Source organism: Trifolium pratense, linkage group LG7, assembly GCF_020283565.1.
Source record: "Trifolium pratense cultivar HEN17-A07 linkage group LG7, ARS_RC_1.1, whole genome shotgun sequence".
Classification (NCBI taxonomy): Eukaryota; Viridiplantae; Streptophyta; class Magnoliopsida; order Fabales; family Fabaceae; genus Trifolium; species Trifolium pratense.
Window position 1 is genome coordinate 1,760,762 of NC_060065.1, and position 121,896 is coordinate 1,882,657.

General features: G+C 32.7%; 16 protein-coding genes, 1 long non-coding RNA gene and 1 other non-coding gene across 35 annotated transcripts in view; 6 read left to right on the top strand and 12 right to left on the bottom strand.

Annotated features, from left to right (window-relative positions):
• LOC123898338 (DNA topoisomerase 1 alpha-like) overlaps positions 1 to 918 on the bottom strand; it is an 8,753-nt gene extending 7,835 nt beyond the window's left edge. The window contains exons 1-2 of the mRNA XM_045949269.1: positions 799 to 918; positions 1 to 179 (exon numbers count right to left, since the gene is read on the bottom strand). The exon at positions 1 to 179 is cut by the window's left edge and continues 833 nt beyond it. Of these exons, the coding sequence (XP_045805225.1) occupies positions 1 to 172 (172 nt within the window). The 5' untranslated portion in view covers positions 173 to 179; positions 799 to 918. The remainder of the gene's footprint in view (positions 180 to 798) is intronic.
• Positions 919 to 2,374: 1,456 nt separating this feature from the next.
• LOC123897492 (CO(2)-response secreted protease-like) lies at positions 2,375 to 9,341 on the top strand. Its single transcript, XM_045948155.1, has 9 exons — positions 2,375 to 2,805; positions 2,903 to 3,153; positions 3,337 to 3,448; positions 3,967 to 4,471; positions 4,562 to 4,662; positions 4,761 to 5,003; positions 8,219 to 8,333; positions 8,417 to 8,627; positions 8,729 to 9,341. The coding sequence occupies exons 1-9, from the start codon at positions 2,603 to 2,605 to the stop codon at positions 9,286 to 9,288; spliced, it is 2,301 nt and encodes a 766-aa protein (XP_045804111.1). The 5' UTR covers positions 2,375 to 2,602; the 3' UTR covers positions 9,289 to 9,341.
• Positions 9,342 to 9,752: 411 nt separating this feature from the next.
• On the bottom strand, positions 9,753 to 10,845 carry LOC123900088. Its single transcript, XM_045951404.1, has 2 exons — positions 10,786 to 10,845; positions 9,753 to 10,455 (listed from the first exon to the last, which is right to left on the bottom strand). Exons 1-2 carry the CDS (start codon positions 10,843 to 10,845, stop codon positions 9,784 to 9,786), a joined length of 732 nt encoding a protein of 243 aa, XP_045807360.1. The 3' UTR covers positions 9,753 to 9,783.
• Positions 10,846 to 12,256: 1,411 nt separating this feature from the next.
• LOC123897348 (dnaJ homolog subfamily C member 2-like) lies at positions 12,257 to 15,061 on the top strand. The gene is made up of 2 exons (XM_045947948.1): positions 12,257 to 12,452; positions 12,721 to 15,061. Exon 2 carries the CDS (start codon positions 12,790 to 12,792, stop codon positions 14,812 to 14,814), a length of 2,025 nt encoding a protein of 674 aa, XP_045803904.1. The 5' UTR covers positions 12,257 to 12,452; positions 12,721 to 12,789; the 3' UTR covers positions 14,815 to 15,061.
• Positions 15,062 to 17,651: 2,590 nt separating this feature from the next.
• On the bottom strand, positions 17,652 to 23,060 carry LOC123898881. Of its 2 annotated transcripts, XR_006805458.1 has the most exons (4): positions 22,688 to 23,060; positions 21,500 to 21,967; positions 19,957 to 20,772; positions 19,452 to 19,470 (listed from the first exon to the last, which is right to left on the bottom strand). XR_006805458.1 is itself a non-coding variant. In XM_045949910.1 (3 exons), the coding sequence occupies exons 1-3, from the start codon at positions 22,772 to 22,774 to the stop codon at positions 20,101 to 20,103; spliced, it is 1,227 nt and encodes a 408-aa protein (XP_045805866.1). In that variant the 5' UTR covers positions 22,775 to 23,060; the 3' UTR covers positions 17,652 to 20,100. The 2 variants fall into 2 exon arrangements, 1 of the variants encoding a protein (XP_045805866.1); XM_045949910.1 differs by having other exon boundaries at positions 17,652 to 20,772.
• Positions 18,431 to 19,522, top strand: LOC123898882 (CO(2)-response secreted protease-like). The gene is made up of 3 exons (XM_045949911.1): positions 18,431 to 18,569; positions 18,651 to 18,861; positions 18,963 to 19,522. The coding sequence occupies exons 1-3, from the start codon at positions 18,492 to 18,494 to the stop codon at positions 19,520 to 19,522; spliced, it is 849 nt and encodes a 282-aa protein (XP_045805867.1). The 5' UTR covers positions 18,431 to 18,491.
• A 2,916-nt stretch (positions 23,061 to 25,976) lies between the features above and the next one.
• On the bottom strand, positions 25,977 to 29,574 carry LOC123900002 (GDSL esterase/lipase EXL3-like). The gene is made up of 5 exons (XM_045951284.1): positions 29,209 to 29,574; positions 27,361 to 27,491; positions 26,850 to 27,083; positions 26,490 to 26,745; positions 25,977 to 26,365 (listed from the first exon to the last, which is right to left on the bottom strand). The coding sequence occupies exons 1-5, from the start codon at positions 29,483 to 29,485 to the stop codon at positions 26,175 to 26,177; spliced, it is 1,089 nt and encodes a 362-aa protein (XP_045807240.1). The 5' UTR covers positions 29,486 to 29,574; the 3' UTR covers positions 25,977 to 26,174.
• A 4,625-nt stretch (positions 29,575 to 34,199) lies between these two features.
• On the bottom strand, positions 34,200 to 37,279 carry LOC123898432 (GDSL esterase/lipase EXL3-like). The gene is made up of 5 exons (XM_045949376.1): positions 36,670 to 37,279; positions 35,629 to 35,759; positions 35,265 to 35,498; positions 34,634 to 34,889; positions 34,200 to 34,492 (listed from the first exon to the last, which is right to left on the bottom strand). Exons 1-5 carry the CDS (start codon positions 36,920 to 36,922, stop codon positions 34,302 to 34,304), a joined length of 1,065 nt encoding a protein of 354 aa, XP_045805332.1. The 5' UTR covers positions 36,923 to 37,279; the 3' UTR covers positions 34,200 to 34,301.
• A 9,835-nt stretch (positions 37,280 to 47,114) lies between these two features.
• On the bottom strand, positions 47,115 to 53,277 carry LOC123894872 (protein FREE1). Of its 3 annotated transcripts, XM_045944957.1 has the most exons (10): positions 52,189 to 53,277; positions 51,122 to 51,208; positions 50,890 to 51,021; positions 49,348 to 49,479; positions 49,022 to 49,087; positions 48,827 to 48,937; positions 48,066 to 48,155; positions 47,885 to 47,915; positions 47,622 to 47,692; positions 47,115 to 47,519 (listed from the first exon to the last, which is right to left on the bottom strand). In XM_045944957.1, exons 1-10 carry the CDS (start codon positions 53,074 to 53,076, stop codon positions 47,442 to 47,444), a joined length of 1,686 nt encoding a protein of 561 aa, XP_045800913.1. In that variant the 5' UTR covers positions 53,077 to 53,277; the 3' UTR covers positions 47,115 to 47,441. The 3 variants fall into 3 exon arrangements, with proteins under 3 accessions (XP_045800913.1, XP_045800912.1, XP_045800914.1); XM_045944956.1 differs by having other exon boundaries at positions 48,827 to 49,087; positions 52,189 to 53,217; XM_045944958.1 differs by lacking the exons at positions 47,115 to 47,519; positions 47,622 to 47,692 and adding an exon at positions 47,761 to 47,802 and having other exon boundaries at positions 47,835 to 47,915; positions 52,189 to 53,217.
• Positions 53,278 to 54,113: 836 nt separating this feature from the next.
• Positions 54,114 to 57,021, bottom strand: LOC123898302 (prostaglandin E synthase 2-like). The gene is made up of 6 exons (XM_045949223.1): positions 56,567 to 57,021; positions 56,342 to 56,476; positions 56,134 to 56,209; positions 55,669 to 55,763; positions 54,771 to 54,938; positions 54,114 to 54,586 (listed from the first exon to the last, which is right to left on the bottom strand). The coding sequence occupies exons 1-6, from the start codon at positions 56,907 to 56,909 to the stop codon at positions 54,420 to 54,422; spliced, it is 984 nt and encodes a 327-aa protein (XP_045805179.1). The 5' UTR covers positions 56,910 to 57,021; the 3' UTR covers positions 54,114 to 54,419.
• A 2,457-nt stretch (positions 57,022 to 59,478) lies between these two features.
• On the top strand, positions 59,479 to 62,537 carry LOC123896839 (dnaJ homolog subfamily C member 2-like). Its single transcript, XM_045947242.1, has 2 exons — positions 59,479 to 59,722; positions 60,141 to 62,537. The coding sequence occupies exon 2, from the start codon at positions 60,241 to 60,243 to the stop codon at positions 62,230 to 62,232; it is 1,992 nt and encodes a 663-aa protein (XP_045803198.1). The 5' UTR covers positions 59,479 to 59,722; positions 60,141 to 60,240; the 3' UTR covers positions 62,233 to 62,537.
• Positions 62,538 to 64,998: 2,461 nt separating this feature from the next.
• LOC123896840 lies at positions 64,999 to 66,325 on the bottom strand. The gene has a single exon (XM_045947243.1). It carries the CDS (start codon positions 66,036 to 66,038, stop codon positions 65,445 to 65,447), a length of 594 nt encoding a protein of 197 aa, XP_045803199.1. The 5' UTR covers positions 66,039 to 66,325; the 3' UTR covers positions 64,999 to 65,444.
• A 9,861-nt stretch (positions 66,326 to 76,186) lies between these two features.
• Positions 76,187 to 81,754, bottom strand: LOC123898996. 12 transcript variants are annotated; one of them, XR_006805479.1, is made up of 12 exons: positions 81,450 to 81,754; positions 81,223 to 81,236; positions 80,826 to 80,883; positions 80,637 to 80,737; positions 80,096 to 80,149; positions 79,951 to 80,008; positions 79,426 to 79,492; positions 79,276 to 79,335; positions 79,046 to 79,151; positions 78,180 to 78,280; positions 77,652 to 77,774; positions 76,187 to 76,532 (listed from the first exon to the last, which is right to left on the bottom strand). It is a non-coding gene; the product is annotated as an uncharacterized LOC123898996 (long non-coding RNA). The 12 variants fall into 12 exon arrangements; XR_006805488.1 differs by having other exon boundaries at positions 79,046 to 79,335; positions 80,637 to 80,729; positions 80,826 to 80,874; XR_006805482.1 differs by having other exon boundaries at positions 79,046 to 79,335; positions 80,826 to 80,874.
• A 2,997-nt stretch (positions 81,755 to 84,751) lies between these two features.
• Positions 84,752 to 98,253, top strand: LOC123897471 (kinesin-like protein KIN-6). Of its 3 annotated transcripts, none has more exons than XM_045948125.1 (32): positions 84,752 to 85,324; positions 85,423 to 85,607; positions 86,201 to 86,324; positions 86,420 to 86,514; positions 87,037 to 87,172; positions 88,093 to 88,158; positions 88,349 to 88,411; positions 88,556 to 88,606; positions 88,753 to 88,835; positions 88,922 to 89,060; positions 89,827 to 89,869; positions 90,274 to 90,416; positions 90,566 to 90,751; positions 91,522 to 91,628; positions 91,725 to 91,791; positions 92,318 to 92,415; positions 92,520 to 92,595; positions 92,801 to 92,907; positions 93,011 to 93,089; positions 93,778 to 93,884; positions 93,983 to 94,058; positions 94,650 to 94,756; positions 94,876 to 94,951; positions 95,230 to 95,336; positions 95,458 to 95,524; positions 95,948 to 96,054; positions 96,163 to 96,238; positions 96,749 to 96,864; positions 96,964 to 97,039; positions 97,409 to 97,539; positions 97,648 to 97,726; positions 97,913 to 98,253. In XM_045948125.1, the coding sequence occupies exons 1-32, from the start codon at positions 84,869 to 84,871 to the stop codon at positions 98,021 to 98,023; spliced, it is 3,540 nt and encodes a 1,179-aa protein (XP_045804081.1). In that variant the 5' UTR covers positions 84,752 to 84,868; the 3' UTR covers positions 98,024 to 98,253. The 3 variants fall into 3 exon arrangements, with proteins under 3 accessions (XP_045804081.1, XP_045804082.1, XP_045804083.1); XM_045948126.1 differs by having other exon boundaries at positions 90,286 to 90,416; XM_045948127.1 differs by lacking the exons at positions 91,725 to 91,791; positions 92,318 to 92,415; positions 92,520 to 92,595; positions 92,801 to 92,907.
• A 925-nt stretch (positions 98,254 to 99,178) lies between these two features.
• LOC123897472 (thaumatin-like protein 1b) lies at positions 99,179 to 102,159 on the bottom strand. The gene is made up of 2 exons (XM_045948128.1): positions 100,963 to 102,159; positions 99,179 to 99,744 (listed from the first exon to the last, which is right to left on the bottom strand). The coding sequence occupies exons 1-2, from the start codon at positions 101,727 to 101,729 to the stop codon at positions 99,534 to 99,536; spliced, it is 978 nt and encodes a 325-aa protein (XP_045804084.1). The 5' UTR covers positions 101,730 to 102,159; the 3' UTR covers positions 99,179 to 99,533.
• A 2,660-nt stretch (positions 102,160 to 104,819) lies between these two features.
• Positions 104,820 to 104,922, top strand: LOC123900202. The gene has a single exon (XR_006805854.1). It is a non-coding gene; the product is annotated as a small nucleolar RNA Z279/snoR105/snoR108 (small nucleolar RNA).
• A 1,208-nt stretch (positions 104,923 to 106,130) lies between these two features.
• LOC123899372 (protein PSK SIMULATOR 2-like) lies at positions 106,131 to 112,136 on the bottom strand. The gene is made up of 13 exons (XM_045950481.1): positions 111,997 to 112,136; positions 111,536 to 111,865; positions 110,549 to 110,862; positions 110,362 to 110,454; positions 110,142 to 110,232; positions 109,739 to 109,832; positions 109,204 to 109,301; positions 108,909 to 108,978; positions 107,578 to 107,675; positions 107,377 to 107,493; positions 107,135 to 107,211; positions 106,938 to 106,982; positions 106,131 to 106,823 (listed from the first exon to the last, which is right to left on the bottom strand). The coding sequence occupies exons 2-13, from the start codon at positions 111,773 to 111,775 to the stop codon at positions 106,331 to 106,333; spliced, it is 1,830 nt and encodes a 609-aa protein (XP_045806437.1). The 5' UTR covers positions 111,776 to 111,865; positions 111,997 to 112,136; the 3' UTR covers positions 106,131 to 106,330.
• Positions 112,137 to 112,671: 535 nt separating this feature from the next.
• On the bottom strand, positions 112,672 to 114,014 carry LOC123894322. Of its 2 annotated transcripts, none has more exons than XM_045944290.1 (4): positions 113,400 to 114,014; positions 113,234 to 113,318; positions 113,008 to 113,140; positions 112,672 to 112,920 (listed from the first exon to the last, which is right to left on the bottom strand). In XM_045944290.1, the coding sequence occupies exons 1-4, from the start codon at positions 113,413 to 113,415 to the stop codon at positions 112,762 to 112,764; spliced, it is 393 nt and encodes a 130-aa protein (XP_045800246.1). In that variant the 5' UTR covers positions 113,416 to 114,014; the 3' UTR covers positions 112,672 to 112,761. The 2 variants fall into 2 exon arrangements, 1 of the variants encoding a protein (XP_045800246.1); XR_006803717.1 differs by having other exon boundaries at positions 112,769 to 112,920; positions 113,234 to 113,301; positions 113,400 to 113,624.
• Between the last annotated feature and the right edge of the window lie 7,882 nt (positions 114,015 to 121,896).

Genomic DNA, 121,896 nt, shown 5'->3' on the forward strand with positions numbered 1-121,896 from the left:
CATTTAATGAGCTAGAACTTTGGCCATTTGAAGCAGGCACGTCAGAGGTCTTTCTATTTGATTGTCCATCATCATAACTATCAGAATTTTTCATTTCTGAATGCAATTGATTACTCTTCGACGCTGAGCTCTTTTTAAAAGTTACTGGCCCATCTGAAGCCTCCACAGCCATTTGTAAACTATGGAGGGAAAAACAAGAAGTTATAAATAAGTTCAAGACAATGAGTATGCTAAAATCACAATGAGAAATTGTCAAAATTCTACATTACAGTTTATATTCCCCTATAGTATACACAAGTGCTGTAAATTGCAAGTTATAGAAAATAGTGGCGTGTTCAAATTCAATTATCGCTATCCTATAGTATCGTTGTAGCCGTTATGTGACAACAACACTATTTTTGGCTAGCTCCGCCACTGCTAAAAAAAACCCATCTTTGCCATCAAAACCAACCACCCCTCTCAATAGAAATCAACAAATTCCTCGACTGCCAAAACTCGCACCATGATTGTTAGGTATTATCTATTCCAATGAATAAAAAATCATCTTTTCCAAAACATGATCAGTAAAGTATATTTTTTTTTCCTACCGACACAACACTGACACACTAATACAGTTTATAAGTTCATTATAAAAAATAAAAACACAAACTTTATAAGCAACATTACAGCTGAACAACAAAAAAAATATTTAGGTATATAGAATGAAAATTGAAAGTGATTATGATTTTAATCAATTAATGTTGAGAAGATGCATCCCCAATTTATTGAGAATATAGAAAGGAATGAATGGTAACATACCAAATTATGACGGCTAACGTCGACGCCGGTAATGTAGCGAGCGATTTGACGATGAGGGTGAGGGACGAAAGACGAAAATAACCCTTTTTCTTCAATCACACGCCAAAACCCCTTCGGCATTGTTATATTGGCGCGACATTTTTGGTTTTGTTTTTTTTTTAATTAAAACCTAAGTTTTTACTTTCATTCTTACTTTAACGGGGTTGGTTTCTTTTCTTTCTGTTTTTCTTCTCTTAATTACGTTTTTGTTTTGGACGAATTCTTTTAATCAAGTATTTTTTATTTTTGGTTCAAAAAAAAAAGTATTTTTATTTTAATTAAATTGATCCTTCCTCTTTCTGTTTCTCGTAAATGTAGTTATAGCTGTAAGGTACTCCCTCCGGTCCTTTTTATAAGGAACAATTTGAAAAAAAAATTGGTCCTTTTTATAAGAAACAATCATTAAATTTATTCTTACAATTTCATTTCTACCCTTATTAAATTGTATCCATTCCAAAGTTATGCATTAATTAGAGTGACATATTCCCTAACAATAAATTAATACACCAAGGTTAGTTTTGGAATAGATTGTAAAATTTTAGAATTTTTATTAAGAAAGATAAGGTTTCTTGATATGTGTGTTTTTACCAAATTGTTCCTTATAATAAGGACCGGAGGGAGTATATTATTAGAAGGTTCAAATATTTTTCACATTTTTACATCGAGTTTAGTCATTACATTAGCGTAAAAAAAAAAAAAAGAAATTGTGGTGATCGGTGATCTTTCATTTTGGATTATTATTCCTTCTAATTCATAGAATAGGGTGTGGTGCCCCATTTCTTATCTCCTCTTCACTTTTATTTTATCAACTCTGTCATGTCCAAATCCTTTTAATTAAATTTCGTCATTGCAAAAGCAACTCCGGTCCTTTAAAAGTGAAAGCATTTCCACTTGAGAGTGTCGGTTATTTATACATGAACTTATATCCTATAGTATATATTTGTGGTTATGTGCTATGATCTTCATATTTTGATATATCTTCAAATGGCGCACTTTGCGTGGATGGAGCTTAACGCTTATGTACTAGCTACTACTAATAAGTAATAAGGAATGCGCATGCATTAATTCCACCATAGCATATTAGTGAAAAGAATATAAAATTGCAAAATCAAACAAGACAATCTACTATGCCTTTACATTATTAACTCATAAAATGCTCAAAAGAACCAATTTGTTCTCGACTAGAAGAAGAATTTAAACTCTCACATCGTATCCGTATCAATGTTTAAATTTTGACGAGAGATATAGTAGTATACCCGTATTCTAATGTTCGATACACTTCAAATAAAATTATTTCTGTAAGGAAAACATATTAAAGAACGTATAAGATAAAATGTGATTATCTCTGTTCCTGTGAGCTTATCTCGGTTGGCAGGGACATCACACTTTATGTGCAGGAGCCGGGATTCGAACCCCGGACACTACACTTATTCACCAAGATAAATTTTCTAGTTATTGGACTACTTGACGAAGAAAAAAAAATGTGACAATAGTACATGGTTTTTAACCACTAGACCTAACCTTAAAGTTTTTTGGTAGAGTACCTAACCTTAGAGTTTATGATGATATGATGATATAACTATCTCATATATATCATTATTCCATATAAATCATATAATTAAATGTTGACACATATAGAGCACTAACTTATTTACTTTAAGTAGACATAATATTGCTTCTTATATGTGTGCGGGCAGAGGCTACACCAAGCATGCTAATTGAACACCATCAAAGCTAAGTTGTTCAATTCAAGAGAATACTAAACATGAAAGCAAATCCAATTTTATTGATACTAATATTTTACTATCTCTTCATTTTTCTTGGAGAGTTAAGATTATCTTCAGCTGATCACATCACTCAATCAGATAATGAGAATCAAGTTTATATTGTTTATATGGGAGCTGCAGATTCAACTGATGGTTCCCTTCGCAAAGATCATGCCCATGTTTTAAACACTGTGTTAAGAAGGTAATTAATAATTGGTTTGCATATATATGATCATATGTTCAACTAGCTAGTATTGTGAAATGTGACTAAATAGTGATTAATGATGTAAATTATATAGGAGTGAGAAGGCTCTAATACACAATTACAAGCACGGATTTTCGGGCTTTGCGGCTCGTTTATCGAAAAGTGAAGCAAATTCAATTGCTCGGCAACCTGGAGTTGTGTCTGTGTTCCCTGATCCCATTCTAAAGCTCCATACAACACATTCTTGGGATTTTCTCAAGTTGCAAACTCAAGTCAAAATCGACAAGACCCTCTCCAATTCATCTTCCTCTTCATCGGACATTGTAATTGGCATGTTAGACACAGGTTGGTTATTAATTACTTCCTCCAATAACTGGTGTATCTAGTCTATAATATTGATAAAATACATCAGTTATTTAATGTAAATGTACGTAACATACATTCACTAGCTAGTTACTCTATCCTTTTCATGAATTAATTATATTGATACTTGATTGATTTGTTTCATCATTTTATTAATTAATTCAGGTATATGGCCAGAAGCGGCAAGTTTTTCAGACAATGGAATGAATCCTATTCCATCCGGTTGGAAAGGCACTTGCATGACATCGAATGACTTCAACTCATCTAATTGTAACAGGTAAATAAAATAAAATAAAAACTCAATTCCTCATCCATATGAGAAAAGCAAAGAAAGAAAAGAAAACTACAACCTACTTAACACTACCAAATCAATAAACCAATATATCCAAAAATACAACCTATATTAATTAATAGTATTATCTTGAAAAATATATTTTATTTATGCATTTTTTTAAAACATTAATAGCATAAAAAATTGAGTATATGGTTCTAAATGAGTAAAGCAGTGTCACTATATTATATAGTTCTTAAGTATGCTAAAATTCTTATATAGGAAAAAATTACGTAATTTCTTTTAGATTTTCACAAATAAGTATTAATTTTCTTAAAATGTCAATTCAATTAAATTGAATCGAATAAAACTAACATATTCTTCAACAATTTGGTTCAGATTTAGTAACAAAATATTGTAAAATACAATATGAAACTTGTTTGATCCTAACCTTCTTTCTATGTTTACTTTATTTGTGGTGTCCAGTAGAGTAACACATGCTATGATTTTATTTTCATTTTTAGGAAGATAATAGGAGCAAGGTATTACCCTAACCATGATACGGATGAAGCCACGGTGAGGGATACATATGGACATGGATCCCACACAGCGTCTACGGCGGCAGGTAAAGCCGCGAGTGGTGCATCATACTACGGTCTTGCGGAAGGGACAGCAAAAGGCGGGTTTCCTGAATCGAGGTTGGCAATTTACAAAGTGTGTTTTCCAGCCTGTTATGGTTCTGGCATCCTTGCAGCATTCGACGATGCCATTTCTGACGGAGTTGATGTGCTGTCTCTCTCTCTGGGTGCATCTCCATTTTTCCGACCAAACTTGACATCTGACCCGATTGCAATTGGAGCTTTCCACGCTGTAGAGCACGGCATTGTGGTAGTTTGCTCAGCTGGGAATTATGGACCAAAGCAAATGACGGTTGTTAACGACGCACCTTGGATATTAACTGTTGCAGCCACCACCATTGATCGTGATCTTCAGTCCAATGTTGTCTTGGGTAATAACAAAGTTGTCAAGGTAAAATTTCTAGTACTCACTCCAAGATATAGTAAACAAAAAGGTACAAGATTATCCATTGATGTTTGGTAATTGATTGTTATTCTTCAGGGCAAAGCCATAAATTTCTCACCTCTTTCAAAATCTGCTGATTATCCATTGATAACTGGAGAATCTGCAAAGACAACTACCGCTGACTTAGCTGAAGCAAGGTATGTGTGCAAAAATTACATGAGAATGAATTAACTTAAACTTGTTGGACATAATCAAAAGCAATGTATTGAAGTTATACAAAATTTTCAAATTGCAGACAATGTCACACAAGTTCATTAGATAAGAATAAAGTCGAAGGAAAGATTGTTGTATGCGATGGTATAGATGATCGTCAAACAACTAAGGCAAAAATTAATACAGTGAAAGAGGTGGGTGGATTAGGTCTTGTTCATATTACTGACAAAGAAGGAGCAGTGGCAAATAGTTATGGAGACTTCCCAGCAACTGTGATTCGATCGAAAGATGCTTCCACAATCCTCCAATATGTCAATTCAACAAGGTAAGAATTTTAAAGTTTTCATTTTATTAAATTTGATAAAGATTATTATAATATATATCGAGATTAATAGATTTGCACTATCGATGAAAAGTTATTTGACGCTTATGTTCAATGACATATGTTTAATTTTCCATAGCAACAATTTTTAAATAAAAATAGTTACGTGATTATTTATTGTGTTGACAAGTTTTTATTGATAATTTTACATTGTTAGTGCTATATTTAGTTTTTTTTTATATCTTATTATAAATCCTGTCTAATCTTTTATATTATAAGCTTGTATACACAAGCAAATCCTAAACCCTAATTTGTTTTCTCTGTTTTCCCTCCATTTTATCTTGTAATTTTTATTAAAAAATAATACAATTTTGTCTTGATTAGGATTTGAACCGGCAACTCTTTAGTGCAAAGCAATATTTCCAACCACTATGGCAAGTATACCAATTGTGATTAAAATTATGTGCAATAATTGATAAGCACCATCAATTTTAAAAGTATATCATATCAAAATTATTGTTGAAACGAAATATTTTTATGTCTTTCCTGATCAATGATTTTTTTCTACCGGGTCATAAATTTAGAGAATAATTATCATGTGAGATTTGGAAAGTTATTATCATGTGTGATTTGGAAAGTTATTATCAAACTCAATTCTGCTAAATCAATTTTTTTTGCAATACAACCAAACACAACCATAGTCATGTCACTAATCACATTCATTATTTTGATTTTAACATTGCAGATTTAATATTAACCGATGATCAATTAATATAATATGCACTAGCAGATATTGAGATGATGTTACGTAGTTATGGGAAGAGTTTAAAAGATTATCCTCCAATGCCTAGAGCAGACACATTATTAGTTCATGATATACAAAACAGTTTAATACACGACGAATTGAATTATAACAGACAATCATTAGCTGAGGAACATGTTAGATTGATGTTAACTATGACTTCAGAGCAACGTAAAGTATATGGCACAATCATGACAAGAGTTAACGAAAACAAACCTGGTGTGTTTTTTCTTTATGGTTATGGCGGTACATGGAAGACATTTATCTAGAGGGTCATGTCAGCCGCATTACGCTCAAAAGGTGAGATAGTTTTAACAGTTGCCTCAAGTGGGATCGCTACATTGCTTATACCTGGCGGTACGTAGAACAACACATTCAAGGTTTTGTATTCCTCTGAATGTTGACGAGTTTTCAACATGTACCATAGTTCCTAAAAGCCCTTTGGCGCTATTAATACAAAAAGCAAAGGCCATTATATGTGATGAAGCACCAATGATGCACAAACACTGTTTCGAAGCTGTTGATCGAACTTTAAAATATATTCTCAAGTTTGTCGATGAAAAAAATAAACACATTCCTTTCGGTGGGAAAGTTGTTGTTTTTGGCGGAGATTTTAGACAAATTCTACCAGTAATACCCAAAGGTACAAGGCCAGAAGTTGTTCATGCTACTATTAATTCTTTAGTTCTTTGGAATTTTTGTGAAGTTTTAACATTGAGTAAAAACATGAGGCTTCTCGGTGGTGCTTCGAGTGCAGACGTTGAACAAAGAAGATTGTTTTCTGAATGGGTTTTGGGTATTGGCGATGGATAAATTGGAGATGACAACGACGATGATTTAGAACTTGACATTCCATCAGATTTGTTGATTCCAAGTTTAGGTGATCATCTTGCTTCTATCGTTGAAAACACCTATCACCAACTTTTACAAAACATGAACGATATAACGTATTTCCAAAATAGAGTTATACTAGCTCCTAAAAATTCAATAGTCGACACAATAAATGATTATATGTTGGATTTAATTCCTGGTGAAGAAAAAACATAATTGAGTTATGATACTCCACTCACACAAAATGTAGACGGTCAAACAGTGGATGATGTTCATACTCCCGAATTTTTGAACATGATTTCTACGTCGGGACTTCCAAATCACAAGTTGAGACTTAAAGTTGTAGTTCCAGTTATGCTATTAAGGAATTTGAATCAAAAATTAGGATTATGCAATGGTACAAGACTTATTATCAAGGTTGTCAGAACCGGACCGGTCATCGAACCGGCGAGCTCACCGGTTCAAGGTTCAATTGGTCGGACCGGGTTCAATCGGGGTCGAACCGTTTTTAATTAAATATATATTTTAATTAATATATAAATAAATATATATGAATAATTGCTCAATATTTCATAATTTCACACATTAAAAAGATAAAATATCACAAGTCAACATAAAATAAAATTTATAATTCAAACCAAATGAAAAATAGATGAAAAACAAAAACCTTTCTTATTCCTACGACGTCGTTGTTTTGTTTCATTTAAAAAAAAAATTTAAAACGACGTCGTTTTGCCCTATTTTTTTTAAAAAAAAAAAAAAACTGCAAAACCGCTTGAACCGCCCGGCCGGTTCGCCGGTTCGACCCGGTCCGACCCCGGTTCACGCGTTTTTTACCGGTCGTTTTCCTATCCGTTTTTTTGCTCAAAACCGAACCGTTTTCATGACCGGTTCACGGTCCGTCCGGTCCGGTTTTGATAACCTTGCTTATTATTACGAGATTGGGAAAACGTGCTCTTGAAAGAAAAATTATTTCATGAAGTAATATTGGTGATCGGGTTTTCATACCTAGATTTTCTCTGACACCATCTGACGTGAGAATTCCTTTTAAATTTCAACGGAGACAATTTCCTATAATGATTTCTTTTGCGATGACTATTAATAAGAGTCAGGGACAATCTTTAAAGCATGTTGGGATATATCTTCTGTCGCCAGTGTTTTCACATGGTCAGTTGTATGTTGCAATTTCAAGAGTTACTTCTAGAAAAGGATTAAAAATATTGATCATCGATGATGATGGTGAAGATACGACTAAGACTTCGAATGTGGTCTATAAGGAAGTCTTCCGTAATATAACATAATTTTCTTTGTATGAATATTTTTCCAAAATAATTGTTGAACTATCGTTTAATGTTATTCAACTTTTTTCATATACCTTACATTATTGAAATTATCATATCTTATTTAATCATTATATAACTTACAGCTAATCAGACCCGTGCACCGCACGGGTCGATGTTCTAGTGGGGAAGAAAAAAGAACTTGGTTAGAATTTAATTTTGAGTCTTGTTTGAGATTAAAATCAACGATGGTAAACTGATCACTAGTTAATTTTACTATAATTTTGCATATAATAAATCTGAAGCAATCCAATAGCAACAATTCTACCAACAATTACAGTCATGGATTATAAACCTGCACCTATGGTGGCAATCTTTTCAAGTAGAGGGCCTTCAGGACTTTCAAAGAATATTCTAAAAGTAAGTGCGCGTGCGTGTGTGTCTATATATATAACGATCTTGCTTACCAACACTAAACATGACCAACAATTCTTTCTTTGTAGCCTGATATTGCAGCACCAGGTGTTGCCATTCTTGCAGCATGGATTGAAAATAAGGTAGAAGATATTCCAAAAGGGAAAAAGCTCTCGCCGTATAACATTATATCAGGAACTTCCATGTCATGCCCCCATGTTTCAGGCCTTGCAGGCAGCATTAAATCTAGAAATCCAACTTGGAGTCCTTCTGCAATCAAATCAGCTATCATGACCTCTGGTTAGACTTTTCATTTTTACACATATCAATCATCGATTTTGTCTCGAGGATCTATTAATGGTATCTAGTAACTCATCAATTTAATATTTTTCTAAATGCAGCAACTCAAATTAACAATATGAAGGCTCCCATTACAACAGATTTAGGATCAGTTGCCACACCTTATGACTATGGAGCAGGGGAAATAACAACAACTGAATCATTCCAGCCAGGGCTAGTTTATGAAACCACCACCATTGACTACTTGAACTACTTGTGTTACATAGGACTCAACACAACCACAATTAAGGTTATATCTAAAACCGTCTCCGATAGTTTCAGTTGCCCCGAAGAATCGACTCCCGATTATGTTTCCAACATCAATTACCCTTCCATAGCAATCTCCAACTTCACTAGTAAAGGAACCGTGAATGTGAGTAGAACTGTTACAAATGTTGGTGAAGAGGATGAAACAGTTTACTCTGTCATTGTTGATGCTCCCAATGGGGTGAAACTCCAAGTGATTCCAGAGAAATTGGAGTTTACAAAAAGTAGTAAAAAACAAAGCTACCAAGTTATTTTTTCCTCTACTTCATCCTCTGTGAAGGAAGATCTGTTTGGAACTATAACCTGGAGTAATGGTAAATATAATGTTCGAAGTCCTTTTATATTAACTGTGTAGCTAAATAAAATAAAAAGATAAATAAATACAAGCTTAGTCTTGTAAATTCTTAATCCTGTGTTGTTTGTTATTTACCCTTTTTAAATTTTATGCACCCTCTTTAAATTTTGTTATAGTTTCAATTTCTCTAAAAAAAAATTGTTTAATAGCCTAATAGCTAGACTCATCCATTTAAGTGTGAAGATGATGTAAATTGTGGATTCAAACTCCGATCCTTTTAATGAATAATGATGTCATTTAAATTGAACTACTTTCTACTTATACTAACAATGACAACTAACTTATAATACTTGGCCTATAAAAAAAATCTTCAGTTGAACAGAAAACAACATAAAATCATCAAAATAAAAAACAGAACAAAACACGAAAACCAAAATATGTATTGAATCAAGTAATTCAAATGACAAAAAATGATTAGTTGCTGTGTATACCTTGAGGAAAATAATGAGAATCTGAACAAACAGGCTAAAAATAGTAATTGTCAGAAGAAAATCATCACAAGGACCAAGTAGACCGAAGCATTAAAGCACCTATTCCAGAATTTCCATCCGTTGCGTATGCAAATCCTGGCTTCAAGCAGAATTTATCACCCATGTTAAATTTTAGATAGGCTTCAGCCTGAAAATGATCCGCACCTATTCCGCCAAGACCCATTCCCCAGCCAAATGAATCTTCAGAAACATCGGACAATGTTACGGCCCATTGTAGAGATTTGGGATTTAGTGTGTTCATCTCAACCCAACCTCCAAGTTTTGTAAAGCCATCAAGTTCAGACTCCAGCATTATAGCAGTAGAACCACCTGAGACTTGTCTCCTTGTTAAGGGTGATGCTTCAGGTTCTGTCTCAGATGCTTCATGTTGGTCGGACAAGACTAGTGGAATTGTAAGAGATCCCAATTTTCTAAACTGCTTTGATAAAAAAGGCAGGTGGTGATTACCAAGAACAGACAACTTTGTTCCTCTGGGTAATTGACACACGAGTTGTAGGAATGTGCTATATCTATCCTCCATTGTATTAGAACCAGAAGGCATTCCCAGTCCAGCTACAAATTGAGCCAATGAAGCAATAAAACGTGACTTCCTCATAGCTATGCCAAAGGCACTACCATTGTGTAATTTCAGAAGGGGTGGTCCAAAAGAGGAGAAATCCGTGAGGCCTTTTCCTGGCTAAAATGGAAACAACACAAAATCAATATTTCAAAGGCCTACTTAGCAAAATTTTGAGGGAACAAAAAATATAAACACAGTAGCATGATAAATGACATCTTGGTCTAAATTTGTGTTTACTCTAAGCTAAACTGATGTCACAACATGACAACAGATATGGCGCATGCAACTTTTTAAAATCCATATGGCCATAAAAGAATATATCTAGGCTGATTGTAATAGGCCAATATTTTAAGTGATCAACTTAATGTTCCATTTAGTTAAAAAATTCATAAATACAACAGGAAAATTGAGGCAAACTAAACCATTGCAACTAGATACTCGATTTACATGTGCCTCGGCTATGGTAATAAGCTCCATACTCTTGGGAACAACATCCCGAATCCCCATCCAAGAACAAATTTGTAGCAAAATTTTGATGGCTGGGTTCTTGTAATACTAACAACTGGCATGCTGTTTCAATGTTTCCAATACCATTTACCTAATTAGGGCATATAATAACAGACACGTGATTTTGTACTCTTGACTCTAATAAAGTTAGAAAAAATTTGCCATGATGAAGGAAAATTTCAGGAACAAGAAAACTGCTGTTTGATTTATAGTTCATAGCCCATAGCTGTTGATTTTTTCCCTCATGCTTTTTAGATTTTACAACTTCAACAGAATATAGGCTGCTGCTTAATCATAGCTAGGCATCTTAATCATAGCTAGGCTGCTCCTCATTGTGTTGTCCTTTCTTAGTTTTAGCAAGGGCAAAAAAAAAATTGTGGGGGGGGGGGGGTGGGGGCATAGTTCCGTTCAATAATTAAAGGAGAGGGGGAGAACATCTTTTCCAGTTGCCATTTTTATTTCATTTTCTTTTTTAAAAAAGATTAAACGACCTTAAGTTCAATTATAACAAAAAAATTCACATATAATAAAGTAACCGTAAAAAAAATAAATATTATAAAGTCGCTACCATATTATCTAACATTTATATCAAGATTCAAGAACATAGTCTGTTTTTCTTCAAAAAGGCTGTGCATTTGTGTATAAAAAAAAAGACTCAAATTTACTTTTACTTCCTCTATTTTGTAAATGAAACAGGAGAAGATGTCTAACTTACTGCTATAAATATTGTCGGTTGAATTAAATTTTATGATGAGATATATTTTTAATATTTGTTTTATTTTTACGGTAGTTAGTTTCCGTTTGTAAGTTAGTTTTGTTTATACCTTTTATATTGTTATGGTCTAACTTTAAATAAAAAGGTTAAATTGGACAATTAATCTCTTAACTTATTTATTGGTTTCTCGACTAAACAATATTATAAATTAGTTCCTTAACTTTAATTATGTTTATCGTATTGATCATTTTCTAAAAAACATTTACTTTATCTTCAGTCTAAAAAATGTGTATGAACTCAAAATCATATTTCCTAGCATGATTAACAATATTACCCATATGAGGAAGAATTGGGGTCGTGTAGTCGAACGATGCATTTCTTTCCTCAAAGCAAACCCTAGCTCTTCAATTTCTTGGGTCAATAGAGGAGGAAACCGAGTCGTCCATGAATTGACTAAATTCTTTTCCTACTTGTATTTCTCCCCATATCCAAAAAGATATGGGTCTTTTGTACCCTCCCTAGTTTGTTATTAATAAATATCTTTTCTTCAAAAAAAAAATAATATTACCCATAAATAAATCATCGGTACATATAACAATATTTATTTACTGTAAAAAAAACAATATTTATTTGCTTAAAAAAAATATTTATTTTTTTTTAGAAAAACCTAAATTATTGGAGCAAAATGACCTAATTGCCTCAACTTTTTTCCAACCGTATAAGAGTTAAGACACGTGTTTGAGCAGCTTAGTTATGATATGACCGATGCTTCCCAACTCTCACTCTGAACCCTAAAAATAAAAACACTTAATTCCTTCGCCATCTCTAAACCTACTTCCATTTTCCACTCCGATCGCCGCACATCAACACTTTTCCATCTCTTCCACCTGAGGTACGTCGATCTATTAATTCTTTTTCATCTTTTCTGTTAATTTATTTATAATCTGATTTTTTTTTGTCTGTGGCCACAGTTATTTCTCTTTGCTATTCTGTTTATATGTTAATTAATTGCTACTTCAAGTTAATTACAATCTAAAATATTATATATTGATATTTGCAACCATCTTTGTTTGCATTATGAGCTCAATTTATTGTTTATTTATCTTATTGTTAATTGTTTATAATCTGAATTATTTGTTGGTACAAATTTTCCGATGCAGGTTGGAGTATTTACCAAGTTGAATTTGAGGGATTAACAGATTTTTATATTTTGTTGGCCAGCCTCCACGATGGCTGTTCATACAAAATATCGTCTCATTACTTACTCACCTGAGATTGTAGATGGGAAGCCTATTTTTGTTTCGTCGAATTGTCTACCGGCTAAGGCGTTGAAATATGAGCCGGCAGGTCATTCTTTTCATTCTGCTGCACTTAAACTTATGGGTGTTAATGAAGAAAAAGATAACAAAGATGATAATAAGAAAGTGGTTGGCGATAAGGAACAGGCTTATTTGCCAACTGATTCTTATAGCAGCAAGAGCAAAAAGAAATCTGGGGATAAAGACAAACAACAACAGGACCACTATGCATTATTGGGGTTGAGCCATCTTAGGTATCTTGCTACGGAAGATCAAATTCGTAAAAGCTATCGTGACACTGCCTTGAGGTTTCATCCGGACAAACAAGCTGCTCTTCTTCTTGCCGAGGAAACTGAGGCTGCGAAGGAGGCTAAGAAGGTTGAAATAGAAACTCATTTCCTGGCAATCCAGGAGGCATATGAAGTGTTGGTTGATCCGACCAAGAGAAGAATTTATGATTCTACCGATGAGTTTGATGACGAGATTCCCACCGACTGTGCTCCACAAGACTTCTTCAAGGTGTTTGGTCCAGCTTTTATGAGGAATGGGCGGTGGTCGGTTACTCAACCAATTCCATCATTAGGTGATGATAAGACTTCAATAAAGGAAGTTGACAGTTTCTACGATTTTTGGTATTCCTTTAAAAGCTGGAGAGAGTTTCCCCAGGAGGATGAGTGTGATCTTGATCAAGCTGAAAATCGAGAGCATAAAAGGTGGATGGAAAGGCAGAATGCAAAACTTTCGGAAAAAGCTAGGAAGGAAGAATATGTACGGATCCGCACTCTTGTTGAAAATGCTTATAAGAGGGACCCTAGAATATTGAGAAGAAAGGAAGAGATAAAGGCTGAGAAGAAAAGGAAAAAAGAGTCCAAGTTCATGGCAAAGAAGTTGGAGGAGGAAGAAGCAGCCAGAATTGCTGAAGAGGAGAAAAAACGAAAAGCAGAGGAAGATAAAAAAGCTGCTGAAGCTGCTTTGCAACAGAAAAAGGTGAGGGAGAAAGAGAAAAAGCTCTTGCGGAAGGAGCGGACACGCCTTCGAACTCTCTCAGGACCTATCTCGTCACAACACATATTTGATATTTCTGAAGACGATGTAGAAGAGCTTTGTATGTCATTTGATATTGATCAGTTGAGGGGTTTGTGCGAGAAAATGGAAGGCAAAGAGCTGTTAGAGCAGGCAGAAGCTCTAAGAGATGCAGTGAGTGGCAAGAAACATGTTGATGAGAAAAGTAATCAACAAAATGGCACTGTCAAGGCTAATGGAAGCAGTAGTTCTCTAGCAGGCTATGCAGAGAAGAAGGAGAAACCTTGGACTAAAGAAGAGATCGAGCTATTGAGGAAAGGAGTGCAAAAGTTTCCCAAAGGAACTTCAAGGAGATGGGAGGTTGTTTCAGAATACATTGGCACTGGAAGATCTGTTGAAGAAATATTGAAAGCTACTAAAACCGTTCTCCTCCAGAAGCCCGATACAGCCAAAGCTTTTGACACATTTCTTGAGAAAAGGAAGCCTGCTGCACAATCAATTGCATCTCCACTGTCAACCAGAGAAGAACTGGAAGGGGTATCAATACCAGCAACAACACCCGAAAATAGTCCTGCCTTCTCAACAACAACAACACCAACAACAGCATCAATACCAACACCAGTGGCAACGACAAAAACAACACCAACACCAGTGGCAACGACAAAAACAACACCAACAGCACCGACGATGACGACAACTACAGCAACAAAAAACATCATCAACTCGGAAGAATCTCAAGGAGTTTCAGAACTGGAAGTGTGGTCTGCAGTACAGGAAAGAGCACTAGTTCAAGCTTTAAAAACCTTTCCAAAGGAAGCTAACCAGAGATGGGAACGAGTAGCCGCAGCTGTACCTGGGAAGACTGTGAACCAGTGCAAGAAGAAATTTGCCATGATGAAGGAAAATTTCAGGAACAAGAAAACTGCAGTTTGATTTATCATTCATAGACCAAATCTGTTGAATTTTTCCCTCTCTTGCTTTTTAGATTTTATAACTTAACAGAGTATGGGCTGCTGCTCAATCGTAGCTAGGCATCTTTATCATTATTTAAACCAATATTCTATCATAGCACCGGATATATGTACCATTTTTGTCTTGAAAGAGAGCTTTGTTTTTTAAATTTGTTTTATCTCATAGTTGTCTCGAGCAGAAAGGATACATTTGTCGTTTTTATAGTTGATTCTATATCTTTATCTTCATATTTATAAAAGTAATCGAGTCTGATGTTTCCAATGCAATATTTTCCCTGCCTAGATCTTGGGTATTTCTATCATTTAATAATTACTATGTTTTCTTATTTGAATGGAAAATCACCAATATTTGTCTTTTGTCATTTATTACTGATGTACATCAGCAATGGGTTGGAATAAACGAGATAGACAATTCCAAGATCGCTCACTTTTCACGTAGGGACACTCTTTTCTGAGCATTGGCTGCAAATTAAAATGAAGCGTTTGCTGTATTTAAATTGCAAGACTACTATGATGGGTGGTAGTTACAAAATTTTGGACCAGGTAACTTTTATCTTCCCTAAATTTTCATTACCTGAAATGTCTTAAATGTGATGTGTATTCTATTAGTAGGAATTTCCCTTTCTCTTTTGTTTTCTAAACTTTCCTCCCATGTTTTATAATGAGCTTCATCACTAGGTAAGGTTGAGTCTCCCTCCGTCCCATGTTTTCTTAGCTTATATTATACACTGAATTTAATCAGAAGCTAAAAGTTATCCTTATCTCCTTTTTAAGTCCTTTTCGTATTTAACTCTTTTGCATTGAAAGGTTTATGAGTTGAGTTGTGACTAATATGATAAATACAAGAATTGTGGTATACTCCCTCCGTCCCAAAATATAAGCAAAAACTAGTCAACAAAAGTTGATGTATTTGGTGTAAATTTTAGTCCAGATACATTTACTTTTGTTGACTCACTTTTGCTTATATTTTGGGACGGAGGGAGTACATAACTTGAATGTTTGTTGTGCTGGGTATGCATCTGTTAATTTTTTCAATTTGAAAACTAAGCTACACTAAGTGCTATCAAAGGTTCTCACTCTGCTTCCATAACCACCGAAAGGGGAAATGCTATCATAGTATCATTAGCTTATCAAGTCATTAGGGAGGTTGGTTATGAGTCAGGATCCTCTTCAAATGGAGAGGAAATGGCAATCTCCAGTCCCCTCCACAGCCGCATGACATGTTGCATTAAATGAATCTAATGGCTCTGATTTTAACATTTAATAAAACTTCCCCCACCGCCGTCTGCCTCCTAGAAGACTCGTTGTTCGTCCCTACGTCTCCCTCCACCTGACCTTGTTCCTTTCAGACACCCTGTCATCCGTCCTTGCTTCGCTATGCCCCTGCGCTCTTTTGCCGTGTTGAGCGGAGAAACTCCGATGTTTAAGAATTGTTTAACAAACTCGATACATTTGACATTAAGTTGACATAATTTAAAACAACTTTGGGTGGATACATTTATTGCCATGTCATGTGGTGAGTCCAGGTTCCCTCCATTTAATGTATCCTTCATTTAGCCAATTAATCGCATGGATGTGAAGGAGACCGGAGATTGCCAGTTCCCCTCCAAATGGAGAAGATCTGAACCCTGTGTATATATACAACTTTAGTTTGCTTATTGCATGTCATGTGTTTCTTTTGCTTATTATTTTGCCTTTACAAAATTAGCTTCTAAGTTTTTTTTTTGTTTAGCTACTCATAGTTGTGACTTGTGATGTTTCTAACATTAGATTGAAGAAGTGTTCTCAGTTATGATTTATGTATTTTGATGTTAGTATGTTACCTGTTTTAATTCAAATCTATTATATCATCTATTTATACAGCTTAGCTACATTGATGACACATGACAGTGGCTGCACTACATCATTTTCCTGCTCTCATTTTAGTTTGATCATGCAAGTGTTCTTGCTGTATTTATTTTGATTATGCTCCTTAATACAAATTTTTATTTTGATTGCATTGAGAACCCTCTTTTTTTTTGTTGAAGTGTTATTGTTGCACTTAACAAGTAGGATTACAAAATAACGAAATATGTAAACAGGTTATTTTACGAGCAAATCTGTATTATAGAAAAACTAAGAATGTCTGAAGTTGCATTTCTCCTTCGCCAGTGCCTTCTATGAAAACACAAATCATGTCCGATCTCGGATGTCATGGAAACTGAGATAGCAATTTAAGTTTATAGTGCATATGGTTTGAGCAATATCTGATTGCATTGTTCATATACTGCTGAGTTGCATTTGAATGGGAAATACATGCTTCCACAACCAAATCATTGGACTCTAATATATTTGCATTGTTGTCTTATATTGCGGATTACACACAACTCTCTTGAAAGCTTATTTTTTCTGACACATTGTGCGAAGGGATTCCAGATTTCCAGTGCATATTGGGTACCTAAACTTGGTGCTCTATGTTTAACTCTTGGTTGATGTTATGAGTTTTTTTTTTCCTTCTATTTTGTCTTGTAAAAATTGTTTCTCCTAAAACAAATTTATTTCAATCCCAAAAAAAAAAAAATTATTTCAGATAATTGTTCTTGTATAACTTTGTGTTTTGCCTTTTATGCATGCAAAGTACACGTTATGAACAATTGAAATTATGTCTCCATAGTTTCCCGACAAATAATTTGTTTCAATGTTATGAATCACACCATTAATCATTCTTCATTTTTTAGCCGCTGGTGATAACGCATCTTAATAAACATTGCTTGTGTTAGTTCTATTACCGGAGCACTTCAAGAAACACAGATGAAAAAGTTTCCAACACAAATTTGCAATCATTCTCACAAAATAAGAGATTACAATTACACATAGTACTACTTACGGAATTAAAAATTATTCTTATAAAATACTAAGAAGAAACATAGTACCTACTTATGGAATTTGGCGATGGTGCATAATCAATAATCATATATGCACACATCGTTTCTGTGCACCCCTAATTCAAAAACAACATAGGCAGTCACACACAAATTCAACTACAACAAAAACAAAATCGGCAAAATTACCCTCACCGATTATTTTATTCGCATATAGTCTAATTAATTACTATCTCTAGTTCTAAATATAAAAAAGATAACTTAATAGAAGTTGGATCAGTTACATCAATTAGTCGATCCAACTTTTTTTTTATATTTAGAACCAGAGAGAGTAATTAATAAGTCCCCCCTAGAAATATGAGGTGGTTGACAAATAACAACTTCACCGGAGGTGTAGAAGTCGCCGGAGATTATTGGTTGCTCCGTGATCAACAAAACTATCGATGAAAAGTTATTTGACGCTTATGTTCAATGACATATGTTTAATTTTCCATAGCAACAATTTTTAAATAAAAATAGTTACGTGATTATTTATTGTGTTGACAAGTTTTTATTGATAATTTTACATTGTTAGTGCTATATTTAGTTTTTTTTTATATCTTATTATAAATCCTGTCTAATGGGGAAGAAAAAAGAACTTGGTTAGCATTTAATTTTGAGTCTTGTTTGAGATTAAAATCAACGATGGTAAACTGATCACTAGTTAATTTTACTATAATTTTGCATATAATAAATCTGAAGCAATCCAATAGCAACAATTCTACCAACAATTACAGTCATGGATTATAAACCTGCACCTATGGTGGCAATCTTTTCAAGTAGAGGGCCTTCAGGACTTTCAAAGAATATTCTAAAAGTAAGTGCGCGTGCGTGTGTGTATATATATAACGATCTTGCTTACCAACACTGAACATGACCTACAATTCTTTCTTTGTAGCCTGATATTGCAGCACCAGGTGTTGCCATTCTTGCAGCATGGATTGAAAATAAGGTAGAAGATATTCCAAAAGGGAAAAAGCTCTCGCCGTATAATATTATATCAGGAACTTCCATGTCATGCCCCCATGTTTCAGGCCTTGCAGGCAGCATTAAATCTAGAAATCCAACTTGGAGTCCTTCTGCAATCAAATCAGCTATCATGACCTCTGGTTAGACTTTTCATTTTTACACATATCAACCATTGATTTTGTCTCGAGGATCAATTAATGGTATCTAGTAACTCATCAATTTAATATTTTTCTAAATGCAGCAACTCAAATTAACAATATGAAGGCTCCCATTACAACGGATTTAGGATCAGTTGCCACACCTTATGACTATGGAGCAGGGGAAATAACAACAACTGAATCATTCCAGCCAGGGCTAGTTTATGAAACCACCATCATTGACTACTTGAACTACTTGTGTTACATAGGACTCAACACATCCACAATTAAGGTTATATCTAAAACCGTCTCTGATAGTTTCAGTTGCCCCGAAGAATCGACTCCCGATTATGTTTCCAACATCAATTACCCTTCCATAGCAATCTCCAACTTCACTAGTAAAGGAACCGTGAATGTGAGTAGAACTGTTACAAATGTTGGTGAAGAGGATGAAACAGTTTACTCTGTCATTGTTGATGCTCCCAATGGGGTGAAACTCCAAGTGATTCCAGAGAAATTGGAGTTTACAAAAAGTAGTAAAAAACAAAGCTACCGAGTTATTTTTTCCTCTACTTCATCCTCTGTGAAGGAAGATCTGTTTGGAACTATAACCTGGAGTAATGGTAAATATAATGTTCGAAGTCCTTTTATATTAACTGTGTAGCTAAATAAAGTAAAAAGATAAATAAATACAAGCTTAGTCTTGTAAATTCTTAATCCTGTGTTGTTTGTTATTTACCCTTTTTAAATTTTATGCACCCTCTTTAAATTTTGTTATAGTTTCAATTTCTCTAAAAGAAAAAATTGTTTAATAGCCTAATAGCTAGACTCATCTATTTAAGTGTGAAGAAGATGGAAATTGTGGATTCAAACTCCGATCCTTTTAATGAATAATGATGTCATTTAAATTGAACTGCTTTCTACTTATACTAACAATGACAACTAACTTATAAACATTGGCCTATAAAAAAAAATATTCAGTTGAACAGAAAACAACATAAAATCATCAAAATAAAAAACAGAACAAAACACGAAAACCAAAATATGTATTGAATCAAGCAATTCAAATGACAAAAAATGATTAGTTGTTGTGTATACCTTGAGGAAAATAATGAGAATCTGAACAAACTGAAAATGACAAAATATGTTTGGATTCCTCTTCAGAATCCCAAAATCATGGTTTGAGGCTTTCCAAAAGAAAAATGAAACAGACTAAAAATAGTAATTGTCAGAAGAAAATCATCACAAGGACCAAGTAGACCGAAGCATTAAAGCACCTATTCCAGAATTTCCATCTGTTGCGTATGCAAATCCTGGCTTCAAGCAGAATTTATCACCCATGTTAAATTTTAGATAGGCTTCAGCCTGAAAATGATCCGCACCTATTCCGCCAAGACCCATTCCCCAGCCAAATGAATCTTCAGAAACATCGGACAATGTTACGGCCCATTGTAGAGATTTGGGATTTAGTGTGTTCATCTCAACCCAACCTCCAAGTTTTGTAAAGCCATCAAGTTCAGACTCCAGCATTATAGCAGTAGAACCACCTGAGACCTGTCTCCTTGTTAAGGGTGATGCTTCAGGTTCTGTCTCAGATGCTTCATGTTGGTCGGACAAGACTAATGGAATTGTAAAAGATCCCAATTTTCTAAACTGCTTTGATAAAAAAGGCAGGTGGTGATTACCAAGAACAGACAACTTTGTTCCTCTAGGTAATTGACACACGAGTTGTAGGAATGTGCTGTATCTATCCTCCATTGTATTAGAACCAGAAGGCATTCCCAGTCCAGCTACAAATTGAGCCAATGAAGCAATAAAACGTGACTTCCTCATAGCTATGCCAAAGGCACTACCATTGTGTAATTTCAGAAGGGGTGGTCCAAAAGAGGAGAAATCCGTGAGGCCTTTTCCTGGCTAAAATGGAAACAACACAAAATCAATATTTCAAAGGCCTACTTAGCAAAATTTTGAGGGAACAAAAAATATAAACACAGTAGCATTATAAATGACATCTTGGTCTAAATTTGTTTTTACTCTAAGCTAAACTGGTGTCACAACATGACAACAGATATGGCGCATGCAACTCTTTAAAATCCATATGGCCATAAACGAATATATCTATAGGCTGATTGTAATAGGCCAATATTTTAAGTGATCAACTTAATGTTCCATTTAGTTAAGAAATTCATAAATACAACAGGAAAATTGAGGCAAACTAAACCATTGCCACTAGATACTCGATTTACATGTGCCTCGGCTATGGTAATAAGCTCCATACTCTTGGGAACAACATCCCGAATCCCCATCTAAGAACAAATTTGTAGCAAAATTTTGATGGCTAGGTTGTTGTAATACGAACAACTGGCATGCTGTTTCAATGTTTCCAATACCATTTACCTAATTAGGGTATATAATAACAGACACGTGATTTTGTACTCTAGACTCTAATAAAGTTTTTCATTCCGAGGTCAGTTTGATGGCCTATGATTTTGCACCGTCGAATCTTCTAAAGTTCTAATGCCTGGATTTTACATCTCCACTTTTAAGGGAATACTGAATACCAAACTAAATTCTAGTTGCAACAATTGTAACAAAAGACATTGTTAAATTCATCAGAGAAGCATACACAAATAAATAGTACCTGATCAAAAGAATTTGACCCAACTGCAACATCTTTGCATTGGGCTCCCACTGGGACAGCCATAAGAGATAACCAATCATTGACATGTGTTGTGTAGCTTAGTTTCGTTAGAGAAAGTGGCATTTCAAGAACATCACCATGATTTTCCCTTCCTTTCTGAGTGGCAACAAACTCTGCAGCAAGAGCATTCTCATTACCAATTGTTGTTTCAAAAACAAACCTCGAATCAATGCCTGTTTTTATTCCAGCCCTGCTAATGATATCTGAGTTCTGCTGATTAATGTCGCCCATGATCAATAATGACCCCATAAAATCCATCTGTCCTCTTACACGGGTGCTGGTTTCCTGAAAAGGACCTCCTTTGGATGATTTATAGAATGAAAGCATCCTCTCAACCTTTTCTTGTCTGTCTCTGAGTTTCATAAGATCCGAGAAAGTTTCTCTTTGTAAACGTTTAAGGATTTCAATCTGAAATTATGATAGCAGACAACAACTGTCAAAAAAACCACACCGCAGAGGAACGCTAAAGAACCATGCATCCTTTGACGCACACAAGTACATGGATAATGTTAGTTGGCATGAAGGAAAAAAGTTTTTTTTGTTTGCACAAACATTTAATTGTGAAGGAATTTTTACTTTCCCCCTCTAATTCACTCTCCAATATTTCTCTATTTTTCTCTCTTCTCACAAATTCATTCATTGCATATTAAATAGCAGAACTTTTTTTTGGGTTTTTAACCCCCTAGTTCTCCGGGAAGGGTGTCTGGTAATCCAGAGTTCGGCCACAAGGTAAGTAAAGTCCGGCTAGAAATTGTTCCCACCAAAAATCGAACCCGGGTTCTCCCGAACTATTCGCCTAAGGGGGAGCTCAATAACTACTTGACTCCGATGTCTTGGTTAATTAATAGCAGAACTCTTTTAAAATAAACTCTTTTTTTTTTTCTTTATAAAAGGAGTACATTAATAAGTTGCAATTTTTCATTTCTTTAAGAAGTATTTACTGTAATCATGATATATTTAGTATCTACCACTAATAATAATATTATAATTCTATTTCCTCGTCTCCTTCAACATTCCAACAACTCACTCAACGCCACTTTATATACAATTATTTTTTATTTCAAAATTGATTCTGTTAAAACCTAGAAGAAACATAAAAATGCAAGAGAGAGGGATAAGAAATAATACCGGATTGCGGCGGGGATGGAAAATGCCGTCGAAAAAGTCATGGCTGGATTTAGCAAAAGCTTTGAATTGGTCGAATAGAGGCTCCATTACTCACTCACTCACTCCAAGCTCACTAGTGATGATTGTTTTGCGTTGGGGCTATCATGCGCCCTTACCATGACAGAATTTCATCGCCAAAAAAGAAAAGGAGAAATGTTTAGTGTGTGATGATGATGATGATGATGATGATGATGATGATGAGTAAAGGCTGTGTTTGGCTTTGTGTTGTTCGGTTCTGGGAGGAATCAAAATCAATTAATCTCTGAATGAAGAACGAAGAAAGAAAGGATTATGAGATTTTTAGTTTTTTACAATCGTGCTTCTTTTTTCGGATGTTTTCTCTCCCCACCCCGTGATTCTTTTATACCCCTGAGTTTCCAATTTTACCCTTGCAAAAAACTTCGGTTTATAGAAACCGAAGTTTTTTTTGCCTTGAAAACCGAAATTTACTTTGAATTTGCACTAGAAAAAATTCGGTTTCTGCGAACCGAAGTTTTTTCAAGGGCAAAATCGGAATATTGGGGGGTATAAAAGAATCATGGGGGGTGGGGAGAGAAAACATCCTTTTTTCGGTTGTTGGGTTTGTTTCATTCAGTTTTGGGCTATCATTAATGTTAATTAAGCCCATTTTAGTATGACCTGTTGATGGGCTGAAATCCAAAACTAGAAAATACAGACCAACTTTACAGTTTACACCCCACGTTTTCTAAAAACAGCACATGACTTCTGAAATTATACATTCAGACAGATGAAAAAAATTGTGTATACTCACCCCAACAAGGAAAAAAATGTATGTGTATGGCTTTAAGGGAGTGAGAAAAGTCTGTCCCACAATATATCATAGATTCACGATAAGATGACATAAGTATCTTTCTAATTTAGTTGAGAGACGGTAGAAGTCTTTTATAATGTAATTAAGGTTTTGAGTTTGAACTCAAACTTGAGTATGTAACCGTGTTAAAAGTCTTGAGTAGATTAAATAATAATTTTATATAAACTAAACTCTCCTAAAATCAAGTTACCACTTTATTACCCTTTCTCAATATCTATCTATTCTCTAAATAATAGTAGTTAGAAAAATAAATAAGAAGAAGCTTAGGCCCCATATTATGTTAGGTCGGCCCTGATGAAGAATACCTCATAGAAAGAGTAATATTTGTTTCATTAAGTGAAAGAGTACATAAGAAGCTTAGATGATAATGACAAGATAGGACATAGATGAGATTGACAAGACAAATCATAGATGAGATTGACAAGACAAAGCTTAGATGAACTGATAACATTTCACAACAACAACAACTCGGTAAACGATTATGATAACTGACCATTTTACCTTTGTTTGCAAGTTAATATCTTATTTGTTGCATTCCTCGTTTTTATTGTGTGTGTAGGGTTTTTTCTTTGTTATTTCAGGTGAGACATTCTGATAACTGAGAAGGGAAGGAGAATGAAATAGAGAATGCATAAAAAACTTGCAGAAACTTCAACTTTATAACCAAAGGGATTACATTACCACCAAATATTGAAACTTAAAATTACACCCTAAAACTGATTAAAATAAAACAATCCTAAAATGCAATGCAAAAAAACAAAAACAATCCTAAAATTGAAACATAACTGCTCATGACGCTTTTTTTTTAACAAGCCAAAATGAGATATATTAACATAATCGGCCTCCCCAGCACAAGACGTACCGAGGTAGACTACAAAAGTTTACAAAGAGTCAGAGAAACCAAAAACATAATCAAATCATACAAGGCCCAAACAAAGCAAATGACTAGACCACCAGCTATGGTAGTTTAAAGCTAACGTAATACTCGTCGACTTCAACCACCTAAAGGAGAACAGCTTGATCTTGTCCAACAAAATGAGGGGTGTCTCTGCAGAGCCTGTGAACAATCGATGATTTCTCTCCGTCCAAACTACCCACACTCAAACAAGCCAGATGAGCTGTAAAAATGATCGACGCGCTCGTGAAACTGAAAATGTAAACTGGATAAAGTGATCCCGCAGTGTAGAAAAGTCCACCCAAGGAATGCCAATCCATGCTCGCACTAAATCCCAAAGAGAGCCAACGATCCCGCAGGAGATGAATAAGTGTTGTGCCGACTCGTCCTCATCACATCCAAAAACATAAGTGGATGCTGTAGAAGATAAAACCCGTCGAGTAACCAGATTCACCCTCGTGGGCAACTTGTCACGCAATAAACGTCACGCGAAGATGGAGACCTTCAAAGGAACCTGAGGATGTCAGACCAGATTTTCCGCAACGTCCATAGTAACCAAAGCATGAGATATCAGAACCTGGTATGCTCCCCTAACCGTATAACCGTATAACTGCTCATGACGCTACCGTTTGTCTTGAAACTGTTTTTGGGCTTTCACTGTGCAATTAAGCCCATTTTAGTATGACCTTTTTTTTCCTCCTTAAAACTGCGTTTTTATTTTAATTTCTCTGCTAATGGGCTGAAATGCAAACCTAGAAAATATTAGACCAACTTTACAGTTTACACCCCACATTTTCTGAAAACAGCACACGACTTTGGAAATTATACATTCAGACGAAGGAAAAATTATGTATACTCACCCCAACAAGGAAAAAAATGTGTCTTTAAGGGAGTGAGAAAAGTCTGTCCCAAAATATAGCATAGATTCGATGACACAATTATCTTCTAGTTTAGTTGAGATGATACAAATCTTTTATAACGTAATAAAGGTTTTGAGTTCGAACATAAACTTGAATATGCAGTATTGTTAAAAGTCTTCAGAAAAATTTGCAGGTCATTTGAGTCTTACAATGTTTGAGTCTTCAGAAAAACTTGAATATGCAGTAGTGTTAAAAGTCTTCAAAAAAGTTTTCATAATTGCACGTAGATGATACTTAGCTTATACAAACAACAACAACAAAAAATGTATCGCCTTTTTATTTTTTAAAAGTAAAATAAAATTGTGTTGTACGAAAGAGTTAACTCTCATTTTGGTCCCTAAAAGTGTCGGGCGCTGTCAGACAAGTTCTTGAATTAATGAAAATGATAAAAAGAAGTCCTTGATTATTAACTTTGTTAATCGGTTTAATCCAAAACATTAAGTATTAGTTCACTTTGATGATGTCTTAAAATTCTTGGCAAAGACATTGCATGTTATTGTAGAGATCGGGGTTCCCCATTACTCCTACTTATTCACCTTGAAAGGTGAAATTCTAGCCACTATACTCTACTTGACAAAAAAAAAATAAAAAATTAATTAATAGTTCAACCCTCAAATTTCAACATATATATTTATTTTGATGTCCTCTACAAATAGGGCCATGTACAGTTTCACATTTCAAACATGCTCAAAGCCACAGCTGTGAAATAAATAGACAATTACAATTACAAATGGATGAACTTAATAAAACATATTTTTATTAGCAAAAAAAAAAGTGCCATGGCAAATTAAAATTGAGATATTATGTCAAGCGACCAATATATTTTGGAAGAACTTCAGCCACAAGAACTCTGTATACACTTTCAGTAGGATGATAACTATCCCAAAAAATGTATTTTGTATTATCTTCACAAGGTGGAGTCAAAGGGTTGCATAATATTGAAACCTCTAATTTTCCTGTGCCACAACAACCTTTATCCGCAACTTTATATCCTGCATTTCATTCATCATGAATTATTAGGAACTAAAAAATAAATATATTTGAAAAATAATAATTTAACTAGTTAATTAATTAATTAATAATAATCATGAATAATTAGATTTTCTAGTTATGTACCGTATTTTTGGGGCTTTAGAATGATATCAAGTAGGGGACTGTAAATATCAATATAAATAACCCTACTATTGGGCAAGGTAGAGTAAAGATAGTCCATTTGATTTGAGAGTTTGGAGTTGAATAACTTAGCTGCTTCATTATATTCATCATTGATCTTTCTAAATAGACCTCCACTTAGAGTCCTTTGTGATGGTAAGTACCCAATTGGTGCTGCACTGAATATTCCAATTCTTCGTGCTCCTAGATTATATATTTCCTTCAATTATATGAAAAAATATATTAATATATATTCATAGTTTAGATCAGATTAAATATATTTACAATTATACCCTCAATATAATTTTTCAAAAAGATAAGCACCTTAACGAATTCAGAGGCTTTGCTGACCATAAGGTCAGTATAAGCAGGTACATCATAGTGTAGTTGTGGGGTGCGAATAGTAAAATATGTGTTGGCAAGGTCATCACTTCCAGCTACCACAATGAAGAGTGTGTTGGCTATGATGTAGTTTTTCTTCTTCTCTCCAACCACAGCTTTAAGCCTCCCTAAGTATTCTTTGAACATCTCTAGTTGAGCTGACATTGAAATCACCGACTGATCCATTTGTAAATAGTAAATATTATTACAATTAGTTAGAATAATAATAATAATAATAATAATAATAATAATAATAATAATAATATAATAATAGTTTATGATTTGTTACTAACATTTACTCCTTCCGCCCGTTAAAAAATATAAGTAAAATTTACTTTTTAAAATTAATGTATTTGACTTATATTATAAACTAAAATACATTAGTTATTTAAAGAATAAAAAAAATTGTTTATATTTTATTGCAGAAGGAGTATATTTATTCATTTACACGTACCACTACTTTAGGTGTTAAAGGATCATATCCGGAAGCACCGGAAGCAAAGCATACTCCAGTAGGAAGGTCACTTGGTTTGAGATTTGGATCTAAATAAGCTGGTAAAAGTTCCTTGAGACCAAGCTCTTCAACTGAGAACAAAAAATAATAATTTATTATGACGTATTTAAATTTCATACAATGTTCCTAGTAACTAAATCATGCTTACATGGACATGCATACACATTTTTAGTGAATATTTTATTGACTAATCTGTGAGAAAATTATTGTTACCAATAAATTGTATAGAAATCAAAATCGAATTATAGTTAGGGACCACCAAATAAAAAAAAGAAACTCAACTTTTGCTTAAAAGCATTATGTGAACGTGACCTTCAACTTCTAATGAGGCTCAATTAATTATTGTAATCAAGCCATCGTTTTCATTTGGTAAATTAAATACTAGTATGTACTTAACATAGCTACCTATCAGCCTTACCTAAGTGGAACACTTGTTTGATCCTTGAACACCCATGCATATATTACCACCCCAATTTAGAAATATCCATGTCCTTAAATTTAGGTATTGTGTCTCGCGTCCTTTGTAAAAAAAAGTATTGCCTCACAGATAAAGGCTCGAGAAAAAAAAATCAAGGTTCTATATAGTTCACGAGTATCTCTAATCAAGTTTTCAATTATATGATTCAGAAATATCCAATGATTTGATAAAATTTCAATACAATATACACTCATGTTGATAATAAAAAAAAAACCACAATTTGACCCTCTGCAACTGCGATCGGAAGAGGAAAAACCAAAATAAATAAAAAAAGTAATAAAAAAAATAATAAAATACAGTAAATGATTCTTACATAGAAACATTTACTATTTTCATTTATATAATTAGGAGAATAATGTTTGATTATTTTATTCGGAAATTTTAAATAAAGAGATATTAACCATGTGTTCAAGGTTTTAGGGGCCATGTTTGTCATCTCATAGGCCCCGTTGCTAGTAGCCTCCATGAATATCTCACCCATATTTTCATATATGACAATTATTTGATAAACCTTATAGCTGTGTTATTTAGACATAAATTTGGTTAATACGTATTTGACAATGTATAAATATAAGAGAAAGTGAATGTGCATGCAAATCTATAAAGAACATTATATTATTTAAAAAATAAAAAGGTGTATATTTATTTGGTTTGTGTCTGGAATTTATGTTAATATATCATTTCTCAAAACCTTATAATGTGATGAAAGAAATTCACAACCACTTTATCAAAGCTTAGAACTCCAAGCTTGATTTTTATTTTTGGAATAGACGTACAAAAAACATGATTTAAAATGTTAAGGTTATGATTTATGAAATATAATAAGGAAGGTAAAACTATAAGCACAATGTATATACAACAACTTGCGTTATCTATATCTTGTTACGTGTTTTTTTTTTTTTTAACAAGCAAAAATCGGTTATATTAACACCAACTTTTAGAAATACACATGTCCTTAAATTTAGGTATTGTCTCACACCTTTGTAAGGAAAAAAAAAATTGCCTCACATATAAAGGCTTGAAAAAAAAAAAGTATGGATTATATCTTGTTGCTATATAGATTAATTCAATTATTTTTACATCACTTTTTCCCCATGTTTTATGAAGTAAATATAAAATGAGTAGATGTAGAAAAATTGGACTACAATTATATAACACAAGCTTATTAGACAAAGTCATGTAGTATAGCTCATATGATATACCTCCTCTCTTTCGCCGCTAAAATATTTATTTTTTTTACAGTATGCTGAAATATTTTTTTTAAAAAAATATTAACAAATGAAAGAAAATTAAAGAATATATATATATACCTATCAAGTCTGATGGATTTTTTCCGTTGCAAAATCGACCGGTTGGAATCCCTCCCTCAAAATCTTGACCATAAGGAGGGAAGTTACACTTGACAATTGTTTTGATGTTGTTGTTATTTCCTGTATCCATGATTGAATCTCCAAAAGCTATGAGTGCTGGAATTGTAACATTTGGTGGTAGTTTCAGCAATGCATCGGTTCTATACGATAAAATTAACAAGAACATGAAACATAACATTAGGCTAGTTGATGAACTAGTACTTGAAAACTTCATCATTTTGTGTTAGTTGTTATTTTTTAAGAAGTTGAGCATGCAAGGGAATAGCTTCTTCATCTCTTTGGCATGTGGTTTGCGTAAATTTATACATCCAAAAAACTATACACGTCCTTACAAGTCATTTATTGCACGAGAATAATAATTGCATCCAACGGTTTACTATTTATTTTTAAATGACTATACCAATAATAATACTATTATCATCCGATAGAACGGTTGTATTATTGGATTTTAATTTATTTATATAGAATGAGGATCGCATTTTTCTTATCATGTACGTACGTGCATGATTATGTTTGTGTTTTTTTTAATCAATGATTAAGGTTGGGTTTAGTTGGTATTTTATCGGTTGACCCATACATTTTTGTAATAGAATTTGTAAAGAGAATTCTTTAGTATCCGTATGGATACCGTTCCTCATAAAAAAATATGTATACAAGATATCTATCTAGCTATAAGATAAAATTAACATTTTCAAAAACTATTTTTTTGGTAGATGGCAAACCATTAGAAATTCACACACGCACACACAAAATGGAGGGACTGAAATTCAAACCCCGATTATGCGTCTGACTCTAGCAATTTTGATATTTTTGTCAGTTGAATTATGATTTATGGGCAAAAAAACTATTTATATTAGTTAGAAGTATCGTTATCAAATATTGATATATTCATCATTACCATAAATTTAAAGTAAAAGATGTTGAATTAAATGTGTTGTACATTAGCTTTTTTTTTACAACACAATTAATATTAGTTAGAAGGTACAATTAGAAGAAAGATAATTAATGTAATGCTACATTGAAAATTGAATAAAAGGTAGATGGACAACAAGCTATGCCGCTAAACTTTTTTGGATGACAAAATTAATTCTCCTAAAAATCATATTCATTGACCTATGAAATACAATATTACTACACATAATCCTTTGAATTCTTCTAAGGAGATCCACAACCTATGGTGCTAGGAACCCAAAAATATCGAACGCAAATGAGATAAAAACATGTTAATTGTTAGAGCACGTTTTCTCGTGTTCTGTCCAAAATTTTAGTTTTTTATGATTATTGAATGATTAATATATTTGACCTATTTTATATATTTATATAGACCAAATACATCTATTTTTTCAATGAAACTAAAAAATAAATTTCTGCTTTTAATTGACAACTTAGTATCAGTTATCGGTTATTAATTTTGAGAAAGATATTAAACATATTGTAAGTTATAGTGCCATGTTACTAATTTGATTGGTTATTTATAGAAAGATGAAGTATATTGTAAGTTATAGTGGCATTGCACATCATACATTAATTTGCTGCGTGGCATTTGAATCCTTCCCTTACAACTGTAGTGCTTAATTAACTTCTTAACCATTGGATATGTCTCTCCTTCCTTTTTATGGTAAGATCAACAGTTTATGTGTTTCGTATTGGTTGAGTTAGGTTTACTCCTATCCTAGTCATGAGCAAATTTGAATATGAATTATGTTTCGGATTGGATGTTAGGTTACTCCGGAGAAATAAATGTTAATAACACTCTAACATTGGCCACAGCACAGCATATACTGTCTCCCAAGTTGTCGCTGTATCAATTTTTCACATATTTGAGTGTAAAATTTATTCAAAATATAATGTTATAATTAGTCAAATTATCCAAAATATAATGTTAAAGATTAAAATAAGTTTAATCTCATTATATATTAATTTGTCATTAATCTATTTAAACATGTGTCAGGTTATTTATTTGAATATATTTTTTTACGATATTCCAGGCGCTTCCGTTTCAATATAAATGACCTATTTACAAAAAAATATTGTCCCAAAGTGACTAGCATCCAACATTAATTGTTAAGAAGTCTCACATTAGATATGTGAAATGGCCCGGACAAGGGTTTATAAGTAAGAGACAATCTTCACCTTACAAGCCGGTTTCGTAGGGTTGAGTTAGACTCAACTTTCAATTCTAAGATGGTATCAGAGTCATATTGAAGATATGTTGGGTCACCCGCTATCGAGTCACCCACCATTTATATTCATGCATCAAGCTCAATAGTATTAGGCATGAGGGCTGTGTTAAGAAGTCTCACAGCGGATGTCATGATATGGTCTGGACAAAGGTTTTTATGTAAGAGCTAATTATCACATTACAAACCGATTTTGTAGGATTGTATTGGACTCAATTCCCAACTCTGAGATTAATAATTCTTTTCAATCATTCTCAATTTAACAGCTTCAGTTCTGTATTTAAGATAAAAGTAATATTATTTTTTTTGACTAAAAGTAATATTTAAGATAAAAGTAATTTTTGGTAAGCGTACTTTGGTAAAAGTATTATTCTAGTTATTTTTACCAGGTCAAATTAGTTTCAGCTTTGCAAGCCCTAATTTAGTCAAGTATATTATTTTTTGGTATTAACCCTCTGATTGTTAAAAAAAAAAAAATCTAATAATTTAGAGTTCGGCTGCGAAATAAGTTAAACTTGGTCAAAGAATTGTGTTTACCCTCAAGTATATTATATCCTTAACAACAACCATTGTTTTATTAAATATTCTTTGTATTTCTTTCGGCTTCATATATAAGCAAATTTTTTTTACATTTTTAGACTTATCCATTAATTGATGTATTTGATCGTTTTATAGACCATATATAAACCTAAAAATAAAAAAAATGCTTATATATAAAATTGGAAAGAATACAATTATAAAATAACAATGCGGAAGTAGTGATTGTTTCCTTCAGGATGACACCTTGTCACAATAGAATTAAGCTTGGATATAATTTTTGTTATATTTGACATAGTTAAAGTATAAAATAAAACTCACATATCTTTCTTTTTTTACCATATAGATCAACTATATGAATCCAATTTATTTTTGGATGAAACAATTGATTTAATTAAATTGTATTTATTTAATTTAATATAAAAAGCAGCTGTGAGTGAGTGTTAATTAGGTAGCAGCTAGAAAATGTGGTGGACCTCCACTCCTGATCTCCACATTTCAACTAACAATCACAAATGAGATTTCATTGCCACAAACCAATTATCCAAATTAATTCGCTGCCTTCTACAATTCGCTGGATTCTACTTACCAAATTAATGGAGTCTTAACTCATATTGCACTTCTTTCTTATTGACTTTTTACGTATTAAAATATTGAATGGACAATTTACGATATGAAATTTCTATATTTATATCCTTAATTAGTGTTTCGGAAGCACTGTTTAGCATTTTTCTATTAATTAATAAATTAATTTTATTTTATCAAACATGCATTTTTATTAGTGTTATTAAGAGTCATAATAATATTGATTTGTGAAATGAGTCGAAAATTGGTGGATTTTTTTTAGAAAATTCATTCATAAATAAGATAGATCGAAATAATTCAGGTGTGCATTCTCTTCACAAAAATAAATTTATTCAGATACTTTACACAGTTTGATCTAAGATTTTTGGCTCGATAATTTAAGTTAGTCTGCTCCACTTAAAAAATGGGACGGGACGAGTTGGCCCGCGAGCATTTTTTATTTTTCAGTAATAAAATTGAAAATATAATAGTCTATTGAGTCAAATACAATAAATTTTGAACACATGAGCAAACAAAAATGATGTGGAAAAAAAAAAAACTTTCAGCAAAACAAATACTATTGTTTACCACATTTATGCATTCAACAGCTCGAGAACCTAAACAATATGAGACTCCAAACAACTTCAACACTCACCCTCACGTTTGGGTCTAAGTTCAATTCTCACATTGTAATATCTAACTCGATTCTGATACCATGTTAAATGAGCTTGAATCTCATTCTAAAAGCTAACTCGACGGGTAAGGATGCCCAAGCACGTGTATACACTCAACAGCTTGAAAACCTGAACAATATGAACTCCAAACAACTTCAACAATTCTCATGTTCAGATTTTAAATTACAAGCAAATAAAGAAACTTTAAGAAACACAAGGTTGGAAGAAAAAAATATCATATACTAAGTCGGGATTTACATGGAAATTAGTTTGGCTTTTTAGTTCTCAATGTCATTTCATTGCAACTATTTCATTCATTATCAATGATGTTTTATAAGAGATGCAAAAGAGTTATAAGAACTTAGCTTCAAAAACTCAACGAGAGTAAGTCCTAGTTTCTACCATTTTCTTTTCTCTCTATCCACAACGAGATCACTCAACAAAACTAGAGGGAGTATGATAAAACATAAACAAATTCAAATTTGTATAAACAACATCCACTATCAATAAATTTAATACTAATTTCAACTTTCTTAATTCCCGCAATTTAATCAACAGAATTATATATTTAGAGACAGAGATAGTATCAAATATGGTTCCCTCCACTAAGACCAGAATCATCACATCTATATTGCCAAAAACTTACATGTCCCGCCCTTTGTAAGATGCTCCTCAATTTTGGCAGCCAATCAGCCAAATTCAAATAGTTTTTCTTCTTACCGGAACTTGAACTATGGACCTCAAACTTCTTAACTCTACTCTTAGCTCAACTAGTTTAACCAGTTGAGTTACTCATCTCACCTCTCAAATGACACCCCTCAAATGACTTGATATGATAGTTTAACTAGTTTTTCATTGATATTATGTTTAACAATTTAGATTAATTGACAATTATGCATATATATGTAAGTTTGGTAAAAAAAAATTTATTAATTTATTATAGGAAAATGAAAAACTGTTTTTTTACTAATTTTCAAAATCTTTTTTTTTTTTGAAGACCAAAAACTAATAAATTTGTTTTGCAAGAAATTGGTAAGCCCTACATACATGTCATGAAGTTGTTTATATAAATATAAAACTAGAAGAATTGGTGCATATATTTTTGAAGAAGAGGATCGACGAGCTTGTTGTAAACACTCTGTGATGGATGAAAACTGTCCCAAAAAACATAGTCCCTAACATCTTCACACGGAGGAGCAAATTGGTTGCATAATATTGCTGCCTCTACTTCACCCGTTCCACAACATCCTTTGTCTCCGACTTTATAACCTACAACCAAAACATGTATATTATATTTTTCACAATTTTAACATGCAATGCAACAACTTATATGAGTAGTGATTTTTTTTACATGCTATAATTACTTAATGATAACTAATTTCTTAACTAATTTTTTGATTATACACTTACCATAATTTTGATAATTTACAATGATGTCAAGAAGAGGATTATAAACATCAAGGTAAACCATCCTTGAATTGGGCAAGTTGTGGTTAAGGGAATCCAGCTCCATTGACAATTTAGTGTTAAATAACTTGGATACATCGTTGTATTTTTCTGCACATTTTCTTTCCACTCCTCCAAGAATTGTTTTCTGAAATGGCACACAACCAATCGGTGGAGCACTAAATACTCCTATCCTTCGTGCACCCAATTCATATATTTCCTTTCAATTATATATTCATCATGAGAAAATATTAGTATATATATTTACTATTATCATATATATAAAGTGGAATATATTAAATTAAAAGTCATGTACAAAGTATTACATTGAAAATTCAAAGGACCACGTTATATATTTTTGGGACATTTTCTTCTTCAAATGTGTTGATCGTGTAAAAGAGGGATTTTTTTTTTTTTTGCTATGGTCTCAACTTTCACGCAGTCAGCACATCGATGACTATAAGATCAAAATTTGTTTGTTTCATGTACTGCTTGATCTCAATCCAATAGTCACTGATATGCTAATTGCGTAAATGTGTGAATTTTGTCACGCGAGCATGTTCAAATTGGCAAAGGGAGGGAGTGTTATATATACCTTTAAGAAATTGGAAGCAGAGTTGAGCATGAGGTCAGTGTAAGCAGGAACATCATATTGTAGTTGTCTAGCATGAGTCAAAAAATAAGTGTTGGAAATGTCGTTGCTTCCTTGAACCACAAGAAAAACACTATTGGCTAAGATGAATTTTGTTCTATCCTCTCCAACAAGTCCTTTTAGCTTTCCTATGTATTCTTTGAACATATCTATTTGATCTGACAATGATATAGCTGCCTGGTTATATAATGTGATACAATATGACCAAAGTTAGAAAGTGTTAGACAAAAATAAAAATAAAAATAATAAATATTTAGGAGATAAATTAAGAAAATTAATTCATGGAAATCAAAATATGCGTGCTTACCGCAATTTTGGATGTGAGAGGATCATATCCGGAACCACCGGATGCAAAGCAAACGCCGGTGATGAGATCGCTTGGCTGGATATTTGGATCCAAATACGCAGGCAGAAGTTCCTTAATGCCCAATATTTCAACTATATGTATCGTAACAAAAAAGAAAACGAAGTTAATTTTTTTTCTTTTGAAGAAGTTAAATTAGTCCATCAAAATTGACACAAGAGATAATTGAACTTGAAATCTTAGGGAGGAGCACACTCCCAAGTCTCAAGCCAATGAAGTTAATTGATATGAATTCTTTTGATAAAAAAAATGCAATGAATTACTAGTGTTAAAATTTTTCAACTATCATCTGGTTTATTTTACAACTTATTGTAATTAGAATCTTTGATATCTCGGTGAATCTACCAAAATATCTTTGTACTTTCAGCGATTTGGATTGACTATGGAACTAATATTGAATTAGATTGATTATGATGGTTATCATTTTTCTAGAAATATTTATGTTGACATTTTATAACCAAATTAACTAATCATAGAGTTTGACCAGTCCAACCCTAAGCCACTTAAGTCCTTGATTTAAGATGGTGACTATTATTCTTTTCACTATTTAAAATACCTTTTACTATTAGAAAAAAAGACAAAAACTTAAAATAATTGCACTTAAATTTGTCTTAGATTTCACTCAAGTACTCTTAGGTTGTCCATGTGTAGAATATGTAACACAAATCATAATTTTAAATTATAGTCGGTATTACAACTACAATCGCAATGTAACAGTTTTAAAAATCTACATTACAACTGCAGTTGTCGCCGCATCAGCCACATTTGTACATATTTTACTATGATGTAAATATTTACAATGCAAGAATATCAACCACAATTTAAGACCATGACACACTCACACACAAACAATGTAGTCCAATGTTTTGAAGAATTATAAGTGTTTCTACACAAAGGATTAATTATATTCCTCCTATGGTATGATGAAACTTGTGTATGTTAGACTTGACCTTAATTAAGACATATATTTTATGACATACATACCTATAAGGTCTGATGGAACTTTTCCATTGCCAAAGCGACCAGTTGGAACACCTCCATTGAAATCTTTTCCATATGGAGGAAAATTGCACCTAGCAAATGTTTTCATGTTATTGTTGTTGTTACCTGTATCCATGATAGAATCTCCAAACACAAACACAGCTGGAAATGTAACATTTGGTGGTAGTTCTAATGTTGCCACGATACAAGAAACTCCCAATAATAATATTAAGCATAACAACATTAAGGTACACATTGAAGAAGCTAGGAACACCAATAGCTACTTCTTGCAAATGTTCCTTCTTCCTTCCCTTTTCAGCTGAATTTAAGTTACAAATTAATATCATATTCATTTATTGCTTGCTAGAAATGTCTTCATCTAACTTCTGACTGCACGAACTATGTTGTCAGTTTTTTCATAATCGAATTTTCCCCCATAGTTGTTGATTAAGTTTTATGTATTCTGCATATGCCACGTTAATATAATACAAATATTAGTTCTCGTGAGCTTAGCTCGATGGATAGAGACATTGCACTTTATATGAAAGGCTGGGATTCGAACCTCGAAGATCTCGCTTATCCACTTTAAAGTTTCTAACACATTAGACTACCTGACAAAAAAAATCAATTTGTAGGTAATATAAGTTTGGTCATCTAAATAAGAGTTTATTCTTGCATCAATTATATACGTACATACATACATTTGGGAAAGGTATATTAATTGCTTGTCAAACAAACATTTCCTTCAAAAGAACAAACATTTCCTTTATGTGCATCACACGCAGAGAATAAAACATGATGAGGAAGAGTGTAATACCATATGTGGTAAATTGGCAAGACACAAAACATACTTACCAAGTTTCTGTTTGGCAAAACATAATAAATGACTCAGAAAATAACTTATAGCGGATGAACTAATAACTTATAAATTATAAACTAACTTATAATTTATACCGGATAATTTAGTCGATTGAATTTATAGTGTGCGGTAAAAAAATCGAAAATTCCATTGTTGTGGGACTGGATTGAGCTAATCCTTTTTGTCAAGTCTCTGTCTCTCTGCCTGGAAATAAATTGCAAATTCTACTTTATGACAATTTGAAAAATAGTATTGATAGTAAACAATAGCTGACATGTATATTTAAGAGATACAGCATTTCACCAAACAATCAGAACATTTAATATGATTTTTGATGTTTTTTTCTACCAATTCAATTTTTTTATTTTTCTTATATAGACCAATATTAGTAGTTAGTGGTTATGTTAGATTTTTTTTTTTTACAGTGTCCCGGGACCTATAACGTACTACCCAAATCTCTCATTACTAGACCAAAGCTAGTGGCTCGGTTATGTTAGAACTTTTGTTTAAAACTTTTTTTTGATGTATTTTAACTTATCAACCGTAATGAGTTGATAACCGAACTATCTACGTCACATGTGCATATTTGGATTGGAAGTGACTTGATGGAATCGCTGTGAGTGTGCAATTATAGTTTTGTCAAATTCTCCAATTCAATAATGCACTGTGATTATTGTAGTTGGAATAGCTATAGAAAATGGAGTGAAAATAAGAAATTTATAGCATTTGTTGTTTTCACTTCAAAAATTGATTGTTTAGTGAATTGATACTAGGAAGCAATATTGACTTAAATTTTTGAAACAATGTCTCTTGTTTAAATCTTATGGATGGAAACTATATATGTAATTGATGAGGAAATCTCATTAAAGGTGGTTAATTAAATTTTCGAAAGAGATTAGTCATGCACAATATTGTGTCAAGTGTGAGGTGATTTAAGTCACACATTACTTAGAATAGTTGAGGTTTTAACCCATAAACCTAATGCTTTAAGGTTTTTGGTAAAAGTGTAGTATCTAACTCACTTGTATAGTTGTTCTGAGCCCAATGTGGATGATCATTTGGCTTCTCTCTTTGTGACCCAACAGTGGTATCAGGGTCGATGATTCGACAAAGAATTTGATCGGCTCTTTGTATCGAAAGTCTTCCTGATCGAGGTGGTCAGACGGCGTGTCCCGTTGAGTGCAGCGGCAACGGCGGTGCAAGTGTATGGATGAAGAAGTTTCCGCTTGAGGGTGGGGGGAGATTGTTGTGGCAAGTGCGACGTGAGTTAAGTCTCACGTTTCTTGGAAAATTGGAGGTTGATCATTTTATAAGTGAGATGATACATAAAACTAATGTCTTAAGTTTTTTGGATAAAAGTATGGTGTCCAACTCACATATATAATTGTTCTGAGTCTAATGTGGATGATTCACCGACGGCCCCTCCTGACCTAACAAAAGTCAATGAATACTTGGCAATTACATGATTAGCATCATTCCCCATACTTTCCCCCTTTCATCATATTTAAAAATGTTGTAATGAAGTTAAAATTCAAATCATGCATCTAGTCTCAAACTTCTATCCTCTTTTGACAAAGAATAACTTGATGATCAATTATGTAATACAATGTTAGGCTGTGAAAGTTGTGAAAGTTGTGAAAGCAACGAGTACATTTTCATCCAAAAGAAACGCGCATAATAAAAAAATTTGATAAGACGAAGCGCATCTAGACTTTAAGCGACAAAGTCGTCTTCATCTTTTGCTTATATCTCCTTATCATATTAAAAAAAGAAAAATATACAAAACCTCAGGGGACATAAACCTTAACCTAGTAGTGAGTCCAAGGACAATGAAATAAAACAAACAAACTTCTAAATAATTTTTTTTTTAAAAAAAAATAAATTTAATTAAAGATGTAAATTTTACAAAAATGCAAACTATTAAAACTATACATAAAAAAGACATAGTTTTAGTTGTGGGGAAGAAAAAATCAACTTAATTCTTCATATTTCTTTCTATATATATATATATATATATAGGAGGGTTATATTGACTAAAAGCTACTCCAAATCATGGCCTTTAATTTTAATTTCAATTAATGGCTAAGATTGATTGATCATAAAACACAAAGTGAGACTTATTTTTTTATTGTATTGGAAAATTATCAAAACATACCTTAAATAGAAGAGAATGAATCAATTATAATAATCAATTGAGACTTATTTTTTGATCACATGGGAAAACAAGGATTCCACACACTCTGATATGGTGTAACACTAATCGTTTGACAATCCTGTTTCTTTTCATACAATTTTTTACGATATGCTTCTTTTCTTTTCAATTTTACAAGTGTACCATTTTTTTTGTGTTGTATGCTTTTTTTGTTACAATATTCTCTTTGCTCGTACTTTTCTTTTCTTATTATTAGTTCAATATTTTTTGTTTTCTTTTTTTTACAAATTTGAACAATAGGTTAATTTAATAATTTAATTTGTAATGATTTTGTTGAAGAAACAAACAGGTTTTTAGTAATGGATGTCAATGTTTTTGAAGAGATTTCATGTAATATGCAAGTAGAAGTGGAAAAAAAAAGGGAGGATCTTGTTTTGACAATTAATGATTATAATTAATTGATTCTCTTCAATTTGAAGAATGTTTTGATAATGTTTATTTTCCAGTGTGATAAAAATATAAGTCTCATCCAACTAATTATTATGAATCAATCTTAGCCATTAATTGAAATTAAAAACAAAGGTCATGATTTGGAGTAGCTTTTATAACTTACTCTTGGAGTCAATATAACTTTCTAATTTTTTATATTCCACCACTTAATGGAGTAACCACTTTTACACAATAGGAAAGAGTACCCCTTCTAATAATTGTCTGTCCCAAAATGAGCTAATGAAAAATGATGAACAAAAGCATTTCATCTTGAAATTCCTACGAACCACAACTTCTTTCACCGACACCTCTCCCTCTATCAATGCTGAAATTTGGTCCTATCTCCTTTTAGCTTTAATATATACTACTAGTAGAATGATTTGTATTCAAGTCACTTTCCCACAACCACCTTGGTCTATATATTTTTAGAAAGGGTCATAATAACATTTGTTCTAAGGTATGTTAAAAAAAATGCATGATGAAATGATCATTTCAGATTTTCCTCACATTCATTTAAATGTGTAATTTTTTTTCTTCCAACAACATAATAATATTAATATCAAGGTATATATTTCATGCCTTTAAAACACATTTCAAGTTTTCAACAGACCTCTAAGTGCAATTTAGTTGATAACTGTTAAAGGCGGAGGCTTACATTAATTTTATAAGGATGAGTTCGAATCAATTTTTTTTTCAATTATATACACTTAAAGTTTATGAGTACTAACCATTAATTTATTTACTTTTTTTTTAAGACAAATAGTTCATAGCATTTTATTAATCAATAAGTGTTCAATACAATTTGGTATTTAAACCAATATTTGGGGACTAGCTACACATGTGGCCGCCTTAGATAAACTATGAGCAACCTCATTTGTTTGTCTCCTAATAAACTCAACACTAGAGTTAACATAAAAAGAATTGTAAAGTCTTCTACAATGTGAGATGATTTCTCCAAACTCGGTAACATCATGATTATTTGAATAGAAACCATCTATCACCAACTTCGAGTCAAGTTCAAAATCCACCGGTTCTAGATTTAATTCATGAACCCAATATAGCGCTGACAAGAAGCCAAGAGCTTCACCAACACGAACATCACAAATTTGTGAGAATTGATCAAGCTTCGCGACCACATAAGTGTCTTTCTCATCACGAATACAAGCATCAATATTACATTTCACTCGCTCATTGGTCGGCTTATTCCATTTCATCTTAGTAGTCGTACGTTGTCCCATCACATCAGGTCTAGCCCGTTGCACAGCGCACCAATCATTAATCAAGGCAGCAGCTCGTGAAAAGACAAAATTTTGCGCATCAATCACATTGTTCCAAATACGGTTATTTCTTTGCTTCCAAATACTCCAAATAACACATGCCATGAGTGAAGCATCCTCATTAGAGAGTTGTTGCAGCAAATCAAAGATCAAATCTGACGCTGCATAATTACTATGCAATGCTGCTATAATTGTACTTTCGAAACTGCACATGCTCCAAACATTTCTGCTACTCGGACAGTCAAAGAAAATATGGCGGTTGTCTTCATCATGATCATTGCAAAGAGAACATACAGTTGTGCAATTCACCCCTCGACTCTGAAGGTTTACACGAGTTGGGACACACTGACGACAAATACGCCATAACAAATTTCTAACTTGCGACAAAGCTTTTAACTTCCAGATCAAATTCCAAGTGTCATCCATCCTATGATGAGATGTATCTAATATTTCTTGCACACACAAGCGATATGCACTTCTAACTGAGTATGCACCATTTTTCTCCATGCGCCAAATTCGTTTGTCCTGCACCACATAATCAATCAAAGGATAGTTTAGAACTTTATTTATTTAACGTTTTCTTTCACTACAACCTTTCTAAATTAAAACATAAGCATAAACCAACAACTGCCATTAAAAAAAAAGAAGCATAAACCAACAACTTTTCAACAAACTTCATGAAGTCTTTTATGTTGCAACTGATATGATCATTGAACCTATATGACTTTGGGCAGTTAAGATTGGCATAGCAGTTATTGCTTCCTTTGGTCCCAATTAGTATTGAAAAATATAGAGGAAAAAAAGGGTCGGGTGTCATGCTTAAAACTTAAAAATATAACACTTTCGATAATTCTTTACCGGATAATCGTTTTACAAAATTTACTATTGGATTGAAAAATACTATAACATAGATCATATATATGAAATATAACATTAATCGGAGATGTTAATTTTGATGTATCTCATTGACGTTTTAAATGATTTTCGATTAATGAATGTTATATTTCATATATATGATCTATGTTATAATATCTTTCGATCCAACGGTCGATTTTGTAATACAATTATCCGATAAAGAATTATAAGAGATGTCATATAAAAAGTTTGATCTGGCCTAAAAAAGAAAAAGAAAATACAAATACTAATATTAAAAAAATAGATTAAATGCGAAATTGGTAATAAAAAATATAACTAGGAAATTGGTAATAAAAAAGGTTATTTAGACGTCCCGTGAGCTTGACTCAATTGGTTGGACATTGCATTGTATATGCAGGGGATCGAGGTTCGAACCCCGGTCATCCCACTTATCCACTTTAAGGGTGGAATTTCTAGCCACTAGGCTACTTGACAAAAAAAAAGGTTATTTAGACAATAATTACACTTACAAGTTATAACTTTTTCTTATAAATGTGACAAAAAAATCTCGATAAATTATTTTATACCAAAGAAACCATTCTGAAGACCGATTACCTCTTTAATATGAAATTTCAATCGGAGATGTTTTTTATTTATTATAAACTTTTTTAAAATCTTATCTAATTTAATGTGAGCCTCAAATTTTTCCAATATTAACATGTCATTATATGTTTTTGCAAAGCCAAATCCAAAATATTTAAAAACTTATTGTAGTATAGTACTCCTCTCTAGCCATGTAAACTAATAATAAAAAAAAAATCCTAGTGAAGCTGGGTGATCAATTTTCTTCCGAGCCACAAATGCAGTGGACCAATGGATGGGAATAGGAGAAACAACTCACGTGTATGTGTATGTGTTTACACAGTTCTGCAAATTTAACAGTTGGATCAAGTAGATAGGTTTATGATGTTAGTAAGCATCATATCAATGGATATAGTTAGTAACTTCTTGCATTGAATTGAAGTAGGTAATGACTATTTATGGCGCCGAATATTTTACTATACTACTTGTCAAATTTTTAAATATGTAACGATAGCAATGTTAATGTTACTGCCAACACATTGTTTTTCATAGCTGATAGTGACAACGTATATACAATTTAATTCGATTTGTAAAAAAACAAAATTGATGATTATGACAAACCACTACAACAATACAAGTGTTTTGAGAGGAAAAATATCCGAGGAAAGTGGGTCATCGAATAAACCTTAGTTGCAAACCATGTTTTCGAGGAAACTTCCGAGGAAATACTATTTCTGAGGAAAGGTTTCCTCGAAAAACCACAAACTGATATGTAGCATACTGGCACACTGATGTTGCAGACTGGCAGAACAGGTGAGTGATTTGATCAGTGTTTTCATGGAAAGTTTCCTCGAAATGCCACGGGAAGATATGTCACATCCTGACATCGAGACAAGTGATATGATCAATATTATAGTTTACATTAATTTTTAAATATTTTAAAATGTAATAATTGTCCGAGGAAAGTTTCCTCGCAAATATTTTAAAACATCGTTGGTGTGTCAAGTTTGCATTAAAAATACTACGTTCTAAAATATAAGAAAAATTATATAAATTTGATATTTTAAAAATATTTATCGAAATAAATGAAACAAAATTTTATATGAAAATATTTACATTTATATACTTTTAAAAAAATATAATTAAAACAAGACATATAAATAATGCATTTAGTCAAAGTAGATCTTTTAAAATGGGATGGAGGGTTAAAATTAAAACAATATCAAACGAAGAAATCACAATGAAGAAAACTCAAATGAAACCTAAAAATATATAAAAATCACTTATTTAAATAAAAATATATATAAAATGATTAAGAGGGAGTGGTTTCGAATCAAAATTAATCCTAGATCACCCCTTTCTAGTAGATGAATATAAGAAGAAAATCAAAGAGAAAATAGGGTTTTGACCCATAGATGTGTTTAAAAAAAAATTGGTGTTTTAATTTTTTTTCCCACTAATGTTACTTCTTTTTACTACCGCCAATACAAGTACACTTGTGCATATGGTGCAGTTGTGCATGTTAGCCAAAGCCCCAATACAAAGGTTATTTGTAAATTTAAAAGGAGGAAATGGGACATGCTGTAAAATATCATTCACTGCCAACTACTCTCTCTGTTAAGCTAAAAAAAACTACTCTTTCCGTTATTTTTTTAGTGTCGTTTGAGAATCGTGCGCGCTATTTATATAATCTACTTTGACCATAATTTTTATTAATATATAAAATCAAATGTTAGCAAATAAGATATCGTTCAATTTGTCTCGATGAATACTTTCAAAATATAAATTTTCATATACCCTTTTTTATAATATACAATTAAAGATATTAGTAATCAAAGTTGTACATTGAGATGTGTTCGGTTGTCAAAAACGACACTGAAATGTTTTTCGCCAAATCATCTCGTATACTCCACTTATATGGTATTATGTGGAAGAATAATTAATTCATATTGGAAGTTGGTCTAAAACTATTTTTATTGGAAAAAGAATAATTTCTAGGGTTTAGTCAAAAAAGAATAATTTCATCGACAAACAAGCTCTCCGTCAGAATCACCGTTAATTTTTATAACTCCATCGTATGCGCTCTGCTGTGCCTTGATGATGCTGTGGATTGTTAGTTTGTAGAGGTTGAAAGCCATGATAGATAGAAGGTCCTTTGAAGGCGTGTAGCAGAGGAAGGATACCAGTTGGCTCAAGTAGATCTTCTATTATTCATCAAGTTATACCAGTGTTGCCTTGTTGGCTATTGCCTTTTCTGTTCCTTGTAGGCTTCTGTAGTAGCCTCGTTTTTATATTCACAAAAAAACCCCGAAGGTGTTACATGCATAGAAAATCACAAGTGTGTTTTTATTTTTTGGGATTAACTAACCATCTTTATTTACTTATAAAATGCGTAGCTGTATTTTATTTCAATTGTGGGGCACACAAATACACCAACTATTTTATGATCGGGAATATCGCATTATATATTCAGGAGCCAGAAATCGATCTCAGACACTTTACTTATTCGCCTTAAGAGTGGAATTCTAACCACTGGGCTATTTGACTAAAAAAAGAAAAACGGATGTCAAGCAACACATAAATGAGATAACTCATATGATCAATGATTTAAGGTTTTGAGTGAAGTTGTGGTGTCTAATGTGATGATTGCGTGTTTTAGACTCCCTTCATACCCAACAATAGTATTATAGTTGATGGTTTGATAAAAGATTTTGCATATGTGAATCAATAACGGTGCAAGTCTATGTGAAAAGTATATATTGAACAACGTATAAATGAGATGACTCGTATATCAATAATTTAAAATTTTAAATAAAGATAGGAAGTTCAATTCAATTATGTGATTATTCAAAATTCAAAATAATGATCTCCGGTGTTTTAGACTTACATTTTTTAAAGTTTAAGGGTGTGTTTGGTAACACAAATAAGCTAACTTATAGTTTTTTTTTGTACATAGCTTATAGCTTATTATATGAGCTTATAAGCTTGTTTCAAAAAATTAAAGGTGTTTGGTAACAAACTTTTTTTACTAGCTTATAGTTTTTGTTCAAATGCTATTTCAAGTAGCGTTTGAGCTTATAGCTTATAGCTTTTTACACTTTATTCCATTTTTACCCTTTAATTTAATAACTACCGACACTAAAAAAGAAACTACCCACTATCAATTATGTCATTTTATATTTATTAACCACTTTAAAAGCTAATTTTACCAAACACTTTAATTTCAATTAGCTAGCTTTTCAACTATCAGCTAACTTATTAGCTATCAGTTAACTTATAGCTTATTTTTACCAAACAAACTCTAAGCTAAAAGAAACGCACCCATAAATGTGCAATATTTAGAGATTTTTAATCATCTAAAATTTATTTTGATCTGAGGACTTCGTAAGCGCTTCACATATCATGTTATCAATATCACAATCTATTCGATTCAACGTAATATAATGTGGCATGTTACGGTGTTAAAAGTGTCACAATCCATTATTGGGTGCAGGTTTAATTTCCGTCATTATTCAAGCTTTGGATTGGTTTCTTCACATCTCCATTTCATTAGCCTAGCTTCCTCAGAAAATCACACTATCATTGTTTTTTACTCCTCACAGCCCTGTTTCCCACTTCCACTCTGTTGCAACTCCATCCCTCATTATTCCTTTCACTATTGCTTTTTGCATGAAAGATTTCAAGAATAAAAACAAATTTCTCCAATTTCTATAAACAAAAAAAAAACATGAAAGTTAACAATGCTCACAAATCACAAATACATGAAAGTTCAGTATGAGGACAAAGATGCAGAGTTGGGATTTGAGACGCCAAATGAAAGTGGAAAGTTGTAGGGTAGGGCTGGTCACCAGGAGATGGCTGCAGAGATGGAAAAGGCGGAGAGAATCAGTTTGGTTTTTTTTTTTTTTTAAGTGTAGGGATATTTTGATTTTCTAGGTGAAAAGTGTAGAAATTAAAATGGGAGGTACTTAGGTTTTAACATTGACCACAATTATCGAACTTGTTGGTTGAAAAAATCAAAATTCGGTCAAAAAGCAAATGATAGTCTCCAAACTACAATTAAAAAAATCTACACAAATTTAATACGTACTACTTCTAAAAGCAAATTGTACTCTGTCAAAAAGCCAAATTCGGTAATTACAGCATCATACAAAACGCTTCAAGTGATAGTGAACTAGTAGTTGCAAACTAGTTGACCTTACATAACAAGTTAACTGATTTTCAGCCCAAACAGTAATACCCAGCACTAACAATCTGTCATATATTGACTCAAACCGTAATGTATTCCACATAGCTATACATGAAAGTTCAGCGTCTAATTTATACAAGAGGACAAACGAAAATGAAAAGTTAAAAAACATATAAACACCAAACTCAACGAGAAAAATTAAACAGTGCAGGTAAAGAATGGTCATGAAACAAGCCCAGATATAAAAGTAAACATAAGGCAAACCCAATAGTTAATCATTAATGTGCAAGCTGGTAATAGAAAAGTAAAACAATTGAATTTTGAACTTGACACAAAAAGACACCTTCATCCGTATCCATGTTATCGGAACTCTCAATAAGAACTCACAAGAAATGGATGCTGGCAAACTCCACACTCAATGGTCTCAGAACCTGAGCTAGGTACCTGAACCTGCAAATATTCCAAAACAAAGCCAGAAAGGAAGATTAAGATGACTTATTGATGCATACTAATATAGGATAGCAGCAGGAAAATTTAGCAAAATATTCAAACCTGCAGATGGACAGTGCATATAGGACATGCAACCTCCTTCATCCGTCTCCCAGAACCATCAGACTTGGAACCTACAAATCAGATCACTTAACTGAGCCACAAGAATTAATTTGCAAATCTTGATAAATAAATAAATCCACCCATTTGAACTAAATTACCCACACAACAGATTACTTAAAATCTGCATCATTTTAAAAGAGATGAATAAAAAATCTTCAGCAATATTACACCAGACTCCAAAAATTGAACCAAGATTACATTACCTGATGACTTCCGATTTCTCTCCAGCTCCTCCTGACAAGACATTCACCAACAAAACAAATCAGCATTTGAAGCACGTCACATAATAGAAGATTAACCAAGAAATTATATAAACAAATTTAAACCCTTCCATGAGTAAGAAAAACCAAGACACAAATAGTACAGCATGCCCCAAATGTTCACCTGAAGTTTCCGAGCAAGATCCTCATGACTCTGCAGAATTGGTTTACTTGATGACTCTTTAGCACTAGTCAGCCTCTGAGTCACTTCTGCCTGCACAGCATGATAATAAGAAACTTAAGAACATGGCTTCTACAATTTTAACAATCGACCCACTAAATCAATTGAAAATTAAGTAACAGAAATGGGGGGGGGGGGGGTGGCTTTTGACAGGAAAAAAAAAGCTCCTAACTGATAGAGTTAATATCATCATTACTATCTAAGCAATTACAAAAGCAGTCACATTTCAAAAAAAAATCTCTTTTCCATTATTTCCGAAGAAATCAAGAAAAAAACAGATGGGCCTCTCATGAGAGTATAATACTGGAATGAGATTTTATGCTTGGTGCACCAACATAATTGACAGGTGGCATGGGATGAAAGGCAGCGAATATTCTAGAAGGGGAGAGAAAGAACTATATGAAGGAAACGGTGGGCACCAAAGAGGATATCTGAAAATTAGGAATCGGTTTTGGGTGGTTCGGTCTGAAAGAAGCTAGTTCTCTCTCAGAATTGGCTTTTATATTTTAATGTTTTGCTACTGATCATCTTGCAAGGAGTATAGCCCATTCCATTGCCATTTCAATCCTTTCTCAATTGCAATGTTATCTTGTAAAGAGGATTCATCTTCTATTGATAGAGTTACCCATACATTTTTCTTGGTTTTTTTCAATTCTGATTTCTGGTTCATATAGAAAACAAACTAACAAAATTGTCAGACATACCATGCATCGGTCGCAAACTCGTACTGGCTGAGCATTCTCTTCAGCAGTTAGAGCAATTCTACCATGTGTACATTTGTCACAGAAAATATCACCACAGTTCCTACAGTGATGCTGGAAGAAGCAAAACGCTGTCATTAGAAAAACATCACAAAAAACAGAAAACATAGCCATGAGGAAAGAAACAGGGAGATCAACCTTGCGGTTAAAAGCCCCAAAATCAGTGCCACAAGCGGTACATTTTGAGACTGCTTCATCTGGGACCTGTGCACAAAAAGAACTAGGTAAAGATTCCAATAGTGATATCTTATGAACAAGGACCCTGGTACTAAATTATGATAATAAAGTTGATTAAAATTGATTACATTTAGAAATTTTCCAAGAGTTAATAGAGAGGAAGGCTAACATTTGGTAAATTAATAGAATAATATGGTGGCCCCTAATAAAAATTGACAAAAATTATGCTATAACCTTAGGATCCTTTAGTTAGGGGAGGGGGGAACTAAAATTGGATATATTGTTACCCAATGATCTTTCTCTTCATTGGCAGGTTTGATGATATTCATCCAATCACCGAGGCCTTTCTTTCTTTCGGCAGTCTGTTCATTTATTTTCAATGATTCAGCAGGCCTCCTACTGCCACCCATTTCCTTGAACTGCATTAAAAAATGAGTAATTAAGACATAAAACAAACAATTGTCAACATTGAAAACAATATTGGAAAACTTAATATGTAGTCAAACCTCAAGAACAAAACGACTACAAGCTATTTAACTGGATTAGGGACTGGCAAGGAGTAAGGACGAAAGAAGTGATTAGTATTTTAATCATTGCAAGAGACACTGGTACAAACTGACAGCTTTTAAGGAATATGAACCAATGTAATTATAAATAAAAAATTGGTGATTAATGTAATTAAATTCGGGTCTTGCTAACAAGTGCCCTAAGGTCATAAGGGGACAAGTTAAGGAATCAAAAATAGAAATTTCATCTTGGAATTTGTGCTGAAATGAATATTTTAAACTTCTAAAGAATAAATAAACAACTTCCAAGATACATTTCTATTTTAGTTCCTTAACATGTGCCCTTACCATGAATTCATTATTGGAGACATGGACAACACTATTTCACAGCTCTTATGTTTTAAGGAATATGAACTATTTTGTCTAGGCATAAGCATGGATTTGGTGTAAAATACTTCATGTGAAACTTTCGTATGTATTGTACTTGCTGCCTTGCTAGTACTTGAGGATTTTGGGAATATCTCTCTGTTTGCCAGTGTCAAAAGTCAAAATCGTGAAGTCTAATTAAGATGGCTATTTATCAAGAACAACGGTTAAATTCAACATCATTTGAAGAAGGTGCATACAAAGTGACATTAAATCCCCAAATTTCTTTTCTTCTCTAAGCAACACTTGTTGATAATTCACAGGCCCAGACATGCATTACAATTACATATTCATGAGATCAATTAGATAGAAAATTTGAGGTAGATATTTAACAGCAAATATAACAAATTATATCCAATTAATAATCAGTCTTCATTTGAGCATCAAAGGCAAAAAGGTTCAAGATACACTTTCCATTAGTGATAGACTCTACCACCATCTGAGATGTATTTTTGGAAGAGGTTCAAATGGGAAAAGGACAAGAAAGGTTTAGAAAGGGGGAGAATCACGCTACAGAAAAGAAAAGATGATGTGATGAGCATGGATGTATGAATAAGATTTAAGAAGGAAGAGTATCAAGCATTCTCAAAGCTATCTGTCCTTCTCTTATTTTTGTTCATCTATCTTACTATAGCCCTGCTGTGACTGGCACTTTCTCATACTACTAGAGGAAATGTAATTCAGATTGTTCTTTATTTCAATTTTGTTCCAGTCCAATCATCAATCTTATTGCAACTCAAACATGGCAAGCAACTAAAACTAAATCATTTTTCAAACCTTACAGAAAATACAAAAATTCAATGTCTTTTCCATAAATTTTTCATGTTGTACCCAATTTATCAAAAAAAAACATGAACTATGTATTGTCATGACAGAAGGTTGAAATTCTTCAAAAACCTGTATGGTCGCAGCAGTCACTGTATCCAAAAGTGTGTTGGTAGTGTAACTATTAGATTGCAATCTAATTCGTCTTGGCTCAATGTCTACAGGGCTCTTCGACCAAAATGCAAAGGTAGATGAATCGAATCTCTGCATTATTCAATTAACAAAACATTATATTTAGATTGAACAGGAAAATGAATCTTACATTCACAGATACAATGAATATGAAAGAAATCAAGATGCTCACATCACATCTTGTTATGTTCTCAAGAGGATATATTCTCAACGTCCGACTGGTATTTGGATCTAGCATGCGAAGTCCATCCAAACCAACCTGAAAAAAGATACATTAACAAAGTTATATACTCAAATCAGCAACAATGCCAAACTATATGCAAAAATTCTTTTGAAAGAAAAAAATAAATCATAAATTGTCTGCATCATGGATTGAGTGAATGCCTAATAGTCTCTAAAAAAATTCAATCTTTTGTTCACAAAATGAATAATAAATGAATAAATGCATGACAAAACCTTTTCTATTTATTATTACTTTGTTTACACAAATAGAGTAATCCACTAGGCCAAGCATAATTATTATGGTTTTGTATTATCAAATCCATCTAGACTGAAATTACTTCTATGAGTTCTATATTTTGGCTCAATGTCATAAACCAGAGGCCTGTTTGGATAAACAACTTATTTGCAACTTATAGCACAAGCTATTTTTATAGCAAAGGATAAAGTAAAGATAAATTGTTTTCATATATGCTATGAGCTATTTTCACAAGTTATATTGGAGAACTTATGAATATTAGCTGAAAAAAACCTATGAAAATTGTCATGAGTTGTTTTCATTAGTTCTCCCAAACAGTTTCAATAAAATTCTGTCGGTAGATAAGAATTAAGCTACTTATACAAAAACAGCATTAAGCTAACCAGATCCAGCTTTAAGCTACTTTTACAAAAACAGCACAGCACGCCCAGGTACCCAATAACCCACCCAACCAATAGCCTGACTGCATTATTGTATCTAGACCTGTTTGGATAAACCACTTAATTAAGTGCTGATGGCATAAGGACTTATCATGCAAGTGTTTATGTATAACCTATTTCTATAACAAAGATGAACTATATGTTGTTTTCATAAGATAAACTTTTTCAAACAAACACTTGTCGCCGGATAAGCTCAAATAAGCAATACCAAACAGGCCCATAATCTAATAAATAATTGGAATTGATTTTATTCGAAAGCTAAAGAAGCACAATAAAATACACAATCAAAACAAATGCCTCTAGTTGCTATCCTCTTCATACCTGGCAGAGAACATCCATTGTACTCTGACCACCACTCTCTGCCAGCAGCTTGACACGAAACTTTTGCACTCCACTTTTGGCATCTTCTTGTGTATCAACCTTCGGCACAGCTTTCACAATCTTACTTGGCACAGAAGATTCTTTCGGAAAACTAATCGGCCTCCCAAAATCATCAAACGAAGGCGTTGAATTTGACGAATTTGAATTCCAAGTTGAAGATTTAGGAGCCGTACCACGTGCACCATACGGTTCAACTTTTCCCCCTTGATAAGCATAAACTCCATCTCCATAACCTTCATCAGCACCACCACCGGATTCATACCTAGACAAACCACCATCATGACGCGTACCATACAATTCGGATCCCAAATCAGAACTTCTCCGATTAAAACTTCCATACCGGTCATCAAAATAACCACCACCAGCGCCAGCAGCACCGGCACCGTAATCAGATTTCACCGGATTCTCGTATTGGCTTTGGTATGACGAAATCGGAGGAAGGGAAGATGCGGTTTGAGGATACGGTGCCGAATTATACAACGATGAATTGGGAATGGGATTGGGATTAGGGTTAGGGTTAGGAGGTGCATAATTTGGAGCGGTGTGATGTTGATCGTAGGGTGGATAAAATGGCTGTGACGGTGGTTGTTGATAAGGAGGATTGGATTCAATGGTAGGATTGAAATTAGGGTTGGAAGAAGGAAGAGGTTCGGGATTATGAGGAGGGTAAGGAGAATAATTGGAATAATCATAATTGGGAGTGAAAGGAGGTGCAGAAGCGTAGTGGTTCGGAATTGGATCGGATTGAGGAGGGGGTGTAGGGTTGGGGTTTTGCTGCATATGAGGGAATTGATAGTATGGAGCGGAGGTGTAATCTCCTTGATGCATGATTGAATTGAATTGAATGGAAGAGGATATTGAGTTTGTGTGTGTTAACGGAGAAGAAGAAAAGAAGTGATCAGAAGGATGATGAAGTGATATGATACGATATGATATAGAAACAGCGTAGAAGTCGCGCTAAATAGGTTGCAGCTACTTTATTCTTTTTCTCAGCATCTTCCCCTTTTAAAATATTCATATTATCAATTTAGTATGAATTTTTATTAAAAAATAAATGAAATATAGTAATTTAAAAATCACCTAAAAAAATAATATATCTATGTGTATATTAGAATTGGGATGAGTGCTGTTGTAAAAAAAAAAAGAATGTGTGGTCAGTACATATTGAAATTAAATATTTTAGATTTTTTGTCTAATTATCTCATTTAAATTTGTTCGTTTCATACAAAAAAAATTATCATGACATCAAAATACTTCTTTGTATACAATAAATATTTGAAGTTGCATCCGGATCTTGTTCTTCTGTATTTTTTAATACTAAGTAGAAATGCAGCACCGATATCATGATCTTTTGTATATTTGAATACCAAGTGAAAATGAAAGTGCGCTATTTATAGAGAAAAATCTATATGATTTCGTTAATTTTATGTTGTACTGCAAGCACTTGAATTGTTGGATGTGTAGTACACGGGGAATGGATTCTCTCAAGTGTGATTTACACTTGAGAGAATAAAGTGTAATCTAACACCATCTAAATTCATTTTCTCTAAATTTTTATATATTTCTCTCTCTTGATCAATGGTAACAAACCACACTTTATTCTCTCAAGTGTAAATTACACTTGAGAGAATCCATTCCCGTAGTACAGGTGACCAAAAAATTATATTATGTTAATCACATAATATGACTATGTTAATCACAGTTGTTTCCACACGACTTCCTCAACTCTAAAATTAAACTTCTAAAGTCTTTTTTTTTTAGTATCAACATTGCAGCTACTAAAATTAAACTTCTAAAGTCTTCTCTTTTAGTATCGAGATTACGGCTAGCAATAGAAAGAGGAGTTCAATCAGAAGACAGTAAAGTCTGATCAATATGAGCCTCTCTGACTCATTGGATTCATATTTCATACAATGTCTTAGGGTTATAGGTTTGTTTAGATAAACAATTTTTGAGCTCATTCTATATGGAGAGATTTTTTATTGAATATATACCTACACTTCTCATTACATTACAGTGTGTGACAACAAATAACCAATACGACCAGACCATAAATAATAGAACAGAACATGTTTTGCTTACAAAGACTCGCCAAACTTGGTAAAAGCAAACTTATTTAATTTGTGGTTACGACGTATAGCATTTCACTATCCATAGATTGAAGAAATAGTCTACTTATGCTCATTCATTCTGGAAGACTGTCCTACTGCATGTTCCATCTCAGAAAACCAATTCCCAATCCTTGTGTGCTCTACCATATCACGACCTGACTTGAGGTGACGGATGGGTCTTAGAACACCAAAAACAGCAAGATCTGCTAAATTAGGTTGCAAATCACCTGCCAAAATTCACAAATATAATAAGCACTTAGAAGTTACGAGTTTTCGTGGTAACATATATGGCTGACATTTGCCGTCAAAAAACATATATGGCTGACATTTGCCGTCAAAAAAAATATATATGGATGACATTTTTTTGTAGCATATATCAATCTCAATTATGCTTGTTGAATTTGAAAATACCAAGAAATTTTCGACCCTTCAAAGCATCAACCCATTGTTCAGCAGCTCCATACAACGATGCACGCTCATCAGTGATATTGTGTCTCTTCTTCAATTTCTTTGACACGAAATACATGGCAGCAGCCCCACCATACTTTGCCACTAACCTCTCATATAAACTGAAATTGCCTGTGTATTCAAACGGAGAATTAAAAAATTCCATAACATACTAGACTTCAGTATAAAAAGCAGAAAATGAGAAGGAAAAAAGGAAGAAAAAAACAACAAATATTGAAGGTGAATGGAAAAAAAAAAAGTAACCATCCTTTTTTCTGGTTGATAAAAATTGCTTCACAATAGGCATAAAACTAATGTAGTTTTACTTTTCAAACTGAGTACAAAGAGCAAGAACATAAAGTGGGGTACGCATTATTTTGTGATACGTAGAAAGAAAATACCCCTCTCCCTCTATCTGTAGTATCCTTTCAAAGTAAATACCTCTCTCTATCTATTGGTATAAACACACCACTTTTAAAAACATGGACTAGTTGAACATGACTTGCTTAAATTTGAACAAAGCAAAACAGATTGATGAATCAGGAGGTTAGTATTTAGTAACGTCATAAATCTACACAGACAGAACAACATTCACCCAATAGTTCATAATATCAACAAGTTTGCATGAAATAACTGAATGTAACAAGTTTGCCTGAAATAACTGAATGTAATGAGCTATCGGATCTTAAAAATGAATTCTCTTCACATTTGGAAAATGACGAAGGAAAGGATTAATTTAAACTTCCAAGCAAATATTAAAAGTGAACTATACTTTTATTAGCTGAAATATATTAAATTTATCATGTTCTAAAAATAAATAAAGGAAAGTTCACAACAGATAGATTTGTAGTAAAAACCTTACCTTTGGTGGTAATATAATCAAATGATTCAAGAGCTTCCGAAACAGTTCGATATATGTTTGGCGACAAAACATGCACCAAGTGATTGTCTACCCACCTATATAACAAGTCACAGCATAACATTCATTTGATAAGTCAAGGCCAAAGCCATATCACCGTATGCACTTAGCATCCAGTATTACAAAAAGGAAGACAACCAATAATTGCAGGGGAAAAAACTCCTAACAATGGCAGCAATGCCAAGAGTTTTAAATTGAAGTTTGCAACTACATCAGCTGTATTTATTTGCAACTCTCTACAATATAAAAAATCGCGATGTAACCACAACCGTAGTTTAGAACCTTGGCAGTGGTGCGAGCACAACAAGATTTAACCTAATAATATAGCTAGATGCCTAGATCCTACTAGTAGGCAACCAAGTAGTTCAAAATTCAAATAAGCAAACAGAAATTATTAGAAAAACCTACTCGCGCCACTTCTTCTCTTCGTCTGCATTTAGATCATAATCTGGATGTATCCTTTTGATCAACTTATCAATTATATCTGACCAAAAAAAAAAGGGCAAAGTTCACATTTCAGAACAATATTCTATAGACATAATCCACAAATGGAAAAGTATTAATAAGAGAATTATAAACCTGAAGAATCAAGCTTTTTCAAAAAAAAAAAAAAAACCTGAAGAATCAACTAATTGTTCACCATCAACAGTGACAATTGGCACCTTCTTGTAATCAGACCATTTAATCTCTTTCTTGTTCATTGGATTTACTTCAACCACTTTGTACTCAATACCATGATAATCTAAAAAAGCTGGAGACAAAAAAATCAATGCAAAACAAAAAAAATTAGGAAATTCAAAGCAATATTCATCTTAATTAACACAAAATGTTGAAATTATACCTTTAACCTTGTTGCAGAAGGGGCAAGCTTCATACTGAAAGAGAACAACTTCTTTGGGATTGAAGCTATTTTGTTCGGCGCCTCTCGTCTTGAGGTCTTGCTGCGGCGTAGACGTTGCGGCGGCGGTGGCAGCAGAACTATAATACCTAAATCCGATGACGTCGCTGCGAACAATAGGGGGAGTTGATAGGTCCGAGCGATCAACGAGATTCTGAGGGATGGAATAAGAACAATATGTTGCGGCGTAGGGAGCTGGTCGCGGATGTCGGAGAAAGGTGGAAGCGGCGGTGGAGTTGACTCTTAAGGCTCTGGCGATTGATATTGCTCCATTGAGACCCCTCATACTTGCTAGTTCAGCTAACTAACGAGTCACCGATACAAACCAACCAGGGTAGAAATATGCTTCTGGCAGGGTTTAGGGTTTTGTCTAATTTAGTGATAAATAATTTTTACCAGGAGAATTGTGGAACACTTTTTCCCAATTAAGGGGTGTATTGGATTGGGATTTCATGGGATTTTAAAAGACTTTTTTATGACAAAAAAATCTTGAGGTATTCAATCAAGACTTTTAAAAAAGTTAAATAAATCTTGTGGTATTCAATCAAGATAAATAAGATTTTTTTTTCAGGGCAATAAAATCCGTTGGTATTCAATTGAGATTTGTTCCTACTTTTAAAATGTCTGTTGGTATTCAAAAGTCTACCGATTTTTATGGATTCTTGTTTAGAATGGATTTTGAGAGACTTTTTAGTTGAAAATACACTTGACAGACTTTTTCAACAATCTCACCAAAAGCCTTGAGACTTTTTTGAACTCTCCAAGACTTTTTTACTTTCATCTGTATCAAATTTCTTCTTCTTCTTCACAGTTCATCATCACTGCACCCGATTTTTTCTTCTTTTCTTTGTTCATTTTTTCAACAATCTTCCCAAAAGCCTTGAGAATTTTTCAAACTCTTCAAGATTTTTTACTTTCATCATCATTATACCGGTTTTCTTCTTCTTTACCTATCAAATATGTTTTTTTGCAAAAAAATATTTTAACAAATTCTACATCTTTTTTACAAAGTTTTGATTAATTACAACGGCAAACAAATTTTTTCGTCACACATTCATCTGCTTCTATTTTCCATCAATGGTTGTGGTGGTGATAACCTTTTTATTGGTTATTAGAAACATATACGTAAAAATGTACCAAAAAAAAAAAAACATATACGTAAAAAAAATGTAAGGTTTTTTTTAAAATCTTTGGATTCCCAAAAAAATATAATTTCTTTTATTAAAATTTATTGATTCTTTTAAAATTTTCCTAATATACAAAAGTTTCCTAATATATAAAGTGTTATGAAATCTTGATTGTAAAAAAATCTTTTGAAAAAATCTCTCAAAATCCATTCAAATCATGTGTTAAAAATCTTGATTGTAAAAAAGTCTCTGTAAAAAAGTCTTTAAAATCTCACAAAATTAATATAGTCCAACAAAATCTCATAAAATCATCAAGATTTTTTTTGCCAAAATTGTCTCATAAAATCTCAATCCAATACACTCTCCTAAAGATTGAACATAGCTAAAGATTGAACCTACCCTTTGATTACATCTTGATTAATTATTTTTTACCGAATTAATTCATTTGTTCGTTTAAAAAAATATAAAAAACAATATTATATTAAAAACAATATTTTTATGTATTCCGTAAATACTCATTTTAATTCCTCACAAATTTTTAGCGGGACATTCAGTTCTGACAAAAATAAAACTCATATTAGTCCATTTTGATATTGAAGACAGACTAGTTCTCAATTCGTTCTAACATAGGGACTAATTTTTCCCCGATATAAAAATGTCATGAACTAATTTGGATTTTCTTTTGGTCAAAGAACTATATTATCCCGTCTAAAATTTATGAAGGACCAAAATGGGTCCTCCTCTCTTATATTTGGTTCATTAACCACTATCTCGATTTATGAAACACAGACACCTCTATGATTAGGTGTGTCGCGGTGTCCGACACTCGTATGACACTCGTACGACACGTGTCGGATAGGGTCAGACCGGTGCCCAAAAAAAATCAAATTTTCCTTAACTTTGACACTCCTTTGATCGGTGTCCGACACTTGTAAGAGACTCACACGACACGTGTCCCAAAAAAAATTGTTTTTTCTTTACGTATACTCTCCTTACGCATGTATCAGACATATCTACAAGAGTTACAAATGCGTAGAAACAACAATATTGATCAATGAGAGATTGAAAACATTGCATTTTGATTACAATAATTTTAATTTTTTCAATAATAGATGGATAAATAAAGGTAAAATGTTATTATATCTTGTTTTAAAACTTTTTTAAAAAGATAACTTCCTCAACTTAGATTTGCATGTATATATTTTATGAATATGTAGCGGTGTCGATGTCCTATATTTTTTTACATTAATAGTGTCGTCGTGTTCGTGTCAGTATCGTGTTGCGGTGTCCGTGCTTCATAGATCTCAGTTGTGTTTTGGTTATAGGAATATAGGGTATAAGAGAAGTGCGATAAATTATTTTAAATTTCAATGTTTTTGAGAGAAGGAAGGGGGGTGGAAGTAAAAAATCATCTTTAACCCATTTTTGTCTTCATTACACAATATTGTAAATTACACAATATTTTATACTAAAAAAAAAAAAGTCTACATGAGCTTAGCTCAGTTGATAAAGACATCATAATTTTATACGTTGGAGTCAGGGTTAGAATCCCGGACACTCCACATATTCTCCGTGATTTTTTTTAGTCAATAGGCTACTTAACAAAAAAAAAAAAAAAAAGAATAATTGAGAATTCATAAAAAAATAAAGGAAATTTGTCAAACAAAAAATAAAAAGGAATTTGTCAAACAAAAAATAAAAAGAAGAAAAAAAAGCTTGGGCCAAAATGGGCCAATTGACCCAACATTTATCCAACCCTAAGTCACACATGTTCTCGCAGCAGCTTGTTAACGAGTAATAATGACCGAAGCTCCCATCTCCTCTCACTTTGAACTCTGAACCCTAAATTAAAACACTTGCTTCACCATCCATCTAAACCTACTCCCAATTTTCACTCCGATCGCGGCACATAAAGATTCCAATTTCATCACTTTCGCATCCGACAATTACTTTTCCATCTCTTCCAGGAGAGGTACGTCGATCTACTTTTAATTAAATCTCCGATAATTTGTTATTATTGTTATTATTATTTCTCTAATTTGAGGTTTGTGTTTGCGCCCCTCTTCAATAATTTGAGTTTTGTTGTTTTGTTAATCTTGTAATTGCCACTTCAAGTAAATTACTATTACTATTACTATATTATAATTATAATATGCAATGATATTTGGAACCATTCTGAATGATTTTACTTTGTTGCGTATGAGCTTCTTCATTGTATATAGATTTTATTTTGTTGTTTGGAAAATATCTCCTTAGCTGTTCATGTTATTTGCAAAAGTTAGTGGTTTATCTGAATGATTTGTTGGTACTAAAATTAATGGTTTATTATATGAATGAGATGAGATTTGTTGGTACACATTTTTCTTATTTGAAATTTTCGTTGGGTGCAGATTGGAGTCATTATAAAGTTAAATTTGAGGCAGTGATTCTATTTAAGTTGAAGGGTATCAAGTATTTGCAGATTTTATATTTTGTTGGTCAGCCTCCACGATGGCTGTTCATACAAAATATCGTCTCATTACTTACTCACCGGAGATTGTAGATGGGAAGCCTATTTTTGTTTCGTCGAATTGTCTACCGGCTAAGGCGTTGAAATATGAGCCGGCAGGTCATTCTTTTCATTCTGCTGCACTTAAACTTATGGGTGTTAATGAAGAAAAAGATAACAAAGATGATAATAAGAAAGTGGTTGGCGATAAGGAACAAGCTTATTTGCCAACTGATTCTTATAGCAGCAAGAGCAAAAAGAAATCTGGGGATAAAGACAAACAACAACAGGATCACTATGCATTATTGGGGTTGAGCCATCTTAGGTATCTTGCTACGGAAGATCAAATTCGTAAAAGCTATCGTGACGCTGCCTTGAGGTTTCATCCGGACAAACAAGCTGCTCTTCTACTTGCCGAGGAAACTGAGGCTGCGAAGGAGGCTAAGAAGGTTGAAATAGAAACTCATTTCCTGGCAATCCAGGAGGCATATGAAGTGTTGGTTGATCCCACCAAGAGAAGAATTTATGATTCTACCGATGAGTTTGATGACGAGATTCCAACCGACTGTGCTCCACAAGACTTCTTCAAGGTGTTTGGTCCAGCTTTTATGAGGAATGGGCGGTGGTCGGTTACTCAACCAATTCCATCATTAGGTGATGATAAGACTTCAATAAAGGAAGTTGACAGTTTCTACGATTTTTGGTATTCCTTTAAAAGCTGGAGAGAGTTTCCCCAGGAGGATGAGTGTGATCTTGATCAAGCTGAAAATCGAGAGCATAAAAGGTGGATGGAAAGGCAGAATGCAAAACTTTCGGAAAAAGCTAGGAAGGAAGAGTATGTACGGATCCGCACACTTGTTGAAAATGCTTATAAGAGGGACCCTAGAATATTGAGAAGAAAGGAAGAGATAAAGGCTGAGAAGAAAAGGAAAAAAGAGTCCAAGTTCATGGCAAAGAAGTTGGAGGAGGAAGAAGCAGCCAGAATTGCTGAAGAGGAGAAAAAACGAAAAGCAGAGGAAGATAAAAAAGCTGCTGAAGCTGCTTTGCAACAGAAAAAGGTGAGGGAGAAAGAGAAAAAGCTCTTGCGGAAGGAGCGGACACGCCTTCGAACTCTCTCAGGACCTATCTCGTCACAACACATATTTGATATTTCTGAAGACAATGTAGAAGAGCTTTGTATGTCATTTGATATTGATCAGTTGAGGGGTTTGTGCGAGAAAATGGAAGGCAAAGAGCTGTTAGAGCAGGCAGAAGCTCTAAGAGATGCAGTGAGTGGCAAGAAACATGTTGTTGATGAAAAAAGTAATCAACAAAATGGCACTGTCAAGGCTAATGGAAGCAGTAGTTCTCTAGCAGGCTATGCAGAGAAGAAGGAGAAACCTTGGACTAAAGAAGAGATCGAGCTATTGAGGAAAGGAGTGCAAAAGTTTCCCAAAGGAACTTCAAGGAGATGGGAGGTTGTTTCAGAATACATTGGCACTGGAAGATCTGTTGAAGAAATATTGAAAGCTACTAAAACCGTTCTCCTCCAGAAGCCCGATACAGCCAAAGCTTTTGACACATTTCTTGAGAAAAGGAAACCTGCTGCACAATCAATTGAATCTCCACTGTCAACCAGAGAAGAACTGGAACGGGTATCAATACCAGCAACAACACCCGAAAATAGTGCTGCCTTCTCAACAACAACAACAACACCACCAACACCAACACCAGTGGCAACGACAAAAACAACACCAACAGCACCAACGATGACGACAACTACAGCAACAAAAAACATCATCAACTCAGAAGAATCTCAAGGAGTTTCAGAACAGGAAGTGTGGTCTGCAGTACAGGAAAGAGCACTAGTTCAAGCTTTAAAAACCTTTCCAAAGGAAGCTAACCAGAGATGGGAACGAGTAGCTGCAGCTGTACCTGGGAAGACTGTGAACCAATGCAAGAAGAAATTTGCCATGATGAAGGAAAATTTCAGGAACAAGAAAACTGCAGTTTGATTTATCATTCATAGACCAAATCTGTTGAATTTTTCCCTCTCTTGCTTTTTAAATTTTATAACTTAACAGAGTATGGGCTGCTGCTCAATCGTAGCTAGGCATCTTGATCATTATTTAAACCAATATTCTATCATAGCACCGGATATATGTACCATTTTTGTCTTGAAAGAGAGTTTTGTTTTTTAAATTTGTTTTGTCTCATAGTTGTCTCCAGCAGAAAGGATGCATTTATCGTTTTTATAGTTGCTTCTATATCTTTATCTTCATATTTATAAAAGTAATCGAGTTTGAAGTTTCCAATGCAATATTTTCCCTGCTTAGATCTTGGATGTTTCTATCATTTAATAATTACTATGTTTTCTTATTTGAATGGAAAATCACTTTTATTTGTCTTTTGTCATTTATTACTGATGTACATCAGCAATGGGTTGGAATAAACGAGATAGACAATTCCAAGATCGCTCACTTTTCTCGTAGCAATGCAAAATGTCTCTCGCTGTGAATCGTAGGGACACTCTTTTCTGAGCATTGGCTGCAAATTAAAATGAAGTGTTTGCTGTATTTAAATTGCAAGACTACTATGATGGGTGGTAGTTACAAAATCTTGGACCAGGTAACTTTTATCTTCCCTAAATTTTCATTACCTGAAATGTCTTAAATGTGATGTGTATTCTATTAGTAGGAATTTCCCTTTCTCTTTTCCTATTTTGTTTTCTAAACTTTCCTCCCATGTTTTATAATGAGCTTCATCACTAGGTAAGATTGAGTCTCCCTCCGTCCCATGTTTTCTTAGCTTATATCATACACTGAATTTAATCAGAAGCTAAAAGTTATCCTTATCTCCTTTTTAAGTCCTTTTCGTATTTAACTCTTTTGCATTGAAAGGTTTATGAGTTGAGTTGTGACTAATATGATAAATACAAGAATTGTGGTATACATAACTTGAATGTTTGTTGTGCTGGGTATGCATCTGTTAATTTTTTCAATTTGAAAACTAAGCTACACAAAGTGCTATCAAAGGTTCTCACTCTGCTTCCATAACCATCGAAAGGGGAAATGCTATCATAGTATCATTAGCTTATCAAGTCATTAGGGAGGTTGGTTATGAGTCAGGATCCTCTTCAAATGGAGAGGAAATGGCAATCTACGGTCCCCTCCACAGCCGCATGTCATGTTGCATTAAATGAATCTAATGGCTCTGATTTTAACTTTTAATAAAACTTCCCCCACCGCCGTGTGCCTCCTAGAAGACTCGTTGTCCGTCCCTACGTCTCCCTCCACCTGACCTCGTTCCTTTCAGACACCCCATCGTCCGTCCTTGCTTCGCTATGCCCCTGCGCTCTTTTGCCGTGTTTAATGGAGAAACTCTGATGTTTACGAATTGTTTAACAAACTCCATACATTTGACATTAAGTTGACATAATTTAAAACAACTTTGGGTGGATACATTTATTGCCATGTCATGTGGTGAGTCCAGGTTCCCTCCATTAAATGTATCCTCCATTTAGCCAATTAATCGCATGGATGTGAAGGAGACCGGAGATTGCCAGTTCCCCTCCATTTAGTGTATATATACAACTTTAGTTTGCTTATTGCATGTCATGTGTTTCTTTTGCTTATTGTTGCCTTTACAAAATTAGCTTCTAAGTTTTTTTTTTTGTTTAGCTACTCATAGTTGTGACTTGTGATGTTTCTAACATTAGATTGAAGAAGTGTTCTCAGTTATGATTTATGTATTTTGATGTTAGTATGTTACCTGTTTTAATTAAACCTATTATATCATCTATTTATACAGCTTAGCTACATTGATGACACATGACAGTGGCTGCACTACATCATTTTCCTGCTCTCATTTTTGTTTGATCATGCAAGTGTTCTTGCTGTATTTATTTTGATTATGCTCCTTAATACAAATTTTTATTTTGATTGCATTGAGAACCCTCTTTTTTTTTTTGTTGAAGTGTATTGTTGCACTTAACAAGTAGGATTACAAAATAACGAAATATGTAAACAGGTTATTTTACGAGCAAATCTGTATTATAGAAAAACTAAGAATGTCTGAAGTTGCATTTCTCCTTCGCCAGTGCCTTCTGTGAAAACACAAATCATGTCCGATCTAGGATGTCATGGAAACTGAGATAGCAATTTAAGTTTATAGTGCATATGGTTTGAGCAATATATGATTGCATTGTTAATAATTGCAGTATAAGGTAATTGTTCATATACTGCTGTGTTGCATTTGAATGGGAAATACATGCTTCCACAACCAAATCATTGGGCTCTAATATATTTGCATTGTTGTCTTATATTGCGGATTATACACAACTCTCTTGAAAGCTTATTTTTCTGACACATTGTGCGAAGGGATTCCAGATTTCCAGTGCATATTGCCTATTGGTTACCTAAACTTGGTGCTCTATGTTTAACTCTTGGTTGATGTTATCAGATTTTTTTCCTTCTATTTTGTCTTGTAAAAATTGTTTCTCCTAAAACAAATTTATTTCAATCCCAAAAAAAGAATAATTTATTTCAGGTAATTGTTCTTGGATAACTCTTTGTGCTTTGCCTTTTATGCATGCAAAGGACACATTATGAACAATTGAAATTATGTCTCCATAGTTTCCCGACAAATAATTTGTTTCAATGTTATGAATAACACCATTGATCATTCTTCATTTTTTTAGCCGGTGGTGCTAACGCATCTTAATAAACATTGCTTCTGTTAGTTCTATTACCGGAGCACTTCAAGAAACACAGATGAAAAAGTTTCCAACACAAATTTGCAATCATTCTCACAAAATAAGAGATTACAATTACACATAGTACTACTTACGGAATTAAAAATTATTCTTATAAAATACTAAGAAGAAACATAGTACCTACTTATGGAATTTGGCGATGGTGCATAATCAATAATCATATATGCACACATCGTTTCTGTGCACCCCTAATTCAAAAACAACATAGGCAGTCACACACAAATTCAACTACAACAAAAACAAAATCGGCAAAATTACCCTCACCGATTATTTTATTCGCATATAGTCTAATTAATTACTATCTCTAGTTCTAAATATAAAAAAGATAACTTAATAGAAGTTGGATCAGTTACATCAAATTAGTCGATCCAATTTTTTTTTTATATATTTAGAACTAGAGAGAGTAATTAATAAGTCCCCCTGTAAATATGAGGTGGTTGACAAATAAGAACTTCACCGGAGGTGTAGAAGTCGCCGGAGATTATTGGTTGCTCCGTGATCAACAAAACTACCCGCTGCCACCGCAGCTTCTGTGTTGCAACTAAGTTTTGATCTCAAGAAAAACTTTGGCAAAGGCAAGCTACTAGGTGGTGGAGCAAGATTGAAAACTGACTCAGAAAAAACGTCCATGTTTCCAATAACAACTGGTAGATTTTTCGGAAGATCTTTCGGGTCGGGTCCCCATGGATTATCCATAAGAAAATCCGATACCGATATGGTTCCTGATTTCTTCTTTGTTTCTTCTTCTCTCTTTTTTGGTTTGGTTTTCTTAGGTGTTAGAGACAAACTTTGAGTGTTAAGGCTTCGTGAAAGCAAAGGTTTGTGATGAAGAGTTGCAGAAACATGTGGCAGAGGTAACAGAGGTGGTTGTTGTTGTTGTTGAGGAAGATTCAATAAACCTGCATACGTGGCAAAATTCTGAGATGTATTAGAAGAAATGAAATTGTTACTACCTCGTTTGTTTTTCTTTGAAGTTTTGATTCTTATTTGCTTGTTTGTTGTAGCAAATGATTGTTCTTTTGTGTTTGGACTCAAAACAGTATCCATTGAAAAAGAAGAAGAAAAACTAGGAAACTAAATTAAAATAGGTGAAGTGAATGATGATCTTTTTTGTCAAAATAAATAGATCAATGGCCTGTGAATTAGTTTATACAAAGATTAATTAATACAGGAAAATGTATAGTATAGTATATATAACACAAGAAAAGATTTGATATGCTAGGTGCAATAAACTAAAGAAATAATTAGATAGATAAGTAACTAAAAAACTAAAGAAAAGTTGGTATGATAAGAATTAGATGAGAGGAAGAAATGTTAGAACGTGAAGTTTATGGTAAGAGGTGACCTTGCTTTTAAAAGAGAGGGGATCTTCCTTTAATTTCAAGCATGTCACTATCTATCATCTCATACACCTTTTTAATATCGCAAAGATAGTAACGGCATTTTTTATTTTAATTTTTAGAGTGAAGTTTTTTTTTTAATCCTTCACAAATTTTTAATCGGTTTTTTGATAAAAATAAAATTTAAATTAATCTTTAATATTTTTATATTGGAGAATATTAGTCTCTGATTCGTTATAAAAAACGGACTAATTTGGTCTTTGGAGACACTCTCAAGTTTTCTCTCAAGTTTTTTTGTAAAAAATATACGGATGAATAAAATTTAATATATTTGGTTTAAAATGCTCTTCCTCAAATACTATCATTGGTATGTAGTTCAGATTTTGACAAAATATATTAATTTTTGTTGACTCACCTAAAAAGTTGGTTTTTCATTGTGATTATTAATATTTTAAAATTAAATTTTAGTCGTTATATGTGTTTTTTGGATTTGAATTCTCTAAATTTGTTTTTCCTGAATTCATCCACATTCAAGTAAAATTGAATTAAGAGAGAGAAAATATTGCATATTTAGATACATTTATGTATGTAGAAAATTTAGAAAATTATGACTTTAGAGAATCCAAATTCGAGTTTTTCGTATAAGTTATAGAGACCAAATTCAATAGTAATATTAAAGACAGATACTCATTATTCGACGAACTTAAGAAAAGAAAGGTTTCTTATAAGACATTCGATTCTAATTATAAGAAAATATTTACTACTTTTTAGATATACTAAACAGTTTAATATGTTTAGTGTATATTATTGTTTAGATACATCAAACTTTAAATGTATCTAAAAAAGATTCTTTTCTTAATTATGATGGAATGGAGTATTATTTTCTTGTGTCACGTATTTTCCTAGGTATATTACCGACAACCGCTGTAGTCGGCGACCTTTCATATGAGTTGCAATAGTTGAACACCGTGGAAAATACTGTAGGGCGGCAACCGCCGGAGCATTGAGAACCGTTGGATTTTAATTTTTAAAATAGCCGTTAAGAACAAAAGTGACCGTTGATAAGTTCATCGAGTTCCTCGAAATTAGATTTGTAGGCAGCAATCCTAGCCATACACGTCCTTATTGAAATGGGCCCTTTATTGCCCCGTGACCTCATGTGCTGGGAATCATCTATGGCTTTCCATTTTTCCACCAATAATAGCTTCGATTGGATTTGTGTTGTTGCAAACTTGCATGTCTTGATTGATAGCTCCGATTATTATTATAGGAAAAAATTTACTTTCTAGATTCATAGAATAGAATGTTAATTCATAATATGGTTTAGATGCATTAAATATTTTATTAATCTACAAAATAAACATTTTTTTTATAATAAAGACGAGAGAATACTACTCTCTCTAGTCCTTAATATAAAAGGAAATTCACATTTTAGATTTATTGAGAATCTAATGTATTTGACCTATAATTTAGACTAGATATATTAGATTTTTAATGAATCTAAAATGTAAATTTCCTCTTATATTAAGATCAGAGGGAGTACGTTGTAAGTATATTAGGTGTAAAATAAATAATATTAATTATTGTTTTTAGGAATATATTTCCTCCGGTTTTATATATAAGAAATATTTCACTTTTTAGATACATTGTAAAATTGATGCATCTAAACATTGTAGGTAGATCATAGCCGGTTATAAGTTTATTAAAATGACAATTTTTTATTTCTCCACTTTACATTTTAGTTATTTTAGATAATCTAAATTCTTGTGTTTTGTATCTACTAATAAGACAGAGTTAGTTTAGTGGCTAAGTTTTTACTAGTAGATTGGTTTGGTTTTGTTTTGTTCATAAGAATGACATACTTTTGTTTGAACGTGGAGAAAAAGAGGGGAAAATTAAACACACAAAACGAAAACGTGGGATGAGTAGTTTAACTGGTTAAGCTAATTGAGCTAAAAATTAATGAGTAGGAGGTCCGAGATTCAAGTCCTGACAAAGAAGAAAAAACTATCATAACATTGTAATACTAAAAACTAAGAGCATCCACAATGGAGAAATCCAATTTTGGGTACCTAAGTGGATCCCGCGTGTACACATCACTCATTTATAAATTTTTAATAATAGTACCTAATAAGCACTCAATCACTCCAACCCAGCACCTCTTAAAAAATTCTAAACCGGTCCCACAAATAACTACACATCTCATCAATAACTCTACATCTTTATAAAGAGGTCCCACAAATTCTATTAGATACTACGAGAGAGAGGGTGCTTATTTGAGAAGTGGTACCTATTTGGTACTAAAATGCTTTGTACTCAAATGATAGTACCTAATAAGTACCATGAGTACCTAATAGGTACTACACCATTGAAGATGGTCTAACATTGCTTATAAAAAACACATACGCAAAATGAGAGAATTTTTAATTTCCCTTGAACAACTATTCTTAAGTGCACAATTAACATAAATGTGGGAAATATTGTGGGGTAAGTGAGACCCATTTTAAAGTATTTGATGAGTTGAATGAATATTTAGAAAATGTGACCGAGTTGTTTAAATAATTAGGAAGTGTCAAGTAATATAAAATTTAAGTGGGGTCCATATAAAGACCTCAAATGAGTTTGATGGACGTGAGTGCTCTATGTTGTTAGTCTATATTTAAATTATGGTAAGTCAAAGTCTCGTTAATGTCTTGGAGGGAGGTAAATGTAATCACATTTGTAAGTGTTTTTTGAGCCATAAGATCTTATTTGTATTGGACTGAGGCATTATTCCCTCATCCTAAATTTTCTTACTAAAAAAGATAAATTACGATAAGTCAAGTAAATCATATCATATTCAATATAACGAAAATTGGTGTAATCTACATTTAAATTAGGGTAATCAGTAAGAAACAAAGGGTGTTCACCCTATCAATAATCAAATCCATCCATTGACATAACAATCAAATCATGTGATTCCAACTTTTAACAAGATAAAAGTTTAAACCACCAAAAATTGAAATCATGGCTAAACTATTTTTTCTTGGTATTTAACCACCAACAAACAAGGGTGTTCACCTTATCAATAATCAAATCCATAGACATTTTCTTTTTGAGCAAAAAAATTATTATGTTGTTCTTTTCGAATAAGCTAACAATAAGCCTTAGACTATGTTTGGTTTTAATTCTGGAGCATCCAGAATTGATTCTGGACGTGTAGAATTGATTCTGACTTGTTTGGTTTCTGAAAAGTAGAATTGATTCTGCCTCCAGAATTGATTCTACTTGAAGCTAGAAATCGTAGCTTCTGATTCTAGAATTGATTTTTACACTCAAATTTTTTGTTCAACTCACTTTTTCATGAATATATCCAAACATAAACCACTTCAGCTTAAAATCAATTTTGGCCAGAATCAATTTTACAGAATCAATTCTGCCAAAATCAATTCTCTCCGCCGCAGAACCAAACACACGCTAAGTAATTTGCAACACTTAGTAATTTGCAACCGCCCTCAAAAGGGTACAAAAAACATCGCATTTAAAAAATAAATGGTTGGATGTTTTCATTAGTCCCACAGTTTCTTGAGCAAAGTAGATTTTCAAATGAGATATTCCCCTCTCACAAAGTTATCCTTTGTTAATAATTTATTTTTAATTAAGCTCCATGTAAATATTGACACTTCCAACGAAATAAAACTATTCAAAATTACCTCATTTTGCTTCAACTCTCTTGATTGTTCCTTCTTAGATGGAAAATAATAAATTTTGTTGACTGAATAGCTTTCATAAAGATCAAAGTGTCACTTCCAAAAATTAATTACATGCAAAAAATAATTCTCTAAAATAGCATAACATTCCACAACAAACGTCTTCTTCCAAATAAATAATCGTCTTTGTGTGAGAAAATCCACATAACATATGTGTTAGTTGTAAAAGTGCTTTATGAGAAATTCATTCATAAAAGTGCTTTATATGAGAAAATTACTCATTTTTATTCTTCTTTAAAATTGCTTAATTTTTTTTGGTACATTAAAATTGCTTAATTTTAATTAAAAAAATGTTGACAGTATTGAAAACTTTTTTTGAAATATAAATAAACAAGCAACTTCAAAAATGGTCTGAATTTTATTGGTAACTTAAACTCCACTTAAGAATTTGTTACTCGTGAGTGATAAAGTAAAAAAACGTTATATTGTTTAAAAGTACTCCTACTACTCTATTTTAAAATCTTACTCTCGAAAAAACAATATTAAAATCTTTGTTGGTTAACCAATTTAATTTTAAAAAGTTCGACGGGATGATTTGGAGATACGGAAGAATCAATGACGTAAATGGATCCGCCGACCAAAGGATAAATAAATTAAAAAAATATAATTAATATAATCATGTTCATCACCGAGATAAAAATATTTTAAATTTTTAAAAGTAAATAGACAATTTCTAACATGAATATTTTTATTATTTAATTTCTTAATATTGTTTTTATTACACGTGTTAGCATTTTGATTATTCTCGTAGTTAAGTCCTTATGTAAAATGTTGGTATTTTTTTTTTTTCTAAAACATAAAATTATATACATTAATTATTTTTTTTAAACAAATCAAAATGAGATATATTAACCAAATCAATCCCCTGGCACAAGATGTACCAAGGTAGACTACAAAAATTTACAAGAAGAGTCAAAAACAATCAAAAAACATATACAACATTCAAACAATGCCCAAACAAAGTCGAGGATTAGACCACCAGCTATGGTAGTTTAAAGCTAACGTAATACTCGTCGACTTCAACCACCTAAATGAAAACAGCTTGATCTTGTCCAATAAAATATGGGGCATATCTGTTGAGCCTCTGAACAATCGGTGATTTCTCTCCGTCCACACAACCCAAACACAAGCAAGCCAAATGAGCTGTAGAAAAGAACGACGCGCCCGAGAATAATTCAACCATTTTAAAAGTAATTCTTTTCATAGTAATAAGAACAAGAGAGAGTAGTATCTCAACCATTTAAAAATGATATTTTAGGATCTATTTAATCTGCTAGAAAAATGATTATATAAGACAACTTTAGTTGTATTGTGTTTAATTTTAAAATTATTTTTGGGATTTTTAAATTCGAAATTTTACCGTTATTCACCTTTAGGAGTAAAATTATTGCCACTAGACAACTTGATAACAAAAATACTCCAAAATAATTCAACAGATGATTTTTTTTTAATCTTATATGTAAGTTTTAAGGTATTTATGAACGGCTATGCTATTTATTACGATGAAACATGAAACACAAGAATGAATATGTGACGGTTCTACAAAGAGAGTTGAAAAGGTTTTGTTTGGTTCAATAAATTGATTCAAACATTGCACAAAATTAATTCTTTAAAACTAATCTCCAAAGTTAATAAATTGATTCAAACATTGCACAAAATTATTTAACCTCACCCATTAAGTACCAAATTAAATTTCACGAGAAACTTGTGTTTTTGGAAGAAAATGTGAAAGAGAGTTGCTTCAGGTATTAAGAAAGCAAAGGAGAAGCTTGGTGTTGATAACCCAAATACATCACAAATTACAATTATGATATTCAACATAAGATCTCACATATATAAAATCATGGTTCGTGTTGTTGATTTGAACCATGATAGTGAGGCTCACCCGCCCTATGATTGATCTAAGTGACTAAGTTAAAGTTGGATGAGATCAGAGGAGAAATATAAAAAAAAAAAAAAAAAAAAACAACAACGAAAAAGAAAAAGAAAGAAAGAAGAGAGGATTGGAAAAGTGAAAATGAATTAAAATGTCAGCGTATGATAATATTCATGAAACTTTAATATCTAACGATTTAAAATAACTTCTCTAACTCACCCACCATAGGAGACCTATCATGGTCTCCCACCCTAAACAAGGTCTCAATCCTTTTCTTGCGAATGCAACAACATTAAACATTTAAGGGAGAATTTACAGGGGCCGGCCCAAGCCCAAAGCCAACAAAAGTAGGGCTTTAGGCCCCAAAATTATTGGGCAATTTGGGTCTAGAAATTAGGCCCCATATTTTGTATATATATGTTACTCCGTCTCTAAATAATTGTCGCAATTTGACTTTGTGCACTATTCATGCAAGCTACTTTGACCATATTTTTTTACTAATGTATAAAGATAAATATTAGCATATGAGATCTTGTTAGATTTGTCTCGATGAGTACTATCAAAATATCAATTTTTCATAATTTTTAGTAATACACAACTAAAGATATTAATGATCAAAATTGTGCATCGGCAAGTGTGCAGTTGTAAAATATGACAATTATTTTGGGACGGAGGGAGTACGTTATAAAGCATTGTAAACAATTGTAGTGCAGCCGAGCGGCAATATTTTCCCAATTGCATCAACATATCATGCGTTCAGTTCATACTCATGGCAATTTTTTACTACTTTATTATTATGAACTATTTTTGAAGGATTTGCTACTTTATCATTACCGTTATAATATGCACCCAAATGTAATAAAATGTATCTCTCCTTAGCTTTTCTTCACCAGATTTATCAAAACAGTTCATAAAAGGTAAATAGGTTGATTTGAAATACCGTAGTTTTTTCCTGATGTTTCAACTTTATCTTCAAAAAATGGCATGAGACACTAGAATTATTGGAGGGCATGCATTTTTTATTTGATTAATTTAATCTCCTCTTTAAAATAACAAAAGAGAGTGCAGAAGCTTGCAGTTCGTCAAAAATGGTGAAAATGTTTTTCGAACTATTTACCAGCTCTCTTTTATAAAATATAATCATTAATTTATTTTTTTATAAAATATTATTATTAATTTAAAAAAAGGCCTCATATAATAATTTGCTTTAGGCATCAGAATATGTTGGGCCGGCCCTGAGAATTTATCATATATTTATATTTTATAAAATTTGAGAAATTGGTCTCTACAGTTGTGCACGAAGAATATCCAATTTACACCTAAATATAATTAAATTAAATACTTTGAATTTACCATATTCGCATTCACTCTTATTTTATAAAGTAAATTTAGGTGAGATGAAAATGCTTGATACAAATAAGAAAGACCTTAATTTTTTTTTACGGTAAGAAAGACCTTAATATTAATACTAAAAATGTGCATTGCTAAACTTTAAACAATAAACTCTAAATCTACGTCCTAGGCAAAAAATAATCTTAGAGCCCAAATCTTAGAGCTCAAATATATACTAGAAATAAAAAGTGTATCTGCACAATTGTATCTGACTATCCTCTAATCTCTGTGGTGGTTTTCATTTGGGCGGTTACTTGTCTTGGGGCATTGCTGTCAAGCACTTTTTTCTTTTTTTGATTAAAACTGTCGAGCACTTTCATTCCGTTGCCATGCGAGTTAGGATTCTCTCTATTTCTCATTCTTTTCATTTCTTTCATTATTATATAGTTTTGGGAATATAAATACAAAAATATGATATTAAGTGGGTCCAAATACTTTTTATACACCCAAAAATATTTAAAAACTTTGGCAATGAAAGAAATGGAAATGATAGAAAATGGAGAGGATCTCAACTCTTGCCATGCCATTCCAAGTATTGAACAGATAAATATTAATTGTGGAATATATAGAGTCATGTTGCTAAAAAATAAAAATTACTCACTACGGTCATATATTTAAGAAACACATTAAGAAAAACACACATATCAAGAATTTTTTTTTTTTTGAACAAGCATACCAAGAAGACTTTTTTTTTATTCAGAGTTTTGCCAAAAATAAGTAATGCATTGTCAAAATATAGTCGATCCTAACCATCCAAGAGGAAAAAAGGTGCAAATAATTGAGAGTTTTGCCAAAAATAAGTAATGCACTGTCAATATAAACGAACTTGATATATGAATCGAATGATAATTCACTGTTATGTTGTGAGCCTACTCTTGTACTCCCTCTAGTCTTGTATATAAGCAAAAAAAAAAAAAAATCCTTTAAGAACTAATATATATATGTTTTGAGACCTGAGTTTGACATTTGTAATTGACGTATGAACAAGGTACTTCACTGCACTTGACCCTACGACATCAACATCAATTATAGCAGATGGTATTAGTGAAACGAAAAGATCCTACGACATCAACATCAATTATAGCAGATGGTCTTAGTGAAACGAATATTCATACACTTATAAGAACACGAAACCTCACTGCACGTGACCCTCATTGCACATGACCCTAAAACATCAACAACTTGATGATCGCTCTGCAAGTGCAGTGAAATATGAATAATTGAAATATAAATACAAAATCTCATTGCACATTCTCTTATACCATTTGAATCAAGAGAAATGCTATCAACAAACTTTCAAACAAACTCTTTTAACACATTCCCATCCATGATGCCACGCACCCACTTTTTCAATTTCTTGTTAACCGACTATGCAAGTTTTGCCTTTTTAATTTTTATTTTATATTAACAATTTTTTATTTCTTATTAAACTAAACTTGCATTTGCGTCAGGTATCCAACAATGGCCACAACCATCGGACCTCATATTTGAATTGCTGAAACCTGTGATTTGGTCATGGATAGAGTTTAATTTTTCTTAATCATATACCACCGATTTATGTAAGAGGTTTTAATGGCGATTCTATTTTTATAAGTGAATTTAATTAATAGGAACTAAATAGTGCAAATTTGAGGGTTTTTCTACATTCTACCAACTCCAAAACAAATCAATACAAAAAGAAATTACAATCTACGATCGACGGAAGATGATTGTTTCTAAACTATGGTGAAGGCTGCCAACATAGATCCAGAAAGTGCATGCAATACTAAGCCACTATGTTTGGTCTAGTGGTGAGAGGTTTGAGTAGTATGTTATAGGTTTTTCTCTTGGATGGGAGTGTGATGAAAATAGTTTGTTTGAAAGTTTGTGAATAGCATTTCTCTTGAATCAATTGTTGTGAAACTTTTTAGACGAAAGATTAATCACTATCAATAACCTACACACTCAAACACGCAAACTACATTAATAACTCATAAGAATGTAAAAAGATATTACACACAACCATTTTAAAAACTAGTAGGTTGCCCGTGCGTTGCACGGGTTTTGTGAAACGCCCAATATATATCAATCATGATTAATATGAGCCAAGGGGATTATTCATATGCATCTATATGTCAGTCATGGTTGATATGAGCCAAGGGGGTTAGTCATAGACATCTATATGCAATCATTGTTGATATGAGATAAGGGAGTTAGTCATAAGCATATGGATATTAATATGAAGTATGCAAAAATATGGTAGTTAAGATAAAGTATAGAAAAATAATATGGGATCATGTTAATTCTTTGATCAAACAATGAACATATGATTTTGATCGAGGAAGAGGCAAAGTAGATTAACCAACCCCACAATCAAGACCACTCTTATCCAATAAATGTCTCCAAGGATTAGAGATAGGATACTTAATCTCCTCACGCCATCTATACTTATACTTCAAGCATCTCTATTAAACCCGTAGTTTTTCACGATTATCTTAAAAACTCAAAACCTGTTATTAAAGCCTAATATTTAAGTGCTAGGTAGAAATTGATAATTTTTCCGAGATTTAAGTGCTGGTTTTATCTTTTGTAAAAAAAAAAAAAACAGCAAATCATTCCATCTTCTTTCTTAAATTAACTTCACCATGACACTTTTGAGTCCAACAATTGGAAATATGATATTGTTTAAAACATCAAGTTTAAAACTTGAAATATAAATTGAATCATAGAAATTTATTTTAAAATAAATGGAAATGAGATTTAAAAGTATTAGTTATAGAATGAAGTTGCTCATATGAGTTGCTTCTATCTTCTAAATTCCTAAAGTTTAACCAAGTATATAGCTTAACCATTCAACACTACTATCAAAATAAAATATGATACTACCATCAAAATTCACATGATAAACCATGAATTCATACATGTGAATCAAAGAAGACAACACAATTCCGAACAGTTCAAATATGGTGTGACCGCAAAGAATTGTGCCATGACCACAAAAGGAACAAACTTTTCGTCTATCACTTGCTGCACAGCAGCAACCTTAACATAAATAACCTAGTTGTCAAGGGGCTCGTTGGCTATAAATTTAACTGGTATCCCTTCAACCAATCTATGTGTTCTACAAAAATCAACCCATCCACTAACATCAGATGATAACTTGCTCTCTAAATGAACTTTGACAAAACCCACGCCATGGAAGAGTCTGTTTTGCACACGAAAACAAAATTAATCAAATACATAGTGTCATAAAAGATGATTAGTATAAGGTTCAGAAAAAAGAAACATGTATATATACACACACCAACACTTAGTCCTTAGTATAAGCAAGCTTTTAATGCTCTAATGACAAACACCTATAAATAAGCCAACTTGATAAAAGTCGTAAAGCTTGGAAAGTGTTGAGTAATAACGTTGGAGTCCGATGCATAATATATACACCATGGAGAAAACCTCTAAATAAGCAAACTTAATAAGCTAACATTTTTGGTTTCTAAAATGAAGTAATTTTGTTATACCTGAATAAATAAGCTAAAAAATTATCAGTTATCACTAATTCTTTCACTAATGGCATACAAATGATGGTTTAGAAAAACACAAAAAGTAAGATCACATGGGGTCTGAGCTTCGTTAAACAATCTTCAATGATAGGCTCCGTGAGGTCCATTGCAGTCATGAGAAGGGAATGCAATGCGAAAGGAAGTTATGCAGTTGTTTCAGAACAGAGAGGGAGGCCATCGACATGTGGTATGGTGATTGGAATGAAGGAGATGAGATTTGGGTGGAGATTCAAATGCTCCAATTTGGATATAGTGTTTCTGGATATGAGAAATGAAACCTTGTGGCCGCACTCGGCTAGTTTGTTGGATATATGAAGGTATGAGGTAAGATGTCCTAATGCAAACCATGGATACATTGCAACATGAAAGATGTTAGCATCCATGTTTGATAAAAAGGAATCAAAGCTATGCAAACAATATGTAACCACAAGAATGTGATAAACTTGTTAAGTAAAGAGCTCAAATGATATAATATATTGCATGAATTATTAGCCAACGTTTTTTTTATGTTCATGAAATTTATGGGGTTCTATGTCCCTTGCCTTTCTCCCTACACTCTTCTAGAAGTGGTTTTGTAATAATCTTTCTCATTTCAAAGCTTAGTTATAGAAAACTGGCAATTATGATATCACAATAATAACAAAAAAAACTCACAAAATCACAAACAAATAAATAAATAAAAAATTATGAAAACCCAAAAAAATGAAAAGGGGTTCATTCTAGTAAAATCAAATACTAAAAATAAAGGTTAAAGAAAACAATACCTTCTCTAAATCCACTCTTGAATCTGTGAGGCATCCTAATAGTATTCTCATTCCAGTTATCTTCCATTAATAATATTGTTAAAACTGTTGATAGCACAATGAAAGTACCACCATTCACTCAATCTGATAATAATGAGGCAAAAAAAAGTTTTAAGACAACAAAAAACCACAAGCACAAAGATGAAATATGGAAGGCTATGTGACAGTGTATTTCGCTTAACTCATTGACAAAGCAAATTTACTAAAAATGAATGGAACTTAAAACTTTTAAAACACAAATAAATTAAGATAGCAACACGGGATGTTCAAATACATAAGACAATCAAGTAATGTAGCAGCCACAAAACTCAATCAACAACAAAATGAAAACTAATTTAACCATTGAGCCATTGAGATTCTCATCAAGGATTTATATAATAAGACCCTGTACACATAGTTTCCAACAATAGAACATAACTAAGGTATGAAAATTTCAACATAGAAATCATAAATTAAAGACCGGTTGAAAAATGAAAAACCAGCCATAACCTTCATAACCACAGAATCAGAACGGGTTTCACAAAACCAGCCGGTCCAAATAATCGTGCAATAAACAATTCTTTCATTTCTCGCTTCAGAAAGTGAGTGACCTGCACGTTAGGAAAAAAATTACAGTCTAACACAATGTGAATGTGCACGGAAAACTACCTTCATGCGTAAAACAATTAGCGCTAATATGAACGAATGAGCTATAGCTTCAATATTTAAAGGTAAGTTATCAGGAAGATTGGCTTGAATCCAAAGGCAGAAACCACGAGTCCATGTTAATCCATTAAGTATCTTTTTAAAACATATCCATAAATTGTTTCAGGAGGTGGATAATGGATATATCTAATTATATTTGCATACATTTTCAATAAACATAGTTTTATTAACCTCACGCAGTCACGCCATTTGCAGAAACGGGACCTCCATTAAAGCTCAAACGGAGGATTTCGACAAAATCATTTTGGCCTCAAAAATCACAAACTAATACACTATTTCGCTTGATTTTTCGCATTGGTCATGAATCTATGCTTAGAATTACTTTAGAATTCCATATGTGTCAAAATCACAACCAACTATATTTTTAAGTAACTTAAGTAGTTATGATTGAAGACAATGTTTTTAATAATATCATATGTATTATTTTTATAAGCAAAAGATAGTTGTTAGTATTAATATCCAAAGTTTGAACCCTATATTTCTCAAACTCCTTTCTGTATCACAGCTCAACCACTCCATTTTTCAAAAGACAAAATATGTTAAAAGCTCTAGTACACACGCAAGATGCGTAAAGATTAAAGCAAGTTCTTACAAAGCCACGGCAAAAAACGGAAGAAACACCAAGACTAATAACATTAAAATTAACAAACCTCAATTTAAAACATCATCATTGCACCAAAACAAATGGCCAATTGCTCAGCACCCGCATCAGCAGCAGCACACCAATAATGTTGTCAAAACACCTGAGCTTAAAGCCTCAAGATAGCCACCAAAAAATACATGATATCAGCAAACAAACGCATTTCCGTAAACGGCACTGATATATGTAAGACAGGCCAAGCATGTGATAAGTTAAAAATGTGTTGGTATCTTAACTCACCAAGGAAAGATTATCTGTTGTCAGAAGTTCATCAGGATGCTCGAATGAAGAACGCAGAATCTGAGCGGATGAAAAGTGATTAAACATGACAAAAGAAAGGCTCAGCAAATGTGTTCATGAGGACTGCAATATTTCATTATAAATACTTACAGAATTAGACTTCACTTTATTGTAGTTCAAATATTTTCCAAGTTCTGTCTGTAATTTATCTGCTTTCCTGTAACAACCAACCACAGGAAAAAGAAAGGAAGAAATTTGTCACCAGTCTACTGCAATATAGTTTTTGGGGGTACAATTATAGCATCACTATCACCACAATCCATTGTCACATAATCCTGATATGCAAAAAGAAATTAAAGACACAAAATCGGATTTTAATTCCAAACAGTCACATGTTAAGTTTTTCACATTCACATCATAGCCATCATAGCCATCATCTTTAATAAAAGGAAAGCATAATGTATGATGGCTATGCTTTTTTCAATCCTATTAATGAATTAACGAAAAACTATTTTAACATGCATAGTTTCGAAAATGCTTTTGCAACCATGGTTTATACCTTTTTTAAGAGTCTCTAAAGAATAATATACAAATTATTTATATATAAATGGTTTATAGAGAATAAAAAAATGGGCTCAATATTATTATTAATAATGATATAAGCCAACTGTCTACCTAAGCAACTTAGAATTCATATTCTGCAAACTTCCAACTCCTGTGTGGCATCAATATCCTGAAAATTCAAAGAGCATAATAAGTGAAAATAGGAAATCTTAGTAAGCAAAACCAATATTACACGAGTAATAAAACTAAAGTTGACCTGATTTTCATTTTTCATGGAGAAAGTAAATTTTTCTTGGAGATGGACCAAGAGCTGCACAAAAAAAAAAGGCAAATATTCATAATCACACTCAGCTAGATATTATCAGATAGTATCTGACAAAGCAAAAATATAGGATTGGATGATCAATACTTCCTAAAAAGTAGCCATGATAATGTAGCCATCCCTATAAAATAGTAGTAGCCATAAATATCTATCCCCCTCCCCTAAAAGTAGCAATTATGATTCACCAACATGGGTTCCAAATTTATCTGCATAGCTTCAGTGTCTATGGCTGCTTAGTGCCTTTTTTTTTTAATCCTAGGCTTTTTTCTCTTAGAATTGTTATGTGTTGGATATGTGTTTTAGGTAATTCCTATGTATCAATTGTCTCGATATAACTATAATTGATTGCAATTCACATCAAATAGATGAAAACTCAGGAACATTAAGAACATATAATACATGTGCTAAATGCTAATTAAATTCGCAAATAAAAAAAAAAAGATCATAATGTAAAAGATGCAAGAAGAGAAACTACCTCTTATAACAGATGATCAAAACCTTCAAGCTAAATCAAAATCCATCCTTTATCTGCAAAATGCTGCATGAAGCAAGTCTTGTGCAGTTCTTTCTAAAAACCTAAAAAAAATGAGGTAAGGATATCATGTCCAATTAACAACATCAAGTGATTATTTAAAGAGAGATGCAGTGTTTAGGAAATCTATACCTAAGTATAGCAGTTCTTGGCATCCTGCATTTTCCACCTCCTAATAGTCCTGCAAAAACTTTAATAATACAACATCAACACACAAAATTACTAACATGACAGACAACACAAACAATCCAACCTCAAAATCAACACACAAAATTAATACAATAACCATATATATTAGAACATTGCATAAAATCATAAACTAAAGTATTTCCACAAATCGTGAGTACAATCAAATTAAAATCAAGATCTATACTTTTCATGCATGGAAAACCGAAAATAGTGAAAAATTGAAAAGAAGATGAACAAATCAGCAAGAATGATACAGGAAAAATAGAAGAAAAACCAGCAAAGAAACAGAAAAACATAAACCAAACCTAAGATTGAGAACCCAAAAATTGAAACTACCTACCTCTTTTATAGAGCCTGCAAAAAAACCAACACAGAAAGCCAATTAGAGAGATGAATATTCACAAATTGAGAAAGATGAAATCAAGAAGATGAATTTCGAGATACATCACCATCCACCCTAACCACCACACATCACCACCACCTCCAATCTTCAACCATCCTCACCAACAAAAAAAAGCAACAGAAAAAAAAAAGCAAATAAACAGAGTATAGAAAGTAAGATCGAACCAGAGAAAAGAAGGAGAAAGAAGCTCCGTCACTGCCGTCACCGCCGTGTTACCGCGAAATGCCACCGGAACTCTTTATCTCGGTCGGAACACTCTCTTCCTCGGGCGGAACTCTTTGTCTCCCGCCGGAAAATCTTCTCTCTCGGCCACTCCCTCACAGGTGGTGGTGGTGGTGGTGGCGGTGGTTGTTGTTGTGATTGTGAAGGACAAGATGGAAAGGGAGAGAGAAAGAGTTTGAGAATGTTGAGGGTATAAGATTGGGGAATAGATAGATGAATCTGTGGGCTGAACCTCTGTCCTCATTCACTTAGTGGGTGTATTGGATTAGGATTTCATAGGATTTTAAAAGACTTTTTTATGACAAAAAAATCTTGAGGTATTCAATCAAGACTTTTAAAAAAGTTAAATAAATCTTGTGGTATTCAATCAAGACAAATAAGATTTTTTTTTCAGGGCAACAAAATCTGTTGGTATTCAATTGAGATTTGTTCCTACTTTTAAAATGTCTATTGGTATTCAAAAGTCTACCGATTTTGATGGATTCTTGTTTGGAATGGATTTTGAGAGACTTTTTAGTTGAAAATACACTTGACAGACTTTTTCAACAATCTTACCAAAAGCCTTGAGACTTTTTTGAACTCTCAAAGACTTTTTACTTTCATCCGTATAAAATTTCTTCTTCTTCTTTATTACTTTCACAGTTCATCATCATTGTACCCGGTTTTTTCTTCTTTTCTTTGTTCACTTTTTCAACAATCTCCCCAAAAGCCTTGAGAATTTTTCAAACTCTTCGAGACTTTTTACTTTCATCATCATTATACCGGTTTTCTTCTTCTTCTTCTTTACCTATCAAATATGTTTTTTTGCAAAAAATATTTTTACAAATTCTACATCTTTTTTACAAAGTTTTGATTAATTACAACGGCAAACAAATTTTTTTCGTCACACATTCATCTGTTCCTATTTTCCATCAATGATGGTGGTGGTGATAACCTTTTTATTGGTGATTAGAAACATATACGTAAAAATGTACAAAAAAAAAAAGAAACATATACGTAAAAAAAAATGTAAGGTTTTTTTTAAAAATCTTTGGATTCCTAAAAAAATATAATTTTTTTTATTAAAATTTTTCTAATATACAAAAGTTTCCTAATATATAAAATGTTATGAAATCTTGATTGTAAAAAAGTCTTTTGAAAAAATCTCTCAAAATCCATTCAAATCATGTGTTAAAAATCTTGATTGTAAAAAAGTCTTTGTAAAAAAGTCTTTGTAAAAAAGTCTTTAAAATCTCACAAAATCAATATAGTCCAACAAAATCTCATAAAATCATCAAGACTTTTTTTACCAAAATTGTCTCATAAACTCTCAATCCAATACACCCTCCTTAGTTTACTTGCTTCACTCAGTTTACTTGCTGCCATCTTGTGTTTAGTGGAGCTCTCCAATTGGTGCAAAGGGAGGTCCAATATAATTGATGCAGACTACCATATGTCACTTAGTTTACTTGCTGCCTTCTTGTGTTTAGTGGAGCTTTCCAATTGGTGCAAGGAGAGGTCCAATATAATTGATGCAGACTACCATATGTTGGCAAGATTCAATTGGACATTATGCAAATGTGTAGAGCACCAATTGGCTAATAAATTAGGGTTTCATTAGGGTTTTGGATTTGTGTCTCAAAGTTTACCATCTTTTAGTATAATATGAATATGATATGATATGATATGATATGATATGATATGATATGATATGATATGATATGATGACACATTAAGTCATTAAGTTTTGTCCAGTGGTAAAAGATTTGAGTAGTATGCATGAGGTCATAGGTTCGGTACTCTTTGGCTCCATTGTAACAAAAAAAATAAACATATTAATAAATTATGAGAATGATTAAAACTGAGTATTTTATTTTTGTACCAAAAAGAAAAAAAAACGAGTAGTTTTGAAATGAGGTGACTAATTTTATGAAGAGATTAATTGTTATGCACTCATTGTGTAAAATATTTTTACATATGCATAAAATCAAATCAAACTTGCCACTTTTATAAGTTAATTCCTAAAATATTTTCACAAGAATCCTACGTATTGAAATTTGATAGGATGCACGTGTAAAATAATTTTAGGCTCTCTATACATACAAATTTGATTGGATGCATAATCTTTTTTCCCAAAAGTCAAAGCCATTTCAACATATATGGAAAATTACAGTGCCCGAGCGAGTTAGATGCTTTGTTAAATTGTTTGGCTCATTCGACATGATCGTTTAATAACTAATTTTCGGAAGAGCAAAATGCATATTGGAGAGCCTTGGTGCTGCCATTGTGTGGATGTTGTTGAGAATACGATGCATGTTTTAAGTGACCGCCCCTTAGCAAAGAGTGTGTGGTGTAATTTATTAAACAACGAGGCTAGGGAACTTTTCTTTACTACTGCGATTGACGATTGGATAACGCTGGATTTGCATCAGCAGCTCGGCCGAGATAGCAACATAAATTGGGCAAGCGTGTGGGCTGCGAGTTGCTACTTTTTATGGATATGGCGCAACAGGGATGTTCATGGCGGCTCTCGACTGAGGCCATTCCAACCATGAAGTTACATATTGAATTGGATTTTACAATGCAAGCAAGCGGATGTTAGTGGTATTATGACGGCTGAACGACAGAGAGTAGAGATTGCTATTGCTTGGCAATGTCCTGCTGAGTTAGTTTGAATACGGATGGGGCTAGTAGAGGAGATGTAACAGCAGGGTGTGGTGGATTAATTAGGAATTCAGAAGGGCAATGGCTAGGTGTTTTTTCCAGAAACTTGGACCGTTGTAGTGCTTATCTCGCAGAACTTTGGGGTGTTTATGATGGTCTTTGCCTTGCCCGTCATATTGGGGTAACAAAGGTTAAAGTGCATGTTGATTCGCGTGTTGTAGTTCAGACTCTCAATAGCAATAATGGTGGGGGTGTCATTGGATGGCGTCTGGTCCAGGAGATCCGTCGCTTGCTTGCATTGAATTAGGAGATTAAGGTGTGTTACTCTTATCGTGAGGCAAATGCGTGTGCGGACGCCCTTGCTAATATGGGTTGTGACCATGGTCCGAGTCGCCGTTTATATGATAGCTGCCCTTTCAGGATGAGTTTGTTACTGTTAGCTGATATTATGGGGATAACTACCCCTAGGATCATTGCTGTTTAGTTTTTTTTTTCTGGGCTTAGACCCCTTTGTAAAAAAAAAAAAAGTCAAAGCCATTTCAAATTCACTACTCTACTTCACTCCGTGTATATAAAGTTTTGTCTCAGGAAAAAAGATGTAAAAAAGCAGAGCCATTTCAAATTCTCGCCTAGTGTTACTGTTTTCCTTTTCCCCCAAAATTTAAAACCCCCAACATTTCCGCCATTTCCGACGGAGAAGCCACCACCACCACCAACAATGGACACCGCTACCCCAAAATCATGCCCTTACACCGTCACCGTTCGCCGGAACCCTCCCCGGAGAGCTCGCGCTACCCCACTACCACAAGGTTCAAACATATACGGAATCACACCATTTCCTAACGACGATTTGTTATCTCAACAAATACCACAAAATCCTTCATCAACATCGGAGAACGAGAATCTGAAAGTTTTCCTCAGAATCAGACCTTTTCAATCTCCCACTCAAGCTCCCCAAGCGAGAGCAAAAACCGCTTGGCCTAAAAACCCAGCGAAAAAGATCACAACATCAGGGATTAACTCTACCAAGAAGAAGAGCTATTCTTCTTGCATTTCGATTAACGATTCGGAATCAGTAACGTTATTAGTTCCTTCTGATTTGCAAGAATCGAAGAGACTGAAATCAGAAACTTACGGTGGTTTCACTCACGTTTTTTCTTCTGATTCATCTCAGGTAATGTTAACGGTAATTTTTTCTCTCAATTTTTTTCGGAATTGCATTGGTGGTTTTTTTTTGCAGCTAACAGTGTGATTGATTTTTTCTTGTTTCAGGTTGAAGTATATGATAGAATGGTGAAACCAATGGTGGATGAGTTTATCAAGGGTAAAAGTGGAATGTTGGCTGCATTGGGTCCTAGTGGTTCCGGTAAGACTCATACCGTTTTCGGAACCCCAAGGGACCCTGGTATGGTGCCTCTTGTTTTGCGACATATTTTCAAAGAGACGGAGTCTGCTAGGTATGCTTGTGTGTTACAAATTATCTGACCTGTGTTTATTTCATTACCATTTTCAAAATCAGTTATGGAAATTATTTGTCAAGTAACTCTTCATTTAGCTTCTAGCTTGTGACTGTGTAAAAAAAAAAGCTTCTAGCTTGTGAGAGATTGTAAGTCAAAATAAATTTATTGTGGACACAAGAAAAAATCTCTTACATGTTTATCTAATTTCAACTTATACGAGAAGCTGTTGTTGAGAAAATCGTAGTGATTATTTTTGATCATTTATTTTATTTATGGGATTTTTAGTAAGTTTTTATAAACCGGTACTTAGTAAATCAAATGCACCACTAAGCTTAAGTTAAGCTGTACAGATATGCATTGTATCTGGTTATGTTATGTAATTAGAGTATCAGACCTTGCATTTGAGCTTCTAAAGAGCTTATGTAATTGTCAAAATACTCTCAAGGGATTTTTTGTAAGTTCAACTGTTCTCAGTAATGGCATGAACATCGCAGAATAGTGACAAGCTATAGAAAATCATTTGCAACTGTGCTTGATTGTTTATGTTGTTTAATTCAAATGTCAATTTCATCCCTTGGTGCAACTGGCAGATCCTTTTACATAGCTATATTTGAGATATATACTGAACGAGGAAAAGCAGAAAAACTGTTTGATTTATTACCAGATGGCGGCGAACTAAGTATGCAACAATCCACCATAAGAGGCCAAAAAGAGGTTTATAGCTACATCTATTTATTTTACTGGATGTGTATGACATGGTTAGTATTTTTAATTTTTTTTTTTGTCACTTTCTGCATTTGTGCAAACAGGTTCTCATCTCTAATGCTGAACAGGCAGAATCCTTGATAGCACATGCTGTGATAAAACGTGCAACGGCAATGACAAATACAAACAGTCAGTCAAGGTGGGTTTTAATGTGGGAATTTTTGAACGTTTCCTCTTTCCTCAAATTCCTTTGTTGGTGGCTTTGTGTTTCTTCCCGTGGAAAGCCTTATATACTGTAATTATAGAAGAGGTTGTTTGAAGTATGTGGTGGGTTCTTTCGCTTGAGAGCACCTCTACTAATTAATTAACTAACTAGAAGGCCTGTGCTACACTGAATATTTATGTGATATTTTTTAATAGAATCAGCATGTAAAATATTGTCCTGTATTTAGATGCTAGTACTTGGTTTGCTACAAATAAAGGCTTCTTTTCATCCAAAAACGGATAGAAACAGTAAAGTAAAAAAAGAAAATATCGACAATGATATGCAGCTCAGCATATTTTGAATAAATCTATTGTTAATAGTTGCTAGTTTTGTTAAGTTTTCTTCTATGAATCACAACTTGTTCTGATCCTTGGTACCTTTCTCTAATGACTAATGTACTATACAACCATTCTTTTTTATGATCATTAAGGTCTGATTCCTTCTTTGTACCTGTAGTCGGTCACAGTGCATCATAAGCATTCGTGATGTTCCTAAAAAATGGAAAGGAGTGGTCAATTATAAGTCAAGCGATGCTGTTTTGACTATCATTGACCTTGCTGGAGCAGAAAGAGAAAAAAGAACAGGAAATCAGGTTCATTCCTTTTCTCCATTATGATACTACCAAGCAGTGTTGAGCATTGTGGTGTGTTGAACTTTAGGATATTATAATTGTAATGGTATTTTTGAAATGATATTTCATTTACCTTTTTTGTCCTTTGTAAAACTCATACACACATTCATCTCTTGAAGGCTGTCACTAAAAAGGCTTAGACAACTACAGGTGCCTGCATATTATATGAACAATGCTTTTACCACTTAAGCCTGCACTTATTCTTGATATTTATCAACAATGCTATTTGGGCATGCTTATTAGTCAATACACATTGAGACAGCATAAGCTGAACAACTCACTGCAAGTAGTTGAGTTATGACACAACTTTTTGTTTGTTGTTTGTAGTAGATGCACGTTGCAAGTATTTTGAGGGATAGAAAGGGTAGAAAGGATGGAGAAAAGTTGAGTGAGAGGAATTGAGGAAGATAGTTTTTAAGAAGAGGGCAGTGTGTTTGTTTTTACTTATGGATGATGTTGTGTGTTAGAGAAAAAGTTTTCCCCAAAATTCTCTGGTTTAATCTTTTGTGTGTGTAACCTATAAACATTTTAATATTCAAGTATTTATCTTCGATGTAGCCTGTAATTTTTTATAAATAAAATGCATCCCACGGGATTCATAAAGTCTAAGTAATGTAAGTCTACTAATTACCAAAGTAAAATTCATTGATGTATGGATAAAATATGTGATCAAAAAGTAAATTTTCTCAATTCTAGGAACAAAACTTTGGTACATTTGACGCCATCATTTCCTAATCTCATAGGCAATATTGACTACACTTGTAATGGGGTTGATTGATCAATGTAGTGACTAGTGGACCCACCTAATGGGATAAAACTCTATTGTTATTGTTAATCTTCTGCTTTTAATCTCATCTCAACTTTTCTTTGTGATGTTGTAGGGGACAAGATTGGTTGAAAGCAATTTTATCAACAACACATTGATGGTGTTTGGCTTATGTTTAAGAGTATGTAGGCTACACTTCAAATTATGAATCCAAGTCATAATGCCTTTGATTACTAGAACTCGGTTGCTTTTTACACTGCTTCTGAAGTTTAAGAATAGTTAAATCTTTTTTTTCTCTTGTCCAGTTCCACATTTACCTTCCCTAGTTTGTTCTTTTTTTGTGTACACTGATAATTTCTTTCTTTTCACAGTCTCTATTGGAGCACCAAAAAAATCCCAAGAAACAATTGCAGAAGCACTTTCAAAATTCTATGGTATCACTTTACTGATGACTAATGGCATATTCAACAAAAAAAATGCCAACATTCTATTTGTCATAGACATCTTTTTTGGATAATAACTTTGAAATTTGAAATGTGAAAGGATTTCATGTTTGACTCTGTCTACCACTATTGCAGTTAACAAGGTATTTGCGAGATTATTTAGAGGGCAAGAAGCGCATGACCTTGGTATGTGGATATAACTTTGCCTTATGGGAGTTTTCTTTTTCATGAGAATCACATGCCTTTATGATATCTAGTTGAGTTTATCTTTCCAAATATTTGAATCTTGCCAATTCCTAGTATTAAACTCTACTCTTTGCTGCTGTTGGCAGCTTTTAACAGCAAAGTCAGGAGAGGATGATTATCTCGATACTTCTCACCTACTTAGACAGGCCTCTCCTTACATGCAAATCAAGTAAAATTCTTTTCATCACACAATCTAACTTGAATTCCATATTTACCTCAGAATGGTTTCTAAGTATCTCTGTTCATTCTTGTTAGGTATAATATAGTTGAACCATCAAATATGGTTCCCAAAAAAAGGCATCATCAACCTTCTTCCGTAATTGATAATGCAAAGCAATTGCCTTCATTAGCACATTTAAAGAGAATGAGACTCGTTAGTGAACATACTGTGCAGGTTCACTTTCACTTCCTTTCTTGGCTCTTTTCTTGAAAGAATCAGTAGAGATTGATTTGATACTTATAAATTTTCATTTAAATATTTCATATATGAATGGGTGTATGACGACTATAATATATAGCTTTAATATTCTTTTATATTGAAACGGGAAGGAATATTGGCCTGCATTTTACTACTCTTTGCATAAGCTATTTGTTGTTGGAACAAGTTGTGAGCTCTCAGCTCTTATAAACTTGTGGTGTCATAAAGACAATTCACAAGTGTGTAATGCCAGAAATATTCATGGAAGATATAAGGACATTTCTGTTTAAACATTGGAAATTAAGGATGTCTTCTTAGTAATTAGAAAGAAATGTAATCAGTCCATTTTGGAAATGAGACATTTGAGATTTGGCAACATAAGGTGGGGGACATTGCTGAAAAGTTGGAGATACACCTTTTGCTTTGACTTTTACAAAACAAAAACTATCATGCATTTAGAGGCTTAATTTGATGTATATACAAGTGAGAGCACCATCATTTTTGTGTTCACCATACCATCATGCTTATCTGAAACTAAATAAGAATTAGTTCATAGCATGGTTTATTCATGATTAGTTATTATAAACTTTTGATCTTGACCGTTGATATTCAATAACTGGCAGCAGCATGTTTTACTGTTAGAAATTTAAACATTTAACAAAATGGTCTTCATATATTTATTAGTATGACAATAATTTAGCATGTACATATCGTAAAACCTAATAGTTATTTCTGTCTTCAGAATGATGAAAAGGGTGTTGATGAATGTATCACTTCGAAGAAAGGTAATTCTGGACATTTAAAAATTGTGTTAAATTTATTTATTTGTTCTGTTTATGCCTTTTCTGCTAGATACTGCACAGCAAATGGTAACCTATTCTGTTCCAGTAGATTCAATTTGAACACTGGGCCTTCAGAGATAATGTACCCAATGTTAACATTTGAGGTGTCCTATTGTCAATTTAACTTTTTTATAGCAAATGGTAACCTATTCTGTTCCAGTAGATTCAATTTGAACACTGGGCCTTCAGAGACAATGTACCCAATGTTAACATTTGAGGTGTCCTATTGTCAATTTAACTTTTTTATACTAATACTACACAATACTTTTACTTCAAAAATATGTCTCTTGGACCAGCAACTATCGTCTTGAGTCTTGACTATAGTTTTATGACTGATACATCAACAGTGTGTAAATTAGATGCTAGCAGTTCTGTCTCTTTAAAGTTGGAGTGTGATAGCCACTCTGGGAATGATAGAAGTCACATTATAATGAGGAATTTTGCAAGAGTCTTATGGAATGTATTGAAGGAATATAATTCCAAACTGAAGGTAATGCTTTTTACCAGTATCAATCATTACTTTCACGACCATAGTTTATTTTTTTCTCATTTGTTATCGTACTTCGTACAATGATGTCCACAGATAATCTAACTATATGCGTATTATAATTACTTGTTTTTTTTTCTTTCCATAATCAGGTTGCGGAAAGCAAAATACTAAGTCTCAATGAAAGCATAGGATACGAAAAGAAAAAAAATATAGAGTTGGAAACGCAGCTGAATGAGTTTAGGGCTGCCTGTTGTTGCAAAGGAGGAAACGAAAAAATCGATACTGAAGACTGTTCATCAGTTGATCATGATCACCCACATAATTTGGACCAAGAGGTTGAGTATTGCACTAATATTTTCCTGTTTTCTTGTCAGGATTCAGTTAATGCAACTTAAATGCTCATTAACCTTTAATATACTCATCTAGAGTTGGCATTCTGTGTGGGAATGAGATGCAACTTTACTGTATCTAATATCCCTTGATTATCATCAAAACTCACGCTGTGAGCTGGATGCTCGAGCAGTTAGTTGTTTTTCAACTTCCCTACATGATAAATCTTGATGATTATGATTTACTAACTAATAACTACTGCATAATCAATCTGCTTGAACTTGTTGGTTCTTTCAAGGAGATATCAATCCTTAAATGTAGTTCAGATCTTGGTAGTTCAAAAGTAAACTAAGCTTGAGAATAATTGCACATAATATCAATCCTTAAATTGAGCTCAGATCTTGATAGTTCAAAAGTAAACTAAGCTTGAGAATAATTGTACATAATGTTGACAAGGTCAGGTTGATATGAAATAAGCTAAATTAGTTGGCCAACCTGTACCCTAACTCCTAATTACTTCTGACATATATAGTTATAGTTATTGCTGGAATTTTGTTTAAATGTTCTCTTATCAGGTAAATATATTATAAAGTAGATTAAAGTAAATGTGTTGAGGCGTCCCATCTAATGTGTTAGCTGCCGCAATTGTGTTGCGTGCTTTTGTTTTATTGTATTGAAGTGCTAAGTGAATGGTTCACCAACTAGTTGATTTGTCAATATGTATACAAACTTCATATTCCAATATTATTGTTATTTTGTTGTCCATTCTCCCCAGAAAAGGATTGATGCAGCGTCAGCATCTGAGCTTATAATTGACGATTCAGATGAAGAGCTTACACTGGGTACTACTAATTCAGAGTTAGATTATAAAGAATCAGAAAGGTTAGTGAGTTATAATATTCTGCGTGTGATTCTTCATTTTCTTTGCTTTGAATTAATATGCTTGTTCCTTAATTACTGCTTGGTGTAATACTACAGGAAACTTTCAGTCTCCTCAACAGAGTCAGGATATCATAATGCTTTGAAGCTTGATGATGTAAGCAAGGTACATAGTGTGATTTGACTTTCCATATGTTGATTAATAGATCAATCTTCTTGAACTATTGTGTTAGTTAATTGGTTGAGTGTTTTTGCCTTAATTTAGTTCAGATATTGCTGGTTCAATAACAAGCTAAGCTTTAGAGTGAGCATATATTTTGTTGAAACAATTCTTGGCCAGACTTTACTTACCTTGCGGCCGAACTCTAGATTACCAGGGCCCTCTTCCCCTGGGAACCAGAGGGTTAATACCCCAAAAAAAATCAACTAATGGCAAATCTAAAACATATGAAACTTAAAAGCCATTGTTTGGCTAAGTTGTTTTGATTGCATGTAAATTTTGCTTCAATAAATTAATAAAACTGTTATAATAGTTGAAGCATCCTATCTAATGTGTGAACTTACATAATACTGTTTTGTGCGCTTTCATAAGAAATGGTTCACCATCTAGTTTGTCCTTCAAAATGTATGAGAACGCCGGATCACTATATTATTTTATATTTATATGTTATTTTGTTTTCGATTCTTTCCAGGAAACATTTCATGCAGAGTTATCATCTCTTCCGAGACTTGAACAGTCAGATGACGAGCATCCACGTCATCATTTCATTGATTACGAAAAATCAGATTGGTTAGTTTTGTGACTAATGATCTTTTGGTTGTGTTTTTTCTTGCTTTTGTTGGGTCTGAACTAATACACTAGTTCCCTTATTCCTGCTTGGTGTGATAATATAGGGAACCCTCGGACTTCTTGTCGAATTTGGGGCACCATAATGCTGTGGAGGTGGATGTTGTGAGCAAGATATCTAGTGTGAGTTGACTTCCCATATGTTAATAAATGAATCAATGTTCTAAAACTTATGGACTGTTTAAATTTAGGGAACATGTTTTCTACACCCTCCTTCAGTATTCCTTTTTTCCTACTGCCGCAATTGTGTTGCGTGCTTTTGTTTTATTGTATTGAAGTGCCAACTGGATTCCACTATTATTGTTATTTTGTCGTCTCTTCTTTTCAGGAAACAATTGACTCAGAGTCAGCATCTGAGCCTATAATTGACCAGTCAGATGAAGAGTATACACCGGGTACTACGAATGCTGAGTTAGATTCTAAAGAATCAGAAAGGTTAGTAATAGTGAGTAATTATATTCTGCATGTGATTCTTCATTTTTCTTTGCTTTGAATGAATATGCTTGTTCCTTAATTACTGCGTGGTGTAATAAAACAGGAAACTTTCAGTGTCCTCAACAGAGTCAGGACATCATAATAATGCTTTGGAGGTGGATGTTGTGAGCAAGATATCTAGTGTGAGTTAACTTCCCATATTTTAATAAATGAATCAATGTTCTAAAACTTTTCTTGTTAGTTTATTGGGTTTAATGTGTTGGTAGCATGCAAACTGTGATATTAGTTGAGGCATCTCATCTAATGCGTGAACTGATGGAAATCTGCATTGTTGCATATTGTTATGTATGGATAGTTCAGCACTAATTTTTTTTGAAAATGGGAGGTTTATATTGCAAATATTGTTATATATGTATAGTTGAGCACTAGTTTTTTTCTCCAAAATATATGGGAGGTTTATACTTCAAATATTGTTATGTATGTATCTTATGTGGTTATCCATTCTTTCAAGGAAACATTTCATGCACAGCCTTCTTCTGAGCCTATGCTTTTCCTGTCCAATGAAGAGTTAGGTTTAACCTGGTAATGGTTTTGTCAAAAAAAACCTGGTAATGGTTAACCTGTTTCCCTATTGTCTTGATAGCTTATAAATTTCGGCTTAATGTCTTGACAGCTTATAAGTTTTGACTTTGTTAGATTATCTAAATTATCATTCTAATTGAGACATCCCATCTAATGTGTGAATTGACATATTTGTGTTTTGTGATCTTTTATAAGAATTGGTTCACCAACTTGTCTGTCCTTAAAAATGTAGTAAACTTCGGGTTGCAATATTATTATTTATATTGACTGGTTATTTGTTATTTCCAGGAAACATTTAATGCAGAGTCATCATCAGAGCCGGTACTTGACCAGTCAAATGCTGAGCATATGCTTTGTACTACATGTTCAGAGTTAGATTATGAAAAACCGGAAAGGTCTTGTGATTAATGATCTTCCACTTGTTATTCCTGTTTATTTTGGTCTTAAAATTCCTATACTTGTTTTGTGATTCCTGCTTGGTGCGATAAAACAGGAAACTCTCTGTCTCGTTGTCAAAGCCAGGGCATTCTAATGCATTGGAGGTTGATGCTGCAGACAAGATACCTTGTGTAAGTTGACTTTCCATAATCTAATTGTTGGAATTAGTCACATATTTATATCCTTAGCTAGTTAGCTGTACTATATTAGTGATTGGGAGTAGATTAAGCTTTCAATCAAGTTTAGCATTCACTGCGTTTATTGTAATCACATTATATATACAAGTGAGGTGTGCTGTTTTAGGCACAATTACAGATTCCACAAATAAAACAATATGCTTGAACTTTATTTATTAGTCCATTGAGGAGAGATTGCGGGTCAAATTAGTGCATATCTTGCGTGTTCAATTGAACTAGTGGCAAGCTGAGTTAGCTTGAACTCATTAATTACTAACCTGTTTCCCTAACTCCTATACTTCCATGACAATTGGTTATTGGTGGGTTTTGGGGGTTTAATTTCTTGATAGCATGTAAATTTTGGCTTCAATTGATTAATAAATCTGGTATAGTAGTTTAGGCATTCCATCCAATGTCTGAATTGACATAATTGTGTTTTTTTATTTCATAAGAAATGGTTCACTGACTAGTTTGTTTTGCAAAATGCATTTGGACTTCAGCTTGCAGTATCAATATACATATTATTTGCTTGTCCATTCTTTCCAGGAAACATTTCATTTAGAGTCATCATCTCAGCCAACACTTGAACAGTCAGATGAAGAGCATATGCTGGATTTTACTAGTACGATTTTAGATTCTGATAACTCCGAAAGGTTAGTGTTGTGACATATTATTTCCTTGTCTATTCTTCCACATGTGATCACTCCTCTTTTTCTTTGGGCTTTGGAATTTTTTGCTATTTCCTTAATTCATGCTTGATTTGATAATACAGGGAAGTCTCTGCATCGTTATCAAAGCCAGAAATTTGTAAGGCTTTTGAAGTTGATGCTGTGAGGAAGGTACCTAAGGTGAGAGGATTTTCCATATGCTTATAATTATAAATGAATCAATCTGCTTAAACTTTATTCATTAGTTCATTAAAGGAGAAAATGGACTTTAATCGAGTTATGAACGGTTCAGTTCAATTATAAACTAAGCTTGATGCTAGAAATGAGTTTAATTTGGGGTCTTATGTCATGTAAATTAATTGAAGTGGCTGGCTGCTGAGTTAGCTTTTTGCAAAATGCATTTGGACTTTAGCTTGTAGTATCAATATACATATTATTTGCTTGCCCATTCTTTCCAGGAAACAATTCATTTTGAGTCATCATCTCAGCCAACACTTGACCAGTCGGATGAAGAGCACATGCTTGGTTCTACTAGTACGATTTTAGATTCTGAAAACTCCGAAAGGTTATTGTTGTGATATATTATTTCCTTGTCTATTCTTCCACATGTGATCGCTGCTCTTTTTTTCTTTGGGCTTTGGAATTTTTTGCTATTTCCTTAATTCATTCTTGATTTGATAATACAGGGAAGTGTCTGCATCCTTATCAAAGCCAGAAATTTTTGAAGTTGATGCTGTGAGGAAGGTACCTAAGGTGAGAGGATTTTCCATATGCTTATAATTATAAATGAATCAATCCGCTTAAACTTTATTCATTACTTCGTTAAAGGAGAAAATGGAATTTCATCGAGTTATGAACTGTTCAGTTCAATTATAAACTAAGCTTGAGGCTAGAAATGAGTTTAATTTGGGGTTTTATGTCATGTAAATTAATTGAAGTGGCTGACTGCTGAGTTAGCTTTAACCTAATAAATATTAATGGCTAACCTGTTTCTCAAATTCCTACTTTCCTTTGACATATATTAATTGTTGGGTTGAAGGGCTTAATGTCATGATAGCATGCATATTTTGGCTTTGATAGATAAATAAAACTGTTATACAAGTTGAGGCATCCCATCTAATGTCTGAACTGCCATATTATATGTGCGCGTGTTATTTGATTATCCATTCTTTGCAGGAAACATTCAGTGCAAAGTCATTATCTAAGCCTAGAATTGACCATTCGGATGAAGAGCATGTGCTCGGTGCCACCTGTACGACGTTAGACTCTGAAATATCAGATAGGTTAGTCTTGTAACTAATGATCTTCTGCGTGTTATTATTATTTGATTTTTTTAGCTTTGAACAAATACTTGACTTGCTTACTTCCTACTTGGTATAATAATAATGCAGGGAAGTCTTGGTCTCTTCTTCAGAGCCTGTGCATGATAATTCTTTGGAGGTTGATGCTGTGAGCAAGATACCTAGTGTGAGTGTACTTTCCATATCTCAATGTGGATATGAATCACTCTGCTTTAACATACTACATGGTTCTTTGAAGGATACATTGTTACTCAGTTGAATTCAGATCTTGCGAGTTAGTACTTAGTAATAAACTAAGTTTGATAGTAAGTGTGCATTTAGTTGAGGAAATCTGAAATGAAATAAATTCATCTGGTGGTAAGTTAAGTTAGCTTGAACCTATTGATTGGCTAGCGGCTAACATGATTCCCTAACTCCTACTCTCGTCATACATATAGTTATTGTTGGGTTTTGTGTTTAGTGGCTTGTTAGCGGGTAAAATTAGGCGTTAATAGTTTAAAACAAAACAGTTATGCTACTTGAGGCGTTCAATCTAACATGTGAAGCAGCATGGTTGTGATTTGTGTCTATATTGCATTAGAAATATTTCATTAGAAAAGGTTCATCCACAAAATTTATGCAAGCTTCATATTGTTAATATTATATGTTGATTATTTGGGTCTTACATTCTTTTCAGGAAACATTTCACACACAGTCATCATCAGAGCCTAGACTTAACCTCTCAAGTGAAGAGCCGACGATTGGACCTTCTTGTACACAATTCGTGTCTGAAAAATCAGATAGTTTAGTCTTGTGAGTAATACTTTTTGAGTGCGATTCATGCTTTGTTTTTTCTTGGTTTTGTGTTAGTATGGTTGCATTCCTTATTTCCTTCTTGGTGTAATATAATAGGTGTGTTTCGTCCTCCTCGTCAAAATCAGGGGATCATAATGATTTGGAAGTAGATGCTAAGAGCAAGATACCGAGTGTGAGTAGACTTTCCACATGTTTTTTAGGGTCTTGCTAAAAAAAAAAGATGTACGGATTACGATAAAACATTTCTTTTTATAAAAGACTTTGATTGTTCATAGGTTTAAAATTTGTTTATTGTTTTGAATCCATGATTGTTCATAGGTTTAAAATTAGTTGTTGAAAAAGGCTTCTTTAAGATGTTGATACTTAATAGCCATATGTTCTAGAAGCTTAAATTGTTAAATGATGATTCAAGAACACTAATTGACATGAATGAAAACTAAGTTTATGAGGTCCTTCTATCTATCTGCTTAAAATTACCATGCTAAGCTTACAAGGAGTTTGTTTCTGCTTTCCCCTTTCATAATGTTAAATCACCTTGCAGGAATTGTTCGGTTCTTCTTTATCAACAAAAATTGACATTTTGGATCCTTCATCGCCCAAAGATGTTTCATCTACTAAAGCCCAGACTGATAAAGGAGTCAATAACTCCCGTAAACCTCCTAGGCCGAAAAGGTATTTATTATAAATGAGTAATGAAACGGTGTTTTTACTTGTCTTTGTATAGTTTTCATTCCATAATTACCAGTTACAGTCTTTATGTATTTGTTATGTTGAAATCAGGACACTTATGCCTTCCTCATCCATGTTATCAAGAAACTTGAGCACCTTTGATCTTTTTGACGAAACCGATAAATTGAAGGTACTTTATTTTGGATGGATAATGTTTTCGGCAGTACAGTTACCTCTACGAAATTGAAAGTCATCCTACACTTGAATAACTGTATTTCTCGTCTGTTTTTATGTTTGATATGATGTTTTGTTAAATTAGACAGACAATAGTGATTTAGGAAACACATAATACTAATTGCATTTGTCTGGTTTGCAGGGGAATAGAAGCACAAGGAAATTGGGTGCACGTGATGATCCTAAAAGATCAAATGGAAGTATCTCTCTGCTCAATTTGCTCCAACAGAGAAAAAGCAATATTCGTCACTAGGGTAGCCATCAAATTCTTTTTGTAGAAAATGCAAAAACATTAATTATGCCTGAGACAAGGAACTGATGTCTGGAGTTATATGTTCGTATGCGGTTGATGACGACTTGCCGTTTTGGAATGTATGTTATGCCTTATAGTAATTTGTTAATTTAGTTATTTGAATTCATTAGTTACTGCTAACAAGTCAGTTGTTCACTTTTTTGTAAGTTATTAAGCACATTTTAGTGGTATAGCTGGTGTTACAACTGTAGATGTGGGTGGATTGTAAGCTATTATCCTCTTCTTTTCTCTTTATAGAGGACTCTCTACTTGCAGGTGTGGGTGGATTGTTTATGCCAAACAGTAGGAGTATTAGGATAGGATGCGCCATGTTAGTGCGCGAGGTTTTATAAAATGGGAATCTTATATTTGCTGTTCAAAAAAAAGTAACCATCAACTATCCATAAATAATAATTAAGCATGTCAAAATTCAAGACTCCCCTTCTAACCTAAATTCACTTAAATAGAGTTAGAAATCTTCTAATGCTACATCTCCTATGTCACGTGAAAATAACTCAGTTGGTAAGTCACCACATAAATTTGTAACTCCTCATTTATTTAATTCAATAGGTGAACTTCTAACTACTTGATAAACAAAAATTCATCTAATGCAACTATAAGTATAATTATTCATAATTCGACATAGTTGTTCATATGTCTACAATGATGCAGTCATTGCAACTACTGTAAAGGATAACATATTATATAACGCCTGCTATATGTACTTATCATGAAACCAATTTGTGTTTTTCTCAATTCTAAGTCTAACCGACGATAATAGGGCACTAAGTGGATGATCCAAAACAATAGCAATAATAGAATCAGATTATCTTTCAAATTTCAGATTAATGAATAAACACTTGGTTGCTAGACGTTTGCGAGATTACACCACTTGCAGCATCTCTAATGTAATGGGGTCCATAGTGAATTTCATAATCTTACATAATATGGTGCTGGTGTGGTGTGTTCCACCAACACCAAGTAGCCTCCACTATAAAGCGCCTCTCACTGTATCACATCAAAGTGATTTGCACATAATATTTTACTTATGAATACCAAAAACTTGATTGCTTAAAATTGGCTCATTGTTTAATAACTAATCATGCCATTTGCTTATTGTTATATTATTATTATTATATGACCAATAAATGAATACCATAGTCCACAATACAAATAATTCTATTCTAATTTCTATGTATACCTATTAATCTCAATGACAAGGAAATAAATAAATAAATAATGGCCACCCACTCCCATAGTTTTTCATCCATGTGTAGAATGTCTTCGAAGCGTTGAACTTAGAACAACAGATTTTTAATCATATGGGCTTTTTGGGATACAAGGGCCATACTCAACTTACATGGGCCATGAGGGCCCAGTTGATCAAAACATGTGGCCCATGAACCTAATTTGGTGGGAAACGTGGCTCATGAAGCTAATTTTGAGGGAAAAATGTTGAAGGAGGCGGTGATTACAAGTGGAGAAAATGACACAATAGCCACATAGCCGTTGTAACGGTGAGAAGAATGGTTTGGGATTCCCATACATTAGTACACGTGGCCCATGATATTTCACTCTGATCGAATGCACCAACGTACACCATTGAACCGTTGTTAAGCTGGGGTGATGATGATGAGTCACTGCCATCTGATTTCGGATTTTGTCCCTCCCACGATTTTTTACTGCAAAAACAATTACAAGCATTATTTCTAAAAGGTATTACTGAAAACCCAATTATACACTGATTAGAGACTAGTATTTCTAAAAATAAGTCTTAAGTTTATTAAGAATGACACCTTATATTAGAAGTAAATATGAGTTGTGTGCTCCCTACTCAATATCAATCTATCTAATGTGCCACTAATATTGGTTTATATTTAAGTCTCATCAATTTGAGATAGTATATAACATCTAAAATGAGTCAAACCCAATAAAATTTATCAAATTCTAATATGAATATGTTCTTACCTTGAATCTAAAATTGTACTACTACTACTATAAGTGTTTAGATTTATTTAAGGTAAAAAAGTTACTACTGGTGAGCTACGCTTGTGAATTTTGCCTAATGTGTGCTTGATTTATATTTTATATTCTACACCCATAGAATCAATTGAGATCCAACATACTCCCCCATCACAATTATAAGCCTCACTTTTTAAATTTATTTTATAACTGATATATTTAGCCTATATTATATATCAAATACATCAATTATTCAATGTATCTGAAAATTAGAATTTTGCTTATAATCGTGATGGGGGAGCATAAACGAATTCTCCTCCACCTTTCTTCAAAAAATATAGTCCCATACATAGGAGACCAGATGCAGAATTGTGAACTACCATGCGCCATTGGGATTAGCAGATAGTTACAAGTGTTTTAAATTAATTATAAAATTACGGTTAAAATTAAGTTGAGTGTATTATATACATTATGAATTAAATAACAAGTCTGAAACTAGAAATCACATTCATAGGTAAAAAGGGCGGGATGGATAACTGAACTGGTTAAACTAGTTGAACTAACCGTTAACGAGCAGGAGGTCCAGAGTTCAAGTCCCAACAAAGGAGAAAAAATTAATATCATAATACTAACAACTAACATTGCTTATAAAAATTACTACTCATTTTTGGTTTATTTCATTCTATTCTATGACAAGTGAGAATATAGAGCGAATTTAACATTTAAAAAACGGTTAGGATTTTTTTTCGCTGTTGAAGTAAAAAAGAGAGTAGTAAAAAACAGTTAGCCGTTAAACTCACTTATTACCACATCCAACGTTCATATTTCATTCTATAGTTACTACCGTTAAATTAAAAACAAATTTCTGTAGAACCGTGAGAAATTTAGTTTAATTAATAGTAATTAATTAATAGTAATCGTGATTCAACGAATCTAACCTGGGTTTGTTGCTGTTAGTGGAAGGGCAAAACGTGATTATGTATTCAGCCGCAGAAGCACAAGTAAACGTGCTTGTCTTATCATCATACGCGTAGCTATAAGCGCGTGGGCAAGCATTCTTAAACAACTCAGAATAACTTGAAGGTTTACAAGTGTTAGGTGAACCATACGCGCCGCTGCAACAATACTGCGCCGATCCAAACGCTTCACAAGCACTTTTACACGCCACACTCTCTTTCCCATCCACGCTCGTAACCTTAAGCTCTGAAGGACACGCGCCGAGTAAATCCTCAACACAACCGGTACTTTTACAGTTATCACCGGAGCCACCTTGTGGAACAACAAGCATAGGAACGTTATAACCGTCGACCAAACTCACGTCGAAGAAATCGAGTCCATCGGATCCGTCGAGAGTGAATTCTGCTAAAGTAGCCGGTGGTGTTGCTCCGTTACCGGAGCATTCGAGTTTGCCGGAGTTACAATCGCCGGTGAGACAGGAGAATTTTCCGGTGGAGTCTTGAGAACAGAGTGTGCGTCCCCAGAAACGACCTCCCCAGGAAGAAGGTGGAGTGATTGATTTGGATTCGCCGGATTGAAGAACGAAACCGGTGGTTGGAAGTGGCGCAACGCCGGCGTTGGAGAGAATTCCCGGCCACACTGTGTAATTGCATTTGTTAAGGAGTGTGAATGTTGTTGATGCTACTCCTGGTGTTGAAATATAAAGTGTAAGGAAAATTGAAAATAATTTTGTAATTAGTTGATCCATGTACTTATTAGAACTTAAGTAGGTACTTAATTAGATAATTTGGAAGAAGAAGAAGAAGCTAGTTATGCAACTTCTTCTTTGTAGGGTAATATACTATAAATTTGGGGAGAAAAGGTTACGGAATTGGAATTTGGAGGTGAAAGGTGGCTTTAAGTTAGTCTTTTTTTGTGGGATAAGGTGGTGGCGTTAACTTTAGCTTATACTATAGGGTATGGTTACTTATACAAATATATATTGCTTAAATGCATAGAAAATGAACACGATTTTTCCCTTTTTTTGGGGCTCTTTCCGAAAGTTGTTTAGGAATTTTACCGGGCTTTTTTATTCGGGCCTTCAAGGGACCCATATGGGAGCACAAACGTGAGATGTTTTCTTTCTAGGCCTCCCGTGTATCTTTTATACCCCCAAATATTTTAATTTTGCTTTTGATAAAAACTTTGATTCGCAGAAATCGAACTTTTTTCTAGTTCAAATTCAAAGAAAATCCGGTTAACAGAAACCGATTTTTTTTTTCAAGGCAAAAAAAATGCGATTCGTAGCAACCGATGTTTTTATTGAAGGACAAAAAAGTAAAATCTAGGGGAAAAAAGAACCATGGAGGACCTAAAGAGAAAACATCCACACGTGAAGCTAGTTTGTGAAGGAAAAAAAAGGAAGAAAAGTTCTAACCAATTATTTCATAAATAAATAATTAAAATTAGGTTGAGGTTTAATTATTATTCCTTACAAAAAAATACCACTATTTTTGTCCTTGAAATTATCAAAATTACAAAAAAAATTAGATTGAAGTTTACATTTAGTGTCCGTTTGGTTGAGCGGAAAGAAAGATGAATGAAAGAAAATTACGAATTTCAATGGATTAACGTGGACTAACTTTTGTCCAAGTTCATCCATTGGAATCCGTAATTTTTTTTTTTTTGCTCAACCAAACGAAATGTTAAAATGTGCAAACAACCACCTTGGTCCTTGAAAGTATAATTAATTATATTAGTCTCTGAATGTATTAAAATTGCAAATATATCTCGAATATCTTATTTGATAGTAATTTTATGGACAAAATTAACCACCTAAAATAGATTCAAGGACCAAAATAACTAATAAAAAAGTCATATGTGGGGATATATTTGCAATTTTTATACATTAACTTATTTGACAACAAATTACACATTCGAGGATCAAAATGGTGGTTTGTCACATTTAAAATACACGAGTCGTTAAATTATTGGAAAAGAAAAATATGTTTTCTCTCCCCACCCCCCGTGATTCTTTTATACCCCCCAATATTCCGATTTTGCCCTTACAAAAAACTTCGGTTCGCAGAAACTGAATTTTTTCTAGTACAAATTTTGAGTAAATTTCGGTTTTCAAGGCAAAAAAAACTTCGGTTTCTATAAACCGAAGTTTTTTGCAAGGGTAAAATTGGAAATTCAGGGGGTATAAAAGAATCACGGGGGGTGAGGAGAGAAAACATCAAAGAAAAAAAAAACAGCCCAAGTTATAGCACTCCAGTTGTGGTTTATAAGTTCTTCCCACCAAGAGTCGAGTTATTTCATGAGTAACTTCACTTCATTTTCTTAAAAATTTGTTAGTACAATATTTTAAGATGCAACAAAATATTAATATGTGACTTGTGAGCTATATTGTGAGACTCGTTATAAAGAATCATTATAAGTTCTTAAAATTGTAGCATGGGTCCAAAAAAATGAATGTATTTTTAAAAGTGATTAGGCAAGGTTAAGTCCATTTAAACTATGTAGAGGATGGATTGTGTCACTCTTGTTTCATTGGATTATGAAAAGAGGGTTGTCTTTACTTATAAATTTATATTCAAATCATATTTCATGCAATGTGAAATTCTTAATACACTCTTCACATCAATTTGGTAACTTTCCGTAATTCAATTACACTTGATAACAATACATTTTAAGTGTAATCCGAGTGGCTCCATAACGATAATTTGATAATAAGTGGCTCAATAGATAGATTTTGATACAAATTTAGGTTGAACCTAACTCATTGATACAACACCGACTTATAATCTCAAACAATATGTTAAAATTGAACTCTAATTGAAATTTCAAAATAGTTTACCAAGAACACAAATGACTGTGCAAATTGATTTCCACCAAGGGAAACGTGGTATTCTAATAAATCAAACATGTAGCAAAATTATGTATAATTCCTGTCAATTTATCAATAGGCCAATTATGCACAACAAGCATTCGTCAGAGATTCGAATATAGCTTTATCTTTTATTCATTTCCATATCAATCCAAACAAAATGGCCACATTTGATGTGTAACCTTCTACCATGAATTGGTCGAAGAAGAATTTTGAAGTGATAACAATGTTTAAGCTACCCTGCAATCATGCATCCGCATCCTTCCAATATTTGAGATAACATCAAATGATGCAAAAAGCAGGCAAACCAATTTAGAGTTGGTATATTTACTTATACTAATATATTATTTTAGAAGATTATTTATACTAATACCATTAATTTGTGTCAAGATTTATATTTTCTAACACCAAGCTTTTGTAGTTTCCAATCATGACAAATTCGTCACGGTTCTAAATCCTGTATAAACGTTATCATGCAGCCCTACTAGCAAGACTTATGCTAGGATACAAATATGATTGATTAGCAAGGCACAACAAATTGCATGACATAAGTATAGCTAGATGGTGCGAAACATGCCATCAATGTGACATATCATAATCATATACTAGTATTTAAGTTCAGTATTGTAGCTCAAGTTACACAATACAATATGTAACTTATACGAAAAGCAGAGCTGGTTTAATTATTATGCTGAGGGGTTTCCAACTTTTTAATTCCAACTTTTTAATTATTATGCTAACTAACTAACTAACTAACTAGAAGGTAAATGGGAATGAAAGGAAGAAAGTAACATGTTTTACATGATTTGAGGATGCAGTAGAAAAAACACAGGTGCTACTGCTAGCTAGGCTTGAAAAAGTTGTGATTTATGTCCCACATCGTTTAGAAACATGAGCTATAACTAATTCAGTATTTATAAAATGTTTGCAAGAATTGTAGAAAAACTCATGATCCTTCAGGCAGATACGGGGATATGAGGAGTGGTTGGATCTCACAAATTATGTGAGTTGAGTGTCCACCTACAGCCTGGTTACGACAATTAGGGCACTCTCCCAATTTTAATCTGATCCCTAACCTGAAGTTTTTAAATTTAAAACAATTGTTGTTTTATTTGAATGATTTGTGGTATAATTTGTTTCGGTTATTAAATCGAAACAAATTATACCTAAATTATTCAAATAAAACAATTGTTTTAAATTTAAAACCCCTTGGTTTATGTTTTTGTATATGTTCATTTGTTCTTCATGTTATTATTTATTTGAATTGAAATAATTTGTTTTTTAAATTTAAAATATTACTAGTATATAATTGAAAAATTACAATTATGTTATGATATGATAATTTTAAAGTGAGCATTTCGTCCGGTATTTAAAATTATGCATTGATATGATAATTTTATGTGCATCTAATTCAAAATATTTCGACTTTGAATTCTTAAGAGTATCTTTGGAGCACTCACATCTATTGTACTCACTTGAGTTCTTTAAGTGGACCCTATTTAATTTTTTATATTATTTCATACTTCTCAATTTTTTTTTTTTTTTGACAGTAAAAAAACTTCATACTTCTCAGTTATTCAAACAACTTAACTACATTTCTTAAATATTCATACAACTCTTCAAAAACTCTCAAATGAATCACATTGAACCTTCTCATTTATATTGATTTGAATACTACTTCCAATTTTTTTTTAATTAAATCAGCCAACAAGTCATGTTAAGCAACATGCTTGGACAAATCAACCCTGCAATATTATTATTATAAGCGATCAACGGTGCAATATAAAGCACGCCTCTTAGAAAAGAAACATCCCATTGTCATTGACTCATGGTTGTCGAAAACTGTGAAAAACTAGCTACAACAGACGATAATTATGCTCTTAGGGCACATATTAGCAACTAGCAAATTCCAAAACTAAATACACAATATGAATATGAGAGAGATGTCTAAACATTTGTCTCAATTTTAGTGTACAAATATAACTTCTCTTTAAGCATAGGCATAATAAATTTAGATAAACTTATAGTACAATTAGACCCTTAATTCACTTGGTGAAAAAAATATTATTTAATGCATGTTTTTACTTTTGATCACAAAAGAAAAAATATCATTAATTGTGTCTTATTTTTTAAAAGAACAAAAAATTTGGGACAAAATTAATTTTTTTTTTGAAAGGGCAAAATTAAAATGTTAAAAGGATCAAAGTGAAGGAATGGAGTAGTCTACCGTAGGTCCGTAGCAAATCCAAGTCTATCTAAGAGAAATTTTTAGACCATCGATTGCAAACAATGTAAAGAATTCAACTATTTCAATATAATATCATGAGTTATATATATGGATATATATTTATATATATATACAGGATTAAAATTGTAAAAAAAAAATTGAAGAATTAAGGCCAGCATCTAAGAAAGTGAAGTAGCAAGAGGTCTTCAAAAGAAAAAATAAATAGCGCGAGACCTATAAATGAATGAAGAATTCAAGACCCTAAGCCATCCATAATATCCAAAGCATTATATCTTCGGTCTTTGGCAATGAGTGTGGTACCCAAGGACTCTTTAACAGGGGAACTCCCAGCACTTTTGAACTTAAGCTTGGCTTTAGTTTTCTTGGCAACACCAAGTTCCTCGCTTTTGCTAACTCCTGGGCTCCTCCTCGTTGCAATTACTTTCTCCAGCAACATCCTATCCTCTGGAGAAAGTTCAGTTCCCAATGGCTTATTGTTTCGGTCCAATGACAGAATCAAAAACTGTCGCATCTTAGACTGAAGTTCAGGTCTCTTGAGAGGAGACTGCGTGGGCATTGCCATTGGCCTCGAGGCATTTTGTCTGGATCTTACAGAGTTAATCAAATGGTGAATCCATACCAGCAATTCAATAATGTAAACATCTATTTTCTGTTTATCAGCGTAGTGAAGTGTCTGGAGGCGAATCGGGTTACTTTCTTTGGACGTGTTATCGCCAAAGTCATTACTGCAATATCAAAATAGGAACACAAGTTATCATGGACTCTCCTGGTTCCTGCTAACTCCACTTGTTATTTTTTTACTTCATATATCACCCAAGAAAGATTCAAGTTTAACTAACCTTGTGTTTGCCCATTCACCAACCCATCCAAAGCCTTGATGAGCTCTGTCAACAATATCGTCAAATAAAAGAAAAACACATGAGCAAATGCAAGGAATTATAACCTATTTTCATCCAAGAAAAAAAGGCCAGCAGCATGGGGAGCAAAAAATAAATATGACACAAACAAAAATCAAACAAACATTTGCATATCTCACCTGATTGTATTTGCGGCAAATGGTACAAGCCACTGAAGAGTCTTATCCATTTCAGCTTTGATATGAGTCAATGATTGCTGCAGAAAATTTCCGTTTCATTTAGCATAATCCAAAACAAATTAAAACTCAATCTTCATGAAACAGGTGAGTGGTGACTAAACCTTTCCCCCCAAAAAAATGACAATGAAAAGAATAAGAAATCGCAAGACAAAAATGGATGCCCAGCAAATGGAGGTTTATACCTCTTTCGGGATAGAAATGGTTCGCAGCTGGGATGGAAGGGCATTCTTAATATTGTTTGGCAAACCTCGATATAATGTATCCCTCGTATTTGTAGGAAGGGAAGCTGGGCGAGATGCCTGATAGAAACATACATTGTTAGTTAAACAAAAATAGATGTTTGATTAGGTAAAACACATTTTATTAGTGGGATAAAAACTTACAATCATATATATTTGATTGATCATGTTAGCATAGTGTAGAGTAAGACCAGCTTCACCAAGTCTTTGAGGACCTTTACCATACTTGACAGCATCAGTACCTGCCATTAACCCACAATTTCAAAACAATTTAGATGATTAATTTAACCGTCAGATGTTATGAGTTATGACCTTCCAACCTGTGCTGTCAATTGTGGATTGCGGAAAATCGCGGTTTGTTAAAATTCCGCTACGCAACAGTGTTATAATGCCGCAATTTCACTATATTTTATACTAATTACTAAATAGCGTATCGCGGAACAATAGCGAGCTGTTCAAACTCTGCTGTGCAATAGCACTAAAGGCTATAGCCGTTATTTAACAGCATTGATTCCAACAAGTTCTACACAACAGCACATGCATAATGCAGCATAGTAGACTATAGTACACACCAATACATGACTGGAACACAAACATAAAAGTGATTACGAAATTCCCTAATGGACTCACAGTTTTCGGAATGTTTTTATTTAGTAGGCCGATCCCTCCAGGAAAATTAAATGATTTAGCATAACAAGGACTGTTACTTTAAGATTCTTAAAAAAATCACTTTTAACATTTTAATTATGTTTGTGTAAGCTTTTTTTTTTTAAATGATTTTGCTGAAGAAATTATTTTTTATGTTGAAAATGGAAAGATATTTTCATTAGTTTTTGAAGAAAAATCATTTTTAATAGAAGGGAGAAATATAAATCTCTAAATTATTTATATTAAAATGATTTTTAAAAACAGCTTACACTCAAACATAACTAAAACATCAAAAGTGCTTCTTTAAGAATCTTAAACAAAGAGGCCCATAATCCCAATCAGCACATTAGAGGCAGGGAAGAAGACTGTAACAACAAATATGACACAGTATAACTTGAAGAAAAAGAATTAGCCGGGAATAAACCATGATTCCAAATAAAGCTTTCACCAGAAAAATTCAAGGGTTTGTTTTCTTAGTAAAAATTAATCTGATGTCTTGAAATTTCACGTAGCTCAGCCACAAATATAAAAGGCAGCTATTTATTAGTTTTTACAGCTTATGTAAGAGTAAACAAGGGCATCGAAAAGATTGGAAAAATTAATCTATGGTCTGTTTGCTTTACTCAGAATCATGTCATAGAGATAGCAGGGATGCAAGCAAAGGTGGTTCAGATGTCGAACCCTAAGCTTACTACATTTGATGAATTCCTGGTGTATAAGGTGATGCACATGCTCTAACTATATTATATATAGCTTTTGTATTTTTTTTTTGAAGAATATAGCTTTTGTATTTTACTTCATAAGAGATATAAGAGATATGTTCATACCATGGTTTCCAAGGAACACGTAAATTGCTTGATGTATATAGATAACAATATCAACAAGCTTTTCAACTATCTGCAATAAGTAAATACAATTCTGAGTTCTGACAGAATAAGTCAATCGTCGGAGTTTTCTCTAAAAAAAGTCAATTGTTTTAATTTGTAAAATCTGCAGCCACAAAACATTCACTGCTACGCAAATGTCCAAAATTCCATTCAAGAAGTAGGCGAACATGGGATGAGAAAATACTGAATTCAACATACTAGGAAATATTACTTTATAATATGAATAACAATATACCTCCTCTAAATTTCTGGACCAAAGAGACTTCTTTTTCAAGTTCCTCACGAGCTTTTTTTGATGCTTTAACTCACTTTGAAAAAGTGTGATACTGTCCCCTGCATTTGTAAAGAGTGCATAGCTTTCAATCATTAGCTAATTTCTGGGGATTTAAATTTTCAGATGTTCTGCTGACAGACTGTAAGTGAGACTGAAAATCCAAAGTGATAAATATGAAGATATTTGTGGTCACTGAGACTGAAAATCCAAAATGATAAATATGAAAATATTTTTGTGGTTACTAGTAATAATGAATATATTTCAGCAAAAAAAGGAAATACTTGCTCACAACAGTGGGTACAGATGTTAGAAACCAAATTCTTGTTGGGATAATTGTTACAAAATATACTCTATCTAAAATGTTAAGATAAGATAGAAAACTGAGCAAATGAAACAAAAAAAAAAAAACTAAAACAATAATTTGAATGTCAAGTATTATTTGACAAATATTAGAGGGAAGTTGAAATTTTATATAATAAAGTTTCTAACTTCTAACCTTTTAGAGGAAGATTCAAGGACTCCATTTCCTTAATTTTTTGTTTATAATCATGTTGATCGCGTTCATAGGTACTTAATTCGCGGTATAATTCCTACATAAAAATGAGAAAATTAGTTATTTGAAAAAGGAACTACAAAATGCATTCAATGGAAACCCTAGATTTAACCAGCAGAGAACTCAAAGCAAATCTGAAGTAGGGAAAAAAATATAAAAAAACATATGAATAGATCTGGTGATACGCATGAACACTGCATGTAGATGACATAAAAGATCTAGGAATTAAGGTTATGCAGCAGACATGCAAGAAACTAAAACAATGACAATGGCTTTGTTCATCCATCAGTTCACTGAGGAGATAAAAAATTATGCACAACTTTATTTGAAATGTCATATAGCTTACCGCAGTGAGATCAACTAGATCTGCAAACTCCTGCATTGTCTTTTCAGCATCTACCTGATGTTGTTTGTCGCCCAAGACATTCGAGTCTAATCTGATATTTTGATTTTGGCAAAGATTTTAATATGAAAAAGTGCGTTAGTTTTATCATCTATGAATTGGATCATGATAGTTAGCATAATCTTCTCAGTTATCATAAAAAGGAATGTATAAGTAAACTCACCTTGAGAAATATCGATCTAGGTTGTGCCATTGAGGGTCTTTACACATATTTCCAAATCTAATTACTTCCCGTGAAAAGATATTGAATTCTTCCCTAAAAAATCCAAAAAGATAAGATATAAGGAACGGTAAGAAAATTGGGAGGAAAAACAAAAGCATACTATAATACTCTTAAAAGAAGCTAGAACCTTTTGTCCATCTCAGCAAAACTTATTAACTCTTTCGTATCAGTTGAGACTAATTGCTGAATGGCTTTCGATTGTAAAATTTCCCTCTTAAGGAGCTGCATGTTTTCTTGAGAAAGTGAGTGAAATAAAATGGATCCTTTGGATATTGTATTAGCTACTTCAAATGCCAATATTGATACTTTCTTCCCTCTAGAAGTCATGCTAGAGGAAAACCCGCCACTGGTGTTTAACTTTTGCATACCACTTCCAAGTGTGTCCAGAACGTCCACTGCCCTATAGCTAGCTTTACTCAGTAAAGAGCTCTTTCGGGTGATCTATGAAAAGAAAAAACATCAATCATTAAACACTAGATTTCAAAAAACAAGAAGTTCCATCACAAATTATAAGATGACATACTAGAAACTCAAAGTGAAAGTAGCAAGTTGCTAAAGTTACAACTACTTGATATGTCGCTACTTATAACCTGACAATTTATAACAGTACACCAGTTCATAATGCGTTTGTAGGGGAAACACTTGTTCAAATATTCAAATCATGAAAGTAAACAATCTATTATTGAATAAAGCAAAAACCGCGTAAAGCAGCTTTATGAACCATTTCTGGATTTCTGGAAGTTCCATAATCTCAGTGACCAGATGACTAAACAGAAGCAGAGTCTCTTAAATCAAATAACTAGAGTAAAACCAAGTTTGAATGCATAAACCCTACGTGATTTTAAATTGTGATCCACAACCGCAATATAACAAATTTTGAATTCTTCACAACAACATCACTACCGCAATTTTGACTGCATTGGCTGCACTTTTCCATAACAATACAATGTTCACATGGATAACCGCGACACCAATTTAAAACCATGTCCTTAACTATAAAAATCGATCAGTGCACTGTCTCTAATTACTAGTCATAAACTAATAGTAGTACAAACACATAAATTTGTTTCCACACTAAACAACCAAATAACGCGTGATAGAGAAAAAAAGGTACCTGTTTTTCCCCAATTGAATCAGAAGTGGATAAACCGAATTCATTGGAAATTCCATTTTCTCTGTCATTTTGGTTTTTACCTTGACTATTAGACCTTGAATCTGGAAAAGTTTGTTTCAGATTCGGGAAACATTTTTCCTTCTTAATAAGCTTCCCAGAAAACCCCAAAGTCTTCCCTCCTCCTCCTCCTCCAAGTTCTGCATTTCCCTCCGTCATCCCCGCCGAACAAACCGCTCCCATTTTTTTTTTCACAATCAGAAATTAAAAAAAAAAACGCAATGCCACACAGAAATAAAAAACCTAATATAGTCTCAATCAATATACAACCACCTGTGAATCAAATAATAATCCATTTAGAAAAATAATCGATTAAACAATCGAATAATTAAATAATCTATGAACTAAGAAATAGTAGTTATAATTAGTTTGAGAGTGAAAGAGAGCGTAGAATTTGTACATACCTATTTACAGAGAAGAATAGTAACGATGAAGTTGGAGAAAGGAAATTGATGATTTAGATGAAAAAAAGGAAATGGAATTGGTTGGGAAATAGAAGAAGAAAAGTCGCTGAGAATTTACGACTCTGAGGTTTGACTTTGAATTTATTGAAATACAATAAAGATAGGCGTGACGTGTATGGGGATATTCATTCATAAAGACAAAATGGTTGAATATTTTGATTCAATAAATATAAATGAATTTAATTTATATTGGTTGGGAAATATAAATGAATTTAATTATTTTACACATGCGTCCAATAATATATCAACACATCATGTATGATATTTATAAACTAGTATGATACCCGTGCCAAGCACGGGGGCAAACCTTTAAAAATTTACTTATTTTTGTTTACAACATAAATAAAAATTATGATGAATAGAGTAACAAAAAACGCATGATAAAAAATAATGGTCGATTTTTAGAAAATCAAATAACTCATATAATTTCTTTTCGTGATATCTAAACTAATGGTCAAATTTTAGGAAATCAAACTTACGATTTATTGACACCATTAACAAAAATATATCATCAAACGGTGAATCTCATTTAAAGTAATAACGGATTTGTGCTACATGAGCTCACACATCTCATATTAAAATTTTTGTATTTTATGAGCATAAAGTACTATTAAATTAAACTTAATATATGCTTTCATTAGATATATTAGAATGACCCATAAATAAACACATTTTCTTTTGATATAAATTTTAAAAAATAAATGTTTACCCTTGACTAACAATTAAAACACGTCTACTGCATGTTCTCCAATAATACATATTATCATAAGGAATCACTTTGGTATTGCATACACAGGATAAATACCACCAATCGCAGTTAGGTTCCAAATGTTCTACTTTGCCCAATATAGCGTACACCGACCCCTGCAATATTTAATTGTGACAACTTAGGTACAACTTCATAAATCTAAAATGAAAATAGACAAACAAATCAATATCAGTAATGGTTACCATTGCACATAAACCAAGGGTTGATAGAGTATGTCTAATTGTTTTGTACACCCACTGATCCAATACATGTGCTTTTGTAGTTTCATTTATTGCATATATCGAATGAGGCTTAGAAATTGTTCTGTCCAGCATTCTATAGATATAAAAGACATATTTTATTAAGTGAACATAAAATGCATTCCAAACTACTCCGTGTATATACTGTAAATAGGAGAAAACTATAAACCTTTGCTTCAATTCTGCAGCGGCATCAATATTTGGATTGAATAACACCCTTGTATATTGTCCGAAATTCTGAACAGTAGGTATACCTGAATTATAATTTAGTTATGTTGAATTTTGTTTAAGCATCGAAGCCTTATTAAAATTACACGGTGAGGGTTATGTGATACCTTTCCAAAAATTCATCCTTCCAAAAAGCAATACAACACATGTACTGTCGGATGCATCAGACTTTAAAAAATTAATCAGCTTGTCCACATAATGGCCACGTAGAATACACTTAAATCGATAACTAAACAAAACATAAAGATTAATAAGTTACTCTCTCCATCCCAAAATATAAATAAAAATAAAAGAAAAAAACTTGATGTATTGGGTTAAAAATTTGGAGTACTTTACATTATTTATTTATTAAAAAAATAAATAAATAATTGACAAACGAAAGTCTTAGTTTTATAGACAAACGAAAGTTTATTTAATTTTATGCTAAGTATATATTATAGACAAACCTATCAAATAATCGGTATCATAGTTATCATTAAAAATCTTATGAGGTTCACTGATCATGTATATATTAGCAGGTATCAACTTGTCATCAAATTTTTTGATTTTAGTTCCAAATTGAAAATTAATTTTATAGGCATGATTGGTGGTTCTATATGATCCCACATTAGTGGCAACACTAAAGTTGCTTATGGAATACACATGGCCCTCAGTGAGTTCCTTTTCATATTTGTAAATTAATGTTCTTCGAACTGTTGCATGGATCTTTTCACCCTAGAATACACACAAAAAAAAAAAAAATTAGATATGATTGCTTAAAAAATTTAAAAAATAAATTGAAAATCAAGATGTGAATAAACCTTCTTATCCATCAAAACCATTTCTAAAGAATATGGCAGCACATCTCTATTCATATCTTTAACAAACCACATGCGAACAATTCTAACCAATACATTCCATGTTTCTTTGGATGGAGAAATTTCAGAAATATAATTATATTTTGGAGGCATTTTCTTAAAAATTCAAGTAAATAAAAAACAATGAAAATAAACAAAGAGATATAACTATAACTAAAGAGAAGAGAATTGAGAAATGATGAGTTTTAGGGTTGAGATTAAGGTCCTATATATAGTGAAAAAAGGACATATGAGTAATTTGGTCAAATTAAATGTTTCCTTTTAAATTACCCTAATAAAAATTTAGGAATGTTTTATGCACATGATTTGAATCAAGACACAAACAATGACTTTATCCATACCATCCCCACATATTTGCGATCCAAAAAAAAAAAGCATAAAAACTATAAGCAACAATCTTCCCCACATATTTCCTTTTTAATACTATTGTGCCACAATTTGACAGCTTTGATTGCTATGAAATAGGATCACCACATTAATATTACTTTTTATAAACATAATTACATATTTGCCGATCAATATCAATTTGTATTGAATGTAAATAATCAATTCCCTTTTTATATATTATTATTATTATATATTTGATTATTTGAATTTTTTGTGTAAAAAAAAATTATATAAATAATTAATAACAATTTCCGAAAAAAAAACTATATATTATGTCTATCAATATAATACAGATGTTGTGACAAATTTCCGGAAAAAAAAATTAAATTAAATTAAATGGACAAATATATGAATGTCAATATATAGAATAATCAATTGCCGAAAAAAAAAATTATGCCTATCAATATCAATTTGTATTGAATGTAAATAATCAATTCCTTTTTATATATTATTATATTATTATATATTTGATTATTTGAATTTTTTGTGTAAAAAAAAATTATATAAATAATTAATAACAATTTCCGGAAAAAAAAAAACTACATATTATTAGTGAGCAATCTCATATATTCCTGTTTTATAGTATATCCTACAATTAGTGACAAATCTCGGTCATAATACAGATGCTGTGACAAATCTCGGAAAAAAAATTAGTTAACATATTTCCTTTTTAAAATATCTATATTCAATACAAATATTGTATGATGATTGTGAGCAAAACATTTGAAATTGAGCAATAAATACAAATATGTGAGGATGAATGTGAGCAAAGCATTTGAAAATTTGCATTAAATGAGGCTTAGAAAATAAGTCTCAAATGTATAGTATTAAGATTAAGATTAAGATTATAATAATTCAAAATTTAAGATGAGTCGAGTTAGTAACATGAATGAATTATTTCGAGTTTGTATATTGTACTAAAAAGTGTGGTTGTATAATTTTTGGTAGTATAGTTGTATATAGACATATATCATACTATTCTTTTGTGCTAATTCAAAACTCCAACAAATGATTTTGTGTCAACCTCAAGTTTTAAACGAAAAGTACAGATAATTCATTGTTGATTATAGACGTTGTAAAAATTAAATTATACACAAATGATTGCTACTAATTCATTGTTGATTTTTTATTTAGAATTTTTTTCTTATTGGTCTAGTAAATATCAAAAGAGATGATGGTGAGTATGCATTTAGTTTGTGATGATGTTAAAATTTCTATTTTCTATATAAAAGATTTTTTTACCGGTATTAATGAAATTTCTTTTATACAAAAAAAATAATTTATTTAAGAAAATAACTTTGCACGGTATCTTAAGCGTGTGTAGTTGATGGTTTCCGGTAGTAAATATAAATCATATCTAAATTATAAAAAAATTGCACATAAATTATAAATGTTTCCGGTATTTCTTTAGTAATATTAATTAATATAGTACAAACTCACATAATGATGTTGGCTAGAGACTTTGAAGTGTGCCCATCTCAAAGGGCTCAGGTTTGATTCCCCTCGGAGAAAAAAAAAAAAACTCTAATTTTAAATTGACCCCCACAAGTGAACGGTAGAATTGATCCCCTTAAATAGTCGATCATTGGACGGGATACTACATTTTCAAAATAGGAAAAAAAATTAATATGGTACAATCATATTTTATTTTACCATAAAGGATTATATATATGTATATATATATATATATATACAACAACAACAAATAAATTCATTCATTTTATTTCCTTACTATAATAATTTTTGTTTAAAATAAAAACATATTTTAAAAAAAAGCACAAAAAATTAAACTTGTATTTTGTTAAAAAAATTCCTGCAACCAAAAATAATTAATTTATTCAAGTTTTCAAATTATTGGAAAACAAATTTGTGATAATAACAATTTGAATTATTTCTTTTTTAAGTATGCAAATTAAACGCAATGTTATGTTTGACTTTTTTTAGTGAAAGTCATACGTATGGAGCATTGAAACTTAAAATTCTTTTCTTTCTTTACCGGGTAACCGATTGCACAGGTTGACAGAAAATATTTTGTTTTTAACGTGTTGTGAACATTGTTGTCTTCTACTGCCTTTCCTCTGTGTTATATTTTGCTGCGGGATGGATCTATTCATTTTTTTTTTTTTTTTTTTTTAACAAAAAGAGGAGAAGCAAAGAGCTACCTCCTCAAACCATAAAATATAGAAGAAACAAAAAGAGATTACAAAAAAAAGAAGGGGGACTAGGCCAAAACCTCCCTAAATATGCACCACCCTAAAGAAGGGTTTACCAAGTCTATTCGCCTCAAAACTATCTTTAATCACAAGAGGTACATCATTCCAAATAGTAAGCCTATCTAATGTGAGACCTATATTAGCTAAGCTATCAGCACAAAAATTTCCTTCTCTAAACACATGAGAGACAACGAAGTTCATCGACTGAGTGAGTAATAAACAATTAAGCCATCTGTTTCTTAAAGCCCAAGGGACTAGCGAAGAGGATTTAAAGGCCTTGACCACCAGAGTTGAATCAGTTTCAAGCCATAGATTGTTCCAATTTTTAAAAGCTGCAATTTCTATGGCTTGCATAGCACCACATAACTCGGCCGAAAAGGCAGAAGAAGCATTACCAGTGTTCACTGCAAAGCCACATAAGAAAGCAGCATCCGAATTTCTGAATAGACCTCCACAAGCAGAAGTTGCAGCATTAAAGGCTCCATCAGTATTGCATTTAACCCAATCAAAAAAGGGCGGTTGCCAAATTACCTCTTTAATAGAAGTAGGATTCGGGGGGTGAATGTTGACATTAAACCTCTTCAGAGTAGTAAAATCTCTCAATGCAGAAGAGGATAGCTTGTTAGTTAAGTTACCGGCCATAGAAATATTAGAAGATATCCAAGAAACATAAGATTTCCAGTTTGGCATTTCATTGTTGAACCTAGCATTATTTCTTGCAGTCCAGATAGCATACAAAAGATGAATTAAAGCCGCTTTGATCACAATCTTGCATTGAGGAGACCTATTCTTCTCAGCCAAAAGCCAAATGTCTGTCATAGATTGAAAATGCAGAGTGACCTCTAAGACAGTTGCCAACCAACACCAAATTTGGAAAGCAAAAGAACATTGGAAAAAAAGATGAAACATAGTCTCAGAGTGATTATTACATAAAGAGCACATTGAGGGTAAGTTGCAACCTCTCTCACTTAACTTGTCATCTGTAGGGACTTTATCTAGCATAACCCTCCAAGCTAGAAGGGATCTAGATGGAGGAATATCCTTGCTCCAAATGCTCTTAGCCCAATTAATAATAGGAAAATGATGCCTTTTAAAATCATAAGCCATTTTTAGAGTAAGCAGTCCATTGGCTGAGTCTTTCCAGACAAGAGAATCTGCAATGGGTTCAACTGGAAGAGTAACTTGTTGAACAAGGTTCTTAACCTGAGGAAATAAAGTATCAATGTAATGAGGAATATGCCAGGTTTGGTTTTGAATAAAATCACTGACTTTACTGGGAAGCCAAATCAAGACATCTGGGTGAACATTTTGAGATAAAGCCAGAGGTTCTCCACACCAAAAATCACTCCAAAAATTTATATTGTGACCATTGCCTACTTTCCAACAAGAGTTTTCATAGATGACCTGAACTTCTTGCTTCACACTACTCCAAATGGATGAGTAAACATGATGGTTAATCGCAATTCCCTTTCTCATCACTCTAAATCTCAATATTTTTGCCCAATCTTCATCTGAGTGCATCAAGTCCCAGCACAATTTCAAATTTGATGCAGCATTCAAAGATTTTAAGGATCTCAAGCCTAAACCTCCTTCATCATAAGGAGCACAAATCTTTTTCCAAGCTACAGTGACAAGCTTTCTTTGATCTATATTACCACTCCAAATAAAATTTCTAATCCAAGCTTCAATAGACTTAAGAATGGATGATGGCCAAGAATAAACAGAGATGCTATAAATTGTCATACCTTGAATCACTGACTTCACAAGTTGTACCCTTCCAGCTATGGAGAGAAGAGAGGCCTTCCAAGCTGACAACTTGGTCTTAATCTTGTCTGCAATAGGATAGAAGTATCTTGCCTTCGGCTTACCTTTGAAGATGGGAACCCCCAAATAGATGAAAGGCAAAGACCCCACATTAAAGCCAATGTTGTTCACAATGTTAATCAGTCTAGCTTGAGAGATACCACCACTATAAATTGTGGATTTAGCTGCATTTATAATTTGACCAGAACAATTGGCATATCTCATGAAAAGATTTTGGAGAGCTTGGATGCATGAGAGTTTACCATTGCAGAAGACCATTATATCATCTGCATATAAACAATGAGAAGGTACAAGGGAATTTCTAGAGCCTTTGATGAGATCAAGACTGCCGTTTGAGACAAGCATAGAAATGCCTCTACTCAAAACTTCTTCTGCAAGGCAAAAGAGCAAAGGTGATAGGGGATCACCTTGTCTCACCCCTCTTTTACAATTAAAGAAACCATGCTGTGAACCATTAATTGAAACAGAGAGGTAAGCAGAAGAAAGAATAACTTCAATCCAGTTACAGAAAATTGGGCTAAAACCAAATTGCTTTAAAACCTTCAATAGAAAAGTCCAATCAAGAGTATCAAATGCCTTAGAAATGTCAATTTTTAAGGCTAAATTCCCTCCAAAAGTTTTTTTATCAAGTAAATTTATGGCCTCAGAGGTCAAACAAATGCAATCTCTAATGTTTCTACCTTCCACAAAACCTTTTTGTTCCTTAGAGATTATACTGGGCAAAATAGAGGCTAACCTGTCAGCTAGAACCTTTGAAATGATCTTGAATTTGAAGTTAGCCATTGCTATTGGCCTGAACTGATCAATTGAGTCTGCTTTGTTGGTCTTAGGAATAAGGATAATGGTATTGGAGTTGAAGCTTGGCATAATCCAACCAGAAGTAAAGAATTGCAGCACTGCAGCCACAACATCTTCATTAATGATCTCCCAATACTTTTGGTAGAAAAAAGCTCCATAACCATCAGGACCAGGGGCGCTATCTTTATTAAGACTAAACACTGCATTTTTTATCTCATCATATGAAGGAATCAGAGTCAGAAGAGCATTCACATTTTCATTAACCAAATTTGGAATAACTTCCTCTACAAGAGAATCATCCTGCAAAATAGTGTTAGTGCAAAAAACATTTTTAAAATAATCCACTACATGTTCTACTAACTGTTTGTGGTCAGTTATAACGTTATTGTTGTGTTTAAGAGAAGAGATAACTTCGGATCAAAAAATGGAATTCAATAATTTCATGGAATCAATTTAATGTTATTTATGTATGAGAAAAATAAAAATTCATTCAATTATAAAAAAATTAACAAAGAAAACATTTAATATTATATATTTTTATAATTAAATTCGTTTATTTATTTAATTTTATTTAACATTACTTTGTTACATATATTGCACGAAAATTCATATAAAATATTTAAAATTTATTTATTTTTATAAATTAGTTTGAATTCATATAAAATATAATTTGTTTCAATTCAATATATTTTTTTTACTTTGTTACATCCTGTATGAGAATTCCTATAAAATATTTTAAATTTTATTTCGCTTATTTATTTCAATTCATTAAAAAAAAAAACAAATTCATTTTATAACATGAAAATTCATATAAAATATTTTATAGTTTATTATATATACACAACACATTTTCATGACAACATCGTTTTATAATTTTTCTTATGATATATATGTATGAGACTCTTAAAGAAAAATCATAATAAATAAAAAGATGAAAGTTAATTATACTAAAGCAATAACATAATCTTTCAAACCAAAGCAACACATTGCTTAAGCTGTAAAATAATATTTACGGTAGAAATATTACATCTTTTCTATATATAAAAAAAATACACAATACACCTTTAAAATTAATTTACATTCATACTTGTGAGAAAGATTAACAATCACTTAAAACTCATATATTATGATTAACAATCACTTAACCCTAGTTCACATATCACTTATATTCTTCTTTTGGGTTCCACATCTGCAAAAAGTGAAAAGAATGATGAATATATAGATTAAGAAGAATATCGATAATAGAAAAATTGAAAATAGAAAAATTGAAAATAATACAAAGAAAATAGCTAAAGAGAAAAGAGATGGAAAATGTGTGATTTGAATGTTCAACCAAAGACCATTTATATAGGGAAAAACATGGGTATATAAGTAACTTTATCCATAATATGTAATTAAACCGATTAATAACAAATATATTGATTCCTTTTTTGGTGAATGTCATCTTATGATTTTTTGTAGAAAATTTAATATTTAACACACAAACATTAGAAAGAAGCAAAAAATCTCATGAAAATTAAATGCTTATAATGCAATACTAAAATTAACTTTGAAAAAATTATTATAATTTTTAAATAATTTCGTGATTATTACTTTTAATTATAAAAATAATTTAACAAATAATTTATTTATATAAAATATATAAACCGACTACAATTTTTAGAATATGTTTTTAATTTTTTTCTTTATTTTTTCAATATCAATCACTTGAAATTAAATGTTTCCTTTTAAATTACCCTAATAAAAATAAATCAACATATAATATTATATTTTAGGAATGTTCTATGCACATGATTTATACTACCTTTTATATATTGAATAAATCTGTGATACGAAATTTGAATTTGAATCAAGACACAAACAATGACTTTATTATAAGCAAAATTTGACAACAATGAAAATTTTAATTTAGGTAGTAAAATTATAACAACTTTCTAAGCAAGCCAAAAAAAGCCAAAAATCTCGAAATATTGAAGTCAATTTAATGCTATTAATGTACAAATTATTTTCAAATAATAATTTTGATTTAAAAATTATTTTCTTTTGAAATAATAATAAAATAATAATTTAAATATGAAAATTAGTATTTAAATTCGTTTTTTATTAGAAAAAAAAATCATGAAAAAAAAATTTGTGAATAAATTTTTTTCTTCCATAATCTTTCATAAATATGTACTTTATTTGAAATATAAATATATATTATTAATTTAAACTTGGTTATATTTTTATAATATTTAAACAAATTTGGTTAATTATTACTTAAATTTATTAAAAAAATAAATTGACTTTGAATATCGATTATTCACGAAATTTAATATATAATATTTTATAATATAATTTATTTATTTATGTGTTATATATTTGTGATTTATTTATTATATTTCATTTATATTATACTAATTATAATTATAATTGTATGTTTGGAATTTTATTATTTGAATTTGAAATATTTCCTTTTTAAAGTATGCTTTTAATATGGTTGTGTGAGGATGAATGTGAGCAAAGCATTTGAAAATGAACAATAA

Excerpts from the sequence above, each read along its gene's own strand:
- LOC123896839 (XM_045947242.1), top strand. The coding sequence starts at position 60,241 with ATGGCTGTTCATACAAAATATCGTCTCATTACTTACTCACCGGAGATT.
- LOC123897348 (XM_045947948.1), top strand. The coding sequence starts at position 12,790 with ATGGCTGTTCATACAAAATATCGTCTCATTACTTACTCACCTGAGATT.
- LOC123900002 (XM_045951284.1), bottom strand. The coding sequence starts at position 29,485 with ATGATGAAGTTTTCAAGTACTAGTTCATCAACTAGCCTAATGTTATGT. Across the intron at positions 27,492-29,208 it reads AAATCCATCAGACTTGATAG|TTGAAGAGCTTGGTCTCAAG; the intron begins GTATATATATAT and ends TTTTGTTCTCAG. Across the intron at positions 26,746-26,849 it reads AAGCCTCTGAATTCGTTAAG|GAAATATATAATCTAGGAGC; the intron begins GTGCTTATCTTT and ends ATATAATTGAAG.
- LOC123898302 (XM_045949223.1), bottom strand. The coding sequence starts at position 56,909 with ATGAGGGGTCTCAATGGAGCAATATCAATCGCCAGAGCCTTAAGAGTC. Across the intron at positions 56,210-56,341 it reads ACAATTAGTTGATTCTTCAG|ATATAATTGATAAGTTGATC; the intron begins GTTTTTTTTTTT and ends TTTTTTGGTCAG. Across the intron at positions 54,939-55,668 it reads TGATTATATTACCACCAAAG|GCAATTTCAGTTTATATGAG; the intron begins GTAAGGTTTTTA and ends TTGAATACACAG.
- LOC123894322 (XM_045944290.1), bottom strand. Across the intron at positions 113,141-113,233 it reads GCTGCAGAATTGAAGCAAAG|AATGCTGGACAGAACAATTT; the intron begins GTTTATAGTTTT and ends TTATATCTATAG. Across the intron at positions 112,921-113,007 it reads CCCTTGGTTTATGTGCAATG|GGGTCGGTGTACGCTATATT; the intron begins GTAACCATTACT and ends TAAATATTGCAG.
- LOC123898881 (XM_045949910.1), bottom strand. The coding sequence starts at position 22,774 with ATGGAGCCTCTATTCGACCAATTCAAAGCTTTTGCTAAATCCAGCCAT. Across the intron at positions 21,968-22,687 it reads TCCATCCCCGCCGCAATCCG|ATTGAAATCCTTAAACGTTT; the intron begins GTATTATTTCTT and ends TCATAATTTCAG. Across the intron at positions 20,773-21,499 it reads GGTCAAATTCTTTTGATCAG|CCAGGAAAAGGCCTCACGGA; the intron begins GTACTATTTATT and ends TTTCCATTTTAG.
- LOC123900088 (XM_045951404.1), bottom strand. The coding sequence starts at position 10,845 with ATGGGGATTCGGGATGTTGTTCCCAAGAGTATGGAGCTTATTACCATA. Across the intron at positions 10,456-10,785 it reads TTACCATAGCCGAGGCACAT|CCAGGAAAAGGCCTCACGGA; the intron begins GTAAATCGAGTA and ends TTTCCATTTTAG.
- LOC123898432 (XM_045949376.1), bottom strand. The coding sequence starts at position 36,922 with ATGTGTACCTTAATGTTGTTATGCTTAATATTATTATTGGGAGTTTCT. Across the intron at positions 35,499-35,628 it reads CTCTCACATCCAAAATTGCG|GCAGCTATATCATTGTCAGA; the intron begins GTAAGCACGCAT and ends TTATATAACCAG. Across the intron at positions 34,890-35,264 it reads CTGCTTCCAATTTCTTAAAG|GAAATATATGAATTGGGTGC; the intron begins GTATATATAACA and ends TATAATTGAAAG.
- LOC123897472 (XM_045948128.1), bottom strand. The coding sequence starts at position 101,729 with ATGGATCAACTAATTACAAAATTATTTTCAATTTTCCTTACACTTTAT. Across the intron at positions 99,745-100,962 it reads ACTAACAGCAACAAACCCAG|TAAAAAATCGTGGGAGGGAC; the intron begins GTTAGATTCGTT and ends TTGTTTTTGCAG.
- LOC123899372 (XM_045950481.1), bottom strand. The coding sequence starts at position 111,775 with ATGGGAGCGGTTTGTTCGGCGGGGATGACGGAGGGAAATGCAGAACTT. Across the intron at positions 110,455-110,548 it reads TTTGCTGAGATGGACAAAAG|GGAAGAATTCAATATCTTTT; the intron begins GTTCTAGCTTCT and ends TGGATTTTTTAG. Across the intron at positions 108,979-109,203 it reads GGTCCAGAAATTTAGAGGAG|ATAGTTGAAAAGCTTGTTGA; the intron begins GTATATTGTTAT and ends TACTTATTGCAG.
- LOC123897471 (XM_045948125.1), top strand. The coding sequence starts at position 84,869 with ATGGACACCGCTACCCCAAAATCATGCCCTTACACCGTCACCGTTCGC. Across the intron at positions 92,596-92,800 it reads TTGTGAGCAAGATATCTAGT|GAAACAATTGACTCAGAGTC; the intron begins GTGAGTTGACTT and ends TCTTCTTTTCAG. Across the intron at positions 94,952-95,229 it reads CTGTGAGGAAGGTACCTAAG|GAAACAATTCATTTTGAGTC; the intron begins GTGAGAGGATTT and ends CATTCTTTCCAG.
- LOC123897492 (XM_045948155.1), top strand. The coding sequence starts at position 2,603 with ATGAAAGCAAATCCAATTTTATTGATACTAATATTTTACTATCTCTTC. Across the intron at positions 4,663-4,760 it reads GCTGACTTAGCTGAAGCAAG|ACAATGTCACACAAGTTCAT; the intron begins GTATGTGTGCAA and ends TTCAAATTGCAG. Across the intron at positions 8,334-8,416 it reads TTTCAAAGAATATTCTAAAA|CCTGATATTGCAGCACCAGG; the intron begins GTAAGTGCGCGT and ends CTTTCTTTGTAG.
- LOC123898882 (XM_045949911.1), top strand. The coding sequence starts at position 18,492 with ATGGATTATAAACCTGCACCTATGGTGGCAATCTTTTCAAGTAGAGGG. Across the intron at positions 18,570-18,650 it reads TTTCAAAGAATATTCTAAAA|CCTGATATTGCAGCACCAGG; the intron begins GTAAGTGCGCGT and ends CTTTCTTTGTAG. Across the intron at positions 18,862-18,962 it reads ATCAGCTATCATGACCTCTG|CAACTCAAATTAACAATATG; the intron begins GTTAGACTTTTC and ends TTCTAAATGCAG.
- LOC123896840 (XM_045947243.1), bottom strand. The coding sequence starts at position 66,038 with ATGGATACTGTTTTGAGTCCAAACACAAAAGAACAATCATTTGCTACA.
- LOC123894872 (XM_045944956.1), bottom strand. The coding sequence starts at position 53,076 with ATGCATCAAGGAGATTACACCTCCGCTCCATACTATCAATTCCCTCAT. Across the intron at positions 47,916-48,065 it reads ATCTTGCTCGGAAACTTCAG|GAGGAGCTGGAGAGAAATCG; the intron begins GTGAACATTTGG and ends ATGTCTTGTCAG. Across the intron at positions 47,693-47,884 it reads GAGAAATCGGAAGTCATCAG|GTTCCAAGTCTGATGGTTCT; the intron begins GTAATGTAATCT and ends TCTGATTTGTAG.